General features: G+C 36.7%; 4 protein-coding genes across 11 annotated transcripts; 2 read left to right on the top strand and 2 right to left on the bottom strand.

Annotated features, from left to right (window-relative positions):
• The first annotated feature begins 7,015 nt into the window (after positions 1-7,015).
• Positions 7,016-31,088, top strand: LOC100890451 (nucleolar pre-ribosomal-associated protein 1). The gene is made up of 29 exons (XM_030994224.1): positions 7,016-7,243; positions 8,665-8,807; positions 9,619-9,906; positions 10,437-10,533; positions 11,238-11,449; positions 12,152-12,282; positions 13,093-13,288; positions 13,872-14,009; positions 14,849-15,007; positions 15,850-15,988; positions 16,469-16,725; positions 17,272-17,370; positions 17,874-18,141; positions 19,041-19,223; positions 19,658-19,842; positions 20,323-20,514; positions 20,755-21,624; positions 22,098-22,260; positions 22,890-23,133; positions 23,980-24,169; positions 24,763-25,027; positions 25,721-25,895; positions 26,415-26,577; positions 27,220-27,322; positions 27,809-27,969; positions 28,342-28,560; positions 29,291-29,434; positions 29,908-30,017; positions 30,853-31,088. Exons 1-29 carry the CDS (start codon positions 7,048-7,050, stop codon positions 30,971-30,973), a joined length of 5,811 nt encoding a protein of 1,936 aa, XP_030850084.1. The 5' UTR covers positions 7,016-7,047; the 3' UTR covers positions 30,974-31,088.
• A 1,964-nt stretch (positions 31,089-33,052) lies between these two features.
• Positions 33,053-36,977, bottom strand: LOC590522 (smad nuclear-interacting protein 1). The gene is made up of 2 exons (XM_030995288.1): positions 36,790-36,977; positions 33,053-35,883 (listed from the first exon to the last, which is right to left on the bottom strand). Exons 1-2 carry the CDS (start codon positions 36,931-36,933, stop codon positions 34,843-34,845), a joined length of 1,185 nt encoding a protein of 394 aa, XP_030851148.1. The 5' UTR covers positions 36,934-36,977; the 3' UTR covers positions 33,053-34,842.
• Positions 36,978-39,475: 2,498 nt separating this feature from the next.
• LOC590500 (tumor necrosis factor alpha-induced protein 3) lies at positions 39,476-53,862 on the top strand. Of its 2 annotated transcripts, none has more exons than XM_011672359.2 (7): positions 39,476-39,580; positions 42,937-43,225; positions 44,475-44,649; positions 45,665-45,861; positions 46,314-48,723; positions 49,246-49,335; positions 49,838-53,862. In XM_011672359.2, exons 2-7 carry the CDS (start codon positions 43,058-43,060, stop codon positions 50,365-50,367), a joined length of 3,570 nt encoding a protein of 1,189 aa, XP_011670661.2. In that variant the 5' UTR covers positions 39,476-39,580; positions 42,937-43,057; the 3' UTR covers positions 50,368-53,862. The 2 variants fall into 2 exon arrangements, with proteins under 2 accessions (XP_011670661.2, XP_795196.2); XM_790103.4 differs by having other exon boundaries at positions 39,481-39,580; positions 42,985-43,225.
• Positions 53,863-58,413: 4,551 nt separating this feature from the next.
• Positions 58,414-102,019, bottom strand: LOC584166 (zinc transporter 1). 7 transcript variants are annotated; one of them, XR_004065973.1, is made up of 11 exons: positions 101,832-102,019; positions 95,616-95,840; positions 87,852-88,080; positions 86,830-87,036; positions 84,052-84,237; positions 83,366-83,448; positions 82,063-82,245; positions 79,239-79,397; positions 72,878-72,916; positions 69,122-69,362; positions 68,794-69,049 (listed from the first exon to the last, which is right to left on the bottom strand). XR_004065973.1 is itself a non-coding variant. In XM_030995282.1 (10 exons), the coding sequence occupies exons 2-10, from the start codon at positions 95,805-95,807 to the stop codon at positions 58,729-58,731; spliced, it is 1,443 nt and encodes a 480-aa protein (XP_030851142.1). In that variant the 5' UTR covers positions 95,808-95,840; positions 101,832-102,018; the 3' UTR covers positions 58,414-58,728. The 7 variants fall into 7 exon arrangements, 6 of the variants coding, with proteins under 6 accessions (XP_030851142.1, XP_030851146.1, XP_030851147.1 ...); XM_030995282.1 differs by lacking the exons at positions 68,794-69,049; positions 69,122-69,362 and adding an exon at positions 58,414-58,893 and having other exon boundaries at positions 101,832-102,018; XM_030995283.1 differs by lacking the exons at positions 68,794-69,049; positions 69,122-69,362 and adding an exon at positions 67,883-68,683 and having other exon boundaries at positions 101,832-102,018.
• Positions 102,020-107,212: the final 5,193 nt, after the last annotated feature.

Here is a 107,212-nt window from a genome sequence, read left to right as displayed (position 1 = left end):
AATTTGAGTGAAATTGATAATAGTTTTATTGAGAATAAAGGAACAACAATGCATCGCGGCCTACAAGGCCGAATTGGGCAATGTTTTACAAATGTAAAATACTATACATAAAAACATTCATAGCAAATGTCATCAAAATTAATGAACGAAATATGAATGAGTAAATTGTATAAAATAATTTTTAACTTTAAAATTCTTATTTCTTATTTCATCTCCCTAACTCATTCAATGTTAAACAAACATTATGGCTTGTCCTACTTAACAGTACGTTATGTATGCAATTCGCATTCTGACTATTGGAATACGACTATGCGTAAGAGGTTAATGAAATAATTTGTAATATGTCCATTAAATTTGATTACATTATGATATCATGTACCTACATCAAAAGGCAACTCCCTATACTCAATTGGCGATTAACCGAACATGTCATTGATGTGACGGTTGCCCAATTTTTAATCGATGATTTCAAATTTCTCGGTAAAGTAAGAATTTTTTTTTTAAAAATCAGGTCATCAATCCAATTCATTAAATTTATGAATCTGTTGAAAGATTTTTAAAGTCTTTACAGATAAGCATCATAAACCGAAAGGAAGTATTGACAGAAAACACTCTGGAATTACGTCAGTTCTCAAATCCAATCATAAACATCTCAGAGAAAATCACTTTCTCAAAACTTTGATAACCCATACCGAGTATTACAACAACAAAAATGTATTAATAAATTGATTAATTAAAAAAAAAATTGATTGGTTTTGTTCAACTCTCATTTGTAGTCTTCATTAGAAATCAACATAATTTTAATTCCCTGTTGATTTCAGAAACTGGACCAGTCTCTCTCTCTCGTGCAAATAAAGTTGTTCCAAATCCAATGAGAGAGTACTGTACTACGTATCACCGTAAACGTGTTTGATAAAAACAAACGATGCCGATGAGAAACGACTCCCTCCCTCCTCCCTCCTCCCCCCCCCCCCATTACAAATTAACGTTTCCCGAGCTAGTTGTCTTATGACTTACCTCATGAATAACGTTATAACAAAAGGCTCCCCTAGAATGACGAAACATTATCCTAACTAAAGGGTTCCCGTGATAAAACCCGACTTCAAAGAAGGTTCAAGGAAGTCGACTTCGACGAGAACGACGAAACATAAAGCCTAGTTTAAGGGTTTCCGTGACCTGATGGAACTAAACGATGAAGACATAATAAAAGAGCTCGCACCCGAGCACCTTCCCTGATTGTATCAGTACTAACCAATTAGCTTCAATCTTCTGTACCTTGACTGTCACGTGTCTCAACTTTAGCCAATCATCAACCAGAGTCACGAAACTGCCTCCCCGAGGACGTCAATCAAAATGTTAAAGAACAAAAGAGCACGTGCTTCGGCTCTCTCTAAATAGGCGTGGCTTACAAGACCAGAAATATGTCCGGCAACGAAAAGTGAAATATACACAAGAATCTTACAGCCACGCGACTATAAATAGGCTGCAAGTAACATGAATTGCATTAATGTTAATATCGGGCTTGTGTGCATACCAGCACGGACACCTGTATGAAATTCCATTATGACTGACATCTCGTGCAGGGACCGTCTCAAATTAAGTGGAAAATCGCCTGCCTATCCCTATATAAACGAATAAGTATTATCTCAATCCCTGAAGCCTCCCTGTTTTGTGTGTTAATGAAATTTTCTATCCTTCACTAAGTTCTAAATCTCATGTTTCAAGCCCTCATCTGTACATTTTACTGGTCTAGCGCCCCCTATACTCCGTAGCGGTCCCGAGTCAATATAAACAAATCATCATGAGTGACGATATTCAGTGTCAAAAAGAAATAATAATATAAGACAATCAGGAAAAAGAGTTTTGCCAAATATGATATTTTTTTTAAACTGTGTGGGCTATCCAGTCATTCACTATGTTCTTGATTTTATAAGTACTTTTTTATTTTGTTGAAATGTTTTTAATTTTTTTTATTGTGATTTGGAAAATAAATAACCTACACTACTGTACTACGATACTATATTATACAATGAAGAAATTGGGGTGAGATAAATTTACACATTTTCATCTCAAATCTGTGATCCACTAAGTGAAGTTTAGAATTAATATAGAATCAGGTCATCGAATCTTTTATACCATTTATGAGTACGTTAATTGAAAAGGGAACATCGTTTTCAGTTTTCTTAGCATCAGAAAGTGAAAAGAATTATTGGAAAGAATGAAAAACTGCACCCATATTACATCAACTTCTCTATTTATAACGATGTAACTTTGATCTAGGCCTATAATCTAGCAGAGGAAATCACTTTTCCAATGTGACAACTTATACCGACTAAATACACGAAAAAGAAGAATTCTCGTTTTTCTTTCTTCTCCATCTTTCACTCTTATTCGCTGCCTTCATCAAAAATCAATTTTTAACTTGAATCGGTTCTCTGTTGATTTCAGAAACCATTCAGCTTTAGCCAATAAAATTTCTTTCCTTACCAAGAGTCGCTCAACCATTATCACAATTGTCTGATCTTAAGCCAATCAAATCGCTTTCCTCAACCTGAGTCACGAAACTGCCTCCACGTGGACGTCAATCAAATTGTTCAAGAAACAAATAGCACGTGCTTCGACCCTCTCAAAATAGGCGTGGCTTACAAGGCCGGAAATAATGTCCGGCGATGAAAAGTGAAATATACACAAGAATCCCCAGCCATGTTAATATCGGGCTGGTACTAGTACGGACACCTGTATGAAATTCTGTTATGACTGACATGCGTGCAGGGACCGTCTTAAATTAAGTGGAAAGTCGCCTGCCTATATACGAGTAAGAGCATACATAATTCAATCCCCGAAGCCTATCTATTTTTCTTTGTTATTTGAGTTTTCTATCCTTGTTTACGAACTTCCAAACCTATTTTAGCACGTTTAAGCCCTCATTCGTACGTTCTACTGGTCTAGCGCACCCTATCTGTTAAGAAGTGATATTTAGAATTTTTCAAGATAGATACGGATAAATGAAGCAGAGTCATAAACTACTAGTGATTGGCAGTGGATAACCAAAATGAAAGTTTGCCCTATACATTTTTACCAAACTATGATATTTTTTCCTTCCAAGGTACCTATTGTATGTCTCTTCTTCCTCTTCTTCTTCTTCTTCTTCTTCTTCTTCTTCTTCTTCTTTTTGATCCCCCGACAAACCACCACTTAAAAATAAGTGGTTTATGGGCTGGTTGTCCCACTTATTACCTCAGATAAACATCGTAACAAAAGTCTCCCCGAGAATGACGAAACATAATATCCCGCATAATACTAAAGGGTTCCCGTGACATAACATGGCTTCGACAATGACTTCAACGACGACTTCGATGAGAACAATGATGAGAGTGAGACATAACAAAAGAGCCTGCATCCAATCACCTTCCCCCGAGGTATTATAATACCATCGGGGATAATACTACAGCTGTATAACCAATCAGCTTCAATCTTGTGCACCTAGGTTATTACGTGTTTTACCTTTGACCAATGAGGAGCCGCTCAACGATTATCACGTATCTTATCTTAAGCCAATCAAATCTCTTTCCTCAACCAGAGTCACGAAACTGCCTACACGAGGATGTCATTCAAATTGTGCAATAACAAAAGAGCACGTGCTTCTACCCTCTCAAAATAGGCGTGACTTACAACGCCAGAAAAATACACAAGAACCTTTCAGCCACGCGACTATGAATAGGCTGTAAGTATCATGAATTTCATTAATGTTGATATCGGGCTGGTGTGCATACTAGCACCATGGAGATCTGTTCTTATATCTCCATGCTAGCACGAACACCTGTATGAAATTCCGTTATGACTGACACATCGTACAGGGACCGTCTCAAAATAAGTGGAAAACCGTCTGGCTCTTCACACAAATAATATATACGCATACATAATTCAATTCCCGATGCCTATGTATTTTTCTGTGTTGACTGAGATTACGAACTTCCAAACCTCGTCCGTACATTTTACTGGTCTAGCGCCCCCTATATCCCGTAGCTGGTCTGATTTGATGTAAAAACTGTCAAGAAGAGATATTTTGAATGTTTCAAAATATAATTAAATGAAGCTATCATAACTTTTCTTCTCCTTCTTCTTCTTTTTTTTTTTTGGTGGGGGGGGGGGGGGGTCGAGGGAGAAAAAACAACATGTATTGCAACTTTCTTGGGTGAATAGTAAGCCACACACAAGAAAAATCATTACCTCCATTGTTGTATGATGTAGGACGTTTACCAAATTTCATCTCAAGTCTCCGCGATCCACACGGTGAAATTCAACGTCCAAAATGTAGGTAAAAAAGGGAACGAACTTCACATTGCTCGGATATCTTGCTTCTTTTGTATTACTTTTATTGCACGTGTTGCAACCGTTAAGTTGTTCTGATTCATTTTGAAGTACAGGTTCTCGTTTTATTGTCAATTTAAAAATTGTTCCTTGTCTGTACTTTCTTTTCTTTTTAAATTTTACATTTGTTGTCATTACAGCGTTTATGGAAGAAAAGAGTGGATCGTCATTTAAATACCCTATGTTTTTTGTTTCCATTATGTGAAATATATAAATAAATGAATAAATTTTAAATTTTTTAAAAGCGTCATAATGATTACTTGATATCAAAAAAGTGGCGGTGTGATTAATTTAGCAATATGAGAATAAGAAACATTAACAAGTGTATGTATTTTGGCCAAAATCTGCATGGCCAATAGGCAAAAAATAATAAATAAGCAATTTAATCCATTTACCAAAATACACTTCTTTTCCTTACTGCTCTCTTTTTTATGGATGTTTCTGAAGGACTCTAAATAAATTAACCTTAGGAATAACAAACCTTTACAGAAAAAGCTGTTAACGGTATTTCAATTAAGGGCAAATTACCCTATATCCACTAGTTGTTGCTTGATCAGACAAACACATAATTCGCTCGTCCGACCTAGTAGTAGTAACGCCGAATGTACGCATTCTACATTTTGGGCCATTTAAATATAAGATAAGCCACAATAGGTTATTTCAATACTTTGAAACCATGGCGCCTGTGCGTTGTAGTTTACAGAACATCTTGCAAAACAGAGACATGAATAATAACACTGTCTCGCCAGAGGAGGAAAAAGCTCGTGGGATTAACTAATTTAACATGTCTTCGTGGAGAGCCTCGATACGAATTATTTCTTTCACCTGAACAGTCAGAATGAAAATTGTGTATATTTCTGTACTGTAGTATAGACAGGGAGGTGAAAGAAACTGGAGTCGAACTCTTGTAATTATTTGAACGCATTCGTGAGTTCTAAAGCGTAACAATGGGATGTGTAACATGCCACTTGGCTTTGAAGTTCCATGCTCCGAGCCGCGCTTCCACTGCGGAGATTTTTGGAGGCCAGGCACCAGTTTCACATTTATTACAAAATATTAAATTATAAACTTTGATGGGGATTGTATTGGGAATAGTGCATCAAACAATTTGTTCATATTTAGGACTCCGCCCTTCCTATAATTTGTGTGCCAGAGTTGGTAAAAGAAAAATTAGATCAGCTTCCTGACGAGGTGTTCGCTTGTTCTACTCTTTACACATTCAACAATGGATGAGAAATCATTGAAAGGGACAACGAACAGTTGCTGTGATACCATTTTCTGATGTAGGAATTCTAAATCATGCGCTCTTTTATCTCACCACCTGGTCAACAGTAAGCGCATAAATTTCGGCGGCTTGGAGCATGCAGGAGTCAAAGCAGAGCGACTTGATTCCAAAAACTATAACGTATGCAATATAGGCTATTTTCGTAATGTCACCAAATTTAATGCATATAATCGTCTTTGAGAAATGCCTCGATACAAGCTATTTCATTCACCTGATAAGAATAATAGTATTTCAATAGACGTGTATGTAAACCGAACTGCATACATTAGTTGTTGCCAGGTAGGAAAAACATTATGTCTTGCCCTACCTAGCAACACGCAATTTAAGCAGTTTGCATTCTGACTATTGAAATACTATTATTCTTGTCAGGTGTATGAAATAATTGTTATTGACGCACCTCACAAAGGTTTAGGTTACATTACGAAAATTGCCTATTCGCATATTTGTAACAGGTAAATGAAATGATTGGTATCGAGGGACTTCACAAAGACTATTACATTTGTTACTTTTCGAAATGGCATATTGCATGCCCGCCCCTCCCCCTTAGTGTTTATTTAGGGTACGTGTATGCTTGTCCCCCCCCCCCTGAAATCACCCCCCCCCCCCCCCCCTATCTACGGTGTGTAAAGTCAATACGAGCCGGACTTTGTTGTGTGAAAAGTACCCCTTAACCGGAGATTTGGGGAACACGAATGTGGTCCCTCCGACCACGAACTCTGGGGGGGGGGGGGGGGGTGGGGGCGAGGTTTCATGGCGACACGCACTGGGATATCGTGGTGTATATTTTACATCCGTACATCACTGTACACAAGTTGATACACACAGACGTTATGGACTTGACTTGTCAAAAACTAAAACATGATTAATAATTTAAAGTTGACAATTTGAAGAAGAAAAAAAAGGGTAAAAAAATACAATTAAGAAATTGCAAAACTCGCTCAAGATTTAAATGTATTACCTTTAGTTGTGAACTTCATTTAATGTATAAATTAAGTTTTAATGTTTAATTTAAGATGCCGACCACTTTTTTTTTTAAAGTAAGGAGCAAATTTCGATTTCATTAGAGCTGTATTTAGTTTATGTTTTCACTTAGACATGGATTTTTTTAACCCTCCCCCCCCCCCCCCCCCCCTCCTATTTCCTAACTATAGGCTGGTCCCTTCGCCATGCAGTTGAACATGAGAACTATCTATTTTGATCTTGAATACTCCTCAAACATGAACAGTTGCAACGAAAATTATTATATATTAGAATATAAAGGTAACCCCCCCCCCCCCTCCCTCCGATTACGTAGGGTCCACTTTTGTCAGCAAATACCTTTGCCTACTATAATTTTTGGACAGCTTAACATTGCGTTTCAATTAGCGTTCCATACTCATCAACGTTGCGAAATGGGTCGAGACGAAGGCAAACATGTGCGCCAGAAAAAGGCAGCAAGAAAACGTAAACATGAAGCAAAAATGGATGAAAGTGAGGATGATGAAGAGACCGGTACCATGGAAACTGATGGCAAAAAGATTAGAACAACATTTGATCCTGCCAATTTCATCAGCCAGTTGAAAAAAGACGGTGTCTTACTCACAGAAGGTGAGTGAATAACTACGAGATGCCGAGGTAGTCGACCCGCCCAGCGGAGGCGTAGAACTAACTCTCCGTCCGCTGGCGCTCCTGCGGCAAGTACAGAGTTGATCGAGATCGAGTTCTAATTCTGCTACTAGTATTACTAACATGTCCTTAAATAAATTTCTAATTGCAGGTAATCACTCATCACCTGATTTTAAAATTTTCCAGAAGAAATAAAAGATAAACATTATTTTGTCTGGTGCAAGTCTTTGAATTGAATTGAACCATGCGAACTGTTGACTTTTGAATAAATAAATGTGGTATGTGACTGTGGATGAACATTGGATTTGAGAAAAAATCTTGATGATATCAGATTGGATGTAGACTAGATCTATTTATTACTGCTACTCGTATGATATTCTTAAAATCTTCTAAAAATCACTTCTTTTTAACTATCCTTCCAAGTTCCAGCACTCTTCTCTCTATATTGGTACTTAAAGATAAAGACCAGTTATGGTCATGCGATTGCATTGTGAACAGTAGGGGCGCTGGTCCGAGAATGAGGATCGTCTTCATAAACAAGGATATCATCATAAACGAAGACAAAATGCGTCCTCAAAAATAAGGGTCGTCTGCATTTTCGAGGACGTTTTTTTTCATCGGCGCTCTGGGGGTTTCATGTTACAGAACGGCCCGCTGGCGATGCCAAAAATGGATTCACCGGGGGAAAATAACCCTAGTTGTCCGTCTACTTTTATGGGTTATGGGTTGTCCGTCTTCCCAAGGATTTATTGCTCATAATGTGAAGGTCTCTGTAGTGTACAAAGTCAATGTAAATTGCATCAAGAAAATCATTGCAGAATCTGTTTTTTGCATCGCCAATGCGCCGATCAAAAATATGAAACGTCTGCAAAAATGCAGACGGTCTGTATTTTTGAGGACGCATCAGTCTGTGTTAAAGAAGATGATCCTCGTTTATGAAGACGATCCTTATTCTCGGACCAGCGCACCTACTGGTGAAAGAAACCTTGTGGAATCGATCAGAAAAGGTTGATCATCTAGCATATAAGTATTGGTGTGTACTACAAGGTTCTAGAATCATCAAAATGATAAGAAATTTGGCCCAGTCCTCGTAAAGTTACAAGCACTGTACATAGAAAGATGAGACTACGCACACGTGCGCGACTCGTGCGTTCATCTCTCACAGTTCAATAGATAAACTAATTTACCAAATATATCAATTAGTAGGCGGTTTCCTGGCAAAATTTGTATCATCATGTATTAGTCAAAACATATTCTTTCACATGATTGGTAATGAGAGCTTCCATTTCATTTTTTGAAATTGGTGCGTTTCCAATACTGGTTTTACCTTTAAATGTGCAATATAAAAAATGTAATCTCTTAAATTTCTTCATTTTCTACCATGTCTGTTTTGACTTGTGCAGTTCTAGGAAACTTCTGTGCCTGTGCCAAGGCGTTTACATGTGGTGATGGCAACATTGACGCAGTTCAGGAATACCTTCAGCATTCTCCACAGTGTGCAGAGATCACAGAGCTACTGAGCTCGGACAAGAGGCCCAATTCTGAGGTAAACTAAAAGAGTTAAAATATTCTGGTGGTCTCAAAGCAATGAAAGTTATAAAACTTGTGTATGACTTGGTATTCATTTTCTAAAAAGATAGAGGCAGGGCTCAACAATAATAGTGAAGTCTCCTTGGAAACACAAAAATCTGAATTCTTATTCTAGGCCACAAAATTTCAAACTTAAAAAACAGGGAGCTTTTGCTTGCACACCATTAAAATATCAGTTCGCACCTGTACGGAAGAAATTGCAGAGTATTCCAGAAGAAGAAGAAGAAGAAGTTTACCTTACTTTCTTTTGTATCTTATCTGCAACGAAAGGTGAATACAAATTTCTTATGTGATTTTCTGGAATGATAAATAATTTTAGTATTCAAAAGAACAATGAATTAGTAGACAAAGTTTTGGCTATTATGTTGAATAGAGCCTTGTTGAGCAGGGAGCCTAGAGAAGTCAGAGCAGAAGATATCTTGGATGAGTAATGAACTAATACATCTGGGCCCCATTTCACAAAACTTGTCATCAGTAATATATAATATATCTGTAAAGCGCTTAGGTACATCGATGGATCGGTGTATTGAGCGCTATATAAAAAACCGGATTATTATTATTATTATTATTATCTGTGACACATATGACAATTTTTGTTAATTGTTAGTGAAACCCTTGCTTCTGATTGTTTATCAGCAGTTTTTTCACTGATTGTTGTCATTTGTCATTGAAAAAAAGGCTTTGTGCAAATGGTTCCTGATGATCATTACCGTAAGACTTGATAGTTGATGTTTGCTTATTAATCCACATACTTCTTCACGTTTCAGCTTCAACTCATCTTCAACTGTCTGACCTCCATCATCCTCCGACTTGCTGATGATCTCCATCACTTCCGCTCCCTCTTCCTCCCGTCCCTACACATCCTCCTACGCATGCACATGCGTCATGTATACCGCGCCCTCAATCCAAAGAACACGGCCAAGGTCATCATGGCAGCTCTCCGCTTTCTGACCGCGATTGTCGCGTTGGATACGTCATCGGCTCATGAGGTTTTGAACCTGTTCAAGTTCGATCATGGATCCCTGATTCCTTTGTTTCACAGACGAAACAGTAAGGTAAAATATGAAGTGATTGTCATCAAATTTGTTTGCAAATTTTCATCGTTGAGCAAGCTACTTCTCAAAGATGTGTTTGTATTATAGTGACAAAGAGTACCACATTTCTTTATTATTCGCATACGGTAAGCTTTTTAAATGATTTATAAGAATATTTTATTGTGTAAGCAAAGAATGTGTGTGTTTTTCTTTTTATTCTTGTACTTGTACCTGGTAGGAATTTATTCATTGAAATGCTAGAGCGCCGTATGGCAGCCGTGCTAAAGCCAGAGTAATAATCGGGAGCGCCAGGAGGGTCAAATCTGACTGACATGAGTGCTATACAAGAACCCACTATTATTATTATTGTGTATTCGCCTTCCTCTTTTGATTTTGATTCATGAAAATGTAGATTTTAAGTGTGCTAAATTTTACAGTTGTCTAATTCTTCGTTCTTTACGTTCTTTTCGTTCTGTCTCTCACTCTCTGCATCTGTTTTTCCCCTTTTATTTGATTTTCACCTATTTTTTTATTCTGTTCTTGTTTTGTAGGCAGAGGAAGATGTCAGAATGTGTTTCATGAGGTTTGCCATTGCTTTTCTAGTTTCTGGTGACCAACACACTACTACACAGTTCTTAGCCAACAAAGGTAAATGCCATCACAAAAACTGAATATAAAAATAAAATCATTCATTTACCATGTATTGAATTGTAGGCAGAGGAAAATGCATTTATCTAATTAATTTGCAGTACTTAATTATTAATTATATAACTGATCTCTAGAACTACATGTAGTAATGCTCTTGTACAACAACAATTCTTTATTTTAATTTCTTGTAATTAATACCATATTTACGTTATATTCTATTTAGAAAACATCTGAAAGCAGAAATCTCAGAATATCAAGATCATTCATAGAGCATACTTTCCCATCCACTTTCTTTCTTTTTATGGTGGAAAATTATTCTTCAAAGATTGCCTTTGAAACCTGTGTCACATAGACACTCTGCAGTCACAAGCCTGCACAATTTCTGTAATTGAATTTTGAATGGATTATCTCAAAAGCCTCTTCTATGCTTAATTGGCCCCTCAGAGAGGACCTAAAGCCGTTGGTCCTCTGGCTGCTTACTAACAAGCATTTATGCTTTCTTAGCAGTCAGGTAAAATAACCACCACCACCAATATCAGGGATGCCAGTTTTCAGGCCCTGGCAAGTTATTTTCAGACCATAGTTTAGGCTTTTATGTGTACAAAATAGCTCATTCTAGGTGATTTTCAGGCCCTCTTGTCAATTCTAACCTGCATCCCTGCACTATGCTCGATTCCTATTCAACCTTGATCTCCCTTGATTAGATTTCCTGAAGGGTTTCTTCAAAGGCTTGGTGGAGGATAGAGCATCCACTCTCCAAGTCTTCCTCAATGCTGTACAGGAGCATCTTGTATGTACTCTTGCTGTAACAAAGACCCAGAAACTACCAGTGTTGAATGAGTTCACCCTCTTTCAGATAGCGCACCTCTACGGTCGGTGGAAAGGACAGTACGACATACAGGATGATCAGGTCGAGGTAATAATTATAATAATACACAACATTTATTAGTACTTAATATGGTTGTCTCTAAGCGCACCATTTTCTGACTACAAATTACCAACCAATACTTATGATAAACACACAAATTATATATCTGTTCTTTATTTAATAAATCATGCATATATAATAATAAAAATAAAAATGAGATCAAACATAAGATTAAAAAAATAGGAATAAGATGGTGTAGGTAGGTCTCTATGATGTCACCATTGTGTGGATACCTTTAACTTCCAGTTTTCCATTCTTACCAAGAAATGATTGAACTGGTTCCTCACATCCCTACTCTACCCATTATTATTTTTAGTGTTACTGTTGTTTTTGTATTTGTTCTTATCTCATTACATATTTTATATTATTGTATTTAAATGTTATATTGTTGTAAATTTTGTATTGGATGTGAAATAAACTGAACTTGAACTTGAACTTGAATTCAGAAGTTGATGAAGGTAGCGTAGCAAAATGAATTTAGACGAAAAGACGCATCTGGAATGCAAAATGCATGATTGTTGAAAATCAAAAGAATAAACCACAGTCTTTGAGCTAGCTCCAAAACCTATTTGAAGAAACATATATTCAAAAGAGCCTAGAGATAATGCCAGAACTCACATTTTAAATTGCATATTTTTACCTTTTTTGTGAATCAATATATTTACATGAATGTATTTCAATATCCTGTAGGCTGCAGAGGATCCTGAGAAAGCCGGCCAAGAAGCTGTGAGACAGATGGCCCACTCCTTCCTAATAGAAGTCACTACCTCCACCAAGCATGGCATCAACTTCCTGGACAAATCAATAGGAATTGGTGGAAAGTAAGCAAGAGAACTGTCATCTTAAATTTACCATACAAATCTGAACAGTTCTCACCAGCAATTCCTGCTTCAGACACACTCCTAGAATCCTCCTCGTCATCATCATCCATCTCATCCTCCTCCTCATTCTCCATCTCCATCTCAGCTACAGCCTCCATTTTGTTTAAACATGACAGGATGCTTCATGTATATAATGTATGCTTAACGCCAGTAGGGTGTTGTGACAGCAGTTGATAGCCTTTTGACTATCTGCAGTGATACACTCTTTTTCAAATGCACTTGTTATTATGTGGTAGAATTTTTTTCAAGAACCCTGCACTAAATGTTGGAGAAAATAATTGGCACTGATTCATGTCCTTTTATTATAAACAAACAGGGAAGTGCTCATTTGGATTGAAAAGAACAAGGGGATATTCTCGAAATCAGCAATTGTGCTTAGTTTATATGAGAGATATCATAAAAATGATTTTTGTGATTCAAGTATTCAGTCTTCCACTAGTTATAATAAATAATAATAATAATGATATGGTTATTTATATAGCACCGGTATCCGTCAGGTTCTGACGCTTATGCCGCTTTACACATATTACCCTGATTGTAGCCGAGCTGCCAAAGTAACTAGCGCTGAAGGTACTTATTTACACCGCGTAGAGAGTGGCAAATGTAGATTAACGTCTTGCCAAAGGACATTAGTGCCGTGGCAGGACTTGAACCCCGTACCTTGTGATATGCAGTCGGGTGACTTATCCACTAGTCCACAACACCTCTACATCTGATTTGATTGCTATTTATTGGTGTGAATTCAAACAGGAATCTCAACAGCGCCCTCTTGAAGTTCCTTCAGATGCTGAAGACTGCAACCACTGATGACCTTGTGGCTGACCTAGTGGTCCAGATCTTGAAGACCTGTCCAGACCTGCTGCCCAAGTACCTCTCCTCCTGTCCATTCTCCTTCACACCAAGAGCCTCGTCATCGTGGCTGGCCAATATGAGCTTCATTGAGAAGGTATGGTACGATGAGGTTTTGGAAGACAGTCAGCAAGTGTTACAGACTTTGCAGTAGGGACCCATTGCAAGAAACTTTAATACTTTGAGTTTCCAGAGATTACACTAAAATGCTTTTTCTTTAACAGCTATTTTATTAAAATCTGTCTTCAAGAAACAAAAACAAAAACTTTTGAATAGGAAGGCCACAAACTCAGATATACTTGTGCGACTGTACTTTCAACTAGCCCACTCCAATGTATTTGACTATTTTCATATGTAATTTATACAATTTATGCACCATCAGTCTTATTGGAAGAACAGAGCTCCCACACTTTATATTCCCTGAATCTCTTTTTAAGAATTATTAGTCTTCGATCAGAACTTAAAAGCATGACATGTATGTGGTTGAAACATTGAAATGCACATTTATGTGCAATACAACACACATGAAATTTCACATTTCTCACAATTCATTTTTAGATTATCAAAAACTGATAATCATGTCATTGCCAAATGTAATCACCCAGTGTCTTATTTTTCTCCTCATTATTCTGTACATACTTTTTGTACATACTTTTTGTTTTATTCTTTTATCAAATTAGATATATGATGGTCAGCCTAACGTTAGTCCAGCCTTTACCAGGTCAGATAAAGTGGGTGTGTCCAAGCTGGTCTCCATGGTGATGGTGACTACAGTACCTGATGTTACCAATCATGCATTCCTACTACAATGCATTAAGGTAACTAAGGAAAATGAATGACATGTGATATCTGAGTACGCAATAGTAATTATAAAGTAACATACCTGTAGTTTACATCTTGTGATTGTGTTGTGGGAGCAAGAAGTTTTTGACGATATAACTCGATGTTGCTGCTGATGATGTTGTGGATTAAGATAACCATAATCATGAAAGTGAAGTAGGAAGAAGATTCATGAGTGGAGGAGGATGTGGTAGTGGTAGTGATAATGGTGATAATGGTGATGATGATATCTTTTAGTCCACTCCAAATTGATGATGATGATGATGATGATGATGGTGTTGGTGATGATGATGGTGTTTGTGGTGAAGATAATGATGGTGATGATGATGATGGTGATGATAATAATGATAGTGGTAATGGTGATATTGATGATGGTGATGATGATGATGATGATGGTGATGATGATGATGATGATGATAGTGATGATGTAAGTGATGATGATAGTGATGTTGATGGTGATGATGATGATGATGATGATGATGATGGTGATGATGATGATGATGATGATGATGATGGTGATGATGTTGGTGATAGTGGTGAAGATAATCATGGAGAAAATGATGTTGGTGATAATGATGATGATGGTGATTATTGTGAAGTTGATGATGATAGTGATTGGAATGATTTTGATGGTGCTGAAAATAGTTCAAACAAGGAGAAATAAGCTTACTAAAATGGTGCTATATATTGCCATATTACCATGATAGAATCTGTTATAAGTATCTGAATGCGGCAATTATCATAAATGTTGTTGATAAACATGATACTTGTGATCATTCAATACTGATTTAAATGTTTACCACTTCCTTTTCTGTAGCACCAGAGCCCAGTGGTGTGTCTGACCGGCTTACAGCTCATTGACAGAGTGATGCAGAAAGCAAGAGGGAACATGGAGCACAGCAGAAAGGCAGATGCACTGCTATCCTCCACAGAGAAGAAAATATTTGCAAAGCAGTATCAGGAAACACTCTTGAAGGTCAGTGGTCTTAAGGTCAATGTGTATTCTGATGATTCCAGAACCTTGCAGTACACACCAATACTTTATGCTACATGATCAACTTTTTCCCGATCGATTCCACATGGTTTCTATCACAATGCAATCACATGACCAGAACTCAACTTCATCTTGTCTGGGTGATGTTTGTGTGGTTTTATAGCCATGAAGAGGCAACTATCTCAAGTAATTTAGGAATTTGTGGTAATTGATGAGTTGTATATTACATTTAAATTTATGCATTGTTTACACGTCACATAGCGAAATTTCCTCTGCTTTGGCTGCCTTATAATGTAATATATGACAATGAAGGGAAACAGTTTACTTTTTATTGTTTTCATTATATGTACGGGGGGGGGGGGGGGGGGTCCTTTAGGGTTAAACAGTAAACTGCGAGGCGCGATAGCTCAGTCGGTAGAGTAGTGGTCACGTAATCCGGTAACCCGGGTTCGAAACCAAGTCAATGCGCTAGTGCCCTTTAGTAAGGCATTAATCCTCATTACCAGGTCCCTCGGAGAGGACCTAAAGCTGTCGGCCGCCTGGTTGCTTACTAACAAGCATTTATGCTTTCTTAGCAGTCAGGTAAAATAACCACCACCACAATAAAAACCTGCCAATCAGCTGTTTTTCAAGTAGAGGTTAAGGATCTTTCCTACTTCTATAAATGTGTGCTACAAATGTTCTTAGTGAGTCACTACTTTAGAATATTCCATTAGAACAGCAGAGATTCACACAAACTTTGCAGTGCCATAAAGTTTCTCCTTCATTACTATCGATCATTTCTAATTTTTTTTGTGATTGGATTTTTTGGGTTATATTACCAGCTTCTACCTGATGTAGACACCTTGCTTTCATGCTGGGAGAGGTATCTCATCAGAATGAAAGAGGGCAGCAGACAAACTTCAGAGAAGATGGTGTCAGATCAGACACAAGCACAAGCAGGGGATCAAGACATTTCCACAGGTAATAGATTATTTCAAGATCATTCGATATTGAAACATTTATGTATCTCCCAAGAAATGTATTTGGTATGCAATATCATGTTCGTATAAGAGATGAATGTAAAATATTTGTCATGTCCATTAAACATCTACCACATTGTTCAATTTGTAGAGCAAGTTTTTGTCTTTTAAAAATACTGTTTCTGCCAACTCATGAACATATTTGTTTTAAAGAGAGGTAATGGTTGTTTAAAAGTAGGCAAGGATTGTATGTCTTGGCTAAAAATGCCCTTTTCTTGAATACTTCTCATAAAATCCTTTTGTCAACAATTGATCCTAATAAATTGCAGAATAAGACAAGTTTTGGTATGTGATAAACCAAGAATGTTGCCAATTTGATGACTGAAATAATATTTCAGCTTTTTTATGTTACATGTGTGATATGTGAATCACTTGATTCAGAATTCTCATCATATATTTATTAATTTACTTTTAATTACAGGATTACAGCAACCTGAACCAGCAGAGATTCTCATACACATCATGAGAATCCTGACTTCATACACCGACGTTCTCCCAACGGCCTTTCTTCAAACATCATTTGACTTCAGCAGACTCCTCCATGGAATATTCCACTCAGATCACATTAATACTGAAGAGGTCAGCATTACATCTACCCAGCATGCCTTGCAGCTTCAGTACGAGACCATGAAACTCTTGATGGGTTTCGATGTCGGCCGCTTCCGTTGGTTTAAAGAGGTGGGTAGTTGGTGATTCAAATTCCAGTCACATTTCTTTTATTACAAGTCTTGGATATAAGATTTTTCTATAATTTGCAGATGTATGCAGATTGAAACTCTCAAGTTGAAAAAGGCTTCTGCTCATTTTCCAGTTTTTCTCTGTTTCATACCTGGGATACCTAGCTTAATGAGACTTGTATCACTTAAATATCATGTTAGTCTCAAGCATCAGTAGCATTTAAGCCATCTACAAAATGAAGTTTTAGAAGTTGGGATCAGCTTGCATGTGATAATATACAGGTAAGTCCTGGAGAAATGTTATGGCTATTCCGGTTGAGTATTATTGAACATGGTTTTGGAAGAATTGACAGATTTTTTTCTTTCCTGTTTCGGAACATCAAAATGAATTACATGTATTATGGCATAAACACAATTACTACAGGTATGTATTTACAATGATTGGATAAATCATATTATTATCTTGATCTTGTGCTTCCATGTCTACTTGATTTTTGCAATTTAATTTTAATTTTTGTTCTGCAACAATGGTTGTGTCTCTCCACAGGTCAAAGGTGAAGGGTCAGCCATGAGTCAGCTGCTGACTGTATTGATGACCTCCTCTGATCCCAAACTCATCCACGTATCCAAGCAACTCATCTGCCAAGTAAGTCTAATTGAAGAACATGTCAATAACAGTACTCCAAATCTCACAAGGTTTAATACTGCTTTGTTGTAAAATATAGAACAAAAAGAATCATTCATGAGCATCTGATTTTTATGCTATATTGGAAAATATATAATTCTTCCATTATCATTTTTTTCTGGATATTGAAAAGCAATACAACAATGTGTTCTCTTTTATAATAACCATGTTGATTTGTCCTGATGTGTATATGTAACTTAAAATTTAAACCTTCATGCATGTAATAAATAAGAATTTATTTTTGTAATCTTTTTACAATGAAATTATCTGTATCGAAGAAAAGCCAACAAACAAAAACACAAAAAATGTACTTGATGAAAGCAAATAAATACATGAGATCAATATGTAAATACCGGTAATCGCAAATGGATAATGACCGAAATATGAAAACAGAAGAATTGTTTCAAAATAATATCAATCATTCATAATATCCTTGTGTTTTATTGCATTTCTATTTCATTCAGGTCCTGAAGCACACTGGTCAGTTTGATCAATGCCCTGACGAACCAATAATCTGGCTTGATGCCTTCTCCGCTCCGACCTCTGCGACCCATGACCCCAAGGTCGTGGCCGGCTTCCTGCAGCGCCTCCTGAGCAAGGTGGTGAGGAACCCGTACCCTCTCAATGATCGCATCATGGAGGCTGTCGCTGAGATGGAGAATGAGGAGGAGGATGAGAGGATGGATGATGAGGAGGATGATTCTAGGAGTGTGTCTGAAGCTGGAATTGCAGGTGAGAACTGGGGAGTGTTTCACAAAGATTAAAGGTATAGACCAGTTTAAGAAATACCCCCTTTAAAAAAATGAAATGGAAGCTCTTTCAACTAATACGTGACGTTACAAATTTTGCCAGGAAACCGCCTACTAATTGATATATTTGGTATATTATTATATCTATCCGGATATCGCGCATGTGTCACGTAGTCCCATATACATCTTTCTGTGTACAGTGCTTGCAACTTTACCAAGACTGGGCCAAATTTCTTATCATTTTGATGATTCCAGAACCTTGCAGTACACAGATGATCAACCTTTTCTGAATGTTTTCACGTTTCTTTCACAATGCAATTGCATGACCAGACCTGGTCTTTACCTTTAAGATCGACTCTAAGTTGGACTTAACTATGGTAGGCCGTTCATGCTCTCACCATTATGATCTTTATATAATTTTTTTCCTTCCATAATAAATTATCAAAAAATGTAAATAATGTAGATTTGCGACCTTGATTTGTACGTTCCTTAAGAGACAAATGCCAGTGAATGGTGAGAACAAACAGTGGCATGAACGGCCTGCCATAGTTAAGTCCAACTTAAAGTCGATCTTAGTCTTTGTTAAACACCCCCCTGTTCAGATTTGGTAAATTTAATATGACAATTATCCAAAGAGGGTTAACATCCAAATTTATGTATTTATCTTATTTATCGGTATATAAAATCTGACCAGCAGCACAGGCTGAAGGGGTCAATTTACAACTAGAATAATACAACATACGCAAATGGGTCTATTAGACATGTATTGTAGTTATACTAAATGAATGAAGTATCCAAGACTCTTTTGCTGAGCACAAGACGGTATGATTGTGAATTCCCCTTTGCTCACTAATAAATCTTTCTGTCTCCTCTATATCTCAGCTATCCTTGATATGGATGACATACCAATAGTCGCTGCAAGTCAAGATGACGTTGTCGACCGAACTGACCAATCACAGCAGGAAGAGATGAACCCTGACCTGGGTCAATCAAGGTCATTGCCATGCAGTGCTCTAGTACCAGCAGCATTGGAAGAGTTCAGCATTATAAAAGACTGTGAGAAAGGTATGGGTTTGTGTCGCATTGTATATGTGCAAGGGTGATTTTTCATATAATTTTCTAAAGCAACATGGGTCACAAGTCAAAGAGTGGGCACATGACAGTATTCATACATGTTTGTAGGATTCGGTACAACTTAATTTGTTTGTGAAGAGAGGGTTTTTTTTAAAATGTGTTGGATTTCCTTAAGTCTGTGTTTCTGTCTGTCTGTGTTTGTCTCTCTGTCCTCTCTCCCTCTTATCCTTTTCTCTCTTATTCTCTCTCTCTCTCTCTCTCTCTCTCTCTCTCTCTCTCGCTTGCTCTTAGTCACTCTTTCTTTGGCTCTCTCTTGATTTGAATGTCACATTAGCTTTCTTGGTTGTCTCTATTTTTCTGTCTTCAGTTCCAACCCCTCAGCAATTAACTCCCATGCATCTATTTTTAATATAATTTTCTTACAGTTGCTGACTACCTCTCCCAAGTACTCACATCTATCCTCAACACACAGCACGATCCAGGAGTCATCTGCAGCCTGCTACACCAATCCCATCAGAACCAGACTAAACCGGTCACATCCAGCTGGAACTGCCTGCTGTCCTACTGCAATGAGTGGCTTCCTAAGTTGAGACAAATGAAAGTACCCAAGGTAAATTTATGCGGGTCTGATAATGTATAAAAGGCCTTTGACATATAATGAATTCTTCATCATACAAAAATAAAATCAATCAATATTTTACCCCCCCCCCCCCATTCTGGGACTGTAATGGCTTGATGGTATTATCATTTATACTTCAGCATGTATGACCCTCACTATAAACCTCACTGTGACCCTCTGGTCTCTATATCCACCTCATTCTTATAATCACCTCTTCTGTTACATATAAATCATTCCACACATTTTTTCAACTGCTGTGTAAAGTCTCTTAATAAATTTGTTTTACTTTTCGATTTTATGTACTTTATTTGCATATGTATCACATTCCAATTGCATGATATTCATTTTGGCTAGGTTACACATGCTTGCATGTATCAGTTTTGGAAATGAAATTGTTATATTGTGTTAGCTTTGATGATTATCATTGGAAATAATGATTTAATAAGACTTCCCTTTGTATAATTTGAACAGAAAGCCCAGCAATCGACATCATCAACGCTGGCATCGTTACTCCAAGAGAGCTTCATGAAGAGGGCAAAGCTGGAGGGGGATGGGAAGATGAAGAAGGACATCTTGGAGAGAGCGCCCTCTATCGGACAAGATGAAATTCTTCCCATCATACAACAGTGCCTACTCTATGTGGGATCATGCATCAAAGCGGAGGTGAGTGACGTTTGCCATGTTTCCTTTCAATTTTCATTCATTTCTATTTGAAAATGCGCCTTTATCTTTTATACTTCTGTTTTTATTATCAATTGCCATTCATATCTTCAAATTATTTACCAAAGCTCAATTGTGATGGAGTCTTATTTTATTTTATTAGATTCTGTCAATTACAACAACTCAAAAGTTTTACATAGATTTGTGCTTTTTCATCTAATGTAATCCTTCTCTTTATTATAGGGCTTCCACCACGCTGCACAATTCTATACTGAAGTCTTCATGGCTGTACTTCATCAAGGAAGAGTGATGTCAAGATCTTCAAAAGATGTGTTGCAGGGGGGAAAAGAACACAGTGACACATCACAGGAACAGAATGATGCCATGGATATCCAGACAGACCAGAAGGATGCTGGCAGTGAGCAGGACTGTGATTGGCTCAAGCTGAGTAACGTGATCCTGAGGCATCCAATCGTATGTGGATTAAGATATGATCCATTTACAGAGAGGGTCGGAGAGATGTTGGCCGTGTTGAAGGAGTTCATCCCGCAGGTTGAACTTGAGAGAGAACTGAGTGTACTAGTCGGAGCTGCTGAACGTGAGCTAAGAACTTTGCTGGAGCCTTCGATGCCATCTGAGAATGAGGAGCATTCTGGAGTCATCGCTGGTCTTCTGGTTGGTCTCAAAGGCTACATCCCTCCAGGAAGATGTCTCCGTATCCTCAGGGAAGTCTTGTCCTTCATGAAGGAGGAACTTGTCAATGGTAATGGTAACAGAGCCAGAAGTTGTGGATTTGAATCCAGAGGTCTTCTGTCTCTAGTGGGTGAATACATGCATAGAGAGTCAATTTCAAATCACAGCAAGGGCACACTCTCCAAGGAAACTGCTGCAGCTGTCAACGATGTGCCATATAAAGATACCACAGGGTCAAACTGTTTGAACATTGCAGATGTCCAGGATGTCTTGACCATAGCAGTGGAGGGGAAGTCATGGACCTTGTTCAATTCCATTGGTCGACTCTTAAAGGAACACCCTCATTTGGTACCCTCAGAGTCTGACGTAAAGGGAGCCCTCTCTGTCTGCTTGGTAGCTTCAAAACAGCAGCATAAAGAGGTAAAAAGATACATTCACATGCCTCCTTTCAATCTCCAAAGGGAAAATCCTAATTATAGCTTTCATTTCATTTCATTTCTTTATTGTGTCCATATAGGATAATTGTTTATATTTACATTTACAATCTTGCTTCACAGTAATTTCACAGGAACATCCTATAATTGACAATCATAAGGACTTAATTAAATGTATGTGAATTGCAAGTAGAATCTAATTTTGATAGATTGTTTCATATATACGCAGAGAAATGAAAATGGATATAATCATCTGCCAGTTTATTTTTAAATCTTGACAAATATTGTTGCAGTATCAAAAGAACACTCAAGAATTAGATTTACATTGTAATTTTATATACAGCCTTCATAAAGTTATCTACCCGTATAAATGTATTGACTTGATCCAATTTATGTATGTACTCGTTTCTCCTCCCCCTCCCCCCTCTCTCTCTCCCCTTCTCTTTTCTCTCTATCTAGATGGGAGATGACATCATCCCGATCCTTGTCAGAACCGATCCTTGCCAATTTGAGGAGTGGATCATGGGCAGCACCAAGAAGAAACTGAAAGCAGGAAACCTAGCTGATTTGTATCCATCGATAGCAGCTTATCTATACGCCCCAGGAGAAGGGGATAAGCGAGGTGAGTCCATGCTACATTGAAACCTGTCTATAAAGACCACTTAAGGGAGACAAAAAATGTGATCTTTATAGGCAGGTGGTCTTTATGTACCGGTTCCTCAAGTACATGTTTCAATAAGAAACTATTTTGAAGGTAAACAAAAAATGTGGTCTTTGTAGACAGGTGGTAACTAAAGCAGGTTTGACTGTATCTTGTCATCAGCAGGTTTTGTCATGACGGATATAAATTGCGAAATTTAGCGTAGTTCACAACAGCTTGGGTCAAAAGCATTGATTTTAACTAATTTTGTGAAGAAGTAATTTGCACACTCTTCAAGTTTAACCTGAAAACAGAAAGATCTGAGACAGTTGTCCAATCACCTTATTTTTCAAGAGACTGACCTGTCAAGGTGAAGTTATTCAACCTTAATCAGGTCCAGTCTAAAACAAGACAGTGGCATGCCTTCCCCCGTCAAATGTCAAAGACGAAGAAAAAGCATTATCATTATTATTATTACATGTAGGTATTAAGTATCACTTGCACCTGGAAGGGTTAAGGCGAACTGAATCACTGATCCCTGGATCTTTCCTCATGGTGTAGCTGTTCCCTAATGTTCTCTTTTTGTTTTGATATATTGTATGTATGTCAAGGTCTCCGATGCAGGAAGCAGCTCCAGAAGCTATGCTGGACCACTCTGGTGGATGATATCATACAAGATGAAGGCAACCAAAGAGACATTGTCAAAGAAGATGCCGTGTCAAGAGGTGGAGCACCTGGTGTCTCTTCTTCCCGAGTGCTGTGTCTCCTCTTACCGAATGCCACACAGAAGGAGTTGAAAGGGTTGTTTGATGCGATGGTGGATCTCCCAACATCTCTCAATAAGTCGTTGAATAAGTAAGTTGTGCAATAATATATTAGTTTTATTTCTATAGGTCTCAATAATTATTTTTGTTTTCTGCTCTCTGTTTACTGAATGCGAGTACTCAATTTAATTTTAAACAAAACATGTACTAATTTACAATCTAATGTTATTTGGCCTATACTATGTAGTAGTGTACAAGTAACCTATTGTGCTTGGTGTGTACATCCGTAAAATTGAATATTGTAAGTGGATGCACCGATGCTTCAATATTTGCTCGGGTGACGATTGCTCCCGTTTTATTAATTCAAAAGTATAGGGTTAGGGTAAGAGTAATAATTGAGAATTTTATTTTAGGTTTAGGCTTTGTGTTGGGTCCAGGGTTGAAGTTAGGAATTTAGTGTAGGAAATTATCGTGGAGCAATTGTCGTTCAACCAGATGCACCATTTTCCATTTCATCTTGTACTTTCTTGAAATTGTGGTTCATTTCTCTGTCTTTAAATAAATTATATAACCATGTCATGTGGAAATGAGCTGGAAACCTTCATTCATCATTCATCATTCATACTTTGTCCTTTATCTCTTTGTTATCTTCTTTTTTCCCAAATCATCCATGTATGTAAATTCGATTTATTTTATGTCTGATGTGCAATATATTGAAGGTTCCATTATTATTATGTTAATTTATTCCTTGAACTAATTTGTGAACGTTTCTATATTGATGTACATGTATTTTTAATTTCTCCTTATTTCTTTGAGCTTTGTAATCTTTGTTTGTATCAGTCTCCTGACTGTTTTAACATGGAATTTTGACACAATAAAACCGAAATGAATGAATGAATGAATGAATGAATGAATCATTTCTTCCCTTCTCTATCAGGTCCCAACTGGAGGTTTTCAAAGAAGTCACAGAGATTATGCTGAAACAAGATGTGGTGGAGACGAAAAACATAATGCAACAGAGAGCTCTTGCTACCATTCTTCAGAGTCTGGTCCATGAATTCAAGGGTTCAGCAAAGAACCAAGACCAGCTCCAGGATCTATTTGTTCCGATTAAATATATGCTTGAGGTAATGCGTTTTTGTTAAAGGCATTTTCATTTTGATTTATTTAATTTCCAAGAACACAGTATGACAAAATAAAAATAATTTGACAATGTATGAACATAAACAACAAGAACAATAACCATTGCCTAGTAATTGCCCAATAGAAATATTAATAATTTGAAGCACTTTCCTTGTTGTTTGTTATTTTTAAAGGCAATGTAACAGAGTCTTAACCTGGATAATGCGTAATTGTTTTAAATATAATCAACATTTCTTATCAAGCTTCTCATACTGGACATGAAGGTATTTCCCCATGTAAATTTCTTAAAAAAAATACGTCTTCAATTTTTGGAGCTTTACAAACATGAAGTTTGTATCATTTAGTTGATATTAAAGGTAGGATTGTTATATAATCACACCATCTTGAATTGGTAAGAGACTCCAAATGAGATGCTCATGATATGTAATGAAATCAGTCTTGTCTACAAAGATTTGTGAGGTGTCTAGTAGAAATGGTATATTTATTGTGTACATGAAACATGACATCAACCATTTAGACTTGAATGTTAATTTAAACCAGTATAACTGATTTAAAGTATTCTGTTCTCTTTAAAAAGCACCTGAAAGATTTCCAGTATGACCGTGACCTTGCTGTGACCTGGAAGCAGTTTGTGACCTCGGGATTGAAGTCCCAGTATCAAAACCCTGCATTTCTGGATCTCCTGACCCAGCTCATTGAGCTAGTCTACTCTGCCAGTCACTCAGGCAGAAAGTTCATGCCATTGAGCAAGCTCTACCATGCAGTGGTTGGGCATTCTAAGTTTCTTCCAACCATGCTGGGGTCTGGCCAGGAGTCTACTGATGTACCATTAGAAGTGAAAGGTAGGTTGTGCTCTCATGCTTTCTAGTACTGTATAGATTACTCAGAAGTTGTTGATATTCATATCATCACTTTGAGAGCCAGAAGGGCATTAAAAGTGTATGAGTTAACACCCTTCTAACTCTCAACAGTTGATATCACAATGTCCTTTGATTTAAAGATAGTGATTCCATACTTTGTGTTGCATTGTACTTTATGAATATAAAATTTCAGTGTTGTAGTGCATTTTGATGGTAATTATGATTGTGAAATTCAGAGCTCTTTGATCATGAGAACCTAGCAACTGTATGTGCGATACTAATAAATAATTATCATATTATTACTCTGAAACATGTATACAAAGTTCGCCCAAGGGAGACCAAAAAAGCAGTCTGTATGGGCAGATGGTGCTTATGTTTCTGTGATACATGTATCAAAGGAAACTCTGTTCTAAGGAAACTAAAAAGTTGTCTTTATAAACAGGTGGATTTTCTTCATCAGGTGGTCGGTAAAGCTGGTGTGACTATCTTAATTTGCCTTGATGTTGAGATCTCCAGGCACTCATTTCAATTTTAAAAACATGGAGGAAAACAAACTAGCACCAATTTTTTTTTTTAATTAAAGCTAGTTCCTCTTTTATGAGCAAAACATCAATTTCTACGTTATCATCCCATATTTGGCCATGCTTGTCACTGTATCTTTCTTCCGTTTTGCAGGTGCTTTGGTGAGACTACTTCTAGCAGTGTCGCAGAGAGAACCGACCTGCTGTAATACTGTCCACTTTACCATTCTCCTGGGTGCTTACAGTGCAATGAGGACAGTTTGTGATAGGGGACTACTTTCTCTGATGCACATCTATGAGAAGAACAATGCTCATATGTGGGAGTACAGGTGAGACTGAAGTCGGCGACCCTGGTCATTTTCTGGTTTCACATTTAATTGATTTGATTGTTGCTGTGTCATTCTAAACATGAATATTCTTAGTTTTAACAATGTGACAAAAAGGATGTGTTTGTTGTATGAAACTGATTTGTAAATCAACTAGAGGAGAACTGAAGGTGCTATTGATCAATTTAGATACGAATTGAGCATGAATTTGTTTTTAAATGTTTTAAAATCAAACATGTATGTGTAGCAAAATCATTATTCAAGAGATGTTTCTTTTGTAAAACAGACTTAGAATGTGACATGAAATTTTCTATATTTATTTCAAATATTCCAAATTTAACTTGATGCCTCTTTTTCTTACTCATTGATTTGTGTCCATAACATTTTCAAGTTATTTTGCATTTTGTATTTTTAATGGGAATACCAATAATTGAAATTATTTGATGGAATCTTAGGATCATCCAGGTGTAGGTGCAGAAGCAATTAAAATGCATGCATTCTTTGTTATCATCCTCATCTCAGGCCTTACATATGGGGCAAGGAAGCAGTGACACAGCATTCAGCCAGGAAAGCACTGGGAAGGACACTCTGGAAACAGCCCAGTGTGGAAGACGTCCTGAAGCTTCTAGATGCCAAGGCCCTCTATGATTCTATGCTGAAGTTCCCCCTGGATCAACCACTACATGTAAGTGATTTACACTCTCCTAGCATGTCGCCACTTTACTGCACTGAGAGTGAGGTTGGATGGTTTGTTGTACATGTTTCCTCCAAGTGTCCTGGGAGGGGGCAAAGCTTGGGTTGTCACTGTATGATGAATATAATGGTAATGGTGATAATAATGTTGAAACAAACAATATTGGTTCATTCATTTTACCACTTATTTCTAATATCAATTTGATAACATTGATGGGAACTGCAGCTTTACATTCTGTGCTTCAGTTTAGGTAAACATAGTTTATGTCTTATGCAAGACCAGTAGCAATCTGACTTTTCTTCCAATCTGGACATCCTCTTGCCAGTGCTATTAGGTCTATCTACTACCTGTGCTTTCTCTCTCTCTCTCTCTCTCTTCTCTTTTCTCTCTCTCTTTTCTCTCTCTCTTTTCTCTCTCTTTTCTCTCTCTCTTTAAAAAAAATCTCTCTCTCTATCTTTCTCTATCCCCCTCTCTTTCACCCATCCTCCCGTTTCCTCTTTCATCCCCCCCCCCCTCTCTCAGTGGTCCGTTATGACAGTCCTAATATTTCTGTAATAATAAGAAAATTGATTGTTTTCTGGAGCCTAATGCTGCAATGATTCTCTTCTTTCTATTCTCTCTTTTTTATTGCAGCCTGATGTGACAGAGGTTTCTTCCAGAGAAGATATTGAGATACAAGCAGAGTTGTATGATCCTAGATTCCTGCTGCCTCTTTTCAGTCACCTCCTTCAACCAGGTAATGTATTTATATTATTACATTATTTATATAAATGTATGATTATGGTGTTCTATTGTTTCTGTTGTTGTGCTAACAATAACAATTGTAAGAATAAAAATACAAAAAAAAGTTTTAAAAAGGTTTACCACAGAGCCCTAAATACATAAAGTAAATGTGTAGACCATTACAGTTCTTTTAGACCAGTTCACGGTTAGCGCATGTCCCAAATGACCCCGAATATCCACAGATCTTCAAAACATGAAGAGGTCCCACTATGTACACTTTGAGATAATCACTCCTAAAGCTATGGAGGTGCTCCATAAATGGCCTTTGTTTCCCATTTTCATAGAATACTTCCACTTGTGTATCATGGAGTGCACTGCTTGTGCATGAATGCATAATGATTACATAACTTTCATGAGCATGTATCCCATATTTTGTCTCTATGTAGTTATCAATTTGGTAGATGCAATGAACATTTCATTCTTTCATTTATCATTGCAGAGAATCTTGTGCCTTGCCAGACCTTTGTGGAGTCCAATGCCCTTGGCTTTGTGCTAGCCTCTTTGTCCAGTCACCATGACGATGTGAGACGAGCAGGGTATCACGTTCTGTCTTGCTTCATCCAGCATCTAGAGGGCGCTAGATTCAGAGGAAGGAGAGAGGTGGGTCTGCTGAAGTTTGTATTGTTGCTGATATAAGAAAGACAACAACAAAAAGGCTAATATGTAGAAATTGACATACTACTTTTTTTCTCTCTTGATAGGTCATATTATCATTTTGCATTGATATTACTAGATCAAGAAACAAAAAACAGTGTAAAATTACTTGTCCATAACCCAAGTTTAGTAAGTAATACTCTCATCCTAGACCGTGGGACTAAAATATTAATAGTGGAACCCCCTTATGTAGAACACTTCTGAAAAGTGTCACCTCATTGTATACTATGATTTTTAGCCCTGATATAACGAGGGGATTGTTTTTTAAAAGTTGTTTCCTTAGTATGAAATCTAAACAAGCATCGCTTTCCATCTCAGATTGCCTTCATCCTGGAGATCTTACGGAACTCGGTGTCCTCCCCGACCCAGTACATCCCGCCCCTCCTGACGGTGTTCTTGGCTCGGTCCATCCAGCAGATGCTACAGCCAGAGAGCTCTCTCTATCCCATCCTCATCTCATATCTCATGTTCAAGCCTCAGCTCAACCTCAACAAGGTCCCGCTCTTCCCAAGACTCTTTGTGGGAGCTGAAATGCAGGTACCTTTAAACCTCATTTATTTTGATTTTCATATAGTCTTCATGATTTAAAATCAAAGTTTTCGAACTTTGGTAACACCAGATGGTAGCATCAGTCAAAAAAAGAGAGAAAAAACAGCAGCAAGTCCAAGGTATTTGTAATTTGGTGTTGCATACATTACGATGTCTGAACAGAAGGTGAGATCACATCACATTTGGTCTGATTGAAGCTGTAAAAGGATTATTTACTGAATACGATGATCTGGGCCCCCTTATAAAGAGGTGCAATTGATCTGAATCGATTGCAAGACTTATTGATTGCAAGTTTACAGTCTCCTATGTCATATGTACATACTATAATTGCGTTTGATATCATTTGCAACTGTTTATAAGACGGGACACTGGTATGCTAAAAATCTTTGATATGATTGGCAACGTGTAGAACCAAATTGCCATATAAAACTTGTGAACACACTAGTGCATGAACATTATGCATTCACTCCTACCGCCGACATGTACAGGGAATAGTTCTTAAATTTATTTGAGAGCAGTGGTGCAGAAGTTGTTGATCGATGATGTATTCAATCTTTTAAAGTGGGCTTGTTAACATAAATATTGCTGCTTATGAAGAATTGTAGTATTAATGTTAGTGGTTTCTTAGTTTAGTATTATTCAAAAGGAATGATAAACTTTGTATAAATCTGGAATAACTGTCATCCTATCTCTTTTTCTTTTTTTTTAATGTTTGCAGCACAAGATTGAGAAGACTTGGTTCCTGTCCCTCCTGACGGATGGTCTGCGTGGTCCAGCTGATTTCAAGCTCTGTGCCAAGTCTAATGTGTTCCAAACCCTTCTGGCTTTCTATGCATCACCTCTCTGTGAAAAGGCTATAGGGGTAAGAGATTTTAAACAGGCCATTGTATCTTAAAGCAGGACTGCACTACTTGTAGCTAATTTGCGCCCCCTATATAGCAAACAATGCCTAATCGGTGACCGATGGTCCCCCATGATCCTCTTTTTCTTATGTTAATTGAGAGCTGATTTGATGAGATAACTACCTGTTAGTGACCTTGCAGAGAGGTCTAATCCCTCCTGGCCAAACTAGTGCAGACATGCTTTAGAGTGTTTGTATTTTGATAATATACACTAGACATTGTCACTATGTCGAAACAGGTGTCAGCACAACAGTTATGCGGTATTTGCCTAATGTATCAACATGTCAGTGTCCGCTGTTATAATTGCAAGAATCGGATACTTATTAGGAAAAAGAAAGAAATTATTCCAATGATTTTGTACAAGGAATATAAATAATTTTTTGATTGCTGTGCTTACTTTTGATGCTTTCTATCTTTATCTTTTTTCCTAAAGGACCCGATCATTGGTGTGTTGGTGAAGGCTTGTGAGATTCCAGAGGGCGCTGTACAACTTGTCAAGCGACGCAACATTCTGATCTGGATTCAAGCCCAGAAGCATGCTAGGTTTGTCATTTAATCTCTCTTAGTTTTAGCCTCTTAAAAAAGACTTGGTTCTTTCAACATCATTTCTAGGGCAATCCAACCTTTCTTATTAATGTGAAAAAAGTGTAATATTTAGTGATATTTAAAGTGAAACAGAATAGCAAAAGTTTGAAATAAATCTGAAAAGTAACAAAAAAGTTATGAATGTTATAAATATGGGATCATTAAATCCATGCGAATCTAGAATGGGCAATTTGGTCAGTGACTTATACTTGGTCAACACTTCCTTTTTTGTAGACTAAACTGTCATCAATTTCTGTTTTTATAAATTCCTTTTCCTTTGGGGCACTACCCAAAATATATCATTGATAGCATATTATTATAGATCCTCCAAAAAGAAAAGATCGTTGTGAGAACTGAGAAGTATATTTTGAAAAAGTGGCATTTTGTGTTGGAAAAAATTAATGGGAAAGTTGTCTGGCATTACATCACGATGGCAATACTGATTCAGCCAATTTGAAATTCCCATATGTATAGTGAACAACTCTCAATAATTCATAACTTACTTAGAAGTTGCCCAATTTTGTTTTATCTCCACTAATCAACCCTCTGATTTCTTTTTGAGCACTTTTCTTTAAATCAAGGTAGGATTTCCCTTTAATACAAATGTAAGACGTCAGGTGATGAAATGATTGCATTAATTAATCCTTTTATGATCTGGTTATACTTTATATATGTAACTTGTAAAGTGCATTGAAATGTCAACAGACATGAAATGCGCTATAAAAGAACAAAGTATTATTATTATTATTAATTCATGTTTACCTCTATGTATTTCTTTCTTTTATTTATACAGTGCTGTAGATGGTATGGACAAAGTGCTTCATGCATTGGAGAAGAGCTTGATCAACCAGGACAGCGAATCAAAGGAGATTGAAGAAGCTCTTGATCACATCAAGTTACTGAAGTGCCACTGAATACATGGATATACAAGCAATATCCATGCTGTAAAGGTGTTGTGGTCTAGTGGATAAGTCACCTGGCTGCAGATCACAAGGTATGGGATTCAAGGCCCGCCACGGCACTAATGTCCTTTGGCAGGACATTAATCTACATTTGCCATTCTCCACCCAGTTCAAAATGGGTACCTGATATGCTCGCGCTAGTTACTTTGGCAGCTCGGCTACAACCAGGGTAATATGAGTAAAGCGCCTTGAGCGTCAGAGCCTGGCGGATACCAGCGCAATATAAATGTCCATATTATTATTATTATTATTGTCTTAACATATGTGATGAGGATTGTCAATTATGTAAAAGCCAGTAAATTTGGGGATGGTTAAGGACAGTCATTTACATGGAATAATATAGTTTCCAGGCATATCAACATTTTACTGATGTATCAGTGCTGTATGGTTTATTTGTGTAATGTTTCCTTTTTAATGGTGCAAATATTTCCACCATGTTCAATATGATTGCAAAATTTAAAATAATTAATATTGAAGGTGTGCACACACTAGATGTACCATGATTATTAAGCTTTTTAATATTTAAATAAATGGAGAGATCATGCCTTTAATGAAAGAACTTGATTTTTTGAGCATTTATTGTTCATCAAATGCTATATTGTAGTGAAGAAATTGTTAAAAGAAATATCCGTATTTCATTTTATATTATGACCAAAGTGTATCAGTATTCTATGTGAATTATGCTCATGTGATAATAATATTCTTGGGTTATATTATATGTTTGTACATTTGGATGTAATCAGACAATTCTGTTTTTATGTACATCTACATACACATGTGCTCTGCAAGAATGTGTGAATCAATTAATTTATTCACATACAATTACAGTTATCAACTGAATTTTTCATACCCCTTGTAAATTTGATGTTTTTAGTGTTTTTTGTAACTTAAGAATTAAACTTGGACTGGTTGAATTGGGGTATTTATCTAATACTTTTAGATGTAAGCTTTAATATGTCACATTCTTAAGAAACAATAATCGGACAAATAGATTTTTCACATACTGTACTTACATTATCAAAAAAAAACTTGGTAAGGGTATGAATAATTTAGTTGTCAAGTGTACATGTACATGTATTTGGTATTCTTCCCATATGCATGTCAGTACAGGGCTTTCCTCAGATAACAAGGGTCTCATGACCAGTATATGATCAGAAAAATAAGGGATACATGTTTATGTCTCCTTTATACACTGCATTTTGTATTGTTTTGAACTACCGAGTATCATTATAACAAATCTACTGGTACATGTAATTACAACAACATGCAGTGTACATAAGTTCAATCTTAGCAGGATTTTTTTTAAACAGATAGTTGCAAACATGATATAGGGCAGACTTATTCCCCCCCCCCCCCCACACTTGTTAGGATTTGCAACATAACTAGTGTATTTGTATAGAGAAAACAATAACACTCCAATTTAATTTTATTCATGCTGCAAGTCATTTCATTTTTTACCCCAATGTGATTATCATTTTAATATGAATGTAATAAATACATACTGATAAGTTTACATTATGTTGTATCGATTGTTCTGTAAAAGTGTTGTATACATGTACATGTGTTTACGTATAAACAATTCATTACACATTTTCTACAGTTCAAAATAAAATACATGTATTTAGATTATAGAGGTAATCTTGGCCCATGAAGTGAGCAAATTGTATGCAGAAAGTTTAAAAAGGAACACAAATAGAATGGGACTAAAAGTATACCGTAACTGTTTTGGTGGTGTAGCTTCAGTCCCAATCTGTTTGATAAAGTTTGATATGCCGGGGTCAAAAATCTCCTATCAAATTCAATTTGCAGATTAAATGCTCATGTCCTGTATCAATCATTCCGTATTGGATTATATGTTTATATTCATTTTTCTATTAATTACCAGAGCACAAGATTACCCCTAAGTTTCTATCACAGTTTTTCAAAATTCAAATTCAATTAAAAATATCTATAGATCATTCACCAAATACATGTAAATCACTTTTATCAATGTATGAACATTTTAATAAATCATTCATGTAACACAACAAGTTCACTTCCAAAATGGAACATTTATTCATTCAGACCACACTGTGTACAGTATTATTACACAAATACAAAAATACACAATATATTGAAAAATTTCGAAAATGAAGCACAAACAATGTACTTCATGTACTTTACATGTACAATGATAAACTATAAAATGTTCTTGATATCCAAAACAGGTGAATTGAAGTCAAGTAATGAAGGAAATTGTGTTGTTGCTGCGGAAATGTTGACTTGGACTTTTACAAAGTAAACAGAAAATGTATGGCCTATCACTCATTTCAGCACAGCTCTGAATTAATTTTCGTCTGGTTTCAGCATGAAAATTAGGGGCTCTTTCAAAATACAAAGAAAATTTTCATTTTCAAAGCCCATCAAAAAATAATGCTCAGCTTCGCCATGGGTACTTTAGTGTAATTTAAATGTTTTAAAGCTTATAAACAAACAGACTTCTGACACATCTTTGGTATCTACAGTACACTTCCCACTCCAGCCAGTCAATTTTTTTACAAACAATAAATCTACAAAAAATGAACCCAATAGAGGTCTTTTTAATTTTTCCAAACTTGCAGATTTTTTAGCAATTGAAAAAAAAAACGTTACAATAACATTAATTTTTCTCTTGAATAGTCTGTTATCCAGGGTTTGAAAGTCCGGGGGAGTGTTTCACAAAGACTAAGATTGACTTAAAGTTGGACTTAACTATGGCAGGCCATTCATGCCACTGTTTGCTCTAACCGTTTACTGGCAATGGTCTCTCAAGGGGCGTACAAATCATGGTCACGCATCTACAGAATTCAGCTTCTTTTAAGGAAACAAATTTATCTAAAGATCATAATTAAGAGACCAATGGTGAGAGCAACCAGTGGCATGCATGTCTTGCCATATTTTTAAGTCCAACTTAAAGTCGATCTTAGTCTTACACTCCCCAGACATATTTAAACTACGAGTTTGCAGACATACCATTGAAACGTGTTTTACATTTACATATTGTAGTACACATTGCAATTGAATTTTCAGCCAACCTGTTTTGTAAAACAATACCCCAATGTTTTAAAACTATCATATGTAATCACTTGGTCGGTCGACCTGAAGGTTCATGTACCAACTACTTCAATGAATGAACAAATACATATGTAGAATAAATAATACTAGGGCCATGATTGGGAAATATTGTTTAAAAAAAGAAGGGGCTGTGATAGTGTCTGCAATTGATTGATTCTACTTGTCGGAGGACACAAGGGAAGTTCATACAGTATGTAACTGCAGGTAGAAGATTAATTTTCAGACTGCAACTCACGGTTACTCACCACTGAAACTAACCCTGTCATTACATTGGATAATGGATATCTAAGACATCAAAATGGACTTTATTCGGTCTGAAGAGAAATAATCTTCTGAAATACGAATGACCAATAAATAAACTTTATCACAACATTTAACAGGACACCGTTCACATCACACTCCTCTCTGAGTTAGATATACTCGGAAAGTAAATTTTTTTAGTGATGTCCCCTGATTGAGGTTTCCATGGAGTTTAGGTTTTGGTCCTTTCTTTCCACAAATTTGACAAACTCTCTCTGGCTTTAGAGTTTAGACTCTTTCTTTTCTAAATGTTGCAACTCATCCAAGCAATACACATGTGAACTGAGTAAATCAAACAAGTTCTGTGGCTTATAAAAGTGAGGTATGTTTCACAAAAGTAGGTGAATAGCAATTCCTTTTTAATACAGTAAGACAAAAGATAGCTTATACAAGTTCAGTATTTCAATTTTCAACAAGTTTTTACATTGTTATACTTCTCCCTCATCTTCCAAGTCTCCTGCAGTTGTCTTATCATGGAGGACAACGTACTCTCTTGAACTGAATCCAAACTTGAGCACGTCCTTTTCTTGCATCTCATAGTACCTCTTGGCCTCGATCTGTTTGTTGTTCAGAAAAGTGCCATTGGCAGATTCAAGGTCAATGATGTAGGGTCTCACTCTCTTGCCCGTCGTGCCATCGCTTTTGGCATACTCAACAAGCCTGTACTGGATAGCTGCATGCTGCTTGGAGCACGAGGGATGATCGATAGGCAGGTCTGCTATTAACCTCTCTCTACCCAGGAGGTAGGCACTCTGCCGATGGATGTACAATGTGGGCATCTCTTGATCTCCTTTGAACACGTAAAGACGCCATCTGAGCTTGGGCTTCCTAGCCTCCGGAGGCTCATTGTACTTGATCACGACCCCACGGAATGTGTTGGTGTCTTCTGCGAGGGCCCCTGACAGACCAAAATCAGGCTCCTCTTTTGGTGCAGCAGGTGCATTTTCTTCACCTTCGTCTTCATCGTTTGTTTGGAACGGATTCTCATCTCCAACCTGCGCCCTGTGTTCCCTTCTCCTGTCATCGTTTCCCTGACGTTCTTGCTTGATCCTGATCTGTGGCTGTTCCTGCCTATTGCCTCTCCTATCCCCTCCATGGGTCCTGCCCTGTTCATGGGTCCTGCCCTGCTCTTGCTTCTTATCATCTTCATCCCACCTACTCCTTGACTCTCTTTCTCTCTCCTTTTTCCCTGGAAACTCATATTTTTTGTAGCCTTTATCAGCTGGTTCTGATTTGACTTTCCCTGGAAGTGGTCCATCTTCTCTTTCTGGTTTTCTGCGGGCATTGTCCTCTCTTTCTGGTTTCCTGCGGAAATTGTCCTCTCTTTCTGGTTTCCTGCGAACATTGTCTTCTCTTTCTGGTTTCATGCGAATATTGTCCTCCCTTTCTGGTTTCCTGCGAACATCGTCTTCTCTTTCTGGTTTCCTGCGACCATCATCCTGTCTCTCTGGCCTCCTGTGGACATCATCCTGAAGAGAAAAACAATGAAAGAAATTCCTGAGATCTGGAACTGTAACTACTACTAGTACTAGACTATATGTATTGTAAGGAAAATGTTATCACAGCATCATATAGAGTCTAGGCTATATGCTGTTGTTTTTTTTCTTTATAGTTTTTACTTTTAGGTGTGTATCATTCGGTTGTGAACATTAATGCCAAAATCTATTTGCATTAATGATTAACCAAAATAAAAGGAAGAAAAAGAAAGGAAGAAAGAAAGGATAAAAATATATGCTGCCAAATTTTTCTGCAATTTCTGGAGATTCTCAACAGGCCATCATTAAAATTTGTTTGTTTCTGTTTGTATTTTCTGGCTAGAGTGGTTCGGTATGTTGAACAGACTTCTTGACTTCTTGACCTACATGTAGGTCCCTCCAATACCAGTTTAGACTATGCGATGTCACTTGTCAGCGGAACAACCGTCGATATCAGGGACTAGACTGAAGTTTTCAGTCCATACAGAGCTGATATGCTTTTTCAATGCATCGAGCTCGCTTCATTTTTTCAAAAAATCAAAGTAGACGTCTAAACAATGCAACAGAGTGGGAATGAGGAAAATTGAAAACAACTGTGTGTAACGGAATGAAGCACACACACCCAGGGGCAACGCAAAAGTACTCTAGAGCCCAAAGCAAACTCAGGAAAACAAATGAACATAGTCATAGATCTACTTAGCTTAGCTTAGAAATAGAATAGTCTAGTCTCCGCATATCGCATTGTGCTTGCATCATGGCATGCGGTCGCATGCAATACCTCAGGCCCACACTCCCGGCGCATACAGAACCTAGGCCAAGCCGATGCCAATACTATGGCTCCTGCGCTCTAGCGCAGGGGCATTTCGGTCTCGAAGTCGATGATCCATAAAGTCTACTTACCGATCTTTCAGAACGATGTGGTTTATCCTTCTTTCTGTGACTCGTTGTTGGGCTTCTACTGCGAGATCGTGGTTTATGACTTCGACTATGCCTGTCATTATCGTCGAAATTTCGTTGTTTTCGAGAGTCAGATTTTGACGACATTTTGTTGAGTGGTCGGTATGAATGTAAAATATGCAACGTAGATGGGGCTGTACAAAAGAAAGAAGAAAAACGAATAAGAAGAAGTCGGAAAAGAAGAAAAAGTAGAAGGAGGAGGAGAAAAAGAAGGAGGAGGAGAAAAAGAAGGAGGAGAAGAAGAACAAGAACAAGAACAAGAAAAGGGAGAAGGTGGAAGAGAAGGAAGAAGAACGACAACAACACGAACAAGAAAAAGGAGGAGGAGGAGAAAAAGAAGGAGGAGGAGAAAAAGAAGGAGGAGAAGAAGAACAAGAACGAGAACAAGAAAAGGGAGAAGGCGGAAGAGAAGGAAGAAGAACGACAACAACACGAACAAGAAAAAGGAGGAGGAGGAGGAGGAGGAAGACGGAGGAGGAGGAGGAAGAGAACAAGAACAACAACACTGGAAAAAGAAAAATTAGAAAGAGGAGGATAAAAAGAAGGAGGAGGAGATGAACAAGAAAAAGGAGAAGGAGAAGGAAAAGAACAAGAAAAAAAAAGGAGGAGGAGGAGGAGGAGGAGGAGGAGGAAGAAGAGAATAAGAACAACTTAACAAGAAGAAAAAAAGAAACAGAAGGAGGAGGAGGAGGAGGAGAAGAAGAACAAAAAAATGAGGCTGGTACCGGAAACGCATGCATGAAGATTTATTTTCTATACACACTGCTGCTCCACATCACCAAAAGGAAGAAACAAGTATGAGACGACCATGTAAGTAAAGGCCTATTTTAATTGCCAGAAAATATGGATAAGCCGTTTTCATATCTGTTAACTTATTACCGCACGATTTGTATCAATAGAATTTTGTAGTTAATATAAAACATCAAAAACCAAAATAAAAAGACTATAAGAGCAATATACCAAAAGCAGTGAAATTATTCATTTGATGGAAGTTTGTTCTATGATACACAACAAATCCAAGTCCTATCAATTTACCAGATGATCGGGATTTGGTAGATCAAGGCTGGGAACTGATCCCACCCCGAAATATTTTTTTTTAATCATTTCAGTTGTACACTGTAATGTATTCGATTCGTGTTTGTTGAGAGAAAAAGGATAAAAGGATAAAAGAAAGAAGTGATAATTAAAATGAAATATGCGAGGACAGGGCCGTAGCCAGGGGGGGGGGGGGGGGAGGGGGTACGTGCCCCCCCCCCCCCCCCAACAAAAAAAAAGATTAAAAAAAATCAAGATCGGTTGAACTAGACCCCTCCCCAGGACGTCGATCAATTACAATGTATGTGCCCCCCAAACATCAAACTCTGGCTACGGCCCTGGCGAGGGCTGACAGTCCGCCTTGTGACAGGATTTGGAAATCACGTATCCTGTTGAGGGGTGAGAAGGTGGGGAGTCACATCGCATCGGGGAGAAAATGACAGCAAATGATAATATTATCATCAACAGGATAGATAAGCCTACATCCTGCCCCTGCCTCGTACCGACCCTACTCGGGAAGATTTTCCCCCAATATCATTGTCTTTTAGGCAAGGGCATAGGCCTATACGTTATTCGTCAAATTAAGGATGTGACCTATATACCTCTGTCTGACGGGGAGGAAGAGGAAGTCAATATCATATACAATTGGATGAGTAGGCCTACTATTATTGTCATTATTCAGTAATCAGAAGTTCTAGATAAGGCCTACGCAATATTGCAGTCTGGCAGATATCTTAGCAGGTTCCTGAGACCGAAGACCAAACAAACCAAATCTTTTCTTGAGTCATAATGACCACATGACATGATCAGTGAGCGAGGGGGAACTTAAATGTCGCATCACCCCCCCCCCCCCCCTCTTTTCCTCCCTTTCTCTCTCTCTCTCTCTCTCTTTCTCTCTTTTTCTTCCCACCTCTTCTTCTTTTTTTCCCTTCTTTTTTTTGTTGTTGTTGCTGCTGTTGTAAATTTCGTTATTCGTTTGGGGGTGCAAAGGCCCTATTTAATTTTATTTTTCGGATTCATACCAGTAGTATAGTACATGATTCTCTTAGAAGGGAAACGAGTCTGAAAGGGTCTCTTAATTCATTAAAAACAAGTTTTTGGAAAACTGTTTGGTCCACATTGCCGGGGGAAGGGGGGTACAACGATTACAACGTTAGGCTCTCGTTTTCATTTTTTGTATATTAATTAGGTCTATGGCTATATTTGGATTTGCCAGACTCGATCCCATCTTTCATCGACTAATCATACGGAAACACATTTTGACTCGAAACTTCTTCTTCTTCTCCTATAATGAGGCTGAAGCCACGCCAGCCAGGAATGACGTAATCTTCCGGCCACAACTAGTTGGAACTGACCATTATCAAAATGGGGTAATTTAAGGAAAAATTGTCAAAAATGTATACACAAATATTTATCATGTGGTACATTTGTTTATCATATAATGATATGTAAAATATATTTTATGTATTGTAAGTAAAAATATTATTCTATAATTGATAATTATTGTAAACAAATTATAAATAAATAACAACATAACCCATTAAATGTCGTAATGACGTTGCAAAATGGGGCTTTTCATCGGGAATTCCCCTTTTTTTTATTATTACCTACAGGAACCTTCACTTGACTACGCGAAGAAATCTTTACGTCCGAAATTCACAATTTTTTCATGGAATTACTATGATTTTAACATATAAACGTAAGTTACATGTCAATGGTTTATTTATTGTATCAATTTTTATTTGAAATACGTATGGATTAGTAACTTTCGGCATCATAATTGAGTAAAGAACCAAGTAAAAAAAATGCACACTAGCACTAGCACTGCACTGCTCGTTGACTGTGTACATGCACATAGACATAGTGTAGGGTATTCAGTGTATGTCACACGTTGACATGTTTTTACCGTGTGATTTAGTCGATTGTGCAAGCAAGAGGAGATCGCTTGGCGAGTGCAAAGTCCCCTTCGCACCTCACCTCACTCTTTTAGGTTTTGAATAGATGATGTGTATTGAGTCCAAAGGTCGTGGGAGTTTGTTAATAAAATAAATTGTATGTGTGAGATCCATAATTTTGTTTGTTCAGCACAACAATCTGGTCATTATGCTTCATAATGTACAGCCTGGGGGGGGGGGGGGCTGTATTCTGAAAACCATGTTATCTTTCAAGTTTGATGTTGGAAAATGATGTTGATTGGCATAACAAACTGAATATGTGCGGAGCTAACACTTACTATTGATTGGTGCGTGCATGGATGTTCCTTTAGTTTTAACTTTAAGCGAATGCAGTCACCTGAGCCGTGCAAAGACATTAAGCGATGACTTGTCCTAGTTTTGATTTGTTATGACAATTGACATTTCATTGTTTTGCTATCAGTTTCAGTTCAGTTCATTGCTTTCCATATTTCTGTATTTTTCGTGTTTTCCATGTTTTCCGTGTACCGGTAAAACAATCCAGTGTAAATCATATTCAAGCGAAAGGAAATTAAATACATGTACATGTTACAAATTAAGTTGTTGATCAAGTTATTTCAATAGCTAGTATTAGGCCTACAAGAAGACAAATATATTTATTTGACATAAAAGATAACATCGTTTTTGCTATTTTAGAATACAACCAATTAGTTTGATAGATCTGTCAAGCTATACATGAAAATGAGAGTATTGAGACGTACTGCTTGATTATATTTAAACACTCATGAAAAGGTCGTGTAACAGCGCATGCAGTCATGTTGCTTTACATTGAGATAAATTATAAAACAAAGTCCTAGAATTAAATACTGTTATTTGAAATTAAAGGAAGATTTATATGGATGCTGTTATGAAATTCCTTTTGAAATATACATGTACTCGTCCATTTATGATAGGCTCTACATGATTTTAATTTGTTCCACAATATGAAAATAATTTTTTTTTTTAATGAAAATCATAATTTTTTTAAAAACATATGTGGGTTCTTGTACATTCTGAAAATAAAATAAATTGTACAAAGAAGGGCTACAGCTTTGGTACCTGAGATTAAGACTCTTCCATATGAGCAAAGGTTATCTCTCCTTAGACTTCCGACACTTGCATAGCACCGTGCACAAGGAGATATGATGCAAATATACAAATCGTTTCATCGGTTTGGCCAAGATTTTGGAAAATACATGTATACCTCTAAAGTCTAAGACAGTATCACTTACAGACATGTACATCAGGGAAAAAAACATTCTAAACATTTTGGGGGCTACTTTTGAAGCTTGCTTGCATGAAAAAAACATTCTTTAATTTGTTTTGCATTGAACTCTATGCAAATTTGCTGTGTTGCGTGTGTGAGTTGTGAAAAATCCACTGGTGATAAAGTCTAAGATGGGGGAGGGGCTTACATCCAACCCATGTCCCCAAGTGCCATACCCAACTACTTGTTATGTAATGTGTCCCCTTTAAATAGTTAATGAACTTTTTTAATTTGCTTTAATACATTCAGAAATGTTACAAGTATTACGCCCCCTCCTTTACAAAATACTGGATATGCCCCTGAATGTTAAAGCATACATGTACGTATTATATCTCAAGTAATAATTAGATGTGGCTTTCAGGACCTAAATACTGTACATGCCAAATGTAGAGAATATAACAAGGAATTTTTTTTCACCCTTTCTACAAGATATTTTGTATATATACTTCCCTTTAGAACTAGCTGTCACTATTTTTCATCAATGACTCCCAAAATGGAAGAGCACAACAGAATATTATCAAAGCTATAAAAATTGACAGGATTAATTTATGTGCACTTTGAAGTTTATTCCACACTCTTTCACCCCCAAAATAGAATTATATGGGTACCTACAGTAACAGATTAAAAGTTGCACCGTTTTCAAAAGTTAAATTTAGACGTAAATTGTTCAAGAAATTCCCTGCTCTCGCTGTTCATTGATTCAAAGGTATAAATAACAAGTTAGTGAATAGAAAGAAAAGTCTCCAAAAAGAGGGGAAGTATTCTTTCCCTTCCATTTCCTGTGAAAGGCCTTATCACAGTATGCATTATTGTCCATTCAAGGGCATCAAGTTTGTTAGGATACTAGCAGTTCAACTATTACATACAATAGAAGTGATGATGTCAATCTTTAGGGGAATCCCCTGTTCTATTCGGTGAGATTCTATTTACATTTTGGGATTATTTCTTGTTATTGTTCCGGCGAATGATTCCAGTGATTTATGGCCTCATATGGAGTTGCACATTTTGAAGTAGCTTCTTATGACTAGAAGTTTTTGAATATCTGGGAAACCACAATTGTGGGAAACCACAATTCAGCAAGTAGAATCGTCATTGAAATTAGAAGCAGTTCTTAGTCATATTCTTTGGACAGTATATGTAGGAGAATCTATGCAGGCAGGAAGGTCAGTGATAATTTTTGTTTAGAATATCTGGACTTGTGTGGTATGTACATACATAATTTTGTGGCCTGCAAGCATTTTTTCTGAATCTTTAATTTTCGTCATGGTTGTTTGCTTTTTAAATGGAATATATGGGCTCTAAACCCTCAATAAGGTACATGTATGTATTGTACAGAAAAATAAATGAATCACTGTGTACATGACTGTTAAGGAAGTACACGATAAATAAGATACCACAATACTTATACCCGTACATGTAATCTGTCTCTTGAAAATATGATATTGCATGTCTTTCTCTGCACTTTTGCCTTAAATTGCTAAATGTTTTCAATGTTAGATATATGTATAAATGTGACTTTCTTCTCATTATACTGTTTGTACTTCTAATATTTCTGTTTCTACTAGGCCCTAGATACGACACATTTTTCTTTCTCCATTTCTGGTGAGGTTTCCACCTCCCATCTGCAGGTGTGGAAATATACATGATGTGCATTATTAATTTCAATTTAAAGTAAATCAAATCAACCATCCAATTTTCATTTATATTTCAAAAAATTCAACACCGCCCCTCCAACTCTCTCTCTCTTTACATTTTCATGAATTTCTTTTTGTGCTTATATTATCTTCCAATTTTTCTCATTATCAGCCCTTTCCTAATTTTGTATAACATACACAGGTACTATTTAAATGCAGCATCGGTGTCGCCTCTACTTGTTCATTGCAGAATATAACCATTGACCATCCCCAAAGCCCAACAACAGCTTTCTGTCGCAAACTCTTTGAAACTAAGTTCCGAGATGCCACCCTATCCCGAAGACCATCTTCCTGGCGGTGACAAGCGCTCCCCCCTGGCTCTCCCCCTAAAGGTGGGGGATGCAGACCCCACCAAGACCCACCGAATATGGAACAAAGTGAGGAATAATCTCCACAGGACTCAAGGGCCGCACAGACCAGCGTTCTTGGCAGTAAGTTATGAAATTAAATGATTCCCTCTTCTATCTTCATTATTATTATTTCTTTGGCATTTCAAACATACAATAGAAGTTACAATAGAATGGCACATAGGAAACAAAGTATAAAGAATAAAATTGGCTTCCCTGCTGCACCTCCCGAAGTTGCCGGGAAGAAAAAAAAGGAATGTGAAATTCATAAACCCGTCTTTTCTTCCTATATTTGTTATGAATAGGGTCTTTGCTATCTGTGTGTCATAGAGTGACATAATATAGCTTTTAAATTGGTTGATATAATTATTTGTGTAGTTATGACTTATTATGGGAACATTTGGGAGTGAAATATACTGTATCATTATGTACTTTTGAATAAACTGCTTATGGATATATAGACAATCATAGTCCAATAGGGCAAGTCAAATCTATTGTGTCGTAAGTTACCTACCAAAACATTTTTGTATAAATATCTGAGGACTGTATTAACTTGCAAGCCATAGGCTACAAGAGCTTGGATCAAACCATTAACTACACAAGTAGTTAATTTCATTCAACTGAATTGTATTGTATTAGTAATATTTTATTTTATTTTGTTACTTTAAGCTATTGAACATGTTAAAGTTAGACAGTACCACCTGTGCACTTAGAAACGCCTGTATAAAGCGCCCTATAAATGTAATTATTATTATTATTATTATTATTATAGGATCAAGATACTTTTGATGTCAATTTGTGTCCATAATTTCATATAGTGCTTGTATATAACATATGGGACACCAAATGACCAATTACCTTGGATTTGCCAAATAACTTAACAATTTGGATCTTTTAAAGAATCATTCGAAAAGTAAAATCTTCAAAATTGCATCAGAGAAAAATGTAGACTGATGCCAACTCTTCCAGTTGGTCATTAGCAGACTGCTATATTATTGAACCATTTATTATGTCCATTGTTCATCGGTACACTCATTGCAACAAATTAGTTGCTACAAACTTGTTTGCTATTGTTATCGACTCCCAGCAGGAAAAAAATAATAAAAAAGTTTTGTGGGCCACTGTTCAAGCTTGCTGGCATGAAAATAACACTCTTTAATTTGTTTTGCAGTGAACTCTATGCAAATTTTAGGGGGCTCTTTTATGACTTACGGGGGCTCTTTTTGGCATTTCAGGGGCAAATTCGCGCGAGTCCAAGGTTTTTTCCCTGACTCCCCGTTTTGCTTGTACATGTATGTGTTCTCTGACGATGCCATACATTTGTTCCTCTCAGGAGATGCAAAACGCAACTGCGATCTTGCCCAACTACTGGCAGCTCTACCCCTCGGACTTTGCCAAGTATTTGAAGCAGGAGCTCTGTGATCTTCACATGAGCAAGTTCTTGGAGGATAAGAAGGTCCTGAACTGGTGTCCAGGGTTCACCAAGCTCTACTCGCTCAATGCCACAGGTTTGTTGAATCAGTGACTTTAAAACCAGGGGGTGTTTCACAAAGCTCCGAAGTCGAACTTAACTCTAAGTTGGACTTAAAAATTATGGAGAGCCATTCGTAGCCTTTAAATGAAATATATTCAAAAGCAAAAACTCAATTATTTTAGAATTTTGAAATCTCCTTGACAATAGAAAATATGAATGATATGAGTAGACATTTTATGCCTTTTTAAATAACTTGTACAAAATATTTTTGAAGATGCTAACAGCTTTCCATAATTTTAGAGTTCAACTTAGAGATAAGATCAACTTAGGATCTTTGTGAAACACCCCCTGAACTTTCATGAGTGGTTAATTATGGGGGTTTCATCTTGATTATGTTTTTAGGAATTAGAGAGTTATCCCTGCATGCTCATCACTTATTGTGATCTACATGTAATTGCCGAATGGGAGAATCCCCATATCATTATAAATCTTGATTGTTGAAAATTTGTAACTTATTCCTTGGCCGAGTTTATCAAACTGTCATTAATCTGTTTTTGTTATTTTCTGCTTTCCAAGTGAGGCTTTCCATCGTGTTTTTGTTTGTCTTAAAACTCACTTATTTCAGCTGGCATGTAAATTACTGCCCTTCTTTGGTAGCCGCTGCCTTAAAATGTAAAATAAAATGTATGGCACCAAGCAAATGCTTTAATCATCATCTTCATCTTTATCGACTACAACTAGAGGTGCCGTGGTCGAGTGGATATGTCACCGTACTGTCGATCACAAGGTCCACGGTTTGAGTCCCGCCGCGGCACTAATGTCCTTTGGTAAGACATTGATCTACATGTACATTTTCCACACTCAACCCAGGTGATGTAAATGGGTACCTGGCAGGAGTTAATTCCTTGAAATGCTAGAGCGCTGTAATGGCAGCCATGCTAAAGCCAGGGTAGTAATCGGAAGCGCCTTGAGTGTCAAGTCTGACAGATACGAGCGCTAAAAAAAGAACCCAATATTATTATTATTAATGTTGTTCATTGTACATGTAGGTGATGGAAACTGTCTCCTGCATGCCATATCCCTTGCCCTGTGGGGCGTTGAGGACACTGACCTCTGGCTGCGGAAGGTGCTCCACAGTGTGATGAAAGGAGAGTATGCAGAGGCGAACGAGCGGCGATGGAGGCGGGAGAGGAACCAATTTGATACCACGCACATTCCTGGTCAAGGTTTTCGATACAATACTAAGGTATGTTTTATTACAAGCAACAAAAGTGGTCATTGCTGGAAATACTTTGAGTCTGTCAATTAAAATTGGTATTCTTGATGTTCTTGATGAACTTCAAGCAGGATTCCCCAAAAGTTTGTTCACTGAGGTTGCATTACTATTTTATAATGCTTCAGGAGTGGAAACAATCTAGAGTTTATAATGAATGCAAAAGACACTGAAATGTCATGTGATTTTACACAAATGTACAAAGCTTGATTTATGTGTCTTCTCTCTTTAGCCAGTTGTGTATAGCTACATGTGGGGTACTTTCATAGGTGAAGGCAAGTGTATTAACAATAAACTTCTGCAACATGTTCATATTGAATCATTTTTAAAGTAAAATGAATAAAATTGAATTATTTTTAAAGTAAAATGGTACAAGTATCCGTAAATGAGATAAATGTATCCATTTATTCTTATCTTTCCTATAGGAATGGTCAGCTGAGTGGCAGATTGTGGTGGATATCTCCAGTCCTGAACGCCGGCTTGATCAGACGATGGGCCTACCCTACGAGTGTCTTGAGGAATTCCACATCTTTGTCATGGCCAACATCCTGCGACGTCCGATCATCGTCCTGGCCGAGAACATGTGGCGCGATGCAGCTGGCAAATCTCTCCAACCCTTGAACTTCAGTGGTATCTACTTGCCTCTTGGATGGGATTCCAAAGACTGCTTTCACCATCCGATCTTGCTGGGATACCATCACCAGCATTTCTCCCCCTTGCTCTGCACCGGTCCTCCCACCGATAAAGAGGTGAAAGACGTGTACTGTGTGCCTCTGGTTGACCATGAATTTGAAAGCTTTCCAATCCATTTCTTGGAAGAGGGGGAAGAAGGAAGGGTAAACCAGCTTCTCGAGCGGTACCTGACCTGCGAGACTTTCCGGTTTAGAGACAGACCCGTCTTGTGTGCCAGACTGGCCACAGATCACCCAAAGGAGGAATTGGATGTCTTTCAGTCCTACCTGAATCTTGCTGAGATGAGGTACAGGATGTATACAGAGGAGCAGCACAATCCTGAGAATGCTGAAGCTCTGAAAGCAGCTGGGGTGATGTCGGCAACGAGCACGCAGCAGTTGAACGAGAAAATGGCCGTAGTTAGTGACCCAAAGCAACCAGGACAACCCCGACGTGTTTCCACAGAGGATCCATCTGCTGTTCAGACCGGAGGATCACTTTCTGGGAATGATGTCTTTAAGGTGCCCACTGAAGATAGTGTCTGTATATCAAGTACCGCGCTACAGTCCAGTGGTGTTAAGGTACCGTCAATGAATTTAGAGCATATGGGCTATTTTGGAAGCACATCCCTTGCCTGTAAGACCCCAGGGTGTCACTACGTGACAGCTTTGGAGAGTGACGAGTACTGTGAGAGGTGTTACAAGGCTAGGTCTTCTGCAGGCAAAGAGGCCTTCAAGAGATGCAGAGTGGACTCCTGTCTCAATGGTGGAGATCGAAGATATGATGGATTTTGCCAGGTATGCTATGACCAGAGCACATTCATGAATGACGACATTCTTGTTGCTGCCCGCCCAACAAACCTACAAGACCTGAGCACAAGTCCCAAATTCTCTGGACTGAGTGCAAGAGGTCCAGTTCACTTTGATTCACCTACCGTACAGGATGGCAATGGAATGGAAGTGGAGGAATACAAGACTAGTGGTAGTACATTGGACACCAATGTTGTCAATGAATTCAGAGTGGGAAGCAAGCAGTGTATCAGTCCAGGCTGTGACTTCACAGGCAATCCTAACTATGGTGGGTTGTGCAGCAAGTGCTCTCAAGAACAGACAGGAGCTGGAAAACAGAGCACTGGAGGAGCAGAACCTTTGGGATTCCTTGACGCTTCACCCCCTCGAGAGATCGCAGTGACTGTAGGAAAAAAGAAATGTTTGATGCCAGAATGTGCACTGACTGGTCATCCAGAGAAATTAGACTTGTGCAGTGGTTGCTTCAACAAACAGGCAGAAATTGGTAAGGCAGCTGGTTTATCTTTGAAGACCATGGGCGAGAAGCCCTCACCGATTCCAGATACAGACATTCCAGAATTATCAAGGAGATTCAGCACAGAGAGGCAAAAGCAGCTGTGGGAGAATGCGTCTCAGCCATGCCGTACTGCTAACTGTGAAATGTATGCTCTCCCCAGCCAAAACGGATATTGTTCCGCATGCTACAAGAAATCCATAGCAGGCAGGTCTAGTCCTCATGATTTCAGCAGGGGGTCAAGTTCACCACAACTGAAACATGCAAAAGGTCAAGAAGTGAGCACCTTCAGACCAATACTGCAGTTCACGGTGCAGAAGAACATGTGTGCCATTCCTGGCTGCAACGGTGTTCGTCTCCAGCTAGGCAATGGTGACCTCTGTCGTGCTCACTACCAAGAGAGTTCCAGGAGATACAGTCCGACAACCAGCACAAATCCACCACCGGGAGCCGTCACCAGAGCTGGCATGCCATCTGTAGGTGGGAGAGCCCAGCCCTCAGCTCCACCGCAGAGCATCTACGCCTCTAGGCCTGGACACCGCTCTCCTGGGATTACCAACCTCAGGGAGGTGCAGCAAGCCAGTGAACCAAGCCATGTGGCAAGGGCATCAAGCACGCAGTTCTGCGCACATCCAGGATGTGACAATCCTGCAGTTCCTCCATCTTTTGTTGCCTGTAGAAGGTGCCTGGACTTTGTTGATAAGGTCAATCAAGTGGAGGCTGCTATTAAGTCTGTCCGTGGAGAGGGTGCCACTGCTGAGGCCACTGCTGTCCGTCGAGCTCCAGAGGATGATGAAATGTCTCCAATCGCCCTCGAAACTGAGATAGATCCAAATGATCCACCCACTGAAACAGTCAGGAGTAAGTTTTCATGTACCTATCACGTTCATTTTAACTTCTGCTCAAAAGATGGAAAACTGTTATGTCACCACCTGAAGACAGGTGTCTAAACACATCTCTCTGGCATATCCCAATGTCAACCAAAAAACAACCAATGGAGTTAATCTACCCACTTACAAGTTCAAATATTCTTACCACCATAATGGCCTTTTCAGGAGACATTGGAAAGAAGATCACAGATGATATTCAATTCTGTAGCATATGTTGAAACTACTTATTTCAGATCAATTATATTATTGTTATTATCAATTTACGAAGTTTTGGGGGTATTATTATTATTATTATTGTTATATTGTTATTGTTAGTAGTAGTATCATTGTTATTAACATAATTTACGAAGTGGTATGTGATGATATTGACTTTAACATTGAATATTAGGCCCTCCCACTTGTTTTTAAATCAAATTAAAAGCATTTTCGTTCTGACTGGGTAATTTTTAAGATGTGACTTAGTATTACCAGTATTCATTTACATCCTCAACAGATCTGGACATCCATGAAACACTCTCTTCTGGGATCAAGGGTCAGTTCCAGTATGACCATGTCAAAAGGGTCAAATGTCAGGCCAAACGAGGTGAGTTTTACGTAAACTTTATCTTTCTCGTAAATTCAAAGGTAATTTTGAGTCATTGTTCTGGGCTGGTTTTCTAATGAACTATGTGTACATTGTCTTTTTTCTTCAGTAAAAGTATGTTTGGACTAGAGACAAGTCTCTGATTAATATTTGTGAAAAGCTGGCTGTATGCTTGTAGAATTAAGAGAGTCAAGAGCACAGGGACCAATGATACATGTATATATTTGTTGCCTCGCAAATATATTCAATTTCAATTCAATTTTTATTTCATTGTTTAAAGAAAAAAGAAAGATCAAAAGTTTAAAAGACTATAATGTCATATTTACAGTAAATTACAAGTAAACATGAAGTAAAGTAGCAATGATATACTTTTATCTTTTTTGCTATGGGGACAACAGAGGCGTGACCATTTGGTTGTCTGGTAGGATTTGTGGTGGTTAATCTGACCAACTCTAATTTGAGCATTTGTTTACAAGTATTAATCTATCTGCTCTTCCTCCAGGATGCCCGTTCAACAGTTACGGGAACCCAGAGTACGGCAATCGCTGCGCCACGTGCTTTGATTGGGAGGTTGTCGTTCCTTTGCACAAGACATCCAATAGCAGCTCTGCTCCATTGAAGAAGGCCTCTCGTAGTCAAACTCTCCCGCCACCCCGGTCCCAGTCCGCTGTCATCTCCAGCACCGGCACCGCCTCCAGAGTGGCTTCACATCCACCGAACTACCAGAAGTGTAGCCGCAGAGACTGCCTCCAACAGGCGAACGTGCAGATCATGGACGGCTACTGCAACAAGTGCTACCCGGCCTACAAGTCCAGAGAGGACAAGAAGAAGAGTCGGTCATCCTCTGGGTTGCGGGATCGGTCCGCACCGCCCTCGGGCACATCATCCAAGAGAGAGAAGCCGGTCATGAGAGATGATGATCTCATCCCTATATCGGCACGTAGATGCCGTATGGAGACCTGCCAAAACTATGGTAACTCACATAGTCGTGGATATTGTAACGGTTGCTTTCAAAAGCTTATGAATCCTTAGTATATTTAAGCTGTACTTGTGGACCATATCTATAATTTTGTTGTTTTTGCCATATAAATAATGACAATCTTACATGAAAGTGATTTGGGGAAAGCTGAAGAATTTTTTTTTGAAGTCTTATGAAATTAAAATGATCTATTTCACTTACTGATACTGCTATTGTAATTGAATCCACAGAAATCTACATTTCAAGCAAGTGAGGGGGATCTCTAAACAGAAGAAGAGTGATTAACTGTTGTAAATGTCCCACCTCAAATGAAATTTAATTAAAAAATAATTTATTACAAACAAGCCTTACAGTATGTACTAATTTGTACAAATTTGTACAAATCTATATTATTTTGCAAAATATTGATAATCATTACTCTAATTTTTCATAAAATATTGCATTTCATATTAGTTTAGTTTCTATCTTCCTTCAGAACTAAGACTTCCTGAGATTGAGAGCAATTGGAACAAGCTCCACATTTGGGGAATAATCAATAATTTGAGATAAATTCCTTCTTATAGTGGGCATAAATTATGGAGCAGCTATTGGAAATTGTATAATGTAGGTGGTGGATTGATGGCTAAGTGGTAGAGTAGTTGTCTCAACACTGGTTAGAGACAGAGTCGATACAGTGGATGTGCTAGTGCTCCTTGGTATGAAAGGCATTAATTTCTGAATAAAACTTTGAGATAGGTCTTAAAACCATACAAATCCACAAACATGCACCTTCTTTCTTTAATAGCAGTGAGGTAAAATAAATAAACTGTATCTTATATCATTTGCCATAATATTAATTATATGAACCTAATGAATTTACATGAATCTTTAAAGGAAGTGTGAATACAAAATTTGTTTAGGTTGATTTGCAGTGTTAACCATTTCCAGCCACTTCATTATTAACCAAATGTAAATGAAAATTACATTCTGGTTGTCCATTTCAATTTGTGTGCACATATCTACAAACATGCATTACTTCTCAGATTCATTTTATTACAACTTTTTGTGAAACTTTAGTAGCATCAGGTTCCTCTGGCAAATTAGGTAATGGTTATGTGCATTGGGTCCTATACGTGAAGTATCTTTGAAATGCTTGCAATGTTGGTGCAAGTCTTAGGGTTAAACTTTGTCTTTTTTCTACTTTTTTCTAATTTTATGATAAACCTCAGTTCAGGAAGAGATCATAAAATTAAAACATGACCAGAAACGTTTTTTCTTCAAAAATACATTTGCTTTATAGTCTGTTTAAAGAAGTAATTTAATTTCCATCAAATACCACCAGAAACTGCGGCTAATTCTCTGTGATACATCTCCTACCTTACATATTTTTCTTGAATTTAATTTATGTCCTAACAAATTTCAAAATACGACAAGTGAATTGCAATTGGGCTGCACATACTAGTCTCGTCAGTTAGATAAAACTAATTTTGGTCCTAATTTCCAAAGATTTCATTTCTTCAGCTGTGGTCGTGATTTTAAAGCCATTATTGACTGTTGTTGTCATAGACCCTCTGGATTCAAATTAGAAAAGAACTTTTACAAAATCCATTACAGAGACTAACACTGTGTCGCGTTTACCTTCAATAGAACGAAAAACACATGTACATATATAGCAGTCAATTCTTTTTTCAGTATCCAGCTCACCATTTGCCGTAAATTTTGGCTAGATAAAGGTAAAAAAAGTAGAACAACACATTTTTCATGCTTTCACCATCAAAGACTTTTTCCTGTGCCACATTTTTTAAAACATGTATTATTTTTTCAATTTTGTCAAGCTATACGTAGCTATAGAAGCAAGCTTCATATTTATATGTATATCAGAAAGATGATATCAAATTGAATGTCAGATATTGGGAAATTAGTATGTATTATTATGACTAGACAAGAGGTAAATGAATGGATCAATACAAATACAAATTCAAATATCAATACAAATACATGTAGTCTTAACTGGAACCGAGTGGTTTCATGTATTAAACCTATAGGAATAAAAAAATTCAGTAGTCAAATCAATAGATTTCTGACACTTGTTAAAATATTATCGTACCCGGTATGTTATTGTGATATGTACACATGCATAATTTGTATGTTTACATTCATTGCTTATATTTCTATTTCTAGCTTCCTCCAAAGTTTGAGCTAAATAAATCCTCATGTATATTAAACAGAAGAAATATGTAAATGTTGAAGTCTGTATTTTTGAGGGTGATGCTATATGCTGTAGGAATAATCTTCATTTTGGTGTAAAAAGCTTGATACAGCACACATATGTATTTCATGCATCACTTGTTAAATATCAACAAACATCATGTATATAGTGATATAAGTTTACAGTTGTGAAGTTTGAAATTGTACATGTAAAACTAGGGTGTTCATTGATTTTATCATGAATTCTGAAAGATTTTTCTTCACTTTGTTGTACATGTTTTGTTGTCATCAGTGCTGTCGATGTAAAAGAAGAATGTGAGATTTTTCTCTTTATTTGATAGTATAATATTATACATAATTTAGTAGAGAACATGAAATTTGTCAGATACATACATGTATCAATCATATTAGGGAGAAAGATTTATTCCTTGTAATTACATGGTCTGTATCGTAATTTAAATACGTTAAAAATGTTGAATGATTTCCATTTAAATGTATATTTATATATATAGATGTACATATTGTAATCAAATTTCATCACAAATACTGAATAAAAGGAAGATGAATGCTTATTATTTCTGTATTCATTTCATATTAGTATAGGTATTAGATAGTGGCAATGTAGTGATATAAGCTAGCAGCTTGGAAAGCCTACAGAACCAAGATCAACACTTTTTTTTTCCCTTAAAAAAAAAAGTCATTAGTACCCGTAGCTAGGAAAGGGAATGTTATGCAGTGGCTAGATTAGGGGTCTCATAATATTAGTCAAATTTCATAAAAACATTCTAAGAGTTAGTTTAATAGGCCAGGATCCGTATTAGAAAGAGTTGTGATTGATCCAAATCAGCTGCAAGCTCCTCTAATCAATTGCAAGTTTGTAGTCTCCTATCTCTTACATGTATGTACATAGTTGCAATTGATATCAATCGCAAATCATATTGACTCTATATAAGACGGGGGCCCTGGTTTGGTTTCAAGTTTAAAACCAAGATTATATAGGTGTAGGTTAGTTTGTATTTTGGTTTATGATTTTATGGACTCCTTAATATTGCGTACAATATTTGCTTCAAAATCAGTCAAGATATCATATTGTAGCATTAAGCTGACATATAGGTCTTATAATTATATTCGGTGAGATACAGTATTGCTAAACTTATGTTAAAGATGTTAATGTATCTTACCATAATTTGTAAATGAATATCATTTTTGAAATAGATATATGTAGATGTAACATACCAAGGTTGTTCAAATTCTTGACTTGGTGTTTGCCCTCTATACTTTTTTCAAAAAGTGTGTATGCAGTACTAAATGTACATGTCTTAGCTTTGTGAAATAAATCAATCAGACTTTAAATAAACAAACATCTATGGTAGTTGTTATAACTTTCTTGTTTTTGTTTATATTGTATGTATGTACATTTTGATAATAGCTTGTTATCAGAATAAAAAATTAGAACCAAATGAATCCATTAATACAGGATAGTTGTTTGAGGGGTGAGTGACCATGGTTCCCCTTCCTGCCTACAAATTCCTGTCTGCAAATGTAAAGTTTATCAGGCCTTAATTGTTGGAAAGTTGAAAAAGCTGATGATTTTTTTTCTTTTTTCCTTTAAAAAAGTATACATAAAATGTAGAAAATGTTATGCTACAGCCTGCATCCGTAACAAAAATTGTCGGTCATTATTATCATCTTCACCATCATCATAATTATCCTCCTCATTAATATTGCGATGGTTACCATCTAATTTTGGTGATAAATCTGATTATTTTTTTTCTTTTTCAAGTCCTTTAAAAAGAAGAAATATAACAAAATGTAGAAAATCTGTAACAAAAACACTTGATTATCATCATCATCATCATCATCATCATCATCACCATTATCGTCATCATCTTCACCATTATCATCATCTTCATCATCATCATCGTCCTCATCCTCATCATCATCATCATCATCATCACTATCATCATCATCAACATCATCATCATTATCATCATCATCATCATCATCATCATCATCATCATCACTATCAACATCATTATCATCATCATCATCACCATCAACATCAACATCATCATCATCATCATCATCATCATCACCATTATCGTCATCATCTTCACCATTATCATCATCATCATCATCATCATCACTATCAACATCATCATCATCATCATCATCATCATCGTCCTCATCCTCATCATCATCATCATCATCATCACTATCATCATCATCAACATCATCATCATCAACATCATCATCATTATCATCATCATCATCACCATTATCGTCATCATCTTCACCATTATCATCATCATCATCATCATCACTATCAACATCATCATCATCATCATCATCATCATCGTCCTCATCCTCATCATCATCACTATCATCATCATCAACATCATCATCATCAACATCATCATCATTATCATCATCATCATCACCATTATCGTCATCATCTTCACCATTATCATCATCATCATCATCATCATCACTATCAACATCATCATCATCATCATCATCATCATCGTCCTCATCCTCATCATCATCATCATCATCATCACTATCATCATCATCAACATCATCATCATTATCATCATCATCATCATCATCATCACCATTATCATCACCATCATCATCACCATCATCATCACCATTATCATCATCATCATCATCATCATCATCACTATCATCATCATCATCATCATCATCATCATCATCATCATCATCATCACTATCATCATCATCATCAACATCATCATCATTATCATCATCATCATCATCATCATCATCATCACCATTATCATCACCATCATCATCATCATCATCATCATCATCTTCACCATCATCATCATTATCACCATTATCATCACCATCATCATCATCATCATCATCATCATCTTTATCATCATCATAATTATCCTCCTCCTCCTCCTCATTATTATTCTCATTATATTATTATGATCGATGGCCACCATCTTATTTTTAATACCTCGCTATTCCATGCATAGTCTAATAGTTTATAGGAAAAGAATGACCAGTCAAATATAAAATTTCCTCCGTTTATTAAAAAGATATTTATCAGAGGTTGGCACACGTTACTCTTGCACGAATAAAATACAATAAAAGGGTTTCATAAATCATAATACAGATTTAGAACTCTGAGCATAGAATTTTGAATACCCACATTTATATTCATTCGTTACTTAAAAAGGTTATATCATAATATTGAGGTATATAGATGTCATTATATAAATTTTCACTTTACATAATTATTGGAACATATCCTTCCAAATATAATTAAAGAATTACACTATAGGCGGTCCCACACAGAGGCCAAAAGTCCGGATTTTATTTATCCTCTTAATTGCTGTCCGTCATCAATTATCCCTTCAAAAATTCTCTAACAAAGCAAGAAAATTCTTTCAAGGGATTTTTCTGTGTGACATCGCCTTATTTGTAATGGTAATTAACTTAAGAATGACAAATGTAGATGGATTAGATTTGTAATTCTTTTAATACTGTTCTTTCATTTCTCTCTCAAACGGTCCTGTGCATTCAGGCAGCCAATGCCTGAAACATTCTTTTTTAATCAATAAATGTTTTTTTTTTTAAAACAGAACAAATTGAATTAACAATGATAATAATAATAAGATATTGTTAGGTGCCATACCCTCTTCTGTGATATTCATCGGTTTATTAATCTGGAATTGTTTCCAAAATGTCTTCATTTAATTTCTTCAGCCAAGAAATTTGTAACTTCACACAAAGGAATACTTATATAAGCACTTTGAATTGCATGGCTGCCAAAGATTGCATATTAATTGTATTTTTTAATGAACTTTTACTATTGTGTTTACAGAATTCTAGGTCACATAAAAACACAATACACTCTGACACCTATATTGTTTTTAGGCAAAACAATTAGATACAATCTTTGCTTTCCACACTAGCTGATTACTCACATTTCTTATGTCTACAAAAAGAAGCTAAAATATGTGATGATTTTAATGAATTTGTAAGATCTGTTTTTTCTGGGAGGTAGATACTTTGTTGCATGCACTTTGACATTGCACTTACAATGCAGCAATAATATTCTCTTAAGTATATAATATGCGATAATATCAGAAATGTGACTATAACAAATGTTGATTTAATTACAAAGAATTCACATTTTTAGTGGGGGGGGGGGGTACAATTAGAAATGACCCTCAATTATATAATCATGTATGTTATGGCCCTTGATATTATAATCTTCATTCACTATTTTACAAACATTATGCATGGTCTTTCCGCAATAAACATGTACTTAAAAAGTTGCTTTGACAGTATCAAATAAAGACGATATACATGTACTCCATAATACCAGCCTCAAGGAGATATGATTTGAGTTTTAAGCAAAACGTAAAAACATAAAATCCAAAACAAACACAAAAATTAAACAGAAAACAAAATCTTGGTGCTTTTTTTGATTCCTCCATCTTTCCCAGTTCATTCATTCATTATGTAATCAGATCACTTGATTGTATAGCCACAACATGGTTATTCATTTATAATTATGTAGACACTCAGTCACATTGTGTACATTATTTATACCATTGTTATGTATGAATGTATCTCTATGTATTTTTAATTGAGTTTGAAATCCAACCTTTTGGATGCAAAAATAAATAAATACAAATATTATTCAGACTATTATTCATTCATCAACTCTGTCTGAGTCTATTATTCTCTCCATCTTAAAATCCTACATCCTTTACCTGCATCATAATTCCAATAAGGATTGAATTGGTTGATCGAGGCATGTTGTAATCAGCAGAAGCACCTTAAATTCATATCTTTTATCATGCCTATGTGTTTGATTAACATCTTAAACCCATCTCTATCTGTCCTTTCTCTATATGCAAGCTTTTCTCCCCTTAACCTAGTGTAATACTTCACCATCCATCATCAAACAAGTCTTCAATATTTGAAGATAACTTAAAGATAAACTTTAGTACTGGTAATGCGATTGCATTGTGAAAGAAAAGGTGTGGAAAGGATCAGAAACAGTTGATCATGTAGCATGTAAGTATTGGTGTGCACTGCAAGGTTCTGGAGTCATCAAAATCATAATAAATTTGACCGAGTCTTGGTAAAGTAACAAGCACTCACATAGAAAGCTACATATGGGACAACACACATGGTGTCGGGGCTAGTACTACCTTGATTTCCTTGTTTGATCATTGATCAAGAAACCAATTATCATGACTATAGAACTTTTGAATTACCTCTCACACACTGGACACTACACAGTAAGATATGTTTTTGGATGATAGCTAGGTTCAAGTACTCTTATACACCGGCTTCAACAGTCCTTCTAATTGTGGTTAATAGGTGGTAGTCAATTGTGTTATAGATTTACATACTAGTGCTGTAACATCACGGATATCTCCAATTCCGTTTAACCGCCAGTCAAAACCGGACGGTTTTCAGTTAAACGATTTATAAAAAAATAAAAAAAATAAAAAAATCTTTTTTTTTTAGTTATTTTTTTGACCGACTGTGAAAAAAACCCACGCGGGAAGGATATTAATTTAAAAGAACATTTAGAAGAATGTGTAAGATCATTTATGTAAATTAAAAACATTAGAGGACCTAGGATAGAACCTTGTGGTACGTCGTGTGTAAAAGTTGGATGAATTATTATTATAAACTACATATTGAGATCTATTACAAAGATTACTTTCAAACCAAGATGACAGACAAATTGGAGTGTTGTTCTAGTTTCGGAGTGGTGAGTCAACGCACAGATTACTGAGCTGGTAGACATTGCCAGGCATAGTACCAGGTGGAGGGGCATATATAAATCGAAACTTTAAAAAAAAAAAAAAAAAAAATTATTAAAAAAAAAAAAAAAAAAAAAAAAACGGGAAAACGAAACCGTCCAATTGAAAACGGAATCCGCCATGGGCGGTCGGATACCGGACGGTTAAACGTTTGACTACAGCACTATTACATACAATACAGCCACCCAACAAGGGAAACAGGTAAACTGGGCACTGTAGACAGGTGGGCTTTCTTGACATGACCTTTAACACATGTTTCTTCCAAGAGGTCGACATCGATCACTTTCGAAAAGATGAAAACATGTATGTAGTATAATAATAAAATTAAGATGCTGGACGTCATATGATATGCTTCCGAAGAAAAAGAGTTTGAAATTAGGTAAAATTTCTTCGTATTGATCATCATCTTACAACCGCATTTCGACAGATCTCACATTTGTACATGCAGGGATAGCCTACACAGTCCTTCGTTGTTCCTAGTTGCTCGGCAAGCTTGTTGCCTACAATGGTGGCATGCAACTCCACTATCCTGGGCAGCTCCTGCAACTTTGCATCCAGTGTCAAGCTCTGTGAAAGGTTGCAGACAAAAAGTACATTTTGAAAGATGCACCATTAAGTTTAACTAATTTTTAACAGATATATATATATATATGTATATAATCAAATAATTGAAATTAAAATCCTTGAGAGTTCTCTTCTTCACAATGATCTCTCAAGGATTTTTATTTCAATTGTTTTAATAATTATTTGTATATCGCCATGACGGAGGATTATCAACATTAAATTGTTTGTTCTCTCTTTCTCTCTCTCTCTCTCTCTCTCTATATATATATATTTTTTTAATAATAATAATAATAATAATAATAATAATAATAATAGCCTAATAGTCCACTCCAAATTTTATTAAACCGAAACGGAAATTCTTTTTGCCCAATTGATCGTGAGCCCGGCAGCCACTGAGCAGCGCCAGATCGACGTTGCTCTATCCCCTTAATGTTGAACGCCAAACAAGGTAGCAACAACTCCCATCTTTTAACGTCTTTTGGTATGACGCGGCCGGGGTTCGAACCCACGACCTCCCGGTTGTGAGGCGGACGCTCTACTGACTGAGCCATCAGTCAGTATTTATCTGTTAGAAAATATTGTATATATAACTCCTTGATTGGACTACTCATTTCTGGTGTAAAACCACTATAGGCCTACTATACTGGCTTCAGCTACCAATATAGGGGAAAAACCAGAGTAGGGGAAACATATTGCATTTACATGTATGTATTAGATGGACAATGATTGTTTGAACTTTGCTTATACATTTATTCTGTTCAAAAGTTATGCCCAATAATCCCAGATCTTAAAACATACCGGTACCGTATTCAATAATAATTATATAATATCGACTGGACTTGAGGGGTATATCAGAAATATTGACCAAGCTCAGATCATATTGCCCTGAGTCGAAAGACGAGGGCAATATATGGTCTTAGCGCGGTCAATATTTCTGATATCCCCCGGAAGTAAAGCCAGTCAATATTTTATTGTTATCCAAATCAGACATCTAGAGCAAATACAGAAATCCACCAAGACAATCTCAAACAACTGAACAAACTTTGTCAAACAAACACTGCAAACAGAGTGCATTTGGTGTGATTATTACGTCACAATAGAGTGCGCGCAAAGTGTGCAGCTTCTCGTACGCATAATAGATGCGCAATGAAAATGACAAAATACGGCGCAGTCAATACAAGATGCCCGGATGCGAGACCGTGGAAAATAGGTATATTTTCACTCGTCTCTACACCCAAAGTCTATACGAGCAGGGAGACCAAGGATAATACAAAGAATATACCCCTCCTTCCCCACTGCTAGTGAAAACTAGGGCAATACGGTTTTGTAAATGACCAGCTCAGATGTCTGATACAGGTAATAATGTAATATAACATGGGAGACTGAATATTTGTTATGAAAAAAGGTAGTATTGCATGAACCCTTTTAAATGTGATATAACAATATCAGATTTCTTTCAACTGATTTACCGCAGATATTTGATGTGACCTTAATAGCTGCTAAGTCTTAATATTCATTAGCAAAGTTCAGATATTAATTCCCATAAATTTCCAGGCTATAATAGGAAGACCTCACAAGCAGGATATACATGTATTTGAATATTTAGGTATATGTATACAACTGTTTAGCTCTGCAAATATAGATATAAATAGATAGATATGAATTAAGACAGAAGAACACCTATAGCTTCATATTGCTATATACAAAATATAAAAGTTACAAATTTAAGTGATATATGTTTACTTCGCAAGCAGCCTCCTATAATTGAATATATTATACTATACTTTAATATGGCCCATGTATGTAATATTAAGAAATTCAGAGTATATATAGCATATTATTGTACATAACAAAATAATTACTACCTATGGCAAATTGCACAGATAAAATAAAAAAGAATCACTTTGATCCTACAAGAACAACAAAGATTATAGTTTGAGGTAAATGTAATACAGCAAGCAGATTTGTAGGTATGACACAGTATCAGTGACTATATATAACTAACCCAAAGTAGGAATGAACAGATGACACCGGTACTTACTTCTTAATGAGCTGATGAAGTCATAATAATGTAGAAACCCAACCAGTGAAAGAGTACAGAAAGATACAGTTTTCAGTGTAGAGAGTGTGGTTTCGCTAGATTATAACCTGATATATAGGCTCAAAATTGAAGTGACTGACTGGCATGGACTAGACAACTTTGTCATGGTATATGGCATTTAAGGATAGAAGTCTGCCAAGAGAAAAGCACAAGTTGAAAAGATACATTTTTGTTGATATGTCGTATTATTTACCCTAATATACATTTAATATTTTTCTAGTTTTCTATAGGAATATCTAAAAGCTAAAGCAGAAAATCTGTGTTGGCCGGGAAGATTTTAGATTTGGTTAGCAAAATATTATAGAAAACAGAAATGAGCAAGTCATGAAGCATTAGTATACAATATGACATTTTAAACTGAAGAAAAAGATTGAAGCAATCATATCTTTTGGCTAAATTTGCTTATTTTTTTAAAGGATATGATATATATACATATCATTACTTGAAATCATATTCATCAGCAACTTAAGATTTACTAGGAAGTTGTGGCTCAATATTGATTGAACCAAGCAGCTCAAAAGATGACTGCTGTTTGACTGAAGGCTTCATTCAGAGAAGCTAGAGATAGCTATCTTTTAGGATAAGATGGCTATATGATCTTTTGGGATAAGCTTCCCTTTTCATTTACACTTCCAACTTGGCTATCATAAAGTCATAATTACTGTCAGATTGAGAGAGGGCATGGGCTACAAGTACCCCCCATTTTGAAACCCAAGTGGCTAACCTTTACTACCCAAAAAGTAAATAAATGAATACGGGCAAAAATTGAAGAAAAGAAAATTAGAGAAAATTAGCAAAAAAGAAATAAACAAATACATATCAAACATTAGATCCCCCAAAGAATATATAAAGAAAGAAAACAAATAAAAAAATAAATAAATTAATGAATAGAAAAAAATTGAAACTAACTAACTAAATAATTACATATGGAAAAATAAATTAATACATAGATGCAAAAAGTGAATGAATGAATAAATAAAACTAACAAAAAATTCAATTTAATAAAATGTACCTCCTCAAATGTGATAACCTTTTCCCTTTTTTCTTGGCTAGTCAGACAATTTGGGAATATTACCCCCACCCCCCTCTCAAGAAATATGATTACCCCTCTTGTTTTGCTTGTCATAACATTTCCCGGAGTCTGCCCTTTCCAAACCCCGGCTCTGCCCATGGTCACAATGGAGTACCTCCCAGACTCAATCAAGTAATCCATTCCTCTCAAAATCTGTTTGACATTTTCACTTCCACTTTCGTGTTATTTAGCACGACCATTACTCCCAGCTCTATACCCTCTCTATGAGACTCTACCTCAGTCTGAAAATAACCATTGGCAGGCTGTCAAGCTAGGAAGACTCAAAGAAGTAGGTTAGATAGGTCCATGGTTAGATCTACTGTACGTGATAATGATGTGTGTAGACAAGTGTTTAAAAGAGAGTAAGATAAGATAAAGCGCATCAGTGCAATTTAAAAAAAAAATTTAAAGCGGGACTGCACTACTTGTAGCTACTTGCGCCCTGTATACAGCCAACAATTAATGCCTATATAAGCGGTACCTGTTGATCCCCCATCCCTTTTTCTTTTGTTAATTGGAAGCTGAGTTGATGAGATACCCACCTGCCAGTGACCATGCAGGGAGGTCTAATCCCTCCTGGCCAAACTAGTGCAGATAGGCTTTACATATTGTCTGTTGAGAGGAAGAGGGCATTATTTCATTAACTCATACAGTTAACATCCTTCTGGCTCTCAGCAGAATTGATATGACAAATGAGTGTATATGTATGGCTGTCTATATACTGTATTTGAAAGGAATGCATACCGTATATGCTAGAGATATATCTAATTTTGTTTGCATTAGAATAATAAGTCAACAATCAATAGAATATTAAGAGATCAATTAGAAAGGGAGCTTGATTATTGGAAATAATAGATGTCCATATTGGCTGATGAGAGCCAAACGGGCATTAACTCCTATACTTTTACAGCAGACAACACTCATAGCAATAATCCATGCATACAAACATATCATTTGTGAACTTCTATTCTTTTCCAGATTTAGTGCCCTTCTGCCTTTCAACGGATCATGTGGCTTAATGTGGCCCTTTAATAAATTAAGTCTCTAGGGTTTTTCATCAACTTGGCAATCTTTGGTATTGTGCCAATGGTGAGGGTGCCAAGCCTTGACTACTCATAGTTAGTTTTGTTTCTATTTTAAGACGACTCTTTCATGATAAAATTAGAAAAAATGATGAGTACCATTGAATAATCTGGAACATAATATTTTCCCCTGCTTTTAATGTATGTGGATACAATGACATATACTGATGACTTTATATTTACTCTTTTTTTTTCCTTCCATTCTTTAATAGAAATTGAAAGTAAAATTATTTAGTATCTATTGTGCATTCACAAATTTGTTTTCACTGGTGTGACCAAGAGAAAGTAGGTATCTACATGAATTCATTTTATTGTTAGAGAATACAATGTTAGAGAATGGAATGTAAGACAATGAATATAAAGCTGTGAGCAAATGAAAACTAAATATAATTAATTTAGGAGATACAAATGGACATTAAAAATGATATCCATCAAAAATTGTCCCATCATCAACTTAATGAGTATTAGTTACTTCCCAAAAGATGATTACAAGAGTGGAGAAGTGAATGGAGAGGTGTTGAATTTGATCCCAAGCAGTGTTTGTTCTGAACTAAATAATAATTAAAACAATTGAAAAACAAACTTATTTCAATTGTTTTAATTATTATTTGTATATCACCCTGATGGAGGATTATTAACATTAACATTAAATTATTTGATCTATAAATATATATATATATATATATATATATATATATATATATATATATATATATATTTCTTTTATATCAACAAGCAGCATTTATATATATCATAGTATAAAGCAAAGTATGAAAGCAATAAATGAGACGTGGAGTGACTGCCATTATGAATTAAAGCACACAATTTATTAACATAAATTGAATAACATCTTCAAAGAAAGATTAATTTCTTTCACAAACAACAAATACTTGAACAAGCAGAAGACTAAAATATAGCTTGAAAGTCAGATTTTAATGCCATTTCTTGATAAACCCTGATAGCATTTTTACGATACAAGTTATTTTCCCAAATCGAAAGGGACTTCATGCCCCAGTCACATCCACGAGACAGACCACAGACTCTACAAAACTTTACATTACACAGAATGGAAAAAAAATTGATCGGTTTGGTTTTGGTTTGATGGTGTGACTGAGATCTTAGGGATTAGGGGAGAAATCTGGGAGGCAATGGAAAGGTGTTTATATAAAGAAAGGCTCAAATGTTAATTTAAGGGGGGGGGGGGGCTGAAACACAAATACACACACCCAGCACCAGCCCCAGAAAAAGAAATCACTCTGGAACCCCAATGTCAGAATCTAAGAAAGAGGACTTCTCAGGACCATAAGAAAAAAAAATGTGTGGAGCCCTTTGTAAAGGAAACACAGTACCCTGATCTAATAAAATGCTTGATACAATCAGGGAGGTGAGACTCTAAATCAAGGGATCACTTGAACGATTCTAAGCCACAATTCCACACAGCAAAAGATCATTTTAAATATCTCCCAAAATAAGAAAGAATAAGACATCCCCTTGATATTATTACAAGCTTGAGAGTACATACATGTATTAGCTGACATGTTAATAATAATTATAGAGTGGGAGCTGTACTGAAAAATGCAGGCATGGATGTTTTGAGATATAATTCTTGTATTTCAGTACTACCAATTATTTACAAATTAATCATGAGTAATACACACACTCAAAACAAATATATAAAGAGTTTAGACAACCACTTTATCAAATTTCTTTGTTGTTCTTTTGCTACAACAGCCTGTATGAGATTTTATTTTCATTCATTTATATACATGAAGATTGATGCATTATGATCTTAAAGGTACTATGTCCCTTTTGCAGCCAACCTCAAGTGCTGTAGAACTTTGCAGGAATTATGAATATGTCATGTATGTCCTATCTGTGAAATTTAAACGTTAGCAGTGTCCTCATATTCAAATTATGCAAGGAAACCCGTTTACTTGCTAAACTTCACTGTCAGACACTATTGAGTGAGTGACTGGCTTTTTTTCTTCTTTGGTAATAACATACATGAAAAGAGTTGTAAAGGGTACATGAGCATTTGTCTACTTCAATAACCCACTTCTTGTGATGGCCAAGATTAAACTGATTGAATCTTTGCGCAGCATAAAACGTATGACCATTCAGTACAATTGTCTGAAAATCAAGACTATTACTTTTGGGCTCTATAGCCCAAAAGTCAATTTGACAACTAATAGTCGTTGTTTACCCACTTGAAGACATTTTCAAGCCCCACCTTTTTAGGGAAGTTCTAAATTAGTATTATCTTTCAAATGCAGTTGGAATTTAACTTTTTCATTTTTTGGGCCTGCAAATGGGACATAGTACCTTTAAAGAGAAATTGAGAATACCTGCATTTAAAGTGATAGTTATTTTTCAGCTAAACATTAATGATCATTTTTTACTCCATTTAGTTTCCCAAAGGCAATACCAAAACTCATCAAGATACAAAGAGCAATCTTGCCATTACTTTTTAATCTGTACACATAAAAATTAATCAAAATCTTTCAGAACCACATTTGTTCTTTGGGAACCACATCTGCACAATATCTATCATTTCATACTCCTGTACACATTCATGCAAATTTCAGAATTTCATCCCTAAAATGACTATCCCCACTCATCATTTCTAATATAGAAATCTTGGAGGTCATTTTGCTTTGTTCATGAAAAAGATCTCGAGCCAGAACTCCTGCCTATGCCAAACTACCTACCTTGTAGGAAATATTGTATTTTCTTAAAACCCTTATGAAGTTTTAAATCACACTGTCAAAGTAAAACTTCTTTTGTTCATTGTGTTGGACAAAAGAACAACATTTAATTAAAAGGTGAATCAGTTATAATTCAATTACTACCTCATTAAACCATCTTCGGGGACCCTGTTCTTTAAAAGAGAATGATATGTCCCAAGAAGACAATCAAGCTTAATCCCTCAATTAATTGCAGATCTTTGATAAATATGAGCCATTGTATTCATTCAGCCAAATTTGGAGTTAAGCAACATACCTATGCAACAATGAGCGAGTGTAGAATAAAACAATCAACTGATTATAATATGTATATTTTCATGTTCTTCATGACTCATTACTCTACATGCTTACAGACATTTGTACTGAGCACAGAGATCAAAAGGAATGTGGAAAATGGAAGAAAAAAACTCTGCTATTCAGAAACTACTTTTCAATGTCTTTTGTTTTTCACATTGGATGAATTATTTAATTAAGTAATCAAATATTGTTTGATTGTGATTTTTTTTGTAATGCAAAGAACAATAAACATGTGAATTGAATATTAACCCAACACTTCATAAAAAACAACAACAAACTAACAAACAATCATTATCAATCAGAAAATGCTTATCATCAATGCACATTCATAAGTTATATTATGAAACCAATTACCGTTTATTAAAAAGAAAGTTATATGAACAGCACCACTGCATTCACTCAATGCAAATACCTGAATAATGTCAATTATAAAATTAATGAACACAAAATTCTTTATTTTGTTACATTAAGACATGTGCTTCATGAAGGGGGGAGGGGGGGGGGGGTTAGGGGGCACTTGGATATTGTTAGGGTATGAAAGAGACCCATGCAAATCAAAATCAAAACCGTTCACAAGGGACTTTACACTGCATTGACACTGTGAAGAACACTCACATTTCAATATTGTTTTGTATGCGCATGTTTGAGCACAAGTACCATCTATTATGATTACGGCAATGCAAATGGAAATGATTTGAAAACGAACAATGTGCATTGGGAAGTCCTTGGCCCCCTTTTCACACTAGCAGTGCCCCACCCCACCCACCCCCCCCCCCCCAATGTTCACTCATATGGGGGCAAAATGGAAATGCATGTATGTTGACAAATAATTAGCAAATACATGAAGCACACATAGGGTATATGAGCTACCACCTTTAATAGAGTCAGAATTTTATACAAAGGTCACATAATTATGCAGCGACCATGGAAATTAGTAATACAAATACAGCTTTAGAAAATGACATGTACAGCTTCGTACGCACGACTGAACATGTCATGATACAATGAGAAATGGAAAACAGTCTAAACACAAGCTTTAGATAGTGCCATAGCATACTGAGAGAGAGAGTTGTGACACAAGCACGTGTACGCAGTCAAGGTTCGCTTCATGGAGCTTCAAATGATTCCCTCCCACATACAATCTCTATTGGAAGGGGGAGCGCTCCATGAAATGAACTTTGAGCACCTATACGTGCACATGTCACAACTATGTTGATCAATGAGCTATGATTAGTGCCATACAGGTACATGTCTTAAATACAAGCATGAGTCACCCATACCTATGAAATCAGAATAATACAATGATGAGGTATATGTGTGAACTGTGAAGGCATATGACTTATTGTTCTTTAATTAAGTCTTTGGCAACAAAACATGGATGACTGTACATTGTTAATCCCCTGGAAATTGTCAGTGCTTCATTGCCTGAACACGCGAACAAGCAAATCAAACAAAGGAAGTTTATTAAAACTCATTAAGCCCTGCTTGTACTATAACCATGGACCTACTACATAACTAGGGTCAGGAGTAGAAAACAACATTATGAACATGACTGACAAAGAAAGCGGACAAAATATACAGTTCCTCAGGTACACAAAGGAACATCCCTTCACTGCTATTATGTAAAAATGTGTAGAACAGGTGTCACATACATATTCACCTTTTTACATAATAGCAGTGAAGGGATGTTCCTTTATCTACCTGAGGAACTGTATATTTTGTCCGCTTTCTTTGTCCGACATTTTCATAGTGCAATCAAGTCATTTCCATTACTTTTTTTTGATGACCATACCACCTTCAAAATATTCTTTCCTTTCTGAGAATGTCTGACAGATTTGGATAAAGGATGTCAAATTGTAAAAAGGGAACAAAGAGGGAACAAAGAAGACTTCAAATATGTTACCCTTTAGCCCCAAAACAGATGTAACTACATGTAGGTCATCAAAATACTCTTTAAAATCAAATGATCTTTTGAGGTAATAATATGACAATCAAGGTTAATAAAGCTTGGTCAAAATAAGAATACACTGTCACTGGACAAGGGAGATCTATTCAATACATAAACAGTATTAGAAACATGAAATGGACATAAAATATACTGCTTCTTAGCCATTCATTATAGGTAAGCTGAATTTAAATATTTGGCTTAAATAAAAGTTGAATGTCTGAGACAAAAGGGAAAGTTTATTGTTAGTTTCTAGTTCCTATCTTATTATGAAAGACTGAATTCCAGATTCTGTTTTGTTTGAGAAAAACAAAAGAAAAAAAGAAAAAAAGAAAAAATATCGAGGTAATTTGGAAAAAACTGTGCCAATAAGGTTCCCTTTCTACAAGGTATCGAGGTCCCCTAGATTGTATGTGGAACAGAGCATAAAGTATAGGGAACGGATACGTCTATTGAATTCTCTGAAAAACATACGCAAGGAATATCCGGACATCCAAATTCTTTGCGTTTCAAAGCCCGATGGTTCCCTGCTTGTGCACGATCCCTTCCGCTCTACAATACAGACAAAAGGAATATATATTTGTACATGTAATCTGGGGGTTTCTGGGGTTGCAAAGAGCCAAATATTTTATTGGTTTTTATTGGTTCTTGTTAAATTATTATTGGTTTACCACGTTTTACTGGTTTATGAATAAACTCTTGTATACAGTTTGCAAATGACTTCGACTTTTAAATAACTAATATGTCTTATCAGAATCAAGTTTGTTAATGCATTGGAAAGATCAAAGATTGATTGGATGATGCACAAGGAAAGTTGTAATAACCTACCAGTAATTCCCCATTTTGCTTAACAGCAGTCAATATCACCCTGTGATGCATGTGCTTTGGAAATAGAGCGGATGTTTACAACTATGAACTCTTCATAAATTCTACATAAATTGTCTTCCGGTTACATACACATAGTATGTACTTTTATCCTACTGTTTAAACACAAGCTGGGAATCTGATTGACTTATTACAGTTACAATCATCCGCTTTTCCCCAATGATATGACTCAAACAGTAGAAACTAAATGGAGTTTGATTGGAAACGGTATATGAAAGGGGTCCTTAGCCCTATTATCCATTTCTTCTGTATTAGTTTGTGTGGCCATATCTCTTTGAGTGGGTTCGGGTTCAGGTTCAGGTTCGGGTTCGACCTCGGGTTCTGGGTCAATTTTGATGATATTCATCTTTTTGTTACAACACAGAATGGACCAGAATGGAATACAGAGTGGTGTAGATGAGATATTTTAAACAAAGTCAATTTGATACCGCATGCCACATAAAATGTAATACAATGACAGAAGTAACAAATTTTTTAAACAGTATTGCATGCCATAAGTATATGAACACATATATTGAATAAATCATTGATATATGACGAACATGTAATAAATACGACAATAGTTACATGGAAGATCGATTAATGACCACAGCACAACAACGCAAAGAAGGTTATGTTTTACAAGGGTATGTAACAGTTAAACCACGTAGAACATGCACATTAAGTATTGTTATTTCCACAACGGAGAGTTAAGGTTAACAATCACAGTTAACAATCACAGGTTTAATCATGATTCCATATAATTATTAGGATTAAAGTACCATTAGGCATACATGTAGGATATAGGTGGAGAGTAATATTGTTAAAGGAGAATAGACAGATGTTTAAGGAGAGTAGACAGACGTTGGTGGTACACGCACACACCATGAAGTGACCCATCACCATAAGATGAGATCCGTTTGAAGAGGTGGTGAAACGAAAATGAGGCGTTTTCCAGCAAAACAGCACACGTGAAGAATGAGAAAATGGTATAAAGAGATACATGGTACATTATTAGCTGACTGTAACACAAATGTGAAGAGTGATTTGATAAAGAAAATATTATTGATTGATATTTGAGAAATGGAATTAGTCTATGAAGTAACATATTGTTATATGATTTGTTAAGAGCCAGAAAGGCATTAACTTATACATGATGTATGTTGATGATTGATATACTGATTCAAGTTAAACCAGAGCCTGGGTCAAAGGTCACATTTGACATAGGAAATCTTAGACCCTTATTTTTGGAAAAAAAGTTCAAGCCCAACGTCAGTTTTAAAACTAAGTAGAATTTGGATCATTGAGCCAACACCCTTCCGAATCCAAACAGTCGATAAGGGCCTACACATTGTGTGCTAAGTGGAGACTCCATACAAGTACTTTCATCCTATAACAAATTTCAGGGTGACGAGAAATATGAAAGCTTAATTCATGTTGACAGTAAGTAGTGGCTACATTTTCAGAGCTTGTGTAGGTGTACTGTAATGCCAATGTAATCAATATATGTCAGACCCTGAATTAAGGAGTATTAGCTGACAAGTGTCTGTGGCACAGACTACACGTAAATGTGTACAAGAAGTAAATTCACTTTTTTAAAATAAATATTTAAGATAATTATATTTCCCTTTTGTTCCAATCATGCAATATGTAATCTATGAGGATGCATGCATTCCGCAATTAGAACCCTAAAGGCTTGTTCAGATATGGCTCTGTAAACTAACGCCAAAAAGAAAAGAAACAAAAAACTCGCAACATTTTTTGTGTGGTAAAATGATCGGCAACTGCGCAACAAAGGTCCTACGCATTCTTACAGAGCTCTGTGTTATACGATAAAGAAATGTGAGGAAAATTACACTTTATGTCATAATTTTTTTTCAGCGCAGCGGTTTGGCTAGGTCATATCTGAACGACTCTTTAGAAAGCCTGACTGATTATATGAGGACATGATGCACAATGTTACATATTCATGCCACAGGCCACATGCAAAGGGTTAGATTATGCGGTATTAAATGAGTAAATGAAAGCAACCAAACGGTTTAAAAGACGCAGAGTTTTTGGTTTTTGTTTTGTTCAAATAGTGATAGCTTTGAATATGTGCACATGGGGGGGGGGGGGGGTGGGATGAGTAATAGATACACTGTTATTTTCTGTGGAGGGAGGTTAACCAATATTCAGGCAATATGTTGTTCTTGTTTCTTTTTCTTTACTTTCCTTTCTTATTCTCCTATTTTTATTCTTGTTCTCCTCCTTCATTTTCTCCTGTTCCCTTTTCCCCTTCTTCTTCATCTTCTTCCTACACCTTTTTTTTTTTTTTTTAATTTTTTTTAACTTAATTTCCTTTACCATATTTATCTATTAAAATTTAAACTCTAAACTTATATCCTACTACTCCACAGTATTATCCTAATAACAATAATATCAATTTTTGAAACAGTCTAAATATATGCAATATGTTTTTGAATCTATATTTCCAAATGTATTTTAAACGTTTGTACAAATGTATTTATGTCATTTTTAAAAAGGAATATTTGTAAAATCATCGCAATTCGGCTATGCCGCAATGATGTTTTTTCATTAATAAACCAGTTATCTATTTTTCTTTTAATATACCGCTAGAAAGACAAGACAGTATCATTTCATTCATGTACCTTCTGTTTTAACACTGATATTCAAGCATCAGAAGGCAGTTCGAATATATTACTTTGCATTAGTTGTTGCTATGTCAGACAATCCCCTGGCAAGCTCAGAGATAGTCAGTAGTTACCACTATTAAAGTATAAAATTCAAATACATAATGTGAACTAGTCACCTAAAAGGAACAGCTTAAAGTGTTTTTTTAAAGTGACTACATTACTGGTACCCTGTTTACACAATCGTAAGATAAAAGATCTGATAAAATTGCCAAAGTCCCTGGCACTCCCTATCTTCAGCCTGAATCGCCGGCCATGAAGAGCTGGCCTTCACTTCAAGACTACACACATATAGTGACAAGTAGCAAGCGGCAATTTTTAAATTGATTACATTAATTAGGCTCACTTTCAAAAAATAAGAACACATGACATACAATGTACAAGAACAGACACTTTACAACTTTAGCATTAGTTTAATATAAGTTAAGTCATTTTAGTGTCACATATTGACCCCCAAAAAGGAGCTTACTTGTTAGTAGCCCTCATCGTTAAAAGGCAACATCAATGTACATGTATAAGTAGGCTTCAATATACATCAAATTTCACTTTGAAGTACTGCTCTTAAATAACAACTGAAGTTTAAATTACTCACATGTAAAATATATACATCATCATGTAAATGAAGTTATTGATTCTCTATATACAGTACGAAGCAATAATCTGGATATCATTAATAATAAAAAATTAGTAAAGATTTTTACTTTACCGTGGAAAAATATATTTACAAGATCTACATGCCTATGTCATAGGGTCCAGACCATTCCCACATGAAATTTAACTAATTACTAGGGTAACAAAAGTGCCAATTACAATCTACTCCACAATGAAACCACAATTTGATTGAATCAGTGCTAATACAAACCAGTCATCGTGAACAGAACTCTTAGAGTTAGAGTGCACTTAAAAACAAGATTCAGGGATGCCAGTTAGAATAGATCAGAGGGTCTGAAAACAACCTAAAATGAGCTATTTTGTACACAAAAAAGTCTAAACTCTGGCCTGAAAACTGGCATCCCTGAAGATTTGGTACAATGACTCTTTTCATTTTGCAGAGGAGATGATGATGATGAAGAACATTGATAGAAGATGTATGGAAGGAAAAACACAAATATGAAGAATTGGAAGTATGAAGCGAAAAGGAAAGCGATGGGTCCACTGGCCCTCTTAAATGGACTACTCAACAACCAACCTGCATCTCTTCATCAGGTGACTGTGTAAAAGGTTCATCCTGATGATAGTAAGCAGGAAATAAAGAGGAAATGGACAAAATAAAAGCAAAATGAAATCATGGTTTTCATGGTTATATATCAATCATACACAGGACATCTATCAATTTGCATATATAATGGTGATAATTTGTTTCTTTTCATTTTTAAATGTACTGCTTTTTGCAACAAATAAAGAGCTTCATGAGAATACCTGGGACTAATTAAAAATGACTTTAAGAAAAAATAGCATGATTACATGTATACTGATATCAAATTCTGAAACAGCAACAATTTTATTCCAAATTTTTTTCCTTGAAGTTGAAGAACTTTCTCTTCATATAATGTACATGTATGTGCGCAATGTTTTTTGGAAAATAGGATTGCCTCTTTAAAGTCACATATGTATGTCAAGCAGGTTGTTTTATGGTGTAACAGCCTCTCAAGGTGTAACAGCATCCCCCTAAAAACTCTGGTTATTGCAAGTCATAAATCTGCAGGTTTACTCATACACTGCACTGTTCAATAGTTAATGTACACAAAGCCCCCCCCCCCCCCAAAGGACGTACAGAAAGGGGGTTTCCCCCTACATTACACCTACAAGTAGATACATAACATATCATCAAATTTACACTTATTAGGGGATTTCCCTCTCCCCTTCCCTTACCCCAACCTGTCCTGCATTACATTACCACAAAGGCGAAGATCTCCTGTCAATTCAATTACTCACAGGAAAGGGGACCCAGCTCCCCCTCCCCCCCCCCCCCACACACACACACACGATCATCCTGCTGTATCCTTTCCCACAATTAAATATCATTTTTTGAGAAGCAGAAGGGAATTAACTCTGTATTAAGTGATATGATTAATGTTCTTCTGGCTCTCAGCAGACGATATTATCTTTTTTGACGGGAAGGGGATTCCGGCCATTAAATCCTATTGCAGCAAAATATAAATCTACGGGTAGCAATTTTTCTTAAAGAAAACCGCAACAGCCATAATGCCTCATCAATTTGTTATGCCTTCTGTGTTTAACTTATTCAACACACAGTGCAGTTTACACTGCAGACAGCATATATCTATGGAAAACTGTGAGATCTTTGAAGCAAAAATGCCATCACGTTTTAGTCAATTTTTTTGAAGTTCAAGTCATTGGAACCATAAATTCATTACTTTGTCCTCCTTCTTCATTGAACTCATTGAGTGATTTCAAGTTGGGTGTTTAAGGCTGGTGTTAGTGTTTAATAAACACTAACACCAGCCTAAACACCGAAATGGAAATCAGCTGGTGTTAAGGCTTTGACCTCTGAATATCCTCAACTTCCGGTAGCTAGTGTTATCGATTTTGCAAAATTGTCGTCTGCTGAACCGACCTTTGTGGCTGGTGTTAATATTTTATGTACAAATGTCCTATTCACTAACACTAGCCCCTAGGGATTAAGCAAATGTTGATTTCCAGTTCGGTGTTAGTGTTGTATCCGCACACAGTCAACGCACAAACGACGCCAATTTATTGTCTGACGATCAAATAAGAATATGTGAAACAGGTAATTCATATATTCTTATGTGTAAAATGAGTTATTTTATAAGACCAGAGAAATAGGTGTAAATTTATTCTGTACTTTTCATGATATCTTTAGTTTTGATGTACTATTTTTAAATCATCGTCGTGAAATCAAGTATGTGGTGACGTCACAGCTGGTGTTAAGCTATCGATTTTGAAATCGGTATCGGCTCTTAATTTCATCAGTAAATTTTCCGCTCGATTTAAGAGCTCTTGACTGCTCTAAACACTAACACTAACACTAACACCCAACTTGAAATCACTCAATGTCACCGCTTGGTATTTTGTACATCTTTTGTACATGTTTTCTACATGTTTCGTACATGAACTCCAACACTGACTTGATACAAAGCGCTTTGCTTATAGTCGAAAAGAAGCTACATAAAATCGCAACTGTTATTTTATCATTATCATTATCTTTATTATCAAGAAACCTCAGAATAATAATTAATCATGGATCATTGATCAAGAGGGGGGAAAAACATTATCTTTATGCTATTGAAGCAGAAGTTAGTCTTTACCATGACAATGTCTGTCAGAAAACCTTTGATGCATATTTAAAAAGAATAGTCCCAAATTACCCATCGGAGAGACATGATTTCATGACCTAGTTGTGTTCAAACAAATGTTTTATTTGTGGATCTCCTCCCAAGCGGATGACGCTACATGTGAACACACCTTGGTAATTGGGAGGAAGGGGATGGCTGAAAATAAGAGGCAAGTTTTCAGCTGGACAATGTGTCATCCTGACTTTAACAAGGAGAGGAAACTTGGCTTGTTACCAACGAGGCACGCGAGGTCTTCACTTCTAAACAAAGTCCTCTCCTCTATAGAGCTTTAAAGATAAAGACCGGTTCTGGTCATGCGATTGCATTGTGAAAGAAACAGTGTGGAATCGATCAGAAAACGTTGATCATCTAGCATATAAGTATTGGTGTGTACTGCGAGTTTCTGGAATCATCAAAATGATATTTGGCAGAGTCGTGGTAAAGTTACCAGCATTGTACACAGAAAGATGTATATGCGACTACACGAAAATCCATCCCGATTTGTATGCTGTTACATGCCATATTTAGAATATTAAGGCATTTGAAGAGCCATGCTTTTCAGGGAACATTTTTTATCTGATATTCTTCCACACTTGCATAATAAGAATCATAACGCTCACAAATTATTTTTCACCTCCGTCCCAGAACTCAACCTTCTCTTTAAAGCTGTTTTGGTTGCTAACAGTAATTGAAATCAAACTGTGTCGAGTGGACTGGATGTGGGTTTATTGCGGATATAACGAGAGGAAACCGGCTCCTGTCTCGCTTTGTTTATATGCCTTACTGCAGCCCTTAAATCAATCTTACACATGTACAAGGTTCCATGCACTTCATAAAGGGGTGATTCAATGCAATATGTCCCGACAACATACATGTGTGTCTTTTGTTCATATTAATTCCATATAAAAATAGAAAATATCTCTACATGACCATGGAATAATAGTAAAGATTTCATTAATATTAAAAGACTTAAAATTTTTGATCAAATAAACAGATGTACAATGTATTCCTGATGGGAGTTTGAAGAATCCAGAACCACGAAAGGAAGCATTTAACACACTGAAAAGCTGCCAAAGCCAAATTAACCAGCGAATACGCTGTGTTGACACAAGGAAAAATATAATAACCTAACTACTTTCTTTTTTGGACAATGAAATTCCTTGATTATTCCAATTATTGTAATTTTTCTCATATTCCCTGACATTTGCCTGACTGGAAAAAAGGGAGCGTATTTTCAGGTTTTCCCTAATTTCCAGGACAGCTACAAGTACGTGTAGGAAGCTGGTCATACTACCCAAAATATTATTCTGCCAAAAATATCACTCTAAGTCTGCATTTTAGACACATGATATTCAAGACTTTGGTTTTGGTAGTAATTTCTTTCTGGGTGGTGATCTGAACTTTGCTCCTGCTACAATTGCTCTGAGCTTTCATCCCCATCTTCATCATTTATTAAAGTCATAATTTTCTGCTTATGAGGAGTTACTTACTTTCGCGCCATTACGACACTCCCTCCCTCCCTCAACATCTTCTTGTCTCGAGCATCCTCCTCATTTTTAGACCAACCTTACTGCTATCTTTCTTCACCATATTTTCCCATGATATCTTTGGTCTTCCTTTCCCTCCCTCTTAATATGCCATCCACTTCCAGATCCATCTTCCCTTCTCACCACATGACCCATCAATCTCAAGCCACGTTTCTTTACCCCTTCCACCATAGTTTCTTCCAGACCCAACCTTCATATGAGCTCACTTGTGTGAAGTACACCTGTGTTCAAAGACTGACAAGAATCTATCAGACCTTTTTTCTTGTAAATTGTTAAAAGACTAATAAGCATTTTAATAGTAAATTTATAAAAATCATTTAACCCACACTATTTTATTTTGGTACAACTGTAAGTTGTTCAAAGAAGAAAAAAAAACATTTCATGAGAACTTTTTTTCTTCTGTTACAGTGTAAGTGGTTCTAAGACTATTTTATGAGACCATTTTTCTTCTGGTACAGTGCAAGTGGTTCTAAGACTATTTTATGAGACCATTTTTCTTCTGTTACAGTGTAAGTGGTTCTAAGACTATTTTATGAGACCATTTTTCTTCTGGTACAGTGCAAGTGGTTCTAAGACTATTTTATGAGACCGTTTTTCTTCTGGTACAGTGTAAGTGGTTCTAAGACTATTTTATGAGACCATTTTTTCTTCTGGTACAGTGCAAGTGGTTCTAAGACTATTTTATGAGACCATTTTTCTTCTGGTACAGTGCAAGTGGTTCTAAGACTATTTTATGAGACCATTTTTCTTCTGTTACAGTGTAAGTGGTTCTAAGACTATTTTATGAGACCATTTTTCTTCTGGTACAGTGCAAGTGGTTCTAAGACTATTTTATGAGACCGTTTTTCTTCTGGTACAGTGTAAGTGGTTCTAAGACTATTTTATGAGACCATTTTTTCTTCTGGTACAGTGCAAGTGGTTCTAAGACTATTTTATGAGACCGTTTTTCTTCTGGTACAGTGCAAGTGGTTCTAAGACTATTTTATGAGACCGTTTTTCTTCTGGTACAGTGCAAGTGGTTCTAAGACTATTTTATGAGACCGTTTTTCTTGTGAATTGTTCAAAGACTAATGAATTTCTGAACATTTCAATAGTAAATTTCTAATAATCATTTCTTCAATTACTTCAGTTCCCTCTTTCGAGTTCAAGGACCTTAGTTTGTTCCGTAATTTCCAAACATGACTTTAGACATCACATGTATCACCCTGATGTTTTTTTTGTAATTGCACCCTTTGTGCATTATGAATCCAACGTAACACACAACTACCCAGTCAGGACATGCATCTGATTTAACACACACCAGATTGTGTGAGGAATCATTTAAACAATCACACTTATACAACCTATTAAACTTTGACATCTTCAGGTAGCTCGCACATAAATGCATTTTTCTGTATTTTCTATTTCCATACCAGCCTTCTGCTTTATCTCTTGTTTTATCCATTTAATTTTTTTTTTTATACTGTTGATGGTTGATTGACAAACTTTATGAAAACGAAGGTGGTCCAGATTTACCGCACATTGGCTCTATGTGATTAAGATAGCACGATTGCAAGCATTGTTCTACATGTGTCATTCTATAGGCATACCAGTCCATTCCATTTTAGCTACATGTACGTGACACATGCACAGGTATTGGGGAATAAAAGCGCTTTGATTATGATATCAAAAGGTGCTTGAAGTGCCATCTACATGTAGATAATGCAATTATTCTGCGATTGTTTCTTATTAAAGTAGATACCATGCACACAGGTCACGAGTGGGTTGGTTCATGTTCGCTTCACAGCAAAGGGTTTCAATTTCATTGTCTTAGTTTTGGCCCCAATCCAACAAAATACCAAGAGTTGTTCGTTCTTTCTTATAAAGATGTAACATTGATTATTAATTCCACATTATGTCATACAAGGCCAAGAGAGTTGCAAAGCATGGAATGAATAAAAAAAAATATAATTATTATTATCGCAAACTCTTGAATCTTTCCAGTGATTTGGCCTCACGCCCACAAAATAAAAAAGTTGTTTGTTCGTTCTTTATAAAGTTGTGACATTGAGTATGAATTCCACATTATGTCATACAAAGCCGAGGGAGTTGCAAAGTATGGAATGAATAACAACATTTTTTAAATTAATTATTTTTATTGCACCCTCTTTGTGTACACAGCTTTCTCTGTGCACAGTTTTCTCTGTACAGCTTTCTCTTTGTGTACACAGCTTACTCTGTGTACACAGCTTTCCTGTGATTTGGCCCCACGCCCAAAAAATAAAGAGTTTTTTTGTCTTTTCTCATTGAGTTGTGAAATTGAAATGAATTCAACATCAGATGTTGATTACAGGCACCTTTTTAGTAAAGCTCAACATGACAATATAAAGCAAATACAGACTCTTATTTCCTTGTGGGCCTTGTACCTTAACCCCTCCATATTACCAAGGAACCCATTTTCAATTCTATTCTATTCTATTTTATTCCAGCTGACCTCTCACAGCCAGCAGTCCAACATTCACCCTACAGTTCAAAGGTTAACCCTTTCCCTTTGAGATTCTGATATTCCCATAGACTTTGTGCACAGAGCACCCGGTTCCGTACGCAGAGGGTTAAACCATGCATCATGCAGACAGTGCAAGTTAGTCCACTAGCAAGTGAGGGGAAAGTTCAAGGTTCAAAGGTCAAAGTTCAATCAAATACGCACCTCCAGGTCGTTGACTTCCATCTGCAGCTGCGACATGGTCTGGGCACTCTTGCTGTTTCCTGCTGCGATACGCCGTGTGGCACTGCAGCATTTGTTTGTATCTGAGCAGGCATCAGTGGGACAAGGTATTACACAGTTCTCCTTCGAGCTTTCTCTCATCTGGTGAAAACATGTAATGAAAATATATTTTTTTAAATTATAGAATTTAATGATAATTATGAAAAAACATTTGTAAGGAATCAAATCAACATGAGCAATGTGCCCTTGATTCGTTGGGGAGGATATATGTCCATGTAAGTAAGGCCACGGCTATACTGATGGAACAACATATAGCATGAAGGTACATGTACATGTAAGTCTGTAGCACAATCTAGCATAATTCTTAATGAGTTTTGGAAATGGAAGAAATGTGTCCTGAGCAAGAGCAAATCAATTAAATATGTGTCATATACATACAACGATGCCCGTCTGGATCCAAATAGGCCTAGATGAAATGGTATTGGAGGTTGGATGTCATGTGATTAATTTACATAATTATTCACAAAATTATTAAAGACAGCAGGCATTTAATATACTTCAGGTGGCAAAAGTAGAGGGTAACCACTTTTTTTACAAATAAAATAAAATAGTCTTCATGTAGTTTGATATATATACATGTATTTTGAGCATCAAGATTGCACTACATGTATGTCACGTTCCAGTACCTTTGTATCATCCACCACAGATACACTGTACATGTTTGTATAACAAACGTCATGTATCGGTAGACATTTATTTGATAAGTGGTCTTATCAACAGTACGCAATGGTATTAAATTGCATTCAAGGGACATGTTCCAATTTCATCAAAGTTCAAATGAGAGTTGGTAAACTGCCAATGAACCTACAAGTATGGGTTAAAAACAAAAAGAATGCTTTTTGTACGAAAAGGAATTTTCTTCTTAAAGTTTCTGTGTTTACCATCTGGTTAAAAAATTACACTTTTTAAAAACTCATATACATGTATATTGGTTCAATCTAGCTGTCGATAATTATACTTTAAAACATTTTTGGATCAGAGACCCCCCCCCCCCCCCCTCCCCCCGAAAAAAAAAAAAAAAAAAAATCTCATCGACAAGGCTTTGTAAAAATATTTTTGATTAACAATTAATCATTATACAAAAGTAACTTGATCACAAATCATGATACAGTGCTTTATAATTTATAATAATATTTCTAGTAGTCATATCTACACTCTTATTTCCATGGCGTCAAATATCACTCTAAATGGCGTCAGCTGGGAGTCAACTATATTCCTAGTTAAAGTGACACGGATTCCGAATCAATTTGACTCGGATTGTGTGGCATCAGCTGAGAATTGACTCAATTCAGAGTCAAGTTGACTCCTTTTCCGTGTCACTTTAACTAGGAATAGAGTTGACTCCCAGCTGACGCCATTTGGAGTGAAATTTGACGCTGTGGAAATAAAAGTGTAGACAAAACTAGTTGTCATGTATCATTTCACCTTTCTCAAGTTTTCAAAGGGTTACCATCATCAGACAATGAAAAACAGTGCAAGGACAGTTGCACACACTATCAATTTAACTATTTGTACACCATGGCCCGTCTTACAAAGAGTTACGATTGATCCAAATCAATCGCAAGCTTGCAGTCTCTTATCTCTTATGTACATAGTTGCGGTTGCTATCAGCTCTTTGTAAGACGGGGCCCAGGACTTTGCATCAATGTCGACTTAACAATGACAAGCCTGTTATTGTCTGTCAATGCTAACAATGTATAAAGCTCTGCAAACACTAATTAATCTTCACGTTTTGTTTGTAATATTCTGAAAATTATGAATGCTATATCAATCCATAAATCACCCAATCTGATCTCAATACAAAGGTACATACACATGTACATGTTTATACTCTAGTTGGATATTGCCTTTATTAGAAAAGGGAGTTGTTTTTTCCATTTACGAATCAAACGGAAATGTACATGTATTTGAGGGGATTCCCTTTTTTATATGGTTTCAGCCTTTTCATATGGTTTCAGCCTTAATATCTTAAATCATTGATGGATTTCTAAAGACAAATCATTGATATTTAGACATTTGACAATGACATCAATATACATAAGCTGTTTAATTTTGTTAGTGTTTTCTTGTTATTTCTAGGACTATGAATCAAAAGCTCTTGTACCAAGAGCCCCCCCCCCAAAAAAAAAAAAAAAAAAAAACACACACAACAACAACAACAACAACAAGATAATTGTTGTATTATGAATCAAATTGATTATATCAAACCTCCACAATCAGATCTTTATCTTTTCTGTGCCTTTGAATTACGTTGTAATGTCATCATCATAATCATAATTGTCATAATCATCATTACCATTATCATCAGCCTAATCACCAAGACCACCTTCACCATCTCACGATCATCATCATCACCATCATCACAACCACCACCCTCATCACTACCACCACCACCATCCTCATCTTTCTGGGTCACAGCACATTTTTAGGAGAACTTACAGATATAGACTCTGGTTGAATTAAATGGTGTGAATTAAATTACATTACTGTTCCTTAAAATGTGACTAGTAGATTTCATGAATCTTCATCAACACCATCAACATCATCAACATCATCATCATCTTTCATTGGCTGTAGAACATTTTGGAAGAACTTACACAAATAAACTCTGGTTGAATTAAATGGTGCAAATCAAATTACATTACTGTTCTTTAAAATGTGACAAGTAGATTTCATCAATTATCATCAATATCATCAACGTCATCATCATCTTTCATTGGCTGTAGAACATTTTGGAAGAACTTACACAAATAAACTCTGGTTGAATTGTAGTGCTATGGATTCCCTCTTGGTGAAGTATTTTTGTGGCCTGTTCAATAACCTTTCCATACTCCTCTAACGATGAAACACTGATGTGCAGCGTGGCGATGAGTTTGGAACCTGTTAACTGCCATACGTGGAACTCATGAATGTTGTCGATATAGCTACACTGTAAATGGAAAAGTGCAATAATATATACATGTAGTCTTAATTAATTTAATTTAATTATAATTTTTTAATTAGTTTATTAATTTCCATAAAAATCACATTACAAGAACATTTACATTTGCAAAAGGTACATGTACTGTAAATAGTCATAAACAACCAAGATAGTTACATAGATTGGAATTGATTTTTTACAATTTTTAATTATAACATCTTTGAGGCTATGTTTCCACAGCTTTCAAGTGATTTTCTCACTATCGATTGATTTAAAGTTTTGAGATAATTTCTTTTTCCTGTATTAAAATGTGAGACGTTTAAATTCTACAAAGTACAGTACATGTACATGCACATCAAGAAAATGCCTGCTTCTGTGACATTTAAAACTTTTAAACTAATACCCTTTTCTAACTGCACTCTATCGGAGTCACACCGATGAAAATACCGATTGAATTTTCCTTATGTAAACAAAGGTGAAACCGCAGTTTTCCCCTTGTTGCTTTCTAACTGCCGGTGAAATTCACTCGCTGTGGCGAGCCCTTGCCGGAAGTGAAGAATTATTGCGTAATTATTAAGCCCGCGCTCCATCTAGCTAGCATGCAGCATGTTCAACCATAAGTCAACAAACACAGCTGGTTTTGATAAAGCGCGCGTATACTGCGACCTTTGACCATTTTAATCGCTGTTTTAATCGCCTTTTTCTCCCGAACGTTTTGTAACTGGCAATTTCATCGGTGTCACACCGATAGAATGAGAATTTAATCGCCTATTTCTCTTCTTTTCATCGGCTATTTAATCGCCTTTTTCTCCTCTGTTGCTTTCTAACTGGCACTTTCATCGGATGCGTCCGGATGCATTCGATGAAAATCAGTGCAGTTAGAAAAGGGTATAATATGTAAGGGCTTTCCACTTTATCTGTTGTTTTGAGGTAATGGAAGGCTTCTACAAAATCTCATTAAATAACAAAATACAGAATTTCAATGGGAAATAACAATGCACATTATGTAAAACAGTACTGATGTTTGGGCTGAACTATTTTGTTACAATTCTATTTTTACAGCGCTACTACATTTTATGTAAATAGAATATGCTCATTACACAAGTTGCATTATGTTGTAAGAATTTACCTCTTCTCGTAGTTTCTTGTCAATATCTTCAATATCAATGCCAGTAGGTATAGACTGCAACAGGATCATGCTAGACTGTTTAACTGCACAGATAAAGAAGTTGTTGATACCATTAAAGTAGAGACTTGAAGATGATTCACAACTAATAATTATGGACAAATGATATAGACTATGGATGGAAAGATATTCTCTTGAAAAGCACAAATAATTTGCTGAAAAATCATATAGATATCATGAAAAGGCGTAAGGTTGTTTTTAACAATCTGAAAGCTTGTCAGAGGCTTTCCGACATAGCAACAAGTAATGTATGCAGATTAGATTCCAAGTATTGTAGTTCATTCATTCATTAATAACAGGTTAATTGAATAAATCATCACTAGGGCCCAAGGAAAGAAACATCCATTAATCTGACTATGTTTATAGTAAATGGGTCTCTTAAAGCCCATCTGTACTAGTTTGGCTAGGAGAGATTAGACCACCCAGGAAGTCACTGACAAGTGGCTATCTCATCAACTTAGCTCCCAATTAACATTGAAAAAGAGGATGATGGGGGACCAATGATCACCGATTAGGCATTGTTTTCTATATAAAGGGAGCAAGTACATGTAGCTACAAGTAGTACAGTGGGCCTTTAATTCATACAGAGTACAAGACACTACACTTACATAACACCACATGATACTTACATAATGGCCACGTTGTGGTGCTAATGATTATAACAATAAGAATACTGAGTACAGGATCCACGCAGAACACCCAATCACCGTCGGCAAACATGACTACGAGGGCACTGATTATAACCACCACCGAACCTAGGGCGTCGCCAAGAACGTGAAGGAAAACGCCTCTCATGTTCAGTTGCTGCGCTGAAGCTGAAATTTCAAAAGAAAAAAATTAATTGAATTTTTTTTCTTTTCCCGGCATTCATTTGACTCTTTTCAAAATGTACTATTGTATTGTATTCAATGATTTTCTTTGTTTTTGCAGATTATAAATAATAATAATAAAATGACTCCCATAATGAATCTCATAATTCACTTTTGTATTCACATGGGTGGGTACAGGTTAACTAAATAAATGAGGCTGAAAAGAGATCCATAAGTGTGTAATCTGAAAAGACCTTCAGTAGGGATTTGGTATTAATGCCTGATACTCAGGGAATTTCTCTAAAACTGGATTCAATCAAGATTTCTCATGGAAATTCTGCCAAATCTAGACTTTACAATCTACCCCTTTCGAATGAACAATCAGCATTAAGCATTTATAACACAAACAAGAAAAAAAAGATAAGGGAGTGGATCAAATCAAATCTGATTTCATATTGATTGTCTGATATATAGTTCCTGGTACCAATGATTCCTTGACTCATAGCACTATAGTGTCTCCTTTCAGAGATGTTTTGCTTGCCCTTTGGATCCAGAATGCTAGGAATTACACATTATATACATGTACATGAGCAAAAATGACAGAATTTGTTTAGTCTATTTCAAATTGAATACGTTGTGTTGTTCAGAAATAAAGAGTGATGTAACTGTAACTAATCATTAAAGTCTCTAAATTGGCAATGGGATATAAAATATATATTTAAATTTTTTTTTTTTGTGGTACGAATTGGCAATTTTTCAGCTCAATTTCACAGATTTATTTCACATTGGTTCATTAAATCAACCTTTTTTCCAAACTACAAAGGAATGGAAAATGAGATTAATTTGAAGAGAGAAAACTGATAACTTTTGAATATAAGTCAAATCTGAGCTGATACAGTGTATGTGTCAAATGAGAGTACCGTATGGCCTTAAGTCAGAATACAGTATGTATGCATATACAGGTACATGTACTGTACATTAAGTTCAATATCTACATGTACATCATGACAAAATCTTATTTGACAAGACCCTATTATCGCCTATCTTTTCAAAGGTTGTGTTTGAATTGTGTATTATACAAGATATATACACTGTATACAAGTGGCATGCCATTGTCTGAAAACAATCTTATCATTAAGTGTGTTTTTTTAAGAAGAAAAAATCACGCACCTAAAAATGGGAGAGGCCAGTATTACCTTCAAACTATTTCACAACAGATTGTGAAGAAAGAGAGAAAAAAGAGGCTAACCCCTCAAATACTTTAATTGAGAGAAAAATAACTTCTCCCTTCATTGAATATTAAACTATCGGTAAGCAGGAAGTCAAGCAGGAAGTCAAGGTTTCTGACTTCCTTTGTGCCCAGGTAACAAAAGGGCTTTCATGTTAACAGATTGTTTACAATAACATAAATGTATCCGATTTCATGCATGATTCCCGAGTGTTGACCGAAAGAATAATGGGAAAAAAATACAGTATGAACTTCTGAGTTTGATAACGTCATAAATTACATTTGTACCAACTCATGCACACTACATGTACTTCTAATTCAACTTTTATGCTCACATGATAATATGTTCACACTTTTTGTCAGATTCCTTTCATTTCACTAGACAAAAGTCAAGAAACAACATCTAAACTGCCAAACTTTTTTTTCTTCTTCTTTTAATGTAGCATGCATTCCGATGCTTTAAGATGAAGTTGAGTTCTGGTCATGCGATTGCATTGTGAAAGAAACGGAGTGGAATCAACCAGAAAAGGTTGATCATCTAGCATATAATAATTTGTGTGTATTGCAAGGTTCTGGAATCATCAGAATGATAAGAAATTTGGCCAAGTCTTGGTAAAGTTACAAACACTGTACACAGAAAGATGTATATGGGACTACACGAACACGTGGCGTAAAAAACCTACCCCCCGAGTTTTACGATGAACATGACATATTTAGAATATGAAGGCATTTGAAGAGCCATGCTTTTCAGGGAACATGTCTTATCCAATGTTCTTCCATACTTGCATAATAAGAATGATAAAGTTCATAAATTATTTTTCACCTCTTCCCAGAACTCAACCTTCTCTTTAAGAGCAGAGTGCATCTCTGAGATATCTTAAATCAGAGTTTATCACAAGTGAAATGGAATTTGGATCCACGGCTACGATAGAAGGTATTTGTTGTCACCTTGCTTTTATGACTCTTTTTGGTATATTTGTAAATATTCAAAACACACTGAAGTGTTTACATTGAACTTCCTTATCATTGTAACATATATGACATTTCACCTAACCTTCACTGTGCAATTCACACCATTGTCCTACTGTAAGTTGATTTGTGTGAGAGCAGAAAAATAAGTGTAACAAGTAATACACATTTCAAAATATTGACATTGTTGTCATTTATTCTCCCATTATCTCACAGTGCCTTTACCAAATTGGTTCAAGAATTTGAAATTCAAATGTGTATTGTTAGTAATTATTAAAAGCAATCTTAACTTTCTCATTGTTTGTCTCATGTTTCATTTGAATTCATTAATCTGCTTTTTCTAATTTTTCTGCTTTCAACTTGTTTTGAAATAAGGTTGAATTTTCCTGCCAACAGCTTACCTTCATGTTTCCTCTGCTTGAGTTTTCTCTTGGTCTCGCTGTCTGTGACGTCTACTCCAGCTTCCACATCGTTAGCATCTAGCGCCCCCTCCTGTCCCTTGGTTCCGTTAGCGAGAGCTACCCTTTCTTCAGGCTCCTTCACCGATGATGCATGGCTGTGCCCATGGCCTCCACCTCCACCTCCATGGCTATGCCCATGCCCCATACCTTTAAACATTTGAGGGAAAAGGGATACTTATTTTCATTTCATTTCATTTATTTCTACTTCTCATAAAAAACATATAACAATTTACTTACAATATCTGATTAACACAACAAAACAAGAAAATAGCACAACATTATTTAAAGAATTGAGAGTGTAGACCTAGAATTAATACTTGAGGCTGTTGTGGAGCCAGCAAAGGCCATTGACCTATCAAAAAGGGGTTGTTCATATCAGGACTTTTTTATGTACTACATTTATATATAAAGATGATCCAAAAGAAATACTTTGTGCACTTTAAATCTTTAGTGAGGAGAAGACCAGTCTAGTGGTTCACCTGCACATTTAGTAGGGTCTGAAAAGTCTTGGGGATTAAGTCTGTACTTCCTCTCCCATGCACATGTGTTGCAGAATTCATCATAACTATGACAATGTTTATGTTGATGTAGAGGTTGTTGTTGTTATTATTATCGGTGTTTCATTCTAATGAATATGATATCGAACTTTCGATCGCATGGTTCTCGGTTCATGTCCCACCTTTTTGGGGCAAGACATTAATTTCTACCCAGGTGTTAAATGGGGACCTACACTGTAGTAGGATGTGAATGTTTATGTGGTTGGATTGACATGCATGCACTTGTGAAATGGTGCCTGGCTGGAATACTCCCAAAGGAGCCGACTGTGTTCAAGATTATATGCGGATTAGCAACTAAACCTAATGACCGAATTAATAATAATTACTATGTAAAGTAAAGCCCTTTAAAGCGTAGTACTATTAAAGCGCTATACAAATGTGCCTATATATTATCATAATACTTACCGTGTGAACTAAACAGCAAAATTCCTAAAAGGTTGACTGCAAGGCCGACCCCACCAACGATAAGAACCAAGCGAGGGTCTTTGATTTTATCTCCCTGAACAAGGCGCTCAATGGCATCTACTAATATTGTAAAGCACAGGGCGAAGAGAAAGACTGCATTGACAAGGGCTCCAACCACCTCTGCTCGTTGCCAGCCATACGTGTTCTTTGGAGTGTCACGTTTAGCATACTGCAAGGAGGAAACAAAGAATTCGGAAGCAAGAGTATTGACTTATATGTTTGATATTGTACTTCATTCACATAGAGGCTGAATAAAATCATCAACTTAAGGACATTCTGCAGTATCGTTAGTGCGCACCTTAGCTGCACACGATCAGCTACTGATCATGTACATTACTTGTACATGTACAATATGTCAAATACCAGGAACTCAAGTCATTGTACATGGTACATGTAAATTCATATAAAACCAGCTGGCTTTGAGCAGCTAAGGTGCCCACAAACATAATACATTATTATAAAATGGGTAGAAGAATCCCTGCAATCTGATTGGTGTATTAATCTGTAAAATAACAGATTTTAGTGTTTCTGAAGATTTTTTGTTGCCCCATGTTATAAAACAGATGATGCACAGGTTTAATTTGTGGGTCGGCAGAATTGTGTGCACGCGGTACCTTTGAAATTGGTCTGAAACCATTCAAGACAAAGGTACCTTGTGCACACAATTCCTACCGACCCACTCAAACCTGTGCATCATTTGCATGTACAGGGTATGTGCAATATTGTACATGTATGTAAGATGACTCAAGAGGTTCATCTGATTGATGATGGACATTTTAACTTGAAAATTACCTACATGTATAAGGCATTAAGAAAACCTCAAAGGCCCCAAAAACCTCCTACACCTGTACATGTACTAAACCTTGCACATGAGACTGAGCATAGTTTATCAATTATGGGAAGATGAGGCTTATAGCAACATGTTTGTTTGACACAGCTTGACACTAAACAGGTGTCGGGACACATGGGTGCCCTAAATGTACATCTGACACTGTTTTATATGAACTTGATATCAATGACAACTGCCACAGCTCTATGAACAATCTTCTCACAGCAAATCAGATGTACATGTAAGCATTTCAGTAGCTTTATTAACAATTATCTTATTTTGTTATTCATATTTTATATCAAATTTCATGAAAAAGGTACATCACCCCACCCCCTTCCCCTTCAAAATTGTAACAACATTTTACAATTATAACATGTGAACCCTATGATGCAAAAAGGTAGTGTGGTGACATAATGTACAGTAGACTCAATTACTCCCACAATTAATACTGTACATTGTACACATGTTTAAAGTTAACTACATGTACATGTATATGACTTGTATACTACATGTACGACTGACATTGATTGAACAGTACAAAGTTATGCATAAAGTTATATTAAGTACATACACGTATGATGTTGTAAAAATATTTATAGTACTTCAATCTTTGAGACAATATTTGCAGTTTGCACCATTTGATTTGTCACAAAAATCATACAGGAATCTGTGATCTCAGGCAACGACAGAAATAGCTGTTGGAAAAAGGATGTCACGCAACATATACCTGACTTTTATAGTATATCACTTTAAAAATGTTATGTGAACTTTATTTTTCTCCTTTTGTTGTGTGGGAAAATTATTTTCTCACTTGAAATGGCTTCAGCTAAACATTGTGCAACCTAACAATAATATAGAATACATTCAAGTTGTTTGATTTATCTCCCTAAATCCCACTAGAGTTTCTGAATGTTGAAGATCTTCTAATTTAAGTTACAATGTCTCTTATTAATCATTAATTTTAATAACCTTTGAAAAGAGGCGAACCCCCTTTTTTACAGCATGATTTAAGAATAAAGATTAAACAAAGGTAAACAGTTAATTCCTGAGGTACTGTACAAGAAGTGCAGTACATGAAACACAAAGACTCACAGTCATTACAACTCTTGAGCAAGCAAATGAAATCAATGTCAAAAGACAAATTAAATGTTATTTAGTTGACCCTGTACATGTACATGTATGTCTCTACTTTAACATCAGTAAGAGAACACCAACAGATTGGCCAAGTGAATCTCACTTAAGTACCTCAAATCAACCCAAGCTCTTTATGACTAGATTTTGGAATTCACACTAAGATCCTAGGAATCCTTCAAGTCCACCCTCTTCTAGCACGTATACATGAGGCGCGTCTTCATCATCTCGAGATTGCCAAATAGCCTGCTATTTGGGAAATAATCCCGAAGTAACAAATCGTGTCTTCACTATCTCGAGATTCGACCTCGAAACTTGAAACTCGACCTTGAGAAATTAGCTCGAGATATTTTGCTCAGCCTTAGCGTGTATTGCGAATCTTCGGTCTAGTGAAGACGCACGGGACAAATAGCTGGATATTTTGCCAAATAGTAGGATATTTTGCAAACTATCCCAAGATATCTTGGGATATTATCCCGACCAACTATCCAGCTAATTTGCTACTTCGTTCTAATGAAGACGCAATTAGCTGGATAGTTTGCGATCGGGATAGTTCAAATAGCTGGATATTTGGCAATCTCGAGATAGTGAAGACGGGCCTATGTACATGTACATGCGGTTCAATTCAATGGTTTATTCAGTAAAGTGATAAAGATAAGTGAGAGAAAAATAGAGATAAGATCTGTATCACATGCTGTTATCATTATACGGTAAACTTTTTACTGTCTTTTTTAAATGTTCTTTTATCATTCAATCTGTACATGTATACATGTATATATTGTAAAATGTATGTTTTTTTCTTCAGATTTGAAATAAACTTTGAATCTTGAGAGAGATCAATAGTCATACCGAGAGAGAGAGAAAGAGAAAGAGAAAGAGAGAGGGGAGAGAGAAAGAGAGAGGGGAGAGAGAAAGAGAGAGGGGAGAGAGAAAGAGAGAGGGGGAGAGAGAAATAGAGTGGGGGGAAGAGAAAGTGTGTGTGTGTGTGTGTGTGCGTGTGTGTGAGAGAGAGAGAGAGAGAGAGAGAGAGAGAGAGAAGGTGGGAGGAAGAGAGAAAGAAAGTGGGAGGGAGAAGAAAAGGGAGAAGGAAAGACAAAGAGATGAGGGAATGTACAATGTACGATGTGTACATGTACCCGGTGTGAACTTCAGAATTTGTTCAAGTCTACACACGTATAGTATGAATCTCTCCGCCCTTATTTTGCCCACTCTCTCTAATACTATCACTTTTCTTTACACTACAATACAAGAAAACCTGCAGTACCCCCCCCCCCCCCCCATAATCATTTGGCTGTTGTCAAAGAAATAAATCTTTTATGTACGCAGTACAACAACAACAAAACAAAAAGACTGTACTGGATCAATACGGTATGAAGGACATCCTTTATATTGCTTTGAATTACATACTGTAGAGTTCATCATGTTTCATGATGGGAAAGCTGTGCCCCACTTCGCTGAACAGGACGTGCATGAAGTAGGCCTTGCCATATGTACATGTAGCTTCTGTGAATCATTCCTGACCTTCTTTTGGGGGAAGATTTCTACGACTTTCTCCTGAAGGAAATCATGAGGATTTGCAATGCAATCTATTTCTTCCTGGGTACTTACTTGCACTAGTTTGACGAGACCCTGAATTACTTCAAAGCTGTGAATTACTGTGCATTCCTAAGAAACAGCATGAGCAACTTGAAATTAAATAATTTAACTTATTGGAAAGTACTGTAGTATGCTCCCATCCTTGAATTGCTGAGAAATGTACTTTAAATACAGGTGTACATGTGTAAATGGAAAATCAAATAAGAATAGTTCAGGCAAATATTAAGTATGTACAGTACATGTACATGTACATGGCTATTACATGTACAGTATGTGTACTTCAACTCAGGTTTGCAAATTAACACAGAGAAATAAATATAAATTCTAGGGGAAATAATAACTAAAAATGTTACAAAACATCAAACAGTAATTACAGTATATATTTTATGTTTGGAATTACCATACATGAACTGTTCATTAGTTAAGAAAAGTGTTCAATTTCATGAAATTAAATGGTTATAAAGTCAAAAAGTCCATGCACCCAAGGCAATCCCATCATGATCCCTTTCAAGTTGTTCAATCACCTTCATGTACCCAAAGTCCCAAACTTGAACCCAATAATCAAACAGCGACTTGCAAATTTTAAAACAAACACTACCATCTACATACAAGATCTAAATAAAACTGTATGCCTCATGAATACCACAATACAAGCTTTGCATTTTTCCCCTTTAATTTTAATCCAAAACAAGAGTGATGTAAATGTACACTGCAAGAGAATTTGTTCAATATCACCTTCACGCACCCAAACTTGAACCCAATAATCAAACAGCAACTTGCAAATTAAACAAACACTACCATATGATACAAGATCTGATAACTGTATGCCTCATGAATACCACAATAAAAGCTACAGTATGCATTTTTCCCCTTTAATTTTAATCCAAAAAAAGAGTGATGTACATGTAAATGTACACTGCAAGAGAATTCTTTATTGTCATGTACTGTACTGTCAACAACCCGAGTGATGGAGTGACTGGAGTGATGGAGTGACTGGAGTCCTTTGACCTTTCTTTGTCTTTAGTTTGGGGTCAATGATACGATCAGTAGAGTACAACTGTAAATACAATGTACATGTGTAGGCTATGTATCCCTATACCTGATCCTCTTATTTGGTCTACCTCACATGATGCTTCCAGTAATCAAAGAAGTTCTACATGTACAACTGTACCTCACCACTGTATGCATTGTACATGTACATGTACATGTATGTAAATGAATCGCTTGGAAAGGCAGACAAAGTTCCAAAACATCACTCTTCGACATGCATGTACATGTACATGTACATGTACATGTAATCATACATGTAATCAAATCAATGTCATCATCATTATCAGCATTCATTCATAATTAATTCAATAAAGGAATGTATATTCATTAATTACATGTAATTAAATACCTTTCCAATGTACAAGTGCCTGAAGAAGTGACCTGTACAGGTTCCTTTTAAAGCTTATCAGTACTAGTTTATAATAGGAGGGATTAGACTGCCCTGCAAGGTCACTGGACAGTTGGCTATCTCATCAACTCAGCTCTCAGTTAACATAAGAAAAAGAGGATCATGCAGCCTTTTCACACACAGCTAAAATTCTATAAACATGACTAGTATAAACGTGTTTCGAACGTGTTTAAACTAATCACGAGCCTTTCACACACAGAAATTTCATTGCGATCGTTAATAGTTTTGTGATTAACTACTGCTCGTAAAATGCGCAGTAGTGCCATTGCGCATTGAAGGTCATGTCATGTCAATCAAAGCGCACGCTCCATCCAGTTTAAACACGTTTAAACACGAATTTCCTTTCACACACAAAATGTCAAGCTCTCTAGATACGAACTTCGTATCTGCAGCCTGCTTTTAGGGGCGTATAGATCGCGACTTCGTATCTATCCCAACAACGTATAAACGATGTTCACACTGGGAAATTTTGTCTATAAACATGTTTAAAACTGTTGAGTGATTCTAATCATCTCTAGATACGATGAATTTGCTGTGTGTGAAAAGGCTGATGGATTCATGGGGGACCAATGGTCACCGATTAGGCATTGTTTAAAGAGAAGGTTGAGTTCTGGGAAGAGGTGAAAAATAACTTGTGAGTGTTATCATTCTTATTATGCAAGTGTGGAAGAACATCAGATAAGACATGTTCCCTGAAAAGTATGCCTCCATAAAAACTCTGGGGTAGGATTTTAACGCCACGTGTTCGTGTAGTCCCATCTTCCTGTGTACAGTGTTTGTAACATTACCAAGACTTGGCCAAATTTCTTATTATTTTGATGATTCCAGAACCTTGCAATACACACAAATTCTTATATGCTAGATGATCAACCTTTTCTAGTCGATTCCACACCGTTTCTTTCACAATGCAATCGCATGACCAGAACTCAACTTCATCTTTAATATAGAGAGGGCGCAAGTAACTACAAGTAGTGCAGTGGGCCTTTAAAGGGATCTGGTAACTTTTTCTCAGATTCTGAAACAAAATCCTGGATCTAGCTCATGCTGCAATAATAATTACTCTAGGTCAGTCAGGAACCACATGACTTGTACAAGCCGATCGCCTGTCTGATAAGCAAGAGTCTACAGTCTATTGGGGAAAATGAGTATGGGGAAAATGAGTATGGTAAAACTGGTCACTCAAAGATTTTTACTTTTTTGCGGCACTTCTTGATCATTTGGAAGCGCAATTTTTTTTTTAGGGCTCCAACATTACACCATATCACAGACACCGATAACACCTAGGGCCGTGCATCTCAGATTTAACATTGTACGATGCCTGTAACATGTCTCAATAAGAAACACTATTGAAGTGAAAAGAAATATGTGATCTTTATAGGCAGGTGGTTGAATACAAATACAGGTACACACCCTGTAGTCATTTTAGGGCTATACTGTGTAATGTGATCCATATGACATCTGACATTTACATGTACATGTATGCAAATATTTAATCCATGAATCAAATTTCTTGATATGACTATGACTATGGTACTGTACTTAATACAGTAACATGAGAAAGCAACACAACAGGGATGCCAACCTTTCAGAGCACAAATCCGTAATCATAAGGCTAAAAATCCGTAATTTGGAGACAAAATCCGTAATTTTCTGCGCGACGCAAATTTTTCTGCACGCTGGCAAGCGCAGCTCCCGCAGGCAAGCGCGATAGCACAACAAGTTAAATAAAAGTAACATAGTCTACCTGTTCATTAGTTGGTGTTACACGATGCATTTCCATTTCTTACTGTATTCTTCTTTAAAAGTCTGTAACTTCTTGCCACGCTTCTTAGTTGTGGAAGACATGATGATTGATATCTAAATCCAACCAACATGAGTTCAGATTGTCGACGAAAATCGACGAACGCTGTGACAGCCTGTGAGAAATCCGACAGTGTACACGGCGCTAGCGTAGCGAGGCCTGGCGCTGGGCATGGGCGGGCGGTAGCGGCGCGGCCAAGAGAGGTATTTCACCCGGCCCCCGCTCGCGAAGCACATGTTGTATGCACATGTATGCACTGAAAGGGGTGTGCTAGATAACAAATTGTCCAATCGGAAGCCCTGTGGGATTTCTATGCATGGATTCAAGGATGGCTGCGCTGCAATAGTCAAAAGTACGTGCTAAACCTTAAACGTGCTAAACCTTAAAGTGCTAATTTTGAAAATCGGCAAAATCTGCAAAATCCGGAATTTATGGTATGAAAATCGTACCGCCCGTAATCGGCCGATTTCCCGTAGAAATTACGGGAAATCCGTACTAGTTGGCATCTCTGACACAACTATTCTTTTTTCAAGAAATGTACAGAAAATATTGCACAGAATTGCCTTAAAGCCTCACTGTCCTATTTGTAGCTACTTGCTCCCAAGAAAACAATGCCTAATCGGTGACCATTGGTCCCCCATTATCCTCTTTTTCTTATGTTAAATGAGAACTGAATTGATGAGATACATACATACATGTACATGTAGCCACCTGTCATTGACCACGCTGTGTGGTCCAATCCCTCCCGGCCAAACTAGTACAGCCTGTCTTTAAAGCAGGTTTGACTGTACTTCATTTGTAGTTTTCCGTTAACTGCACATTAAAAAAAATGAGAGGCTTTTATAAACTCTTTAAATTCAAATTCTAAGAGAAAATGAAATGACATACCCTGACTGCTACAAAGCCTACAATGAGGGCGATGATGTCGGACAGCATGTGGAAGGAATCCGCCACGAGAGCGAGGGAATGTGTGATGTATCCTACGCTGAGCTCCACGAAAAAGAAGCTCGCTGTCAGCACCATCATCGTCATGAGACGACAGCTCTTGGTAGAGAGCATCCGCTTCTTGGAAGAAGTCATCTCTTCGTTGTTGTTCTCGAGTTTTGAAAATTGCTGTTTGGAGAAAAGAAGAGATGAGAATAGAATGGACATTCATTTTTACTAGCCTTGTTGCAAAGATACAAGCAATAATTTTATCATTATGCAGTGTAGATCAAGAATTAAAACCTAAAAGGGAAATTTTAAGATACATTTATCAAGATGTATGTCACATGTACACAGTTATCAATGTTACATTTACATGTATAACTGGGCAAGTCCAATGTACGATTGCATTTCCCCCACAAGTTACAAACTGAGACAAACTGACCCTGTTCATAAAACATGCTATCATTAAACAAACATTAAACTTGTATGACAAATCTTCTCTCAGCCAATCAACTTTAAAGATTTTAGTAGCTTATTTTTTGACCATGTGAGATAATTTTGTTTATCCATCAAAGCCTAATCAGCATCAATGTTGTTTTTCCTGAGGGCCCTGCAATTATCATTACCCCAGCAATTGCCAGGTACATGTACCCATGTTGTACCTGGGTGGAGAGTGTCAAATTTGGATTAATGCCTTGCCAAGAGTTGAAAGTGTTGGGCTGGGATAAGAACCCTCAACCCATGGATTGAGATTCAAGTGAAAGAATACCATGACACCATCCAGATATGATTTATCAAGTTTCTAAACTTATTTTACATATTTTTTACATGAAAAAATAATACATGTATATTTTAAAGCTATTTCTCTATTTTCTTATGGAAAAAAAAATGCAATACATACATTTTTAGTTTAAGGATTTGGAGGAAAAGATGGATGAAAAATACATTCAGTGTTTAAAAAGAGTATTAACAAAAAATTATGTGAAATCTTGTCTTTTCACTATAGTTTAAGACCATTTTTGTTATTGACTAGGATATAAAACTAGATTTGCAGGTACCCTGAGATATTTAAGGTGACCTCCACTAAATGGAGCATAAAAATAAAATCAACCTTGTAGCAAGACATGTGTTGTATCATTGGTTGAAATGGACTGCATTAATCACTTTGTGTGTTGGAACAAATGGGAAAATTGCCCGGTACTTCATCATTAGTGACATTACCGATCCAGCCAAATTGAAGTTCCTATACATTAATAATGCTACTTTCAAAAATGCATAACTTTCTTATTTTTTCCTGATTTCTTTCAAACTTTCTCTTATTTTCTGCTTTCCTTTAGAGTACCCGGTACACTGTAGTTTGCTATCAGACTTGGATTTTCTATTATTAAAGGTACTAAAGACCAGTATTGGAAACGCCCCAATTCCAAAAAATGAAATGGAAGCTCTTATTACCAATCATGTGAAAGAATATATGTTTTGACTACCGTATTTGCCGGCGTAAAGGCCGCACCGCCGTATAGGCCGCACCCCCAACTTTGACATTTCGTAGAGGAATAAAAAAAACTAAAACAAAAAACAAAAAACAAAAAACAAAAAAAAGAGAAAAAAAAAACGGACCAAACAAAATGATCGTAATTTTCTTGTAGAACACTCTTTTTTTTTTTACAAACTATACCAAATTCATCAATATTCTTATAAATCAACAAGAAGTTAACCTCAAAAATGATCATAATTTAGCAGATCTTCATCGACTTTTAAGCTAGTACTGTATCGTACGCAGATTTGGTATCCTACAATACCCCTTCCTCGATGTGCGGTGTAATCCGAAATAGCATTTTTCGACCTGCGCAGTTGCGTTGCGCGGCAGCTAGCTCCGTAAGTAACGGCCTGTCCCTTTGTTTACTTTTTGGCGATGCAATGGTATGGACTTAGATCTATCGGCAGATTTTATTAGAAAAATAAGTTTTTTCGCCTTCATGTCAACTATGCAACATAAACTTGTCGGTAAGTTGTGTGGAGTTATTCTAGAATTGTCCTGTACCGTTGTCTAGTCATGCTACCGTTCCTATAGTCCCATACGTGCAAATGGACGTGATGTTTTGACCGCTGAATTTTGTTGTTGTTGCGTATACGCCGCACCCCGACTTTTTGATTTTTTCTCACCCGAAAATACTGCGGCCTTTACGCCGGAAAATACGGTAATACATGATGATAAAAATTTTGCTGGGAAACCGCTTACTAATTGATATATTTGGTAAATTAGTTTATCTATTGGTGGGTGAGAGAGAAACACATGTGCCGCGCACGTGTGCGTAGTCCCATATACATCTTTCTGTGTACAGTGCTTGTAACTTTACAAAGACTGGGCCAAATTTCTTATCATTTTGATGATTCCAGAACCTTGCAGTACACACCAATACTTATATATGCTAGATGATCAACCTTTTCTGATCGATTCCACAACGTTTCTTTCACAATGCAATCGCATGACCATAACTGGTCTTTATCTTTAAAGTAACCTTGTAATGGCTTGTATATAACCAATTCAAACACACCTGTTACATACAGTACGTGATGTTTTTAGTTGCTGATTAGCAAGCAAAAATCATGATTACTTGTACAAGTACATACTGTACATGTACCGGTAGTCCATTTATTTTTGTTATAAACAGATTCATAGCAATTTCACCCTACACTGTACATGAGAGTTTTGCAACTTAAGAAATTTGTGTTCTCATACATTGTAGATGTGGTAATTCACTCGTTGATTCATAAACTGAACAAAATTATTATACAGTAGATCATTGTAACTTCACATGTACATGTACATGTAGCTACTGGGAATTAAGCTACATGTAACTATCTGAATGATCTTATCTACCGTATTCTTACAGGGCATTAACTGACCAGCACAATTGCAATAAAAACTTGAGACAGAAAGACTTATCTGGATAGATAAAATCAAAGATTGTTCTATTGACCTAGCCAAGCGCAAACCACCTTTAAAAATATTTAGACTTTACATGTACATGTACATGTACATGTATGCCAAGCATGCGCATCGAGTCTACTTCTAGGGGTTGGGTGTCCACTGTCTAGACACACTATAATGCCTTCTCTTTTGCCTTTGAATTTGAATCAGGAATTCCTGTCCTTTACAATATTGTTCAACAAGTCAGACATAGAATATCTATAAAAAAAATTGCATATAAATGCATGTACACTGTACAGTCAAACATGCTTTACCACCTGTCTACAACAAGCACATTTTTTGTTTCCCCTGGGCAGTCGCTGTAGACAGGTTTGACTGTATATTATGGGGTGACCAAAGTTCGCCAAGATTTTTGAAAATATAAGGCAATAATGTGATATTGGATCAATGATTTCTCATATTCTACACAAATTTATTTAGTTTAATTATTACCAAATGGACGGTAAACTTTTTGACTATGAATTGGGGCAACTAAAAAATTTATCATCACAGAATTCTGGAGATATCGCAGTCTCAAAATTTGATGTCAGATTGGCATGTGCTCGACTGAGGGAAAAGCAAAGAATGAGACCTTGTACTGTACATTTGTAGGCTAATTTCGTGGACAGGAGTTTACAGCTGATTTATCAAAAATAGCGATTCATCAAGACTTCAAGAATAAGATAATGGCATAATTTGTTAGGCAAAATATCATCCAATCAGTTAGCATCACTTTTTATATATCGATATGAATTTTTTTTAAACGGACGCAAAAGACTTCAAAATTTGAGATCTTTTGTCAAATTTTTCATAATTTCACACCCAATTCCAAAGAAAATTTTGTCTCTAATTAATTTTTGGTATTGCTATTGGTGGCATCAGATTTTCACAATTTTACAGATTTTTTGAGATAGTGAACTTAGGTCACGCGCGAACTATGGTCACAAGTGCACACCACCATACATGTACTTCTTCAAATTGCTGTTTTAAATCAACTGTCCAGAGACACAACCTGTCTAGACACATAATATATTTGAAACGTTTTATCAAAGTCCTTTGAGAGACTCACTGCCTCCTCTTAGAGCAGCAAAACTTCTTCACTTCTCTTCTCGTCCGAGAGCATCGTCATCTTCACGATCGTCCGCGTCGACATCGCGTTCTTCACGGCTTTTCAGCCATGACAATCAAGTCGTGTCACATTCACGCCTCCGCATCATCATCGCATGAGCCCCTTTACTCGTTCATCACCCGGCATCATTTCCAATTGACTACGTCATTTCTACTTTTTTGTGAGCTTTATTTATTCACATTTATTTATGTCCATCTCATTTAGTATTGGCCAATTTATCTCGATATGCAATACCCTCGATTCTCATTCATGTCATTTCTGATCCATTTATTTTGCCAGACTACACTTGCTGTTATAGATCTAGACTATATTACATGTACATGTACCTCAATAAAATAACGAAAAGGGAATACTATTTAGACCTAGATCTAGCCTAGGCCCTATCATGTGTTTTAATTGTCTGTGCAACCTTTATAAAATTAAGTTTAATACGTTGTGTGATCAGTGAAAACGCAAAACAATCACATTCACAATACACCAGTGCACATACGTAATTCTCCACAAGTACAAATGTAGATCTAGGGCCTAAACAAATTTAAATAAGAAATGACTTCAAAGTTCAAGTTCAACAAAAGTTCAAGCAAAAGTTGGCGCACCCAAAAGTTTTTTAGGTCTACATCGTGAAACCTCTTATTAGGGCGTCTGATCGCGCACCACGTTTTGTGTGCTAAAACCCTTCCCATTGACATTGCACACATCCCTATAGAGTCTATGTGCTTTGCAAAATAAGTCAAGTTTTTAAAAATAAATTTAGATTCAAACCTTAATCTGTTGTGATCCTGAAGGTGATACTCAATAAATGAGGTGTCATATGAAAGGGCAGATTAATTCCCATATTTCCAAAGGGGGGTCATTTCAAATATCTAAAAATATCTTGGTCAAAACAGCGATTTAAATGCATTTCCATGGCAACTCGGGAGATTTCCAACTTTTGAGAATCAACCCCCCGAGGGATAATTAGTTCAAGTCGTAAGGAATACGTTGATGTTCTTTTTTTCCCGCTAGCCCCAAGGGATCACGTAGGATTTACAGTGTAAGTTTGAAAATACCCTTCCCCCACTTTTTGCATAGAAATCTATAGCCTAATATTATGCATTAAAATGCAGCTGTTGAGCAAAAAATGATAACTCGGCGTGAACCACTTTTTTGTCCATTCTGACCAAAATGCTATGAATATTGAGGGGCTGAGGGGCTGTATCTTTTGATAGAAACATCGGTGAGTCTTGAAATTTGAAATGTTAAAGATAAACTTTAGTAGGTCTACTGGTAATGCGATTGCATTGTGAAAGAAAAGGTGTGGAAAGGATCAGAAACAGTTGATCATGTAGCATGTAAGCATTGGTGTGCACTGCAAGGTTCTGGAGTCATCAAAATCATAATAAATTTGACCGAGTTTTGGTAAAGTAACAAGCACTCACATAGAAAGCTATATATGGGACAACACACATGATGTCGGGGCTGGTACTACTACTACCTTGATTTCCTTGTCTTTCTATGCTCATTACTCAGCCAGTAGGCCTATACATTTTCTTTCAAAATTGTTTGGCACATGTCATTTATTTGTAATCTTGAACATTCAGTGTAAGTTTCGTTTGATTCTGTGAGAATTAATTTTTTTTTTTACCAGTAGGTCTAGGCCTACTGGATTTTATCTTTAATTAGATTCTCTAGGTCTAGATCTATTCTGATTAGATCTAGGGTCTAGTCTAGGCCTACATATTTTATTCAAATATCCAACAAAAATGGTGAAAAACGATCACAAATTGGAAAGTGAAAAATCGTTCAGACACCCTACTCTTATAACTGTAGTGTTAGCACAGACATAATCGACATCAACATGTTAGCAGTGTTAGTGTTACCAGTAAAATTGTGATGACTCAAACTCAAAGGTGCATAGAGGGTCTACTGTACATCATCATGTTCATGGCCTCGCCGGGCAGGCTGGACGATACGCGCCGCCACCTATGCCGCCACCGGGAACCAAGCCCGGCCCACGCGCAGCTTACAGTATTCACTTGCTGTGCTATTTATGATGAGCATTTTGTATGGAAGAACCTCACCTTACAATACAACTTACGTTTAGTTTTGTGTCTAGATCTATCCGACGTTTGCTTCAGACTAGCCTTCTATAAACAGCTAAAGTCCAATCCTGAATTATGTGTTAGAAGACAAATAATTGCTCTTTGTGGATTGGTTACAAAATGGCGAATACCATCTAGCTTTTTCCGAACGGCACCAAAGTCTAAATTTGCAGTAGTCTAGTGCATGTGCGCTAGCGATATAAAGCGCTACCGGGCTGGGCCGTGTGAATTTTAGAGCTGAGTGCACACTAGACAATAGACTTACCGGCATTTTAAGATTGGATGCACCCGGTGCGCTCCGGGAGAGAAATCGTCGAAGTCGCTAGATTCTTTCTCATCAGATCTCAAACGACGTGTGCAAATCTCTATCTTGCAACAAGAGATGGATCAGTTGAAGCCAGGGATGCCTCTTATCTCCAATAATGCAAACACTTTCTCACGTTTCGGTTTCAATTTTCCATCTGCATAAAGACTGTATTACACTCTGTATGGTCACTCATTACAAGAACATGATATCATCTGAAGTTCTGAACAATATGGTCTGCCTCGACCTAGCTGCGAATGCAAAAGTGATTTTTTTTTTCTTCCAACTTTCTCACAACATATCATAATAATTCAAATTTATCATTAATGTTGCGCGGTCGGTGCCGTACGTACATGTTACGATCGCTAGTTGACGCACTTTAGATTCCTGCGCTTTTAATCATTGAGCGTCAACTACTCAGACAGACGTAGACAGGCACATAATTATTCCCCTTTTTCTTCTTTACCCCCCCCCTTGACTTTTAAGCGTTTGGTATAGAGTCTGATGACACATTTAAAAGCCTATTTCAGTTTTTAAGGTCTATAGAACTCTAGATAGTCCCTTCGTTTGTGGGAGTAATACAATTATAAATCTTAACTGGAACTTAAAAATGAAACTGTTCAGTTAGGCCTTGTATGTTGGAAATTTTTGACAGAGTGAAGAGACGTACGGCCAAGAAGGCGATATCCTCTGTTAATTGCAAATGTAATTCTTTTGTTATCACTTTCTGTTAATTAATTTTCCCGATATGACCATCATGCAGGGCTTTTAAATTTCAGTTTCACGTCCAGGCGCGGATCCAGGATTTTCCAATAGGGGGGGCCGGAAATTTGAAAATTGCGCAGACCATTTTTTCAACTCAACATACCAATACTGACAAGGTCATAATTATTAGAAGCACGATACCGGTAGAATTTTTGACATTTTCATCGGGGGGGGGGGGGGGGGCTATAGCCTCTTGCCCGGAAAGTAATTTTCTGGTTTCACAATTCGAAATAGTGAGCGAAGCGAGCGAGCAACAATAATTTGTGAAAGTGTTATTTATCACCAAAATAAACGAGAAAAGATATCAAAAACTCATATTCGGGCAGCTCGCTGTCCCCCCTCCCCCCTCCATTACGCGCGAAGCGCGGAAGCTTTGACCCTTCATTAATTGTTACTAGAGAAGGAAGACAATTTGTTGTACCATTCTCGACTCTTAATCCTTGTCTGAATTCATTTTCCTCCCGCCCGCGCGAAGCGCGGAAGCTTTGGCCTTTCAAAGCTTTGGCCTTTCATTAACTATAGAGAAAGAAGAAGATTTGTTGTACCATTCTCGACTCTTATTACTTGACTGAATTCAGCCCCCCCCCCCTTCCCGCGCGAAGCACGGAAACTTAGGCTTTTCATAGTTTAATGAAGTTATTAGAGAACGATGATTCGTTGTTCCATTTTCGACCCTTAATCCTTCTCTGAATTTAGTTTCCCCCCCCCCCCCTCCCGCGCGAAGCGCGGAAGCTTTGGCGTTTCATTAAATTAAAAGGGAAAGGAGACGATTCTTTGTACTATTCTCGACTCTTTATCCTTGTCTGAATTCAGTTTTCCCCGCCCGCGCGTAGCGCGTAAGCTTTGACGGTTTATTAAATTATTAGAGGAAGAAGACGAATCGTTGTACCATTCTCGTCTCTTAATTCTTGTTTGAATTCAGTTTCCCCCTTCCCGCGCGAAGCGCGGAAGCTTTGACATTTCATTAATTATTAGAGAAAGAAGAAGATTTGTTGTACGCATTCTCGACTCTTATTACTTGACTGAATTCAGCCCCCCCCCCCCCGCCTCCCGCGCGAAGCACGGAAACTTTGGCCTTTCATAGTTTAATGAAATTATTAGAGAAAGATGATTCGTTGTTCCATTTTCGACTCTTAATCCTTCTCTGAATTGAGTTCCCCCCCTCCGCGCGAACCGCGGAAGCTTTGACGTTTCATTAAATTATTAGAGAAAGAAGACGATTCGTAACTCTTAATCCTTGTCTGAATTGAGTTCCCCACCCCCCCCCCCCTCCCGCGCGAAGCGCGGAAGCTTTGTCGTTTCATTATAAGGGGACGTTTCATTATAAGGAGACGATTCTTTGTACCATTCTCGACTCTTAATCCTTGTCTGAATTCAGTTTTTCCCCGCCCGCGCGTAGCGCGTAAGCTTTGACGGTTCATTACATTATTAGAGGAAGAAGACTCATCGTTGTACCATTCTCGTCTCTTAATCCTTGTTTGAATTCAGTTTTCCCCCTCCCGAGCGAAGCGCGGAAGCTTTGACACTACATTAAATTATTAGAGAAAGAAGACGATTCGTTGTACCGTACTCGACTTGTCAAAAAAAAAAAAAAAATTCTTTGTCTGCTCCTTTTTCGTCCTATGTCCTCTTCCTGCCCCTACCGCCCCTGGCTACGCGCCTGCTTTAAAGGGAAAATGAAACAATCATGATTGTGATTATTAGGTTAGTAGAAATGAAAGGGAGAAAAGATATATTACACATAACCATGGATAAATCACGGCCGGGAGCGTCATATCATAGTTTTGTGTTATCGGGCGAGGGCCGGGGCGTAGCAACCAAGCAAGATTTTGCAATGTTGAAATTATGCATTCTAGAAAATTCCGCTATATTTCTTTCTAGCTATATTTCTAAATTTCCTGGGGGACGTGTCTCCCTATCGGGCCCAGGATTGCCGCCCCTGTCCATGATTACTACCAACATGAGTTCAAATACAAACACGAGCGAGTTGGTATGAGCTGAATTCAAATGAAGGGCAAAATAAGAGTAATGAAGCGGCCCAACCGTTAATTTAAAATTTGACTGTTGAGTATATAGCTTCTATTTAAAAGACATCCAAAATATTGTGCCCTTTTCAAATTTCTCACTAAAGAGTGATGACCTTTGTAGCGCAGGGGGGCTGTCTTTTACGTTTAACTTTGAATCCGCGGCTCGAGATTTTATGCGGCCGGCCCGGCCCCCTCTATTCAATAACGTTTGCCAAACCTTCTGGAATGACCCCAAATCTCCCGATTACAGTTCTCCCTTATTCGTCGTTACTGTCACTTAGCGCCATTTCCTTGTCTTTCCCCCTTTCTCACCGAATCCCCCACCCACTTACTATAGGGTACGCACATGTATGTTCCCTCTCTTTGAAAGCACCCCCTCTATCTCCAGTGTAAGTCAGTACGGGCCGGATTTTTGTGTATTACGGGCCGGACTTTGTTGCGTGAAAAGTAACTCTTTATCGGAAATTTTGGGAACACATATTCGGTCCCTCCGACCCCGGAGTGGGAGGGAGGGGGAGGGGGAGTTGGGCTTTCTTCTTTATCTTTTCTTTTCTCTTCTCTTCCTTTTTCTTTTCCCTTCTCCTTTCTTTTCTCTTCTCCTTTTTTTCTTCTCCTCGATCTTCTCCTTTTTTTTTCTCTTCTTTTCTTCCTCTTTTTTTCTTCCTTTTTTTTGCGCCGCCAATAGGGGGGGCCGCGGCCGTTTCGGCCCCCCCCCCTGGATCCGCCACTGACGTCTGGTTTCCTTTGTATTGTATTTTTATCCCTTTTTCGTTTTTGGTACGTTCACTAATGTTTTGTTAGCATTTGTTTTCTCATGTTATTTTATCTAGAGACTTAATGGAAAGCCACGCAGGCTAAACTTGCTAAAGTGCATGTTTTTTTTCTCGGAATGAGAATGAATAAATGAATCAATAAATAAATTAATTAATTTCTTGAATGTGCAGAATCCATGTCATGGCACAGTCTAGATCAGGATGTGCCCTCAGCTGTAGAAACGATGTAGGTTGATCAGTATAGTTGGTAAACCTTTGGGACAGTCTTCACCTCAGGAAGTGTATTTTCCACCATCATCGCCACAATTTGCTAAGGCGGCGCAAAGAATCAGCAGTTTGTGCTTTTAAAAAAAAACGGGACAAGCATATTTCCCTAAAAAATAACTTTCCCCTAGGTCGTCAAGCGACCGGCCTGATATAAACAAAAAATAATTAAAACCTATCGCTTTATGAAATAACTTGAAATAGAAAAAGCGCACGCGTGTACTTATTTGTTGATTTAAAATTATTCAGTTAATCAATGTTTATATAGGGATTATTATAACGTGCCACCACATCCCTCCGTTTTCTAGAGTTTTACTTTATTACATAAGTTTTAGGGATTTTTCTTGCCTATGCAGTGCGTCCCAGAAAAAAACGAAACCGAGAATTATCGATGATCTATCATAACTTAGTCAATTTTTTTTTAATGAATGACACATATTTGGAAAGCTTAGATCCTGAAGAGAGGAAACTAAAAAGTCATTTGGCGGACGGTATCTGATTTTCAAAGAGAATATCACATTTCTAGAAAGTTGAGTTTCTGCCCTTTCATATGACACCTCACACCTCAATCAGGAAAAATGAGCAATAATTAAGGAATGACAAAGTTCTGTTTGTTTAAAATAGTGATTGCATTTCCATAATTTTATCAAACGAATTCGTTTTCACTGGCTGCCTGCCGTAGCAACAAGCAAAATTGACAACAGACTTAACTCCGATTCGTTGACAATCAGCCATTTTCGTCTACGGCTGATTGTCAACTTTGTTTGTTGCTACGGCAGGCAACCAGTGAAAACGAATTCGTTTGATAAAATTATGGAAATGCAAGCACTACTTTAAGCAAACAGAACTTTGTCATTCCTTGCTCATTTTTCCTGATTGAAGTGTCATATGAAAGACAGAAACTCAACTTTCTAGAAATGTGATTTTCAACTTGAAATGCGAGAAAAGCTCAGCAAAGGGGTTTATTTCTCCAACATTCAACGAAGAGGGAGGGGGCGGGGGGCGTGGCCCCTTTGCATCATACGCCGCTGCCAAGATGCCAACTGTCTATATAACGTGAATATACATAATACCTATACATCATGTACTTGGTTCTACTTGTAAGGAATACTGTTGACTCATTCGTTGTGCACGCAGTTCCAAATTTTAGACACGTGAGAAAATATTTATGATGAAATTCTGGAAAAGGTGTTTATTTAATCATTTTACGTACCGTGTTCTTTTTTCCGATAATTTAAAGAATC

This window comes from Strongylocentrotus purpuratus, unplaced genomic scaffold (assembly GCF_000002235.5).
Source record: "Strongylocentrotus purpuratus isolate Spur 01 unplaced genomic scaffold, Spur_5.0 spur5_scaffold_21, whole genome shotgun sequence".
Lineage (NCBI taxonomy): Eukaryota > Metazoa > Echinodermata > Echinoidea > Camarodonta > Strongylocentrotidae > Strongylocentrotus > Strongylocentrotus purpuratus.
Note: the sequence above shows the minus strand (reverse complement) of the source record. Positions and strands in the feature narration are given on the sequence as shown.

Excerpts from the sequence above, each read along its gene's own strand:
- LOC100890451 (XM_030994224.1), top strand. The coding sequence starts at position 7,048 with ATGGGTCGAGACGAAGGCAAACATGTGCGCCAGAAAAAGGCAGCAAGA. Across the intron at positions 22,261-22,889 it reads AGGAGAAGGGGATAAGCGAG|GTCTCCGATGCAGGAAGCAG; the intron begins GTGAGTCCATGC and ends ATGTATGTCAAG. Across the intron at positions 28,561-29,290 it reads TTGTGGGAGCTGAAATGCAG|CACAAGATTGAGAAGACTTG; the intron begins GTACCTTTAAAC and ends TAATGTTTGCAG.
- LOC590522 (XM_030995288.1), bottom strand. The coding sequence starts at position 36,933 with ATGTCGTCAAAATCTGACTCTCGAAAACAACGAAATTTCGACGATAAT. Across the intron at positions 35,884-36,789 it reads CACATCGTTCTGAAAGATCG|GATGATGTCCACAGGAGGCC; the intron begins GTAAGTAGACTT and ends TTTTCTCTTCAG.
- LOC590500 (XM_011672359.2), top strand. The coding sequence starts at position 43,058 with ATGCCACCCTATCCCGAAGACCATCTTCCTGGCGGTGACAAGCGCTCC. Across the intron at positions 44,650-45,664 it reads CTACTCGCTCAATGCCACAG|GTGATGGAAACTGTCTCCTG; the intron begins GTTTGTTGAATC and ends TTGTACATGTAG. Across the intron at positions 45,862-46,313 it reads GTTTTCGATACAATACTAAG|GAATGGTCAGCTGAGTGGCA; the intron begins GTATGTTTTATT and ends TCTTTCCTATAG.
- LOC584166 (XM_030995281.1), bottom strand. The coding sequence starts at position 95,807 with ATGACTTCTTCCAAGAAGCGGATGCTCTCTACCAAGAGCTGTCGTCTC. Across the intron at positions 88,081-95,615 it reads TAGGCTTTGTAGCAGTCAGG|TATGCTAAACGTGACACTCC; the intron begins GTATGTCATTTC and ends TCCTCCTTGCAG. Across the intron at positions 79,398-82,062 it reads TTCAACCAGAGTTTATTTGT|ATGAGAGAAAGCTCGAAGGA; the intron begins GTAAGTTCTTCC and ends TGTTTTCACCAG.